At 38.9% G+C, this 132,124-nt stretch overlaps 1 protein-coding gene across 1 annotated transcript; it reads left to right on the top strand.

The window, feature by feature from the left end:
* Positions 1-53,680: 53,680 nt before the first annotated feature.
* On the top strand, positions 53,681-106,651 carry LRRC2 (leucine rich repeat containing 2). Its single transcript, XM_057426467.1, has 8 exons — positions 53,681-53,850; positions 64,146-64,356; positions 73,548-73,704; positions 86,087-86,223; positions 100,662-100,807; positions 102,616-102,771; positions 104,632-104,768; positions 106,025-106,651. The coding sequence occupies exons 1-8, from the start codon at positions 53,726-53,728 to the stop codon at positions 106,072-106,074; spliced, it is 1,119 nt and encodes a 372-aa protein (XP_057282450.1). The 5' UTR covers positions 53,681-53,725; the 3' UTR covers positions 106,075-106,651.
* The last annotated feature ends 25,473 nt before the right edge of the window (positions 106,652-132,124 follow it).

Genomic DNA, 132,124 nt, shown 5'->3' with positions numbered 1-132,124 from the left:
TACTGGGTTTTTTACTAAATACAGTGTCAGTATAGTTCTTCTGAAGAGCTTTCCCGGGTATCAGACTCCCAGCCCTACACTGGAGCTAACTTTCAAAATGGGAATGCTGGTAAAGAAATACTGATCAATTTTCACTCCCTATGCCATTTGTTTAAGATCAGAAGTCATCCCTGTAGCTGCAAGAGCTAACAATCTGGGGAACTGTAAAGCAGTTGGTAAACATTTCTCACTGTAATACCTTATTTCTTCCTTCCTTCTCCCTACAGCCTCGCCAGCAAGGCACACATAGAAATGGGGACAACATAAATTGCTCAAATGCTGCGGTTGCCTGACTGCCCTATAGAGGTGAGATTGGTGTGACACTGTGGAAAACCTCTGCTGTTTGTTGTTGATAGAATCTGCCAGAAAGTGATTGCTTCTGCCTAGGGATTTGCAAGGGGCTGCAGTAGAGGTAGAACTCCCTTTATCAGCTTCAAGTAAGATAAGAGTGGAGCCAACCAAGGAGCTGCTCCTGAGCATTTCAGTCAAACCCTTTGTACGCAGGAGATGGTTAACCATTAGTTAAGGGCCTTCACTGCTGTTAGTTCTGACAGCAGGTCAAGGAGCCTATATGGATAAGGGTGGCAGGAAAACATTGTGTTACTTTATTAGTCCACATAATTCCTCTTGTGCTTATCCAGGCCACTGTAAGTCTGTAGTCTACATCTTATGGCACCTTTTCCCAATGTGCAAGTTGACTGCTACATTGAAAAGTGAAGTGTGGATAATATGAGCTGTTTTGGGAATATTAGTGTTCCATACCAACTGTATTCCTGTGTAGATACTCAGTATTTCTAAAAGATTCAGAATCAATTGGTGCCTAAGGACCAGAGGTAGCAATGAAAAAAGAAAGAAACAACCAAAACTGGATGGATAGCCGCACGGAAAGAGTTGTCATCAATGGCTCAATGTCCAACTGGAGACCAGTAACGAGTGGTGTCCCTCAGGGATCGGTGTTGGGACCAGTCTTGTTTAACATCTTTGTCGCTGACAAGGACAGTGGGATTGAGTGCGCCCTCAGCAAGTTTGCAGATGACACCAAGCTGTATGGTTTGGTTGATACCCTGGAGGGAAGGAATGCCATCCAGAGGGACCTTGACATGCTTGTGAGGTGGGCTGATGCCAACCTCATGAGGTTTAACCATGCCAAGTGCAAGCAAGGTCCTACACCTGGGTCGGAGCAATCCCAGGCACAGCTACAGGTTGTGCAGAAGGGAGATTCAGCGCAGCCCTGCGGAGAAGGACTTGGGGGTGTTGGTTGATGAGAAAATGAACATGAGCTGGCTTCAGTGTGCGCTCGCAGCCCAGAAAGCCAACTGTATCCTGGGCTGCATTAAAAGGAACGTGACCAGCAGGTCGAAGGAGGTGATCCTGCCCCTCTACTCTGCTCTCGTGAGACCTCACCTGGAGTATTGTGTGCAGTTCTGGTGTCCTCAACATAAAAAGGACATGGAACTGTTGGAACAAGTCCAGAGAAGGGCCACGAGGATGATCAGGGGACTGGAGCACCTCCCATATGAAGACAGGCTGAGGAAGTTGGGGCTGTTCAGCCTGGAGAAGAGAAGGCTGCATGGAGACCTCCTAGCAGCCTTCCAGTATCTGAAGGGGGCCTATAGGGATGCTGGGGAAGGACTCTTCATTAGAGACTGTAGTGATAGGACAAGGGGTAACGGGTTAAAACTTAAACAGGGGAAGTTTAGGTTGGATATAAGAAGGAAATTCTTTCCTGTTAGGGTGGTGAAGCACTGGAATAGGTTGCCCAGGGAGGTTGTGAATGCTCCATCCGTGGCAGTGCTCAAGACCAGGTTGGAAGAGGCCTTGGGTGATACGATTTAGCGTAAGGTGTTCCTGCCCACGGCAGGGGGGTTGGAACTAGATGATCTTAAGGTCCTTTCCAACCCTAACGATTCTATGATTCTATGATTCTAAAAAACAAAGATGAGGAAAATGTGAGTGTCACTGGCTTCCTGGGGGCTGTGTTGAAAAATCTGAGCAGGGGTTATTCAGTGGCCAGTGACTAGGAAGCTTTAGGTTCCCAAATTACAGTTTACGGTAGGGCCAGATCTTTAATCAGATTTAGCAAAGTTAAATCAGTTTTACAGGATATTGTGGAAAACAGTGGAAAGCAATCACACCACAGCTACCACCCCAAGACATTTGTTGAAGTCCTGGGAATAGAGATTTTAGTGAAGCAAAACTGTCAGGCTTGGTGACTTACTGTCCTCTCAGGACAGGGCAGGCCCCAGGCACTCTAGGCTGGGAGCTTTCAATGTGTTTAACAAAATAAATGGTAAGGATCGTGAATGGACAGAGCTAATACTAGCCATCCTGAGATTTTTATTTTTATTTATTGTTTTTTGCTGGCTACAACTGCTACTAGGCCTTCTGACAGCTACCCAGGCACTTTTGTTGTCTACGGGCTATGTAAAACTTAAATGCAGTCAGACTGAGTGATTTTCATGGTGTCACAGGACCTTCTCTACAGGTGCTGGTCAGACCAACTTTTATTACTGTCAGGAATTTTCTGTATGATTGTGCAGTGGTTGCTTTTGTTGCCTTTTCATCTCAGTGTATGTATGAAGGGGAGATCATACACAGGCACAAGAGCTTACACTGTTTCAAATGAGCAGTATAAATGCCAGGAGCAGCTTTTTTTATTATTCCAGGTTGAGTGGTTTACATTCATTTATTTGGAATCTGCCACTAATTGACTCAAGGAAGTAAGAAGAAGGAAAATAAGATAATCCAGAGTGGCTCAAGTTTAACTAATGCCACAGGTCCATGATCAACTTAAGCAGGATAAATGGCTGCTGCTGTTAAAAGGACGAGTCCTCCTCTGTCTTACACCATGTGCTATATGTTCATACTGCCACCCTTACACTGCTGTTATTGTTTGTGCAGCCACGAGTGAGTTGGAGCAGAAAATTCATCTGAATGAAAACTCATCTCACAAAAAATCCCTGTTAGTTTTCATCTGGATCAGTTCCCTGATGTGGTTCATAAGTACTAGTGTTGGCAGAAGTAGGAGACAAGGGATAAGCAGCCATGGCCATTTGATAGGCAGCCCCTTTCTGTTGCAGAACTGATTTATACCAGATTAAATTGACTGTGGAATTTATAAATAGGATTCAGTTCATAAATTTAAACTGGAGTTCCCTTCTCTAGGAAATAAACCACAGCCAATATATCCACATGATAATGATACCACCTTCTAGGTTCTCATCCTATTAGCACTGACTAGTACAGAGGAGTAGAGCAGTCATCCCACATCTCTCTGACAGCATATGAATGAAGTTTAGTACAAACAAGATGGGAGTGATATTACCAAATGAAAGGAAACAGTTACAGCAGTCCCTTGGAGAGGGAACCTTATGCAGATGTTGCACGAAAATATAATGCTTTGTCACAGATTGACCTAAATTTATGGAATAAAACCAGCCTCATAACACAGCGTCCTGTAGTTGTTTTTTTTTTAATTGAGTCTACTGGTTAGTCGTTACACATGATGAAAAATATCAATACAGTAATGAAGGGGTTTTGTAATGAAAACGAATGTAGTTTATGTCTTTTCTGTATAGAAAAAAAAAAAAATTAAATCTGCCAGTACACAAGAGAAGTGATGAGAAGATCCTGGTTATCTTCCTCCGAAGAAAAGGTTCTTTGGCAAATGAATGAACATGAACTCCAAGAGACTGCAAGGCTGAGATTTCTTTTTTAATTCTTCTTCAAATAAAGAATTGTTAGTATTTTATTGAACAAAAAGAAGTACTGAGGAAAAAGAAGTTCTGCACAATTACTTATTTTGAAGTTTGAGAAGATGATGCTTTTAAGCATCCCAGGATCTGCAGAGCACCAGAAAGCATTTCTGTAGTTAGTAGTGTTGAGCTTCACCACATTTTTGGCTGAACACACTTCTCCTCCACATGCTATCAGATATGTGTCTCTATCTTGTCCACCATTCAGGAATCTGTGTCAACATGTGAGGTTCAAGCATGGGCTCTTTTTGGGTGCATAAACCTCACCAAGTCTTGTGCTGTCTTAGAAAGGGGCCATCTGGGGACACTGTATTAGTGCAGTCATGCACTCAAGCTATATTTCTTTTGCAAAATTACCTTAGGCATCTATCTGAAAATCTATTTTTTCCATATACAAAATGCAATTGCTTAAGTTTAATGGCATTTTTTGGCCTTGCTCAGCAGTTTTGTTTGGTGGTGTCAGCTGAAACTAGAGTGAAATTTTCACTCAGTCAGGCGATCCACCCTAATAGCAAAGACAGAAGCATTTCAAAGGTTGACTAGCTGTCAGGTATTTCCCTTGCTGTTTTCTTTTGGAAGTACTTCAGTGTGGCTTAGCCTGTTGTTAAAAGTGGTGCAGTAGAATATGGCTCCAGAAAGCATTCAGGATTTATGTAACATGACACAAACTAGGAATTTCATAGCAGCCCTGAAGGAGTCCCAGATGAAGTGGTGATCCCACAGTTTAATTCAGGGATGGGGACGCATATCCCATGCTGCTGTGAATGGGAAACCCCTTCATAGGTCTTGCCTTTGACCTTCAAGCTAGCCAGAGATGCTGGCATTTCTTTAATATGAAGCTACATGTCAAATCTGAGCCAATGTTAGAAGACTAATTCCTGAGTCAAGTAGATGATGAGATTTGAACTGGCTCTAGTGGCACTGGACCTGTTATGGAGCTGTGTTCATTTGTTAAACTGGAATAAGCCTATGTTCTTTTTTTCTGGGCTAGTTTTGTGGCTCATGAATTGAAGAATCTCAGCAAGAGGTCCAGTGAGCACTGGAGTTGACATGTAGAAGGGTGAGGGAATGCATGGCTGACAGCCTGTCATTGAAGGAAGGGTGTGTGCAGGACAACTTTTTACAGGTTATGAGCTATTAGACCACACTAAACCATGGTGTCTTACTTTATCCTTTTTACCTCCTTTCTTTGAATTCACTGCTTTAAATACAAAGTAGAAAGCAGCTTATATATATATACAAAAATCTGTATGTCTCCATTCTGTTGCTCCACTTGAGGGCTCTTGCCTACTGTGCCAGTCCTAGATTCCAAGTTAGCCCTGGCCCAACAATTCAAAATGGACTGCACGTGCCACTGTTTGCAGATGGCTCGTGCTCCAGATTGCTTTACTGCAAGGAGTGTGTTGAACTTCTGCCATTACAATGGCTTCATACTAACTGGGGAGCTGCATGAATTGAACTAGAGCTGTATAGGTTGTTGTCTCTAAAACACATCTGTGCATCAATCAGAGCTGGCACATATGAAATGATGCTTGGGGAAAAGCTGTGTATGTTAACAGAGTCTAAATTTTACTATCTTATTCCAGGCTTCTTAGAAGGGTTTGCCATAACAATAGGCAATTTTGAAAATTTCTAGCCTATGGGTGTTAGGGAAAGACTATGCACCCCTGCTGAGATTACAAAAATCCCACAATAAGAAACAAACTAGAAACCACAAGACTGAAGTCTGGAATATAAGGGCTATTTTAAGCAGTTGGATTGGATATGAGACTGCAGAAGGAAAGGAGCCATCTCTCTATCAGCTGTGTCTGACTCCAACATGCTGTAGGGCTCTGTGCTGACAGCAGGAGGAAATCAAAAGCAACAGTGGGATATGTACAGGTAGAATCTTGATCTTAGGGATAAAGCATGTCTCAACATATGCTTGACTTAGGGATTAGACTTCTGACAACACTTTTCCCTCTTGGTTTGGGAGGAGTGATTACAGACTTAAACAAAAGTGACTGGTGTAGTTCCATAGTCTGCTATTAAATGTCTGCATATAGTAAAACTTTCTCTTTTATTTAAACATGGCTATATGGTGCGAAGAAACAGTTGTGAGGGACATAACTAATTATGACAAACTCTGATAGAGGTCATTTGTTCATTGGAACTTGAGAGATACATTGTGAAAACCCCAGTTTTCTGGTTACTCTGCAAATTAGGAATGATATAGCACTGGTGTTAACACTGGCATGGTACGACAGTCTCTCTGTCACAGAAACCAGTGGTTATGGCATGAATGTTGTTAGTCACCCTTCCTGAAGACAGGAGGATAAGAATAGTGTAAATCACCTAATATGGGCATATTGTGAGCAGTTATATTAAAAGTGTGACTGCACTAATATCAAAAGTTCTCAGGAGGAATTTCTGGAAGCCAGGAATGGTAAATTAATAGAAGATTTTTCTGGAACACAAAGTTTTACTTTATAATGAGGACTATGAAGGGCACAAGACAGGATGCCAGCTGCAGTTTCACACTGTGATATACATATGTATATTTGTGCAAATACACCTTTTCTTTTTTTTCTTTTTTCTTTTTTTTTTTGGCAGAAAAGCTGATTTTTATGAGCATCCTGCTTTGCTTTCCCTCCCACGGGCTTCTGTCTCCTTAGTTGTGCTGCCCAAGTCATTCAGGTCATCAGCAGAGAAAATATTTAAGTTTCCAATTATTTCATTTAAATTTGATCCTTTTACGGATCAAACATAAATAGCAGTTTTGCAAAAAAGTTGAATTGATATAACTGTATTTAAATGAAACCTTCGCCTGTGTGCTCATCTCTTCTGAATATGACTCACCTGAATGGTTGAAGAAGAAAACTAAACTTCTGTAAATAAAATGATTTTTCAGTAGTGTTTGCTTGCAGCCAGGTTTAGGGATAAAGAGAGATTGAACCAGTTTAATAGATTACCACTATGTTCTCAGTCCCCAGGGGACATAAAGATCTGAAATGAGAACAAGGTATGTGCGCATTTTGTTAACAGAGTTTTGTTTGGCTAAAGATGAAAAAGAAATAGTTGGGGAATTCTTGTGAGCAATAAACTTCATCCCAGGCAATGACAGCAGAGAAAATATCTGTAAATTTGGTATGACTTTACAGTTTGGGATGAGTATGTATTTAACATTTATAGTGAAATTTGGCCTAGCTTAATTCATTTCAACTGGTGCTTAGTGGATGCTCTGGGAACACTTATAAACTTCCTCTTTAAGAGAAAATCTACCATCTTCTCTGCTAAATCTTCCTGGTTTTACAGGGCATAGATTTTCCAGGGGCTGATGACAGTTTATCATTTGGAAAACTACCCTTCATTTCCACACATAAAACTTGACAAGAAAAAAATGCTGCCTTCTTTTAATAAAGTGTTCTGATATTTCTCTAGTGGTTCAAAATGTGGTCCATAGTCCTTCCTTTAAGTGCATGCGTATTTGTAATAGGTTAGATCTATTCAACAGAACAGATTCGCTTCACAAGAACAAAACAGAAACATTTGTGAAAGAGAAACACAATCCCTGATCTAGGTGAAGGAACCATGTCATCATGGTACACCTTCGGATGTATGGAAGTGTCGTATTATCGGAGGATAGTGCATGTGCAGCTGCTTCTAATGTCACTTGAAGCACCCGTGCCCACTGATCCCATGGCAATAAATCTGCATGCATACGTCTTATGTGCTTCTATCAAAATTATGGCTGCCATCTATAAACTGCTGCAAAACATCTGGCAAGTTAATTTGCAATTCGATGTAGAGCTAGGTTAATAAATATTTAGTCTAGCTCTGCTTTCTGGAACATATTTTATCACCCATATAGCAATCTGATCCAACGTCCATCTATGTGTACCTGACCTTGAGTGACTTCATCATGATAATTTTTGTATCTTGTCTTCACTATGATTTTACTCTGAGAGGATTTTCTCCAGTTAGCTCATGTTTCCCTCAAAAAACAAGTAAGTGCATACATATCTGCTCAGGTGAAGCCACACTGCTGTTAAATCTGTAGGCAGTGGCTGGAATTCTGCAGCCCTTCTTTAAACCTTTGTGGGCATCAGAGGTTAGTCTTTGTCTTACTGCACATATGAAATATGAAAGTGAGTTTGATTTCTTCCACTTGTGCAAAGGAGGAAAAGAACTATGTTGGGGAACATTTTGCTTTTTTACCCCTTTCTACGCTGAGTGAGCTGGCAGGAATTTACCATGGCGGCTGAAGGCTGATCAGGGTGTCCTAAGGATAGCCTCTCACCAAATGATACAGCTTGCATTTTACGTTTCTGCTGGACAATACCACTGCTCAATTTGGTCACAGGGCCTAGTCATTTTCTAGGACTCCGTTGGGTTAGGTGCAACCAAATATTGACATGTAAGAAAGTGTCTGCTCCATAAAGCTTATAGATTACTAGGTACTTAGCATAACTCCCAGTTTCGTGGTTTTAAGATAGCAAAGGAGAAAAAGGGGAAATGAATAGCTACTTTTCAAACCACTCATCTACCAACACTTCTACTGCTTGATAAGCCTCATCTTTAGTCTTCTTGGTTTTCTTTCTCTAGCATTAAATCTCTCTATTCTCTTTCTCCAACTTCCTCTAGTGCTAATGCTTTAATATAGCAGTGTACCCTTATCCTGGTTAACCCCTCTTGCATGTTTTCCATTTCCTCCTTTTTCACAGGCTTGTGCACAGGAAGGCATGGTGCATGCCTGTGCTTGCTGTTCTGTAGGCTGTGCATGGGAGAACAGTTGAGTAGGGACTCACAGCAGTTCTCAGGGTAGAGAGTTACTCTGTGACTTGCCAGTCTAACTCTTCAGTAGTAGCCAACAGTTTTGCAACATTAGGAGGTTTGCGGAAGCATCTATATCCTTCTGCAGATCAAAGGGCCAGAACAGCATCTCGTTTTATATGAAACAGTCCTTTCAATGAGTCATGCCACATCTGTTCCTTCACATCCACTCTGTTGCTTTCCTGACAACAGGAGACTTCTGTATATATTAACAAGACAGAATACCAAGCATATTCAAAAAATATTTGAAGAGATTTTGTATTAGAGGGTTCTCCTCAAAGGTTTTTCCTCTGCTTTACAGACTTTGCATGCCTCCTTTCTGCTTCAAGTGTGAAAAGACTCCTTGTACATAGTTTGCCATCTCAGAAAGACTGTCTAGAAAATTTTATCGCTAAGTTGCAATATTGATACTAGGAGTTGTCTGATGAAGATATTATGCTTAAAAAAAACTGAAACCAAACCACAGGCACTACTTTAGTAATGCATAGAAAGAAACCAGAAAATAATGAATACTCCACAAAGGGGGTATTCATTACCTGAGAAACCAAGGTGACAAAATATATAGGCTGTATACAGCACTGTTACCTACACTAGATAGAGTTAATCTGGCTATTTTAGGTGGTGTTCAGACCACACAGGGCAATGCTAGCATGTATGGCAGTAATGCTGCAGGCTTGTTTTTACCACAGTATTCCACTGCACTTCAGTGCAGCTCTGAGAAGCTAAATTTGCTGGTGTAATGCTGTTGTGGCACAGTGGGGACTGAATATGAGCTTTACTTTGCCTATAGAGGAGTGGTCAGTGGGATAGAACCACGGTTCTATCCCAGAGATCAGTGAATCTGTGAGCTACAACCTCCTGGCTTCTCCTCTAGATTAGCTTTTGTCTCATAGTGACCTACCTGTTAATTTATACTAAAAAAAACCAAACCAATAACCGGAGGCACATGCATAAAAGATTTTGCAGCTGAGCTTATTTTTCAGTCTGATCACTTTCTCTCATATAGTTTGCAGCAGAGCCTCCTAACACTTGAGTAGCATGTCTGAAATGAAGGTGTAGCGTGCTGTGGAGATTGGAGGAAGAAGAGGAAATGGGAGTATTGTAAGTTGTTATTGCTCCTGAAAAGGGAACTGAATCTCTAGCAGGGAGGAATGGACAGAAAAATCACAACCACACTGAAGAATGGTCTGTTGTCAAAAATTCAAATCAAGTATTGGTTATATTGTTTTACAAGCAGACTCCTACTGTCAGTATAACTTATTCTGTGTTAAGTTTTTGTTCTGTCAGAAACTGTGTTCATTCCCAAGTGTCCATTTAGTGAAAAGAAGACTTATCTTCGGATGCAGTGCAAAAAAAAATTAAAATGCTCTGTCTTTATGCCAGGTTGAATTTCTGGGCTTGCACAGAGGTAGCCTCAGGCAGCCATTCTGTGAGTCTGACAATGAGGGTGCAGTCCTGTAACTGTGTCTGGTTGGAAATGTTGACAAATTGGAGAAAGCCTGATGTCCAAATGAGATGCTATGGAAATATATTGTTTTGACAGAGCATTGTTCAGGAACAGGGACTTACCTTCAAAAAAGGAAAATAACTTGACAGTTGTAGCTCTCTGCTGGGATTTGTGAGACCTAGGTTTGAATTTCTACTTTTTGTAATTTAGCCTAAGGAGTGGAGTTTGGTTTTCACAAAAATCTAATTTTAGTGTCCTAGCTAAAGTCTGTTAGCTATTTTAAAGCCCATCTTTGCTCATCTGTTTCTGCCTTTCTCTGTCTTTTGTGTCTTGCAGATTTTCTTTCTGTTTTTTAAGAAAAAAAAAAGAAAAAGTAAAGAAAGATCTTGGCTTTGTCCTGATGCAAAGCAGGACTATGTTTTACATCTCAACATCTGCAGGACAGAGAATCAATTTTCTGTCCAGCTCTGTCTGGAATGTAATTATGGCTATTTTAATATCCTTAGCTTTAATTCTTGTTATTGATACTGTTATTGACCCATGTCTGTTATTGTATAAATACTGGCAAAGAAATAGGTGGAAAATAACAGTTACCAGGTGGCATCAATTAATTTTCTTTTCCAAATGGAGAAGAAAAGAAGATTCTCGATGTTTCTGCAGCAAAAGTCCAAACCTCTCCCATTCTCTTCACAGTCCCCAAAGCAAGCATTTTCTAACTCTCACATTTACATTGAGTGGCTAAAAAAATCTGCTGTGGCCTGAAAAGTGAGAACTGGGGGCAGCATAATGCCAAAAATTAGTTCTATGTCCATTTTGGAATCAGAATGTAGGAAAAAAAACCAGCAAAGATCACTGCACTGACTGCAATCAATCATTTCCATAATGAGTTTGGTTTTGTTTTTCATATACTACGTTTGAGTTAACTGCTTTGCTGAATGGCTGCAGAAATCAGGGGTTGCAAGGAGGTAGAATACAGCCACTCAGACTTTGACTTTAGATATGGTGTGAGTTCTTGAGCCGTTTCTGAACTTCTTTATTTCTAATGTCAGAGGATGTCTGGCATCCAGGGTGTACATAGCACAGTACTTGGATTTAGTCTGTTTTAGCATGCTTTGTGCATAATTAAATGGGTTATGGGTAGATGTCTTTATGAAGCACCTTGGCAGATTGTTTGCCTTGCATGGTCAACATGAAGAAAAATGATCACTTAGCTCTATTTTTATCTACTTACTTTATAATTGTAAAAAAATTATTGATGATGTTGTGCCAATGTGTGCAGTCACAATGGGCATTTGTTTAACAGAGATGAAGAGCTCATTTGCTGGGTTACTCAGACAGCTCTTACCATAGAAGCTAACTGCAACTAGCCTGTTGATATTTAAGCAGATTTTTTTTGTCTTTCATTTTATTCTGAAAGATCTACCTAATGCAGACAAAAAGTATTATTTCATTAATAACTAGCAATACCATGTGAGCCTGTTCATATTCATGGTGGAATTGCAGGGCTTTGATGCAAGCAGTGTGTTACAAACACAATGAACGGAACAGAAGTAGGCCACTTCACATCCGGGGACAGATTTACAGGAAGGGTCTTTTTGGTGCTCTCAGTTTGGTGTTGCTGACAGTTTTCTTCTGATTAGCATGTGCAGATGTGGGAAGGAGGAGGGAGGCAAACTGTAGTGCAACACAGCAGTTAAAGGACATGCAGTTCTATCCTGTAATTGCTGTACATGAAGAAAATGGCCAAGGTTGTGCCTTCTTTATACTGAGGCTGTATCTGGCCTTGGTGTTGAATTAGGACAATGTTTATGGGCAAAGCCAAGAATGATGCCTCAGGTGTGAGAAGTGGGACAGCTATAGGCCAGAGCTCCAATGTGTAGCTGGAATCAGCACAGCTCAGGTTTTTTACTCACACTACCAGGATATGGCATACTGTGAAAACAAAAAAGGCCCTAAATATTTTTCTGAAACCACATGATAAATATAGGATGAAATAATAAAGAAAAACAACAGAAGCTGTGAGGGTAAACAGCGGGTGATGTTTGGTTGGAAGTTTAGAAAAAGGGCTTAAAAAAAAGCCTACAGGCGATAAAATAAAATCTAATCAGTTTCATTCTCTGCAGGACCTCTGGACTAGAGTGTAACCTCTGTTACTGTCATGCTGCTTTCCAAGGATGGAGTTTTAAAACTAACTCTTGCTAACTAGTTTGTTTATTTGGCAACCACCAGTCTTCTTCATTTGCATCATAAAAGATATGTCAATTGTGCAGTCTGCTGAGTGTGCATGCACATAGACTCACTGAGCTTTACTCTTATTGACAGCAAAACTTCCAGAAGTTTGAAATCCAGGTTCAGCTTATATTTACATTTGGATGTTTGGAAAAGAGTGGGGATGGGGAAAGCTTCCTTGAAGTCAGCACTTTCATTCTGTAGTTTTTTCCTTTTGAATATGGTGTTTGGACAAGACAAAATATGAAAAATATCCTGAGGACTGGAGAAAGAAGGAATTTTACATACCTTGTTAGAAATGTAAAAGTTAGAAATTACAAGTCCTGTCATGCACCTTTACTTCCACAGTCTATAGATTCCTTGGAGGGGCCAGGGGTATATATTTTTTTCCCACCAGGGAAATAAAGAAATGCAATAGAAACAAACTGCAAAGCCTTGAGACATCTTTCAAGTCTGTTGTTTTCTAGGCAACTGTGTTTGGGGAAAGTAAGCAAAGGCTCCAGGACAAATCAGGATATAGTTTGTAATGGGCTTTTCTCCTTGCTCCTTCAGCTCTGAGGCTACTTCTCTTAAGTGGCATTCTGAGTTGAGAGGAAGCCTAGTTTGAGCACAAATTGAGGAAGAAAGCAAGAGAGATGCTGCCTCTTGCACCTTGTAAATACTTTTCTTAGCCTTCAATTCTGGTCTGTCCTGCCAAATTTTGTCTTTTACTGCAATAATCTTCACAACTTGGGCACCCAGTTTAGAAATCCAAGTTCACCAGGCTGTCAGGTTATCCACTCATACAGCTCTATAAAGGCTATATATTGCCATTGTAAAACTTTTTACTCTAAGCCATGATTTTCCTGAAAGTGGGGACATCAAATTTTCAAAGTTGATTAATAATATTTTATTTTCCTATATGAGTTCAAGTTAAATAGATACAAAGTGCACATTGCATTGAATAGCCTATTATTTACTGTGAGGTACGAACAGGCTCATACGTAAATTATTACTTTAGGGAATTGAAAATTACTCATATTTTCCACCAGAAGACAATGAAATTCATATTCACTGCATAATAACAAGAATGCTGAAGAGGGACTTTTTACAAGGGCATGTAAGGGATAGAGGAGATATGGCTTGAAACTGAAACAGGATAGATATAGATTAGATATTAGGAAAAAGTTTTTACTGTGAGGGTGCTGAGGCTCTGGCTGCCCCGTTCCTAGCAGAGTTCAAGGCCGGACTGGAAGGGGCTTTGAGCAACCTGGTCTAGAAGAAGATGCTCTGCCCATGGCAGGGGGCTGGAACTGGATGATCTTAAAGATGATCCCTTCCAGCCCAAACTATTCTGTGATTCTGTGAGAATCAGAGCAAGTATTGGTGCAGTTACTGTGAAATGATTACCATGTGTTTACTTGTTACACTGTTTTTAAGTGTGGAAAATCTTGGTGCTGGAAATTCATGCCCAAAATACAGTCACAGTGAGCATAAAACACCTGGGATACACTGATCAGTCTGTGTGGTGAGAAGCTTTTTATATGGCACACAGGTAAAAGATAATGGATTTGAGTGTGTACATATAAAGGCATCCCATCAATGCTACTGCTTTACCTAGGGTCGTTAAGAAGTATTCAACAAAATGCCCCAGCTTTGCAACACTAGTTTGTTTCTTTACAAAGATGCTGTCTCTTCTTACTGTTGTGCCCAGCAGCTCATCTGTTGGGGATCCCAAGGTAGTTTCTGCTAGAGCCTGAGCTGCTTGGCTAGTAGATCCTTGATAGAGTAGAAGAGTTGAATGGTTTTCTGTTAAATGCCAGCAGAAATAACAAATTTTTTCTAATAATGCAATAGGATTGCTGGATCTGGGATATGCTAAGGCTGCATCAGGGAGAAGCTGTAGCAAGGTTATTAAAAGCCACAGAAAAGCAAAACCTCTGTTTTCAACATTTCTTTCTTTCCAGTCTTGAGGCAATTTTGTGTTTCTAAGAATAGGAAGAGACACTCTACAACTATAAGGCAAAAGGACAATAACTTACTCTTTTAAATACTAAAGTGTACTGAGGAACTTCTAATACTCTTCTGCTTAGTTTGCTCCTGTAAGTGACAAATACAGCTTGGGTGTTTGGACTGTTTTCCTAGCTTGTGTCTCATGAACTGTCAGATTCAACACAGATCTGTGGGAATTTTGTGCTCCTCCTTTCTGAATATTTTATTGATACGAGTTATTATACTAGAGTTTTAGACAGTTGGTAGCTGGAGACATGCATTCTAGCCCAAAGAAATTTAAACTCCTGTATCTAGTGAGAATGACCTTACCACCTAACTGCAGGTCAAGTTCATGGCAGAGTGTTAGTCGAAACTTGTAAACTACTCTTCTGAAGTTATATTCCTATGTACCAAAAAACCCTATGGGCTATAGAGAAGAGCAGGCATAAATCTGTATGCACTTGTGCAGTGACAAATATATGCATTTTTGTTCCAATTTTCTCTATGTAAATCAGAAAGAAATCTGTAAATGGAGACTGGTAGCCGAGATCTCTGCTTTGAAAATGAGTGCATTTAACACCAGAGTAATTCAAAAGTATAACTTTCTAGTTTCTCTCTAGTCCCATGTGCTTGTGTACTGGCACACCTTCAGCACCAGCAGTAAAGGGTGCCCTTGCTGATATCTAAGCTTTAACGTGGTGGTTACAGCTCTCATCCTGTGAGTTGAGAGAGTTGAACAGTAATTGCAGATGTTGAAAAACAGATTTTTCATTTCTAGATGAGAAGCTGTTTGTAGAAACATGAGTATCAGCTCAGTAGCATAAATTTTTTTTATTCAGTCATCTGAAGAGGTATGACTTGATTCCTTAAAGATTATTGTGCACTTGTGTTAGCTATACACACAGATGTGGTAGATACTGAGAAGACAATTTTGACATTGATCTAGGTAGTGTTTGGCTATGAATAATGACAAGGAAATCATTGGCAAGTAACCTGCATTATGGATTATAGCACTTCTTTACACCTGTCTAAGCTTTCACATTGACTATTTAATAATGCCCAGCCCAGCTTTATCCATAATTTCATTGTAAATTAATCTTCCTGGAGTGGAGAATGTCTTCGACTAGAGAGGTTAGCACTTGTCAACTAACATCTCCCATGGCCTCAGGTCCCTTGCTTGACTTCTGTAGAAGTTATTTATTCTCAAGTAGTGAGAAAGATGTGGAATGACTTCTTTTATCCAGGTGCTTGCTGAAATCTAGCTGGATAATACTGAACATGTACTGAAACAGCTATTTTGCTTTTTGGTGTGAAAAATCAGCAAAAAGCCTTTGCAGAGATCTTTCTTCTATTTGCTTTAGATAATTATTGATTCATTAAAAAATTTATTTCATAATTGGTTTGTTAAAATAAGTCACATTAGTGAATATACTAGCGGCATGAAAATTTTACTTTCTGTATTGTTTTATACATATATACCAAGATAGTAAAAATCTTCTTGTAGCTAGATTACATTGTCTTTATTCTATTTCAGAAATCTGAAATTCTGAATTCTGAATTTCTCATTATTAATTTTGGTGTACTTAATCTTTTTGAGGATCTTACTTGGTACTTGCTTTCTGAAGATAGATATTAATCTTTTTATAGAAGTAAACGCGAGCTATTCATGAAATATAAAAAAAAAAGAATACCATAGAAAGAACTAGAAACCTGCAAAACACTTGTTAATTCTGTGGGTGTAAGAGTTCAATATTCCAAAAGGGAAAAGACTTAAGACTGTAACCAGTGTAAATTTTGGATACTTAGAGACCCAAATTCTGCTTCCTTTTTGTGGATGTCTAGACTGAGTGCTGAAATTAATGACATCTGTCTGAATTTATTATGCTGGTATAACAGCTCAGATCTCTGAAGAAGTAATTGGAAGGATGAACTAGACAACCAGTTTATTATCTGTAGTTAGCTATATTTATAGGTGCTGTAAGAAAGGTGGTTAGTCAGAGTGGAATTTAGTTTTTCAGTCTTCACCATTTTCAGTTCATTGCCTATTAGGGAGAAAGACTGAATGCACTATGAAAGAATATGTGTGATAGTTGCAAAATTCAGCAGACACAAACCAAGAAATGACAGTGTAAGCTGAAAAATGTTAGTCTTTGCCAACTATGAAGCTGCCATAGTCCTTGAGATGCACTTAAAGAACACTACCGTCATCAGGCACAGTCAACATGAGTTCACAAAGGGAAAGCCATGTTTAACTAATTTGAAATCCTTCTGTGATTTCAGGATCCACCTAGCAGATGATGGGAAGGTGGTGGAAGAAGTTTTTCTTTATTTTAGTAAGGCTTTTGATACTGTCCCTCACAGCATCCTTGTGATCAACTGGCTGAAAGTCAGGGCTCAAAGAGTTGTCATAAATGGGGCTACATCTGGCTGATGACCAGTCAACAGTGGTGTTCCTCAGGTCTCAGTTCTAGGGCCAGTTCTGTTCAACAGCTTTATCAGTGATCTGGATGCAGTAGCTGAATGCAACATTAGCAAGAATGCACCAAATTAGAAAGTGCTGTTGACTCTCTTGAGGCCCTTGCAGAGGGATCTAGATAGATTGCAGCACTGGGCAAGGATTAATGGGATGAAATTTAACAAGTCCAAATGCTGGATTCTACACCTGGGGTGGAAGTAACACTGGCCACAAGTATAAACTGGCAGAGGAGTGGTTGGAAAACTGCCCTGCAGGAAGGGACCTGGGGATGCTGGCTGACAGCAGGCTCGATGGGAGCCAGCAGTGTGCCCTGACATCTAGGAGGCAAACCGCCTCCTGGGATGCATTGGACACAGCATCACCAGCCGGTCAAAAGAGGTGTTTAACTGCTGCACTCAGTGTTGGTGCAGCCTCACCTTGAGCACTCTGTGCAGTGCTGGTCCCTACAGTTTAAAAACAATGTGAAGGTCCCTGACTGCATCCAGAGGGGAGCAGCAAAGCTGGTGACAGAGCTGGAACTGTGTTCTGTGAGGAACAGCTGAGGGCTCTGAGCTTGTCTAGGCTGGAGAGAAGGAGGCTGAAGGGTGACCTCGTGGCTCACTGCAGCTTCCTGAGGAGGGGACATGGAGAGGGAGATGCTGATCTCTTTCCCCTGGGATCCAGTGACAAAATGCATGGGAATGGTTCAAAGCTGTGCCAGGGGAGGTCCAGACTTGGAATACACTCTTCATTCACCCTGATAAGATGGATGAAGAACTGCTGGGCTGCGTGGTGGCCTCCCTCCAGAACAAGGTGGTGATGTTCATGTAACATCTTCTCCATGTCATTATGTGACAATGCAAATAATATACAAATACCAGCAGAAGCAGATGTTTAAGAGCTGATCTCTCATTTTTGGAATGGGGATTTTGGTTCTCAACCTCTGCCTATTCAAACTTTTCAATTTGTTGGGACCAGAGCAAAATAAAATGTGGCTGAGCAATAAGACTACTAATATGGATTCATGCAAAATTTTGCCCCATCTGGCACACAGTCTAGGGATAGTAAAATAGCCTGAAATATAAATCAATTTGACTTGTTCTTTAATTCTATGTAAGTTTTGCAGTTGATGCACAAAATGAGTACATTTACATTGCTTTCAAACCTAAGATGTGTGAAAGATCTTAGGGAGAGGAGCAATGCACCTTCGTAAGGCTCAGGAAAAGGGGTATAGCATCTCAGCACTTGGGATGATCCTACATGGGATAATGCCTTGTGAGTCCTAATTCAGTTATACATAACTTCCCAAGAGAAGCCTGAGGTCATTGAGGAAACCTTCCTGCAGTGAAGAAATGTGAGATATCTTAGTAAGATAATTTTAAGTGGTCTAAACTTTTAAGTGTTTTCTTGTTTCAACCACTTTGGTAAAGGGTGTGATTTCCTGATATAAACCCTTATGTGAATGTACGCTTATACTGCAGTAATTTCATACTGTAGAATAGCTCAGGAATTATTATGAACCTTTTTTTCTGTAACTTGATCTGCTTTAAGTCATTGGTGCTGCTTTAGCTTACCAGACTAGGTAACACATAAATTTTGTAGTTAACTATGCAGTTAATATGATACCTCTTTCAAAACTGGAGTATAAATGATAATATCATAAGAAGGATTGCTTTTTTTTGAAAATTCATAGTGAGTCATTCAGAGTGGTAATTCACAAAACCTCAGCATACATCCTTTTTCCTCATTCTGGAGAAAAGGGTGAATGGGAGGTAAAGCTTTCTTTCTACTTACAAAATAAATACATTACTATGATCTTAAAAAAATATATAAGACTTTCAGTCTTAAAAAGGTCAAGCAAACAATTTATGTTAAGTCTTTACACCAGCATCAGCAGTTCAAGATAATCACTCAGTGTCTTCAAAGAGGCAATCAGCTCATAAGATGGATGATATTGTCTGTAGGAAGATTTTGAAAAAAGGTGCTACTCATTAACAAAAAAAATTGTAATTAAACCCATTAGAAAGAAAGAAAAAAAATCCCACTCACACCACAAACTATTTCACCAGCATGTCCTTTAGTTACCTGTAAAAAGATTGAAAATGATTAAGCCAGTTCCCAAGGTTTTGCAGGGAGGGGGTTAAGTTTAAGCATATGGGAAAAAACAGACCTTGTCACAAAATATCCTGTGAGCTTGCAGCCTGGCACCAGCTCCTGCTGTGCACAGCAGGCATTTCCCCTCCAAACTAGAGCATACACTCAGGAGACAGTAAAAAGGATCAGCATTTCTCCTGATGCCTCCTTGAAGAACACATATTACCTCTGACTTTGTCAAGAGGATATAGATCCATTCTAAAACAGGATTGAAAAAAGACAACAAAAATAACAAAAAAAAAAAAAACCCAACCCATGCATAGATTCTGTATTAAAGATGCTGTTCCTGATTTTTGCTAGCAAAAAAAGTCAACCCCAAAACCCAGGTGAGCACACCAAAAACAAAGCACCATGAAGTTTTTTTCCTCTATTTCTGTCTTACTTTCTATCTGTGTAAAAGTTCTGCTAGCACGAAGATTTTTCTTAGAAATGTGAAAAAGAGAAAAATCTACTGTAGGTATAATCACATCAGCAAAACACTCATTTTTTTCCCCTTGAGGGTCAGCAAAATCCATTCTTGTATTTTCAGCCACCTCAGTAGAAAGATAAAGCAATACAGAATCCATGGTGTGGTCAGAGTTCCAATGGAGAAATCGATAGATACTACTGCAGGTAATTTTGTACAGGCAGCAAAACATGTAGGTTAGAATGAGAAGTGTCTGAAAGAGTTTCTTCACATAGACCTGTACTGCCAAAATGCCTTCAAGATCAGCACTGTGCTACTGTTGGATGTCCTTGCAGTTGCTTCTTCATGCTTATAGTGGTGGTGTTTTTTTTTCTTGCTGCTCCTAGTCATTTATTGATATTTTCTGTCTGTGATATTTTCTGGAGAAGCACAAAGAGAAGAGGTAGGCTTTGGCTTTAAGCTGGTTTTGTCCTTTTCATGTTTGGGACTCACAAAGCTTACTTTTGGTGTGAGTTATTAATTAAGGTTCCTCCAAGGTTTTTATAGTTTATTACAACTTAATGGAGAGTCTTATGAGGTGTTTCACAGACAGAAGGTCTTGCTACAGCTATGTCCCCTGGAAAGAATTGCTGAAGGAAGGGTTACCGCAATCTGGTCCCTAGAAGCTGCTTTGTTTCGGCTTAAATCAGGAATGCTGTGCATAAGTGGGTTATTTCAGACAGGGCTCTCATATCTCTCTACTCATTACAAGGCTGCCAGAACAATAATGCTGCTGTTTTTCTCCTCCACCTGCTAACATTCAACATCTGGAAGCTGAGTCTGAAGGTACAGTGGCATTTAAGTGTCTATGTCAGTGTGTCTGCTCCTTTTTCAGTCTCAGCTGCAGAAATGGTCTGTCTAGGAACAACAGAAGATGCAAAGCACCTTTTTATTTTACACTTTTTTTGGCCTACCTTATTCTTTGACATAATTTGTGGGGTCATGCAAAAGTATTCACATATCTTACTTTTCCTCATGACCTGAAGGGTGCCAGTGCTTAATCACCAAAGAGAATCTGGACCTAGTTATCCATGTCATGCATAGACAGGTTGTTGAACTTTTCAGTTCACCTGCTGAAAAGATGAAGTCTGACATTAATTAATTAATGGTAGTCATTTATGTTTAATATACCTCTGCTTGAATACTTGTTTCCCTGTTAGAAACACTCAAACAGCAAGTGGGAAACCCCATTGTTGGTTGCATGCAAGGTGAGATAACTGAACAGCTCAGAAAAGGGCCACAAAGCATGACCCTGTATCCAGCCTGGCCCACTGGGTAAAGGTGCTTAGACCTAACATTTTAATTCAAGCCCCATCTTTAGTTTAAAGCTTCAGTTGACTGCTTTAAACAGAAGACTGATTACCTAGACAGATTTTCTGTGCTCCACAGCAGCAGTCTATTAACCTATTTAGATGGTATCTACAGTAGTAATGAGATTAGAAACTAGAAAGGAAACTGGAAGAGACAGAGGAGTCAAGAAACTCAAAAGCAAGTTAAAATTTTTGTTACTTTTCTTCATGAATGCACCAAAAATAAGGGTCATATTGTCCCACAAGTGAGCCTGGCCATCTGATACGAAGTAATCCTTTAAAGTCAGTCATGTACCAACTAGGTAGTGAATGAGGTTAATGCTGAGATAATACAAAAACGATCAGACAATGTTACTCATTTCTCCCCATTGAAAACTCTCCATTGACTAGCTCTTGGGAGTATTGTGTTTACAAAAAAATATCTTTTTTTCTGGATTACAAAGACATGAAATCTGTACTTTCCAAACTTTCACTGATGACTTTAATTGTAAGCCTGCTTCAACAAGTTAAGTTTCCATCAGGCTCCTTGTTTGACAGCCATTGCTCTAGGACAGATGCATTTTTCTTGGACTTAGAAAATCTAGTGCTGTTTTCTCCAAAAGTACTTTTTGTTCTAGAGCTACTTTGTCTCTGGGTCTCAGTTTTACAACTTAAAAAACATTGATGAATTTTATTTTAACCCCATTTTGTCTGTTTTTCCTAATGTAAGCTGGCATTTTCCCAATGGGAGGATCCTTCTCTCCCTCTCTTTACATTGGACCTATCTTTGTGAGATCTTTATGTTGTTTGTAGGCCAAGGAGATGTTATTGTAAAGCATATACATGAAATCTGTAGGTACTACTTTGCATGGAATCCTTTCAATTAGCAGTTTAAGACATTATTGGAAGCTGGGGATCCACAGAGGGCTTCCAATAGCTCTTTGTAGGTATGTTTTGCTTTGATTGAAACAAAGACTGGTCATCCTACAGCACTGCAGCAGGAGGGAATTTGTTTTTTATGGAAACCACAGCCTATTAGCAGTTGTGAGCACAAGCTATTGCCCATTACAGCCATTCTTAGAAGAGATTGCCTGTGCATACACGTGGAAAAGTCCGATACACTGGATTAAGGAAATCAGGAAATGACCATACTGAGATCAAAATCAACTGCGTTTAAAAGTCTGCAGCTCAGGAAAAAAGAAAGAAGTGTTATGGTGTAAAAATATCTCTTTTATAGACAAGATATTCCTAAAGTACACAATAGTTATCAAGTCTAGACAAATGTGAAGTTTGAAAACTGTAAACAGTTCAGGGAGTGACAGGGGAAACATGAGACTCTCAGAACAGTAAGCCTTTTTTTTTTTTTAATTAAAAATGTTAAATGTTAAAAAAGCTTCTGGTAAGGGTTAAATGATTTACGAGAGGCCCTGGGAAAATATCATGGGCATGTTTGTTTTGCCATGACTGAAGTGCAGAAATTGAGATAGCTGAAATAGCAGGTTATAACACAATTATCTTTACCATTCTTCCATTGCTTTTGCACAAGCATGGCAGGAACGTTTCTGACCACAGAGGGAGACATATATACACTGAAGAGTCTAAAGTAAGTCTAAATGGTATTCAAATTAAACTTCTTGATGAGATAGCAAAAAGAAAACTTCCAAGGTGTGAGAGGGATAGTTACCTCAATTTTCTGAAGAGCAGTCATAAGAAAAGTCACCTATTTGCCTGGGAAAAAAAGGTTTAATAGTAGTTATTTTCACTGTTAAGTGGGTACTGCATTTAAGTTGCTATTTTAACTTTCATATCAGTCACTAAAACTAATATATTTTACTCCTACTAAAGTCTTTCCTACAGAAAATATGTTCTCTTTTATTCTGCAGTACTTGGGAGAAAAACTAAAACCACTACTTAAAAAAATCAATTCCTCTCAAGGAAGATAATTGGGTGATAAGAGACATAACTAACAGACTTGCCTAGGTGACCATGAAAAAACTACAGATGTTTAAGGAAACACATATCTTCTCTATACATTTGTAGAAGATGGTATCTTGTGTCAAAATCTCTATTTGTAAATCCCTTATCCCCCCTCTTTTTTTTTTTCCGCCTCCCTTACAAAAGAGTGTGAAGGTAGTTGGATCTACTGACAGTCGGCTTGATTTCTCTGTTGCATCCTCCACGGTGGTAGAAACAGATCCCTGCAGTTACAGAAAGCCACAGCTTTAGGAAAAAAAAAATAATTTGTTTCTCAGGACTGTTAGAAAAGCCAGGAGAAGCTGATATTGCTGGTTAGGTTCTATGAAAGGTTTTAATTAAAGGAACAAAACCCAACTCTGAAATCTCACTTGTAAGCCCAAAGATAAGTGGAAGTGTTCTGGCCTGCTTTCATACTGTAAGGTTGATTACAAGCAGTGTGGAAAAAAACAAACCCACAGATCTTGCTACTAACACTCTAGGAAAGTATGTTGAGAATCTCCTCTTCATTCTTACTTTCGTCCGCAAGCGTAAATCAAAAGGTGGAATTCTTTCAGCAGTGGGCATGCACATTTTCTCCTTCTATTCAAAAAACCTTTTTGAGACATTGGAATGCATTTCTGGCGGGCACTCAGGAGCACAGGAAATTTGAAAGGAGCTGTGAATAGCTGCTAACAGTTGCATTTAGAAAAGAAAAGATAGTGGAAGCTCACAGAGCTAGAGTAGCGGTTAGTTCTTTACTTAGTAGGCAAAAGTCAGAGTCTTGGACTTCCAGGTAGCTTACTATTTTTTTTTTCTTTTTTTTTTTTTTTTTTATATAAACCCCTATTTTCCCTTTTTGGTTGCTTTATTAACACAGTCCTTTGACTTAGCATTTTTCCCCTCGACTAAACAGAGATGTGACTTGTGGTATCATGTTTCTCTCAGATGCATTTTGCTGTGTTTGATGTCCTTGTTGTAAAGTTCAAGTCAGCCGCATTCTGCAACCTAACAACGTGTAGGATCCTGCTTAGTGAGAAAATGCATACTATATATCTGCTGTCTCAACCTCTGAAGCTAATCCACTTACCACAGTTATCTTGAAATACACGCTATATTATGTAGAGTCCTACAAACACACTTGCATAGAGTACAGTTAGTTCCTTTCATCCATGGATAAAAGCATCACAGTGTCTGTTAAGCACAGAAAAATACAGTACTTTTAAAATAATCCTGTTGGTAAACCAGTAGAATATAGACTGCTTAAAAAAAATTCCTTTAAGTTTTTGGTTCATCCGTCACAGTATCAGCTGCAGAAGTGTTTAAGAAATTCACAAAATATTGCCCAAGATGAAAGTTCTTAATTTCTGCAGGAAAATTGAACAGGAAACTTAACTTGGCTGTGAAATTTTGGTAAATGCAGTTACACTCTTAAATCCTACCTTTGCATATGCATGTGTTTTTACATCTGCCATCACCTTAGAGTTATAAATAGTGAAGTTCCTTCAGCTGCATTGAAATACAATGAACTATGAAAAAAAATTATTTTAAAACAAAGAAATATCGGAAATGTCTGTTATACAAGGACTACATTGCTTTTGGGTATTCTTCACCCTGTCCTGGACCACAGGGATGACCTCTTGATAACTTGCCTCCCCTGTTTTTTGTGACTGTCATTGCTTCATAGACTTTCAGCCGAAGCTGAGAAATGGGATTTTCCTTCAGTACTATATTTTCCTTATGTTATTGCCTAACACAGATTGAAGGGTGAAAGGAGGAAATAGCTCTGCAAAACCATTTTTAGAAAAAATCAGCCCAGTCTGCAGTGGTTGGGAAGCTGTATTAATTTATTGCCGGAATCACTTTGGCAAGGATTCAGAGAAAACTCGTGAGTCTTTTTTCAAGTAAGTGTGCACCTAAAGAATGATTTTGAGAGAAAAACTTTGAGGTATTACCAGTTTTAAAATATGATCATGAAAGAATCAGTTGACTCCTTCACCCATTACTGGCCTTTCCCTGTCAAGACTAAGTGTCTTCTAATATGGGAAAGGTTACTTTCAAAGCACAGCAAGTATAGTTCATTTCCTACATGACTTGACTTTCTTGAAAAATATTTGCTTGAAATGATTGGAAAACAGGTTCTTTGAAACAGGAAGCTCTCCCTGGCTTCCAGTGTGAAAAACTTTTAACAGCTTCAAGTAGAGGTTAGTGAATATGTAGCAAGGTTACACACTAAAATTGCCATAACTTGTGGTCCTCCTTTACTGTAAGTTTTCTAAAGTGAGACAACCTAATAGCAGCAGAAATACTTTCCTACAAGAGTGATATCAGAAATCCTGAGCATTTATGTTAGAATGATTTAAAAATAAGAACAAGTAATCTAAATTCAGCACTGGAAACATGAAAAGAAGTATGGTGGTCAAGCAAAAATTTAGAAATCAAATACAGATGGAGAGCTTAGTTGTTTAATAACTAGTTGAAGAGGATTGAAATCTGCTTATAGACAATTAGCAAAAGAAGAGAAAGAAGCAAAAGTCACCAGGGTAGTGTGAATTATTCAGCCATGTTGCAACAATACCCATGGCAGAAAGATTGGTCCACTGTGTATTTCTAATAGCACAGGAACTCACAGTCTATGAGGTCAAGGACAGGTAGCTGAAAATATACCTTTGAAATGTATTTGTTCCATTAATTGTCTCTAGGGAGAATTCAAAATATCTCAGGTGTGGCTGTGTCTTAAAGCAACTATCCGTGTTCAGTGCTGCGGATGTCTTCAGTTGTGCTCTTAATTTTAAAAAGCAAAAATATACTATAAGGGGAACAAAGGGAAATGTTTTCAAATCTTCCCTAGCATACTGACAGTGAAAATGTTCTTACCAGTTACCAGTCCCAAATTCACTGTGTTAGAGAACAGAACCAGAACCTAAATGAATTAAGACAATAAAGGAGGATCAACAGAGTCATGAAGTCTAAAGATACAGCACAGGTCGGAAAGGTGGAATAATTCCTCAAAGCAGATATGTATGTATATATATATGATTTAAAAAAAAAAAAAAAAAAAAAAACAAAGTTGTTAACAAAATTTAACCCACTTCAGACAGCAAAAACCCAGACAAGAACACTGACAGAGCCGTTAAGATGATCTTGACCTTTCTAGCCTAGTAAGGAGGCTCTTACTCATTATACTACTGTAGCCTTTCAAAACCAAGGAAGAAATAATAACATATTCTGTTGTCAAATCCCTCTAGCCATTGCTTACCATCATCTGAACATATCACTGTGAGAACTCGAAACAGCTTTCCAGGTTGTGTCCTGAAAGACTTAAAAGGTGCTGCTTCTGCTTTCCTGCCTAGGAAGTCAGTCAACAAGCGATTGAAAGGCAATTATCGCCTTTCTACCCCCCACTCCCAGTATGGATATCTCCACTACAGCTCACCTGAATGAACATATGTTACAGCACATACAGGCTGCCTATACCTCTTTCTAGCACATGCTGGCCCAGTACTGCACAGGTGCAGAAGCAGATGTAGTTTCACTGATATATGTGGGATGAAGATTTACTTATACTTATGTAGGCATAATTGTCCCAGGAAATTTTGGAAAGCCAGCAGATAGTTCAGGAAGAGTTTTGTGAATGGAAAAACCCCATCTGTAACACATTCAAGGAAATATCTAATAAAAACCTGAAACACTGCTGCAATGAGTTGAATGATTTCTCGTCTTTAAAAGAAGTCCTAACTACATTACATCTAGGATATCTAATAGGGTTGAGTTATGCAGTAGCAGACAGTTTTGAAAGTCGATCCAATCCCTTTATTTCCAAACAGTAGCCCTGGCCATTACTTGGGCATGGAAACAAGCTGCTACAAACTGACAAGTCTTTAGTCCTGTCAAAGCCTCATGAAATCACAGTATTGCTAGGTAGAATTATGGGTCTGCCAAGCCAATGCAAAATGGAAAGCCTTTGTATGTGAACCTTGCCTTGTATGCAGATGGGTGCCTGCTTCAAGGAAATTTGCACCTGTGAAGTTCAAACTTGAAGAAATCATCAGGTGAATGTCAGGCAGGTGGCCAAGGCTCTTTAAGTCTAACACAAGTCATTGAAGCTTTGTGGGCATTGTAAATTATACATAAATTGCCACGTCAAAGGGCTTAGTCCTTTGGGAGAAATGTTACAACAATATGCATTTATGCACTCTGCAACACAAGGGCACAAAGCAAGGTCAAGGCAATAGAGAACAGAAGGCTAGAAGCTATGCCTCTATTAAGGAAATATTAATGTTAATTTCATACAGGGCTAATAATCAGCCAATTCCACTACTGTTGAAATTAGTGGTGGCCCCTTGGGTAACCACCATAGCTGTTTTGAGTATGCCATCATCTGCAGCTATTTGTGAGATTCTGAGCACACAACAAAATGACTGTATTGCAGTCTTTGGAAAAACAAGCATCTCTTCTTCTCATGTACAAAACTACAAGAACAAAATGTGAAATTACTTGTTAGATAACTTGGGCAAATGGAACTTTAAAGGCCAAAAATAAATAGGCGATTACTAAAATTTTATTTTTTGGATAGTAACATTCCTGGATGCTTATGCATTTCCCTGGTTTTTCATATAAAGCAAAAAGAGAAATCTTCAGGAAGGGAGCAGCAAGGATGTACTGAGGATGTACTGAGGATGTACTAGATGTACTGAGAAATATCTTTGTCATAACTGCCTTGTAGCATTTGTATAGTATTTTCCATACTTTTCTCTTTTACTAACTTCAGCTTCTTCTTGTTAAATTAAGCTGGCAGTGTTACAGGCCATTGCTTCCAGAACTGTAAGAAGTGTGAAGCTGCCAATGAAGAGTCAATGAGGAGGCAGTGATAGCAGTTGTCAGCTCTCCCCCCACAAATGTCCTGAGTTTTCCATCTGTGTCAACCTTTCCAAGTTTGATTAAGGGGGATGTTTGGGTTTGTTTCCATATATATATATAGATATGTATATCTATATCTATAGATATACATAAGAACTAATTTGCGTGGGTGCAAGTTGTAACCCTTCAAATTCACATTTGAATGCACCTAATTTTTTATGTTAAACCATGTTTTCAAACAGCTAAATCATTTTTGGACTAGACATATTCATTCTTAATACCTTGCATGCAGTTTGCAACATTTCACTGTTGTGCCAGAAATGGAAGAGGCTGTTTGTATGGCCCAAGCACAAACATGGAAATAATGGTTCCTAAGAGTTGCTATGGATACATTGGTCAGAAATCACTTAGAGCAAAGCAAAGATCTGATGCTTTCATTGTCTGGTGATTACCTGATAATTGCTAAAGAGCACAAGAACTGTACAGCAGGTGATTCTCACTGGCCTTTATTGGAACTTCTTTAAGAAACCATCATCCACACTGGAGCCAAACCTAGCAATATTTATAGTTAACAGTCAGTATTAAGAATATAAAATTTCAAATATCTGTGCATATCCTCTTGAAGGCCAGAAAGGTCTTTGAGGTCCCTGGGGGTTTTCTGTAGACCCTTAAGTCTCTTAAAATCTGCTCAGTGGCAGAACAGTCATTAGCTCTCTTGTCAGCAGTATAAAGTGGTTGTTTGTTCTAGGCTCTGCTGAGACTTCAGTTCCCCTATGGCTTTTCCATAGTCCTACTTACCAAGCCATGCTTGTGTGGGAGACCTGCCTTCTGCTGCTGCTGGTACTCACCTGAGACTGAGGTTTGCCAGGTGAGGAGTTAACCAGACAGAAATCAGCACTGCAAAAAGAGGTTGATTTCTTTTACCAGATGCTTTAACTCCCAGAACTTGCTGCTCTGGAACAATGCAGGTACCAGTGCCAGCAGAAAAGAGGGGCAGATGTACATGTCCAGGGCAAAGAAAAAGGTAAGATTACTTAAACAGGCCTGGTAAGTCTTCTTCTTTTGAGAGTTTTATCCTCTTTTTTTCTTATTCTGACTCCTACTAGTGGACTTACACAACTCTCCAATAGAGACAAAAGAGGGTGTCCAAACCTTATTCAGTCACAAAGTATTTTTCACCTTTTAAGTATTATTTTTCTTAATTTTTATTCTCCTTCATTACTTACTTGTACTGAAGACATCAAATCTTTGAAACAGTCTTACATTTAGCCTTATCAGGACTAATGAAAAACTATTTAAAACACAAACTATCTGAGAATCAATGATTGTTAGAAAACAACCTGCTATCTCCTTTTCTTTTTGGCACCTACTGCTTGTGGATAAAATGCTGCTTAAATATTTTTTTTATTCCTATATATAAAGTATGTTTTAATTGCTCTGTTTTCCACACTGTGTGCATTTTTCCTAGTTCTTTTAATCCTGGTATCCTATATTGTTTGGTAGTTGTTGCAGAGTCAAGGAATCTGATAGAGATATCTTTTATTCTGCTCCTGTGCTGTTGTGGGTCAGTGCTGTGCAAGCCTCTACACAACCCAGCAATCTGTCCCAGCACAAACTGGCTTTGAGTAATTATGGGTAGGACACAAGGAGACAGCTCCTCACCACCAAACAAGTAAGTTGTGGGAGCCTCTTATTCAATAGTGCTGGTGGTTTGACCACCTGGTGAAAAACGCTGTCTGACTGGTCCCTGCAGTAGCTGGGGACCAAATTCACAACACCTTGGAGCTGAAAGACCTTATTAAAAGATGTCTTCAGCACTGTGGTTATCTATACAATGCTACTGTTCTTTTTGAGCTGTTTTGTTATTTTAATTGTAGTACCTAAGCACTTTGCTTTTTTGAATACCCATGTTAAAAGTGTGTAATTTTGTTGCTAAGATCACAGTGTCTTATGGTCCTAGTATAAATGTTTATATGTTTCTGGAAATAGTTTTAAACGTAGCAAAATAGTTTAATTGAAATTATTACCAATCTTTCTGGTTTTAAACTTTCTGAGTAATTATTATCAGCTCTACTTATGAGTTTATTGTATTAGGATCTTTTCCACTTCAGACATTTATCTATAAATCTCTAATGCAGTTTTTAAAGCTGTGCTAAAGGTTGGGCTTATTAAAACTTCCCTTCCCAATCAAAATGATGAATTTGGGTCTTAATGGAATAGTTAATTTAAACAAATTAAGCACCATTTAAACTGTTTTAAAAATCATTACATTCCACTAGGTTAATTATTTTAAAGTTATTGCTTAATCTGTATGAATTGCCCAGACAGAAAATGGGTCCTTCATCCTTTCTTGCAATTCATCATCTGTTGTGATAAAATGCTTTGTCTCCACCTGTAATTACCTTCTGTAATTGCCTCTGCCCCCTCTTATAATATTTTATTGACAGACTGAAAGGTAATATATATTTAATGTTTGTAGCACCTTTAATATTTGCTGTTGTTGACAATACAAAGCTCAATTGCTTAAAGCTGGAGTAGTAATGGATAATGCTATTAGGGTATTGCTAGCAGAGAATTTGCTGGTGTGGAGCTCTTCATCTGCATGGCTGGCAGGATTTTCAAGTGTGTCTTCCGTCTGAAGACTATGGCACACAAGTGCTGGTGGGTCTGTGCAGGCAAAGAAATAAGTAATATATCTGACTGGGCAGGGGAACCTAGAAAGGGCTGCTAGGACCAGTGTCAGTAGTCATTCTAGATCCAAGTCCCTGACAAACCAAGTCTTGGCTCTTCTGCAGCTGAAAGTGGGATTCATGGAACTGGGTGTCACCTTCACCTTGTGTACTATTCCCAGAACTCCCTAGGCCCTCAGCTCTCTAGGGCGTGGGGATATATGTCTCGTGGCTTTTGGCCATTTGAAGATTTGTGGACTTTGGGGTCAACAAGTTTGTCAACCCTGTCCTTGGCAGAATAGTCTCTTTTTTTAAGAAACTGTACTCCTGCTAAGTATTTGATTCAGAGCTATCTACCTTCTGTTAACTAGCCCAGTGAGTTGTGTAGAGGAGATGCCTGACTGTTTCTGGGTGAGTTACCTTATTAATATTAATGCATGTTAAGAATGTTCACGAAACTAAAACTTCTTGTCCAACTCCAGGACTCTGTTCTTATTCTTGGTCTTTGTATGCCTGTCCTTTTAACTCAAAACCTAGCACTCTATATGAATGAAAACCATTGACAACCCATCAAACTGGCACAATTAACTTATTTCTTTTCCTTTCAGGGCTCCTCTTTAAGTCTTTACAACTGCAGTGTTAAAATGGCATCTTTTGAGGCTGAGCTTTCATTCAGTGTAATTTCTTTCAGGTCTGTCCATTTGATAGTGCAGGAAATAAAGCATGGAGAGGCGCACTACCAGATTAGCTTAGCTCTGATGCCACAAGAACTACAGTGACCACAAACTTTTCATTACTACCCTGAACTGAACTTTATTGTCCTATTTTTAGTTAGCTTCATATGTGTCACTTTGAAACTAGAAATTTGTCCTTGTGTGATGGTCCTCTCATCTGGTCTGCAAGCGTAGGAAATTCTCCTGAACTGTTGTTGACATATTTATTAGGTTACGCTAATGTGATCTAAATTTACCCTATAATCTGTAGCTTGGCACTGAGTTGAGAGGTCACTCAGCAATTTTTTTGCTCTTCTTATCTGAAAGTTTATTCTATTGGAGAACATCATATCCAGATTCCCACTTCCTCTGCTTGTAGGTATGGTTTAAAACTCCTTTTCCCCATGGCTCTATCTTACCTTGTAAATTTATGATTAGAATTTGGCAAAAGCTCAAAAATACAGTGCAGGTAGGAGCAGAAAAGGTGGCTGGCTGCACATAAGCAAGAAACAAGTTTTAAAAACTCTCAAGGCATATTTTCTATTTAAGCCAACTGGATTACATTTTTATCATAATTAACTCTTTCTGCTGCCTCATGTGTCAGCAAATCCATAACGGGGCTCCTGAGTCAGCAAATAATTTAAAACTACCTGGTGTTTTTATGTGTATTGAAACCGGTGCCAGCCAGCCTCAAAATGTTGTCTTCAGATATGGTTCAGAGCTCCTTCATGGTCTTCTCTTATATCAGCACAATTGGTGGGAAACAGGCAATGGGTGCTGTAAGGGTGTTTGTTATACTGGTGGGGAATCCTTGATCATAAGTCAGAATTGCAAAGTTCACTGTGAAGCTGCAGCTCAGTTTTCTTTTCTTAACTATGTGTCAGAAATGGCAATATGAGGTCAGATTACTTTTTCCCTCTAAAGTCAGGAGTGCACATCTGGCACTCCAGGGCAAATTTATTTTCTGATGTCACAGTGTTTCCTCACTTGCTGATCTGACCCATGTGACAGCCTCATGATTTCTCATGAGGAAGCTACAATGATCTTTTTATCTGTTTTTTTTTTTTTTTTTCCAGTTTTTTTTTTTTTTTTTGTTTGACTTGTGTATTTTTTTTTCTTTTTAGTTCTTTGTTGTCTCTATTCCTTTATTTGAAATCAAATTCAAGGTCATCCCCCTTGCATTTAGGGCTCTGCAAAGGCTGGTTCTATTTTCTTATTTGCTTTTGTGTCTTCTTTTGACAATTAATACAAGCATGAGGTATTTAAGAAATGCTTACAAAAAAAATCAAAAAAATCAAAGATTGCTTGTTGAAGACCTTTTTAGCTTACTAGCAACAGGGTAGGAATTAAAAATAAAAACACATTTCTGGGTTAGAATACTAAGACAGCTTATCTCTGTCTCTTTCTTTCTTTTCTATTTATGGCTAGTATCATACATGCTGTTCCTCCTGGATAACTACCACCATAATAGAGACGTAGACCCCTGTGTACTGCATATTGTATACTGGACTACAGTGGGACTACTAGCACAAGGCAGTCACACCAGAGTATTACATGTTCTGGTAACATATTCCTGCATGTATTCTGCAAAATAAGCTGCTAAAGCAGATTTAGCTCCAAGGCTCCATGTGATAAGCAGAAATAAATGAAAAAGCAAATACTCTGTCTCTTTGTAGCAGCATTGCAGGGAGAAAATCCTCAGAGTTCAATGCTATAGATGCACTGAGCTAGGTGTCCCTGTCATTTGGACAGCAGATGGCACCATTTATTTCATTCTTAAAAATACCTTCTACTGTGGTTTTCTAAAGCAGCAGCTCTGCAGGAGGAGGGTGGTAACAGTGCATGTACTGCTGTGTAGCTGGCTTAGAGTAGGAACATTTCTTTGATTTTCTTTAGTTTACCACAGCGGAGTGCAGTGGGGCATGAGCCATAAATCTGTGGGGATCTATGCTGCGATGAGGTTTTCACAGGGCCAGAGAGTCGCCTTGTCCTCTGAGACATATTACCTGAAAAGGCTACCACAGCAGGGTGTTGCATTTGCTAGCCCAGTGGTCTGTTTGCCCCTCTGTGCTGGTGGGCAAAGGTGAATATAAAGGGAAATGAGTTTTCCTGTATATTTCCCCTTCTTCCAGGTTTAAACATCCTTGGAAAACAATGAGCTTGTATCCCTTGATAGTGCCTTATTACACTTTGATGAAGTTACACACCCCTGGGAAGAGGTTGTGCTGCTTCACTGACTTGGTGAGGGTGGATAGATAGCTATGGTTCACTTCCTTTAATGACACATCTAATGAGGCTGTCTACTGAGCTGTCTTCTACAAGAAAGGCTCCTTTTCTCAGCAGTTGCTGGTCAATCAAATATAACACACATCTCATTTCTGTTCATTCACACCAGCGGGCTGCTGTGCCTTTAATTTGTTGCACAATTAAATGCAATGAGAGAGATCAATAGATAACATGTTCACTATTCTGTTCAGAAAATGCTTCTTAAATGATGTGACTCAGTTCAAATCAGGTGTAAGTGTAAAAAACTTGTTAGGAAGCTGAGGTTGAGTAAAGCTGTGCTTCCACTTACATATTTATGCATCTTTCGTGTGGAGGGCTGATCAACAAATGCGAATGCCAATATAAGACAGATATGGTTTCATCCTGGGACCCCTTATGACCTTGTTAACAACATCCTGGGAAGTACTCAACCAGTCACAGCCTTGTCTACACAGGAAAGCCAGCAAAATCTGTGATGTCTTGTACAACTTTTGACTTTAAGTGCTATATTTTTGCCTCACGGTGCCTGCAAAATTCCTCATAAACTCTTTGATATTCTTTCTGTCATGATTTTAAGGTCCTTGAACATTTACTGAAGGTGAATTAACTCTGGACAAATGGTCTTAATGAGCTGAAATTATGTTTTAAGACATTTATGAAACATCAGAGACAACTCTATAGGTATCTTGTGTTTCCTTGAGTGTTGTTTATTTCCAGATCACCTGGGAGCTGAGATTCTTGAGAACTTACTTGCTAAGTTAACAGGGTCTCTGATGAAGTCTCTAAACAGCGTCAGAGGAAGGGCTTGTTTTCAGCAGAGCTATGCAACTGTAACTTGAGTCATAAGCCAAGACTGCTGAAGCACTTGTGTTATAGCCAAGGTAAGGCTGCACAAAACGATTTGCAGCAAGGAAGGACAACAAGGGAGTATGACTCAGAGGCTAGAAATACAAACATTGCTGAGATTCTGCCCATCGTAGTGATGCTTCAGGCACAGTTTGGAACAGCCATCTTTCAGCTGTAGCTCTGTCGGGAGTTATAAATTAGACATTTCCCTTGATACTGTGCATACTGAGATTGTATGAGAAAAGGCTGACCCCTCAAGACTGAAAGGTCACAGATATAATTGGCCCTGCTGAATTGATTTGTAATGTGACTTATGGATGCTTCAGTATTATTACTGTTATTCTGCAGATCTGACAGCTCTAGGGCCACAGCTGAAGGGCCACAAGAAAAATGTGAAAACAAACCAACGAGCAAAAATACTTTGTTTTGCTGAACATTCTGCTCAGCAGTTGATTAAATTAGTATAGCAAGTTCTATCCTTGCTTCAGCCTGACTTTGTGTAAATCTTGTAGATTTTGCTTTGTTGTACATTTACAGAAAATTTGTCCCTAAGAAGCTGTTAATTGTCATGTTTTTCCTTCTAGTAGATGTTTTGCTGACAGCTATTCCAGAAGCACTTTTGTTGTCAGTCTTTTTTGTCTGAAGTGTTAGTGTGGAGGTGTCATGCCTACACTAAATACTCTTCTTAGTTCTACTCATTCTAGGTCTTGGCTGAAGCCTGTGTTACTCATTCAATTAAATGTCCAAAGCCTTCTACTGACCTTAATTTAATTGCATATTATTATCCATAGTAGAATGAACAGTAAAAATACGCATATCCATTGAAATTCGTTATCTATAGTGATCACTTATACAGCATTTTGTTTTATTGGTATATTTTTTGCCGTTACTTTGTGAATTTTCTCTAAAGTGGCACACCATAAAATATTGTTTCACTCCATTTGGGAGTGAATTTCTAATGAGTTTTTTTCCCTGGGATTTGTGCTGAGCTGCGTCTTTTGCTACCAGACAGCCTCCTTAATTAAACTGTGTTTCCCACCATCTGGAACTCTACTGGGGAGTTGTGCTAGTGCAGGAGTTCACTGTTCCTTATCCTGAATATTCTTCTGTCTGCTTTTCACACGGTTTGGCTGTATTTTCTGTTGATGGGAACCACTTTCTGCCTGTCTCAGTCTGCAGTAGAGGAACTGTGCCCCAGATAGAGCAGAATTGGAAAAGAGAAGTATCCCTTGGTTGGGCTGTCAACAGTAAACTCTTGGTTACCTCAGCTAAATTATTTGAGTTATGGATTTATCAGTGTTATGCGTAGAGGATCTACTATCTTAGGATGATGAGTACAGTGTCTCATGACCAAGGCTGTATTGCTCATCACTAGAAGTAATACAGCTGCTGTCTCATGAAGCAGCTGGCTTCAAACTGTGACAGCTTGGGCATTTTTGCATGTTGTTCCCCAGGCTAGGATGCCAGGGATATCAGTGTATCCATCTGCATCTGGCGATAGCTGCAGTTTGGTGAGGCTGATAAGCTCTAGCAGACAAAATGGACCTGCCTCTTTATTAAATGACTGCTTCAGTACTGCTTCACAGGCATTGCTGCTCATTCTGGAAGTCATGCTGCAGTGTCGCATGAATACATAGACCCTTGCTGGTCTACTGGATCAGCTGGATGAGGAGCACTGCTCAGAGGAGCACTGTAGGAAGTGTGCAGTACCATGTTTGAGATTGCCAAAGCAAGTTTGGCTCTGGAGCTGCTGCTGTGCTGGGGTTTAATATACAGAGAATACATTTGAGAGAGCTAGACTCTGTCAACCAAGCATGCTTTAAATTGGTTCAAGCCTGCCAATAGTTTTGGCTGGATGCAAACAAGCCTTCTGTCATCTTGCTGGTCTGTTCTGTGAAATACTAATGTGTTTACGGTGTTATCCATACTATCCAAGCTTTTCCCACTGTTTACCAGTGTAGCAGCTTCGGTGTTAGATCCAAGAAAGGACTATGCTTTGACTGGATTTGTGCAACCTTAGATGCAAGATACTCTCTGAATGATGCTAATTTTGGAGACACTTCTAGGTATTGACTTACAATTTTTCTTTTCCTTAATCTTTTTTGTAAACTACATGGATATCCACCAAACAATGTTGCGTATTCTCTCTCTCTCCCATGCCATCTCTTCAGCCCTTCCTCAATATTCTTCTATCAGTTTTCTTTTTATTTTTTTTTAATTAGGTGATGTCTTTTGTCTATTTCACCAGCTGGTCTTTTTTTTTTCTCATTTCTCTTCCTAACACACATCCAAAGTGTCTTGTTCTCATAGGTAGGCTATGATTGTAATTTGAAGAGTGGCTGATCTATGACCCCCCGGCTAGAGTCAGGGAAGTAACTGCAAGGTCAGCTTTTTGTTGCTGAGATACATCTTGGTATTTCAACATGTAAAGTGCTCAAAACCTCTCACCTTCCTTAGCCAAAATCAACACCTGTACATCAATTGGTGGATGCTGACAAAGTGTGATGGAGATCAATTGCTTCTTAACCTAATTGTTAATCAAGAATTATTTCAATCTACTCTGTTCTGAACAAAAATATAGGAACAAGTTTTCCTAGGCAATGCGCAAGAAAGCAGAAAGATGGAGCACACTTTTATCACACAAAGGATGCACTTCCTCTAATCCAAATATTATCTTTTCCACTGGTTATTTTGTCAGCAGCTGAAGTCTGATATGCATTACTGCTACAGGAAACCCAGATCGCTATTTGGCAAAAATATGCATGTTGGTGGGCAGATGTATCAAATGATAAAAATATCTTACACAACGCACTTGGTAATGAAGACCAGTATGTTTTTTATCACTGATGTTTCTGAAGAGTAAGGTGACCAAACAGTAAGGGATTGTGAAAGAACTTTCAGGTGTCTCACCATAACTCAAAACATGCTGCATAGAAAAAAGGTCAAACTGAATCCTGATATTATCTCCTTCAGGCTTGAAAACAAAGTTGAATGTTTAAATCTTCAGTTCATGGCTTTCCCTGATTTTCCCCTTCCATTGGTACCAATATGAAATGACCAAGGAACTACAGACCAGTCAGTCTCACCTCTGCCTGGGAGGAGATTCTCCTGGAAGGCATGCTAATGCACATGAAAAACAACGAGGGGGTTCGTGACAGCCAGCAAGGCTTCTATGGGGAAATCCTGCCTGACCAATTTGGTGGCCTTCTACGATGGGGCTACAGAACTGATGGACGGGGGCAAAGCAGCTGACATCCTCTACCTGGACTTGTGCAATGCATTTGACACTGTCCCACACGACATCCTTGTCTCTAAATTGGAGAGACATCAATTTGACAGGTGGACCACTCGGTGCAGAAAGAACTGGCTGGATGGCCGCAGGCAAAGAGTTGTGGTCAATGGCTCAGTGTCTGGCTGGAGGCCAGTAACGAGTGGTGTCCCTCAGGGATCAGTGTTGGAACCAGTCTTGTTCAACATCTTTGTCGGTGACATGGACAGTGGGATTGAGTGCGCCCTCAGCAAGTTTGCCGATGACACCAAGCTGTGTGGTTCGGTTGATATGCTGGAGGGAAGGAATGCCATCCAGAGGGACCTTGACACGCTTGAGAGCTGGCCAATGCCAACCTCATAAAGTTTAACCAAGCCAAGTGCAAGGTCCTGCACCTGGGTCAGGGCAATCCCAGACACAGCTACAGGCTGGGTGGAGAAGTGATTCAGAGCAGCCATGTGAAGAAGGACTTGATGGTGTTGAGTTGAGCTATAACGCAGAAGTTCTTTACTGTGAAGGTGGCAAGGTGCTGGCCCAGGTTGCCCAAGGAAGTTGTGAATGCTCCATCCCTGGTGGTGTTCAAGGCTGGGTGGACAAACCCTTGGGTGACATGATTTAGTGTGAGATGTCCCTCTACATGGCAAAGGGGTTGGAACTAGATGATCTAAAGGTCCTTTCCAACCCAAAACTTTCTATGATTCTATGATTTCAGCAAGGGCACTAAAAAGACAGCAGTGTAAAACTAGTGTCTGAAGTTTCAGCTAAGCCCAGCTCTTGTAATTATTGCTTATTATTACTGGCAGTGATGAATAATAAACAGAGATGGGTGAAAAATGCCAGTCTTTTTTTTTATGAGAAAATTAGAGAATATTTTAATTGAAAAGCAGAATTTTAAAGGAAATTAAATCAAAAGCAGATTTTGCAAACATTTCTGATTAAAACCTTTATTTTTTAAAACATCAGACCCAAAAACTTTCACTAAAAGTGTTTGCTTGCTTCCTTTGTTTATTTTTGACTAAGAAAGATTTCCCAGTGAAGAATAAATAGTCTTATTTCATCAAAGGTACAATTAGAAAATTTCAACCATTAATGTTGAGTAGTCAGGGCCCTGAGGTCCCTGATGGGCCTCTTCATCCTTGTCTGCATCTTCCCTGCTCTCTGACATCCCACCACAGGGTCATTCCCCACCTTCCCAGGGCACAGGATACCTCATCAGTCCCCCGGTGTCATCAACCCTTGCCCCAGTCAAGCCAGTGCTGCAACACAGAGGGTCCCCAGCTCCCCATAGCCCTGCAACACTAACAGTCGGCAGGAATACTGCTATCAGCACCAAGCAGTGCACATGAAAAAAGTGAGCCACCACCACCAAGTAAAATCAGAATTTGCTGTAAATGATGGTACTGCACAGTGTCTGCATGCACCTCTATCTCTTGCACCTGGATGGACAAGGGGAGAGATAGTCCTTACCAGAGGAATGCAGAGTATGTTTGTTTGTTTATTTATTATTCTCCTTGCCTTTTTACAAAGAAAATACGTAAGCATGAGTAACATTAGCTTCTCTCACACTTTCCTTGGTGCAAATGAGATGCTGACCTAGTGCTGTTGTTTCCTGTCCTGTGTTAAGTCATGCAGTGTAGATAGTTTATCCTGCCTGTGTCTCTGCTGTAAGACTAGAGATCATGTTATCACTTTACAAATATAGCATATTAGTACATCTGGAAGGCTTGTCACGCTGCAGGCTTCAAACAGGTCTGGCTGGCCATGAGCTATACTGCTGCTATAAACAACCTCAGTGTTCCACATTGAGTAACTACAGAGCACACTTGTGAACCCTGGACACTTGTGGTCTTTATTAGTAAGTAAGTAACAGTTTTGCTGATTATTGTGTTTTTTCAGATGTATGGGGTCAAGATGGGAAATGGTAGGGAAAGTGAGAAGTCATTATCAGGTCTTCCTTGCTGTTACTGTGCTGTGTTGTTTTTTTCTATATTAATGTATATGAGAAAAATAGCTGAAACATGAAGCCTTAGTATAAAGTGATGTGTTTACTGGATACCTTTAAAAATAGTAAGATTCACCCAATACATAGTTCTTCTAAGCAGATTTACACCTGTGACAATCCAAACTTTATAAATTAGGAAAGCCTTCAAGACTTACTTTGTGACTCCGTTGTAATAAACCCTTGCTATTACATCTCAAGGACATATGCTGGTGTGGGAATGATTTTCAACAACAAAAAAAAAATGATTAGAAAGGCTGGTCATTTATCCTTGCTGTCTGTCAAAATTTAGAGTGGAATTTAAAAAGACTTATAGAAATTCAGTTTCTGAAGGCCTAATCTAACTGGTATAGGAAATCTAGCCTGCTAAATCTTTTGTGAAGAAAACCTATCATTTAAAGTCAAATATTGTCGTTATAGTTGTTGTTGCTGCTACCTGGTGCTGCCTATCACTGACATATTACTATCTGTAGGCTAAAAGTTACTGACCAGCTCTCTTCCTCTCAATAGTACTTAACTGCACCATTTCAAGGATCAGCGATGGATGATAATCCTCATTAGCCAAAGAGATAGATCCTACCAGTTTCATCCACTTTGCTTTCCTCAGACAGAAGGTGAAGGTAGAGAATTATTCAAAGGAGAATGTTCAGCTGTCCATGCCACAGGTGTCTTCTGTCCACAGGTGAGGGAAGGTTTTGGTGGAAATGGTGAAGTCACAGCTGTGTCAAGGGAAGAGAGCTGATAAAATACAGCTGCTACCTCATGACTATATAGTGGGGTTTGGACCATTTGAGATAAAATAACTTGGCTGCTGGAATAGCTGAAAGCAGCATCTTATCTTGCTTACCCAAATAGTCTGCCATATCTTGTTAAATCACAGAATTTGTCTGCTTAGGAAGTACTTTTGAGCATTTTGCTCATGATATACATGATATGAATGTATCTAACACTGGAAATATGACTAAGAGGCTTGATGTCATAGCTCAGACACAGATATTTGCTCTCTGCCTGCAACAGAGGAAGACGCAGGTGATAGGATTTGATTCTTAATTAGTGCATGAAAAATAGACTCCTGGGAGCAAAAGGAAATGATCAAAATTTTGAGGGTCTTTGGCTACTCTCAATTAGGAGAGGGAGCTTAAAATAAAATTTTTGATGCTGTCGTCCACATAGGTAACTTCAGAGGCTGGATCCTGTACAGGAAAGGTAACAGTAGTAGCCTCAGTTCCTGGAGACGGTCCAGATCCATTAACCTTAAGACAAATGAGAGTAAGTCAATGAAATGTTCTGTTAAAAACCGGATGGCATAAAACAGATCTGAGAAACCTGAGACTGTAATTTTATGCTTAATTAAGATAAATTAATTGTATATGAAAACCTCCATGTTTTGTTCAGTGACACTGAGTACAATTTGATTTGCCATGGGTCTTTGTATGCGTAACTAGGTGGGGTCTCTTTAATTAATTCTTAGCACACGCTCTAGCTTTCCCAGGACTACCTTGTCTACTACTTCAGACAATAGTTTTCACCTGCTGGCTACAGCTGCGTTCATAGATTCAATCACCTATAAAATATATAATACACTTTGAGCTTATTGTATTCCTTTTGACAAGAAGGAGCCGTAAAATACATGCCCATTTCAAATACATCAATCTCATGAAAATTAGAACTCTCTTCAGCAACACTCAATGAAAAAATAGAATGGATTTATGTCACAGACGTCAGTCCAGTATTTCATTAGCTTCATTGTCAGTGGAAGAATCACTTTGAATAATTAGCCAGCTTACTGAAGTGCTAGGGGAATACATCTGTAAAAAACCCCCTTGCGTATGTAACATCCATCATGCTTGATGGCAAACATATCAGTGCTACAAGAGTTGGGGAAATATAAGGAATATTATAATTCAGCTGCTAATTAATCCATAATTAAAGACCTAATTAATAAATAACCCTGTGAAAAATTGTCTAAAAATCTAGATATAAAGACTGCAGTGATAAAGAGGAATCTTGTTTGTGAGACTAGTTAATTTACATCTAGAATAGGAACTGATTAATGGAAACAGTCAGTAAGACATTGTGCTGCACAATGGACAAATACGCACATAAAAATGTGTGGAAGCCACGCTCAGCCTTTGCACATCTATATTCACATATCCATTTAATTTTACGATGTTTCTAGTTATTACTACCTAAGTATAAGGAGTAGGTTAAGAAAAGATGTATTTGCTGTCTTAGCTGTGATATGTAAACAGTGCAAAATTTACTTATTTGTGTGTGAAAGAGGCTAATATAGCTTCTGTTCTTAAATGCTTCTTTTATGAAATGGCTAAAGCAGAAAACTCAAAAAGAACTTGATTTATCAGAGCATTCAGGATTAAACCCTGTGATATGCAAAGACACTAATTTCTGAAATTAACTTCAGTGAAAGCTGGACTAATTAATAGCTTGAAAGTGTCACTGTCTGTCTGTGTTTGTTTATCTAGAAGCTGGCTGGCTGAAACTGTGCTCTTGAGAGAGCAGGAGGGAACATTTCAAACTCCCAAAACCTCTGGGCTTGCATCCAGGTGTCAAGATTGCTTTCTCCAGCCCTGGAGCAGCTTGTCCCTTTCCTCTTCTATTTATTCCGCAGTGCAGCTGCATTTGCTGGATCTCTGCAGACCCAGGCCTTCAGGGTGGCACCTGCTGTGATCCATAGCATTGCCCTGGCCACCTGCGGTCCAGGACCCAGCCATGACATGGGTGTGTATATGATCTGAAGCATAATCTAACTTGGATCCCCCACCTGAAATGTTGACTGTCAAATCCACACATTCGGCAAGTCTAGTGACATTTAAACCAGTCATGCTGGCAGGGAGGATAATTCCCTGCTGGTCTAGAACAACAAGAGATTGTTACTGGCAGCAAGACTAGGTAGGGAAGAGCAGCTTCCTGCTTTTCAGTCCCCTCCCACTCCCCAGGTAGCACACGGAAGCACTACCCCTCTTACAAGCTGTGCACAGTTAGCACAATATAGTTGTATACTATGAACATTGTCACCATTTCTGTTGCTCTTTCAAACACAGCATGTTTCTGTAATTTAATCTTTCCTGAATAACTCAAAATATGTGTTCAGTTGCTATCCAAATGTCAGGTTTCCTTTGAATTATTTAAAGACTGTGAGATAAATGACTTGATCATTCTGAAGCGCAGTGTGAGCAAACTAATTTCCTAAGAAATTATTTGCAGGATTGGTAGGAAATATGTTCACCCACATTTTCCTCTATGCAATCCTGCCAGCAATATTCATAAGACTGTAGCAGATCTCCCACAGTGATTGTCTGAAAGAAAAAAGGCCCAAGTGAGCAAGGCTGTTAAAAAAATTGAAGAAACCAAAACATTAATAATTTGGTAACTCATGTAAAGCAGCAAAGAAAAGTATACACAAGGCTGTTACTGAGGGCAACCAGGCCCCGTACAAACTCAGGAGGGCTGTAACAGAGATCAAGTGGCCATGAGATCACTGGCTGCTGTCAAAGATGATTGTGGAAACATATAGTTTCAGGTGCCAGGAAGACGGTGCCAGACCCCTCTCAGTGGTGCCCAGTGACAGGACAAGGAGCAGTGGCCATAAACTAAAACACAAGAAGCCTCATCTCAGCGTGAGGAAGAACTTCTTTACATTGAGGGTGGCAGAGCACTGGAACAGGCTGCCCAGGGAGGTTGTGGAGTCTCCCTCTCTGGAAACATGCAAAACCCATCTGGATATGTTCCTGTGTAACCTACTCTAGGTGCTTTGCCTTGGCACCTAGAGCAGAGGTCCCTCCAGACCCTTCAGAGTTCCCTTCCAACCCTAGCTACTTTATGATTCTGTGATCTGGCAGATTCATGGCAGAGCTGCAAACAAGCGGTGAACATACCAGTAGCTGAAGGGAGCGAGGGCATTTAAGGGGTAGCATACTAACTAAATCTCTCCAGTTTTACTGATGGCTTATGTGGTCTGAAGTACACATATCTTTGTAGCAACAACATGAATAACAATAAATACAATATAATAATTATTACAGACATTACAAGGCAAATATCTTCTTTTCAGTTCTGTAGTTTTTCAGCACCTTACTGAACATATTCTGGTCCAGGACTCCTGGGTACTATTACTATATAAAGAAATAAAAGTGAAGTAGATGCCAAAGAACTGCCTGTGTACTGTTAGGTGAATTTATGCAGTAAAATAAAATAAATGATAATATAAATGATAAAACAACGCATGCCCATATATAAGCAGATGATTTTATGAGCAACAATATGTGGCACTAATGTTATATCATTTATGTGAAAGCATATGATAAATAGAATCACAGAGATTTTGCTTTTTTTTTGCCACATAATGCTCCAAATGTGTTAGTGTATTTATATCCTTATAGACATAAGGACTGTGTTTAATAGGCTTATTTATAATACACTTGAATGAATACATTTTTTTTCAAGATTGTGAAGGGATGGAGGTGTCTTTTTTTTAAAGCAAAAAATTTTACAGAGGTGTCTGAAAAGGCATTTGTTCTTTTCCATGGATACGGAGATAGCCTATGGTAATCGGCAACCTAAACCTGAATATTGATAGCAAAAAGAGTGCTCTTAATGTAAGCAAGCATTTCTTCTCACCTCAGCTGGGCCAGAGAGGTGGTGGATCATAAAACTGACCTGGAAAGAAGCAAAAATGTGTTTCAGTGTTGAGAAGAGTCTTACAGTACGGTAAGACTGAGTGAGCTGCTGAGGAGAGCGGCTTGTTAAGGTACTTTCTGAAGCCACAGAGCTTTAGGATGGTGTATTTGAGTAAAGTTTGTAGGTCTCAGTATCTGGGACTGAAGGTACAGCCCCAGGGGAGAAACATGAATTTGTGCTTTAGAATGTAGAGAGGGGAAATGCTAATTGTAAGGATTCTTGTGAGTCCCTTACTGATGAAAACTGGGACAAAGTTCCAGATGACCTATCCTGCTAGCTGAGGAAGAGATGATGTTGCAAAGGCCACAGTGTTCAGAAGAACTTTTTTTTTCCCCCAAAAGATAGGCATTATTTTTTATTTTCCCTCTTCTTAAGAAATATATAAAAAAGGAGAAGGAGTGAAACTAAGGGAAAATGCTTCCATCTGCCCTCAGTACAGGTTTCTCTGGTTAGAAACTCTACCATCAATTTGCCAAATAATGCTAATGCTTATTATCAAGAAAGATCTCTTTTCATTTTGAATTTAATAAGTTTAAAATATTGCCTTGAATGTAATGCCTAGGTACTTATGAAGGGAAAGTCTTGTAATCATAAAAAAAAAAAAAAGTATTTGGAATTGTCGTGGTTTAAACCCAGTCAGGCAACTTGTTCATTCACTCCTAATGAGTGGTGCTGGGCTGACAGCAAGCGAGGCCCCCCCCCCCCCCCCCAGGGCTCTCCCCTTCCCCGCTCCCGGAGGAACGGGGAGGAGGATCGAAAGGGTGCAACTGCTATGGGTTGAGACAAGAACAGTCCAGCAACCAATGTACAACACAAATCACCACCGCTACTATCAACCACAACAATGATAAGGGAAAATAACAAGGGAAGAGAATACAATACCACCGGCCAAGAAACGAGTCCCACCTGGAAGCCCGTGTGCTTCTGGGTAACTCCCAGTTACCCCCCACCCCGGGCATGACGTGCTGTGGTATGGAATACCTCCTTGGCTAGCCTGGGTCAGGCGCCCCGTCTCTGCTTCCTCACAGCTTCCCCTCCTCCCTGGCAGAGCACGAGCCTCACAGAGTCCTTGGTCAGGGTAAACATCACTTAGCAACAACTGAAAACATCGGTATCATCAGCACTGTTCCCAGGCTGGAAGTCAAAACACAGCACTGCACCAGCTAACACAAAGGAAAAACATGATTGCTACTGCTGAACCCAGGACATTATCCACCCCTTATTCCATACCATTCACGTCATGCTCAGATCCCACATTTTCAATACACCATTGCTCTCCCATATATATGCATCCATATACATACAGACCAAGAGCAAAAGATCGTTTTCTTAGTTCATGGACCAATCCCTATAATGCTGCTGAGTCCATTCGGTCCATGATGTCAGGTTCCATCTCTTGTAACAATCTTTCAGGGCAGGAAAGGCTGTGTGCAGTACTGGATCGTTGCCTGCTGATGCTGGTCGTTCCTTTACTGTGGAACTTATCTGGTTCTATCAAAGTTCATTCTCTGTTGGGATGATGGTTGGAGGGAAGTCAGGGCCAGTTGCTGGTGACCTGGAGACATCTAGTTGATGGGCTGTAAAAGCATTACACAGCAGGCAACAGCATACAATTGAGTTCACTGGCTGTTTTCCCCTAAAATCAAATCCCCTTGAGGTATACATTGGACTTCCCCATCTTCCCGCATTACCCACCAAGTATATCCAGGTCCCTGAGCAAAAGCAATCCCACGAGTGGGTTTGCCTTTACCTGAAGCAGGAATAACCCAGACTGTCTTCCCCAGCAAATTCTTCATATGCACCAAGGGAACTTTGTCCCCCTCTACAATATGTAAAAGTTCTGACTGGGCTGGGCCAGCCCTGTTGGCAGATCCTCTGGTGTTGACCAACCAGGTGGCCTTTGGTAAGTGTGTATCCCAGTGTTTGAAAGTCCCACCACCCATTGCTCTCAGTGAGTTTTTAACAGCCGTTGTACCTTTCGATTTTCCCAGAGGCTGGTGCATGGTAGGGGATGTGATATACCCACTCAATGCCATGCTCTTTGGCCCAAATATCTATAAAGTTATTCCAGAAATGAGTCCCATTGTCTGACTCAATTCTCTCTGGGGTGCCGTGTCGCCACAAAATCTGTTTCTCAAGGCCCAGGATAGTGTTCTGGGCAGTGGCATGGGGCACAGCGTATGTTTCCAGCCACCCGGTGGTTGCTTCCACCATGGTAAGCACATGGCGCTTGCCTTGGCGGGTTGGTGGCAGTGTGATATAGTCAATCTGCCAGGCCTCCCCATATTTATACTTCAGCCATCGTCCTCCATACCAAAGAGGCTTTAACCGCTTGGCTTGTTTAATTGCAGCACATGTTTCACACTCATGAATAACCTGGGCAATAGTGTCCATTGTTAAGTCCACCCCTCGATCACGGGCCCATCTATATGTTGCATCTCTGCCCTGATGGCCTGAAGTGTCATGGGCCCACCGGGCCAAAAATAATTCACCTTTATGTTGCCAATCTAAGTCCATCTGAGCCACTTCAATCTTAGCCGCTTTATCCACTTGTTGGTTGTTCTGGTGTTCCTCAGTGGCCCGACTCTTGGGTACATGGGCATCTACATGACGTACCTTCACCACCAGGTTCTGCACCTGAGCAACGATATCTTTCCACAGTGCAGCAGCCCAGATGGGTTTACCTCTGCATTGCCAGTTGCTCTGCTTCCATTGCTTCAACCACCCCCACAGGGCATTTGCCACCATCCATGAGTCAGTATAGAGGTAAAGTACTGGCCACTTTTCTCGTTCAGCAACGTCCAGGGCCAGCTGGATGGCTTTCACCTCAGCAAACTGACTCGATTAACCCTCTCTTGCAGCAGTTTCTGCAACTTGTCGTCCAGGACTCCATACAGCTGCCTTCCATCTCCGATGCTTTCCCACAATACGGCAGGACCCATCAGTAAACAAGGCATATTGCTTTTCAGTTTCTGACAGTTTATTATATGGTGGGGCCTCTTCAGCACGCACCGCCTCCTCCTCTGGTGACATTCCAAAATCTTTGCCCTCTGGCCAGTCCATGATGACTTCTAGAATGCCTGGACGACTGAGATTTCCTATTCGAGCTCGTGTAATTAGTGCAGCCCATTTACTCCATGTCGCATCAGTTGCATGTTGTGTAGAGGAGACCCTGCTTTTGAACATCCAGCCCAGCCAGCCCAGGCAACTGGGGTGCCAGGAGGAGCTGTGCTTCAGTGCCAGTCACTTCCGAAGCAGCTTAAATTTAATTTGCTCAAAGGCTTGTTGTTGCTCAGTGCCCCATTTGAAAACATTCTTCTTCTGGGTCACATGATAGAGAGGGCTTACAGTCGAACTGTAATTCGGGATGTGCGTTCTCCAGGACCCCACTGCACCCAAGAAAGCTTGCGTTTCTTTCTTATTAGTTGGTGGAGACATTGCTGTTACCTTGTTGATCACATCTGTGGGGATCTGTCTACGTCCATCTTGCCATTTTATTCCCCAAAATTGAATCTCCTGTGCAGGTCCCTTGACCTTACTCCGTTTTATGGCAAAACCGGCTTTCAGCAGGATTTGGATTATTTTCCTCTCTTTCCCAAAGACTTCTTCTGCTGTATCGCCCCACACAATAATGTCATCAATGTATTGCAGGTGCTCTGGAGCTTTCCCCTGTTCCAGTGCAGTCTGGATCAGTCCATGGCAAATGGTAGGGCTGTGTTTCCACCCCTGGGGCAGTCGGTTCCAAGTGAACTGGACACCCCTCCAAGTAAAAGCAAACTGTGGCCTGCACTCTGCTGCCAAAGGAATTGAGAAAAATGCATTGGCAATATCAATCGTGGCATACCACTTGGCTGCCTTTGACTCTAGTTCATACTGAAGTTCTAGCATGTCCGGTACGGCAGCACTCAATGGTGGTGTGACCTCATTCAGGCCACGATAGTCTACTGTTAGTCTCCATTCGACTTTCACACTGGCCATATGGGGCTATTAAAGGGTGAGCGGGTCCTGCTGATCACTCCCTGACTCTCCAGTCTACGGATCAGCTGCTGGATGGGAATCAGGGAGTCTGGGTTGGTGAGATATTGCCGCCGGTGCACTGTTGTGGTCGCAATTGGCACTTGTTATTCTTCGACTTTCATCAACCCCACAGCAGAGGGATCTTCCGAGAGACCAGGAAAGGTGGACAGCTGCTCAATTTCCTCAGTCTCCAAAGCAGCAATACCAAAAGCCCATTTGGTCTTTGAAGTACCCTCTCTTGACGTATGTAAATGGTCTGGGGAGACGACTGGGAGGGTAAAAGGATGTCTCCTTCACAGGTTGAGCACCTGAGAAGGAGAAAAAAGATGTGTAATTGCTAAGCACCTCCATCATATACCTCCCAAAGTATAAAGGTGGTGACCACATAAGGCAGATCAGTTTCACGATCAATGATTCTATTGTATTACAGGTCATTACCATAAAGTACAATGAGACAAAAACCTTAGCCCAAGCCCCACACTTGAAAAACACTAATACACCAAATACCAGATGGAAGTAAGATATGATATACTGAAACTGTGAGATCAAGAGGAACAACCTTGAGAGCCAATAAATCGGCATTGTGATGAGTGACTATTAATCTGGTCAGATCTGTTCTTATCTCAACCCCTCGTGCCCCACGTTGGGCGCCAATAGGACTGTCGTGGCTTAAACCCAGTCAGACAGCTTGTTCACTCACTCCCAGTGAGTGGTGCTGGGCTGACAACAATCGAGGCCCGCCCCCCCCCCCCCCCCCCCGCCAGGCTCTCCCCTTCCCAGCTCCCGGAGGAACGGGGAGGAGGATTGAAAGGGTGCAACTCCTACGGGTTGAGACAAGAACAGGCCAGCAACCAATGTACGACACAAATCACCACCACTACCACCAACGACAACGATGATAAGAGAAAATAACAAGGGAAGAGAATACGATACCACCGGCCAAGAAACGAGTCCCACCCGGAAGCCCGTGTCCTTCCGGGTAGCTCCCAGTTACCCCCCACCCCGGGCATGACGTGCTGTGGTATGGAATACCTCCTTGGCTAATCTGGGTCAGGTGTCCTGTCTCTGCTTCCCCTCCTCCCTGGCAGAGCATGAGCCTCACAAAGTCCTTGGTCAAGGTAAACATCACTTAGCAACAACTGAAAACATCGGTTTCACCAACATTGTTCCCAGGCTGGAAGTCAAAACACAGCACTGCACCAGCTACCACAAAGGAGAAACATGACTGCTACTGCTGAACCCAGGACAGGAACGGATAGCTTTGTTTCTGAGCTCACCATTCTGGGTAAGATAAGAAATCAGACTGACTTTCCAGTATGTTGCCTTTTAAGGATATTAAGACCTTGTCGATTACTTCTTAGGAAGTGTAAATGGTTAGGGATTATTTGCTTCCACAGGCACACAGAGAACTATTTTCTCCAGAAGTGATTCTGTCATAAATGACATTTTTGCCTTCTCTTTATGTTCCTCAATCCCTTTTCCCCTGGAAAACACTGTGCTTTCATTGTCATACATTACTGAAGAACCTTGCATTTGTGATCTATCTCACTAATAACTCATAACCCTGAACGAATGTTATAACCATATATTATCTAAGAAAGGTGTGTTGATGATCTATAGCATAATTTAGATGTAGATGTTACTCAAAGAACATGGCATTGAGCTGTAAACTCAGTGGAGTTATGAAGTAGGGTGTTGCACATGCAGATGGTGGTTGCTTTAGGACTTGACCATAGTGAAATCAAGATTGCCTGTTTCTTGGGTGAGAAGTAATGTGAGCATGGGTTTTGTTTTTCAGTTACTGCCACACTGGTGGGTTGGGTAATCCTCACAAGCATGACCAAATCTTGTCCTTGATAATCATGTGTAAGTATAGGGTGTGAAAGGAGCAATGATGAATTACAAAAGAAGGGAGAAGCTGGAAGAAGGGGGCTGAAGTATGTATAGATTTTGGTGAATAACAATGTGACTGCTTTGAGCGGGGCAGTTGGACTAAGTGACCTCCAGAGGCCCTTTTCAGCTTCTCCGTTTCTGTGATTTCTGGCAATAGGTAAAATGCTAATAATGATTACCTATGAAGAGCCTAAGTATGGGAGAGGAAAAAGGTGAGGAATGCAAGCTGAAGGGAAGAAGTTAGAAAGAAGTCTAGAATGAGGCATTTTTCTACCCAAATGTAGCTTCCCACTTGTGGCTAATAGATGACAGCCCTGGGTTTTCCTATGCAGGCTTAACCTGATGATTGGAAAAAAACCAACTGTTATTTGTGAACTTGAACAGCTACAGACCTATGTATTTCTAGAAATGGAAATTGTTATTGCTAGTTGCTTCTTCTGCCACAAATTCTTGCCTTGCATGAGTAAGCACCCTGAAGAACCTACACATAGGAGAAGTATAGTTTCTGCCAGCTTGTCAGGCTCTCTTTTCTGATCAACGTCTTATCCTCAAGGATAAGTATAGTTTCTGCCAGCTTGCCAGGCTCTCTTTTCTGGGTGTCCTGGGTTCAGCAGTAGCAGTCATTTTTCTCCTTCTTGGTAGCTGGTGTAGTGCAGTGTTTTGACTTTCAGCTGGGGAACAGAGCTGATAGCTAAGTGATGTTTACCCTGACCAAGGACTCTGTGAGGCTCATGCTCTGCCAGGGAGGAGGGGAGGCCAGGAGGAAGCAGAGACAGGACACCTGACCCAAACTGACCAAAGAGGTATTCCATACCACAGCTCATCATGCCCAGGATGTAACTGGGAGTTAGCCGGAAGGGCTGGGAGACTGCAGGGTTGGAGGAGGTATCGGTCGGTGCTTGGTCGGGCTGAGGGGGGCGAGTTATCGGTCGGCTGGTGCTGAGGTGTTGTATTCTCTTCCCTTGTTATTTCCTTTATCATTATTATCATTGGTGGTAGCAGTAGTGATCTGTGTTATACCTTAGTTACTAAACTGTTCTTATCTCAACCCGTGGGAGTTGCATTCTTTTCGATTCTCCTCTCCGTCCCTCTGGGAGCAGGGGGAGGGCAAGAAAGGGGGGGAAGCGAGCAAACGAGTTACCTGACTGGGTTTAAACCACAACACTGGGCAACATCTCATCCTCAAGAGAATGGTGGCATCTAAACTCTGGGAAATACGCATTGTGCCATCATGCTTGATACTTCATGTCATTTTTTGAACTAAGGAATAGAGTAAAACAGCTCTTGGAAGAGTTATGGATAGCAACAAAGTTTCACCTTTGTCCTGAGGAATATTTGTACAGCCTTAGCCACCCTGTGATCTGATCAGGATTTGTGACTTTGCTCCTTCTGAATAGATTATTCCTGAGGAGTTATGATGGACACCTCTCACCCGCCCCCACGTTCCTGCTCTGCTTGGTTTTACTATTGAAGAAAAAAAACAATGCATTGAAACCTAATTCAATATGTGGATAAAAGCTGTATGAACTTTTCTGACCTGAGTGTCTAATAAATCAGTGTCTCAGTAAAGAACAGATGACTTAACCTGGGAGTCAGGAAGATGGGGAGCAAGTCAAGGGTATAGAGTACTTTCACAGTTTATTCAGACTTTGCATTGATTAAGGCCATCTAGTTCCATCTAGAGGTCAAGTGTCCAGCTGCCACTTCACCATCTTGTAGCAATTCAGCTCTTGCAATAGCCCTTCTACCAAAGCACACTGCTATGAATTGGTCCATTAAAATGAATTAGATCCTGCAGAGTGGATGCTGGTCTGCAGGTACTGTGAGGGAGAAGTCCTTGTCACTAGGTTTCTTGATTTGGGCAGCAGAGGAAAAGATTTTATTTTATGCAATAAACAGTTTCTTGTAAATTATTAGTGAATATATTTTAGAGAGGTGCAGCTGATTGTAGATATGCCTTTCCACTGAGAGTAAGGTCACCACTCTCATTACACTGCTATTAATGGGGTTTTGACTCAGCTGTTGTCAGCAGTTGATTCCAGATAGGTTCGGAACAATTTTTGCCTCATTGTTAGTGCTTGTAAAGATAATCAATAGAAGCAGCTTTATGAACAGCTAAGACAACAGTTTATGTAAACACTTTAAGACACAGAAGACTACGTCATAGAAAAACATTTCTGACCAGTCTCTGTGCCAGTACTTTGGGGTATTTGTAAGGGTGTTTCTTTTTAAGATGACAAATAAAGCGGACAGGTAAGAAGCTTTCCTCTTGGTGTACCTATGCATAATCCTTTTTAGCTCACTCTCTGCATTTTCCAGAGGACATGAGGGTGTTTTGCTGACTCAGAAGAAATTATTCCTTTATAAATTATGTGTTACAGAAAGGTAGGTGAAAGGGGTTGAAAGATAAAAGAGACAGTATTATAACAGAAGAACAGATAATAGTCCCAGCTGAAGGATGCAGAGCATGGAAAAAATCATCACAGCCAAGTCTGAGAAAAAAGTAATAAATACAAGCTTGAAAATACCCAGTAAAAAAAAGGGCAATTTTTTTTTAAATGGTAGTATATGGTCCACTGGGGTTTTCTTCTTTCCTTTATTTTTTTTTTTCCTTGAGCTTATGAATGGTATGATAAATGTGGTATCTAGTGAAACCTCAAGCAAAGTTTAAATAACTGATTTTCCTTTTCTCTGCTTTTATCTTGGTAGAAGCAATTATTTTTAAAAGGCTTCAAACTTCTCTTTTGTAAGACTTGTTTGCAGAGGTTCAACAAACCATTTTATAAAGAGCTAAGCACAATAGAAGTCCTCTGTAGAGAATCTAGTTGCATTTCATGAAAACCAGTGAATTGTGATGATTGTACCCTTACCAGTGACTCCAAGCAAGAGAGTATAGTTTTACCTGTTTTATCAAGATTTTTACTTGTGTTAGTGATTTAGTAGGTGATTTGTTTTCTCTGTTGGTATTGAAACTGTTCTATAGTTTAGTAAGAAGCATCCTGTTGTCAGTCATGCTGTGTTTCACAAGATGTAAATCTGAGGTCTCAGTCTCTTGTGGTTGTTAAGGATCCTACAGCATGGTTTGTTCCTTGAGTTAAAAATAGGTAGCATTCATACTGGGGCCAAGCTGACAAGGTAATGAGAGCTGTGATGAACTTCTGCAGGCACAAGGTTTCTGCATGAAGTTTCTGTGGTTTCAACTAAAGATGGAAAGCTTCTTGAGTTAGGATCCAGTTCAGCTCAGTTCCTAACTGCACAGGACCTGATACATGGATACGAAGCCTTCGATTGTTGGAAGGTAATTCTATATATGCTAATAAATGGGGACCATGTGTTCACAACCCTTCACCTTATCTTTGACCTAAGTAAGTTTTCACTGTATGTTGCAGGCTGGTCTTTCAACGCCTTTCACAGAAATGCACCTACTGGAAATTCCCAGATTCCACTGGAACAGGATAGCTTGGATGCGTAATGATCAATACTTGGGAACTGAAGATGAAGTGTTTTTGCAGACTCTACAATGAATAATTTCTCTATGAGCTCTCTTTTAATATTACATAAATTAGTTACATAAAATTAGTTACAAAAATGTAAAAATACAGTCTTTAAAGTTATTTTCAGTGGTGTTAATCAAATTAGCATTTCTTTCGAACTGTGTCTTTATTTTGGAGAGGGAGAATTGCAATAAATACAAAAAAAATCAACTTTTAACAGTTGTCATGCATTTTATGTAGAAGTCAATTGCATACTACATTGATTACTGACAGCACAAAACCCTAGACAAATTAGGTAAGATGGAAATACTATATTAACATTTCTCCTGACATTGCTTTTTTTCCCAGATAATTTTAATGAAACATGATCATTTGGTTCCTTATTTTTCTATTATTTCTTTCCTGAAGTGTTCATGATGGCTTGTTGTTGCAGGAGAAGCTTAATGTCAACAGTATGGGGCATCAGGTGATAATATTTGACTTTTCTCTCATAAGAGGACTGTGGGAAACTCGAGTTAAGAAGAACAAAGAACGTCAGAGAAAAGAGAAGGAAAGATTAGAAAAAAGCTCATTGGAGAAGTAAGCCAACTTTCCTGCCGTTCATTTTAACTAAATCCATTATTATTATTATCCAGTAACGCTGGCATATACTAAGCATTATCTGATTCAAATCTTATATTTTTGGGTTTGATTTCAACAATTTCACACCTCCTTTCCTCAGATGATTGTAAAAAAAATGCAGTAGAAATTGTGCTTCTGTTTAATTAGAGTCCCCCCCTTTCTTATATAAACTATGATTTACTAAGGCTGTATTTTATTGTCTACTGTGTAGAATTAATTTGGAGGAAAAAATATTTTGTACATTTTTATTACTTATATGCTATATAAAATTATGACTATTATAGAATTCATGAAAATACGCTCAAAAATTTAGTACTAAAAATACTTTAAGGCTTTTGTTGAGTTGACAGGAGAAACAAAAGGAATTAAATAAATGGGCATATACAATTGCTTCTGAATAAGAAAGAGAGGATAGAATAAAAGAATTATTATAGGATTTTCTTTCTTGTTAAAATATTAAAGAAAGCTTTGATTGCAATGCTTACATACACTAATCATGTTATTGTTTTTGTTATATTTAACTTATGGTTTCTTTAAGGAATATTTTGGTTTCTTTATGTTTGTTCCCATAAGAGACAGTGAAATATACTGTGCTGGCAATGTTGGAAACATGACATTTTTCCCTTCTGAGAAGAGAAAAAAGCAATAAAAATAACTTCCTGCTTTAAAATGCACAGGGTTAAAGAGTGTCCTTGTTTAAAAGCATCATTGCATTCAACCTTTGTGTGGTGTTTTGGCTGTCTCAGGAGACATCCACTCATTGATTCTCACTTCCAGTGCAGCTACACTGACAACAGAGCAACTGCACCAAGAGAAGACCAGGGTAATACAAAGAGTGACTGCCCTTTCTGCATAGTTGCAGTCTTGGGTCTCCTGTCCCTACACCAAAGCCTGCATTAAAAACAAGGGAAAATTGAGCTTGTCCTTCAGATTAAAGGATAAACTTTCTTTTTTGGTATGAGCTGAGGGACAGAATAAGTTTGCTGTTGTGACGATTTTTTATGATGGAAAAAAAAAAGTGAAAGGATATGGGATGAAATTTGATTAAATCTTATTTTGTCCCACATGCTACATTAAAAATGGCTTTGCCCAGTTCTAACACAGATAAAGCACACAACTCTCTACTGGTGTCTACGTCTGCTAGCGGCTCTTGGGATGCCAGTGCAGCCTTCTTCATAAAAAGAATATTATGACTAGGAAGCCACACCTGTAGGTTCTAACAGCACATGCTGTTCATTTTCAGAACTGCTAGAAGGTCAGTCCCAGTGCAGATCTGAGCATCAGCATCCCTCTGCCATGTTTTGGTTTTGTTTTCTTGGTGCAGAAGATAACTTCTGAGTTCAATAACACAAAAGCAAACTAGAAATGCCAGGCATTGGAAGTTCTGTATGAAAGAAGGAAAGAGGATAACCTTGTGTGGTCTAGGTAGATAATTCCAGCTCTCATGTTTTTGTCAGTAGCATGTGTTAAGGTTCATTTCTTACTGTGACTTGAGTTTTCCATAAAAACAATACATTCTCTGTGCCATTTCTGCCTGTGGTTGGTTGTCTTTATTCATTCCTCCAGCTGAAAAAGTGGAGCTTGACAGCCTTTTTTTTGAACTAATGAGGTCCAAAGTAGTTCTGTTATTTTTTTTGTGCCAAACTGAGATGGGGAATTTGGGTATGACACAGAGAAAAAAGTTCCAAGTACAATTTCAGCATTCATGAAGGAATTTTATTTTCTTCTTTTAGCTTGCAGTTTGAATACAGTGCTTTGTCTTGTACATCTTCATGTAATCAGACTGCTTTCCAGGTAGTCTTACTTCTTTTACTGCTCCTGGAAAAAAAGGAAAGAACACATGCAACTTTGTTTCCTGAATGCGAGTGATCAGTATTATCACCCACTGAAATGAATGGCAAAATTCAGGTTAATTCTTATAATGCAGGCCTCATAGAATGGAAAAGGCTGGCAGAATAACAGTCAAAGTCATAAAAATATTGGTAAGACAATGCAAAATTCAGTTAAAAGAAAAAAATCTCTTTGTTTTATGAGGTGTGTAGTGACCTCCTGACCTTTAGGTCCTAAAGGTCAGGTCACAAGTTATTTCTTCGGTCCTTTTCAGTGCTTCCGAAAGGCCAAAAATAAGAGGAGATTTTTCTTCTTGTTATCACAAAAAGATAGATAAAATTGTAATTGTAATTAAATGCTTAATAGGAATAATATTCCCCTGTAGAAATACGTTTCATTATTTTAGGGAGTTCTGGACATTAAATGCTTAATAGGAATAATGTTTCCCTGTAGAAATACATTTTATTATTTTAGGAAATTGTGTGATCAGTTTTTGGTATTCTACTCAGAGATTAAAATTTTACCACAGTCAGATAGGTCCACTGAAATCAGTGATAGTAAGAAACTATTTTGGAATGGATTGTGACCCAAAATGGTAATTCCAAGAAGATGTTCAAAGAAGGAAGTTTCCTGAACTGAGTCTGCATTCTAGCATTTAACAGTCTAGATAATTATCTTTGCCGGCAGTCAGAGTGAATACCCAAGTAGTGTTGGAATTAATAGAGTTTCGCTGCAAATATACTTGTACAACAGATGAGCTTGGAATCTGTCTTGCTGAGGCTGCTTTTATTTTCTTAAAAAACCCAAACCCCAAACAAACAAAATCCAGTTTTCCTCAAAGAGGTTACAGCTCACTGATGCCCTTGAGATTGTGCAGTTCCTTATCAACTGTGTTGCTAGGTAAAATGACCTGATACTATGTATTTATTGTTTGAGGAAATACTCCCAATTAACCTCTGGGGAAGTTTGCTCATCTTGGGGCAAGGTGATTTAGTTCATGCAGGGTCAGTAAGCAATCACATATTAGGTGTTTCTCTTTTTGACTGAAGAATTTCTAACATGAAACCCTTGCAAATAATTGCAAAACTTGAAGTGTGAATTAATGGTAAAGTCTTGTAAAGTTTTTGGAATTTAGGTCTAGTGCAGATGTTTAAGCAGCTGATCAATGAAAGCTGATTCTGGAGAAAAAGAATATTCTGAAAAGCTCATATCTGTCTCTGAGATATGGGAATCAGAACACATTGTGTGGAGTCCTGTTTCCCATTTGATTTTGTGGGACTCCAGAAGCACAACAGTTTAATTGACCCCTGCTTCTGAGGGACATCTATAAACCAGCAACTGAGTATAAAAGAGAAAGATACAGTATAGTGTTGTACAAGAGTAATTTAATTTTACATTATGTCCTTAATCACATTGGGCAAGCCCGTTCTAAGTCTCCCACAGGATATAAAACATGGACTCTTACAGAAAATGTGCATTGTTCTGTGGTTATGAAAGTCCACATTATAGAAAGAAATTTGTGTTTATAGCACTGTTTTATATTTAATCTTCTATAGTCTGTTAGGGGTGAGCAATCTCATATGCTGCTTTGAAATCTGGAATGATGTCAGACTAACTTGATGTGGTATGATAGCGTTCCTCATAAATTTTCCTTTCTACTATTTTTGTTGTTTTGATAAGGGAAGGAAAGTGAAAAGCAGGTAAAAACTGATGGCTGACAAATTAAACATTCAAGTGAGGAAATGACAGAGATGTTTGCCCAGATTAGCCATATAAATATTTGCTATGAAATGGCAGAGCCTGGCTTGTCTACCAACCAAACTTGTAGCAAAGATAACAGTTTATTCAACTGCCTCTTCCAGTGTGTCTCTTCTCCAGCATTTTCCTCTCAAGGTCTAGCTAGCTAAATGTGCATGTGTTACTTTCCTTAGAAATCGCTTCCTGAATGTTGAAAGTCAAAAGAAAACTTTCACTCTACAGGCAGACAATGACTTTTTTCCCTGAGAGGTTATGTGTTTCTTTAATAAAATAGATTTGTCTCTATCTTTAAGCCAAACTTCAGTGCTGTAACTTTATTTGTACTTGAACTAAGATTCTATTTGTGATGTTTATCTTTAATTCTCCCACTCAATACCCAATTCAGAATTTTTCTAAAAAAGACTAAAACTCAAATTGGGAGCCCTTAGCTCCAAACACAAATTATAGGCAACAAGTTGGAAATAAATCTGTAGTTCTAATAACCACTTATTTGACTTCATTCTTAGGCACTTGTGCATACAGACCTTGCATCTAATGTACTGCATGCAAATAGGTTTAAAGATAAAAGCCGCTGTTGAGTCACAGTTCTTTACAACCCATGGAAGACTGTGGCAGAGGGACTGAAATTAGATCAATGCAATGGAATTTGAAGAAAATACTACTCATCCATCAGGAATATTAGTCTGTGCTGAGTTCCACTTTAGCTGTCATGCTCTTATAAATATTCTGTAAAAATATTTAATAGTGCTGTGTGGCTAGTGATTCTGACAAAGAGTACTAAACTAGTGTCACAATGTAATGTCCTGGTTATTTCATCCATCCTGATTTAGAAGAAACAGTGCCATCTAATGAAACTTCCTTTCTTTACCTAAGAAACATAGCTTTTCCTCAAGGACAATGAAGTAGTGTTTGGGGAATGATTACCTGAAGACAAGTTTAGCATTAACCAAAGTGGAAATACTTGAATATTCTATTTGCATGCTGATCCTGTTTCATATAAAATCATAGAATTATAGAATAGTTTGGGTTGGAAGGAATCCTAAAGCTCATTCAGCTCCAATTCCCCTGCCATAGGCAGGGACACCAGGTTGCTAAAAACCCCTTCCAACCTGACCTTGAACACAGACAAGGTTGGGGCAGCTACAACTTCCCTTGGCAACCTGTTCCAGGTTCACCACCCTCACAATAAAGAATTCCTTCCTAGTATCAAATCTAAATCTACCTTCTGCCAGTTTAAAGCCATTCCCCCTTATCCTATATCTATATGCTCTTGTAAAAATCCCTCTCCAGATTTCTTGCAGGCCTCATTTAGCTATTGGAAGCTGCTCTAAGGTCTCTGCGGAGCTTTCTTTTCTCCAAGCTGAACAATCCCAACTCTCTCAGCTTGTCTCCATAGGAGAGGTGCTTCACAGGATAGGCATTGCATGCCCTCTGACCATCTTCATGGCTCTCCTCTGGACTTGCCTGAGGTGGTCCATATCTCTTTTGTAATGGGGGCCCCAGAACTGAATGCAGCACTCCAGGTGGAGTCTCACCAGAGCAGAGTAAAGGGGGGGGAATCACCTCCCTTGACCTGTTGGCCACACTTCTTTTAATACAGCCAAGAACACGGTTGGCTTTCTGAGCTACGAGCACATGCTGCCGGCTCATGTTGAACTTGTCAGCCAGCACCCCCAAATCCTTCCCATCAGGACTGCTATGAATCCATTCTTTGCCCAATCTGTAGTTTTGCTTGGGATTGCCCTGGCCCATGTGGATGACCTGTATAGTGTGTTGTCCTGAAAGCTCACTGATATACAGCAATGTATTAGGAAATGTCTTGCTAGAATTAACCTTTTTTCCATACCGTTTATAGTCTGCTTTGGTGAGAGGTGTGTTTTTGTGTTACAGATATAAAGGCATGAAACAACACTTTTTTTTTTGACAAATATTAGAGGCATGAAATCAGCCTTTTTAAAATTAGTTTGTTTATTTGCATAATTGATGTAAAATACTGGAACCTTAGAACTCACATGACTCCCATGTCCAGAATTTCTTTTTTTTTTTTTCCTCTTCATACTCCCCCATAATTAGGCTTTACTTGACTAATACTTTCTGAATATTTTAAATGGTAGCTGTTTCTTTAATCTGACTTTTTGATCAGTCTCTAGAGGAAGACAAAATATTTTATTGATGGATAGTAACAAAAAGACCTAAACTTTAGGAGGGCTGTGATTTTGTAACTAACTCATTTGTTTGTCGTATGTGAAAAAGTGTTCCTGGACCATCAGGAGGTTTTAAAAAGCTAAGACCAGAAATTTAATTTCTCTGAAAGTATATTAACATATTTAAAGGCTCATTTTATTTGGGTGGACATTTTTTTTTCTGTTTGCCACTTTATTTTAGGTGCCTTTTGTATCTTTACAGAAAATTCGTGAAATAGCCTCTAGATATGACAAATGTGGTGGTAATTCTATTTTATTTGAAAGTTGTCACCAAAGGAAGACTTAAAATGATCTTTATTTTCATAAAGATCTTTAAAAGTACCTTCACCTCAATTTTTGGACAATGATAGAACTGAATAGATCCCTTTGATTTGATCTCAGCTGTAACCTGCAAATTACAGCTTTGCAACCTTTGCTTAATGATAATGTACTGGCTTGGTCTAAGCCACACCTTCATGCCAGAAAGGCTCATGTTGACTCATTTAGCTAGTGTGCACCCCAAGGATACAAGCGAGGGCTGTAAATTGTTAGGACCTCTGCCATTGGGATAGACCATATTTTCATTCTGAGATGCACTGTATAAAATTATGCATTTTTGTTGCTTAATTATTAATTCACTTTTCATCTGTTCAAAATGTGCTTTACATAGTACTTAGCCCCATGACCATAAGCTTTCTTTTAAAGCTAAACAGAGATTGCTATCATCTAATACATGAGTAAAGATGAAATTTTACACAAGACTTCCAAATCAGTGCATGATATCCATGTTGAATTCCTAAACAGATTTAATTTTTAACACCTGTTTTTCTTCTTAGGTCAATATTTCACTGACTGATTTGGTTAACAGCAGTTTTTTCTATGTGCATTTTATTTTATTTAGCTGACAATGTGTCACGACCTCCTGAGATTTGTGTTTTGTATGTGTTATCAATAAAGTGTCAGAGGGCAGTTTATTGTTTCATCTTTAATGTAGCTCCCTTCTTGCTGATTTGTGTATCCCTTGTGTGAGAGTAACAATTTAGATCTGAGCCCTCTGCTCTTCTGTTCCAGGGGTCTACCTGACAGAGCACTAAGGTGCAGTAGAGCAGTTCAGTGCCTTACTTTTTATCAAGACCTAGACTTTTTAACCTCTTTTTTTTTCTGTTAAATTTCTAACCTCTGTAGAATTTATACTGTGGGGAATGAGTCAGTCAGCTTGTGTATATGAGTGAAGAGCAATGAATACAAGAAAAGCATCTTGGAGATAAGCTTTTTTAGTGCATTGAATTATGCACTGAGATAAAATCTTTATTGCTTTAGTACAAAAATCAAACAATTCCATGGAAATGAGAGTGCGGTAATGCAGAATTAAGCTTCGCAGAGGGACAGAAAAGCTGTATGTGGAGGACTGAAGGAGGATGTGAGAAACAACAGTACAGCAGTGCTAAGTAAAGATAGGATTATTTTGAAGATTAAAAAAAAGTAATGCCAGAGTTTTGGTCTTTTTCAGCTCCTGACTTTTAATAGTTCACATCTTTTTGTTTTGTTTCTTGAGGATTCAATGAACTTTCCCCACACCCTCCCTGCACACTTCACCTCCCACCCACCTCCCACAGGAATACAGAGCTTTTACAGCTAATTAGGTATGCTTACTGGTAGATGAGTTTTGGAAAAAAAAGATGAGTAGGTGTTCTGGGCCTGCTTATATTTCTTACAGTATACGAAAGCACTATTTTCTAGCTTTTCCTAGTGATCTATTACTCTTGAATTGTCTGCCCTCTGTTGTGCTGGTGGTTTCTGGAGTTCAAATGACAAATTGAATAGACAAGATCAACACTAAGAAATTAATTGGCTCATGAGTCAAAGCATCTGAAGGAGGAGTTTCAATTTTAATGTCTGCTTATATGAAAAATTCTGTAATCTGAGTGCTTCCAGACTGTAACTGGAGGGGATACCCTTTAGTAGGGCTGCCTACTGCAATCAAGTTCTTGTGTGTCTCTCATCCTGTAACCAGAGTATCAGATGCAGCATATTGTGAAGGATCACAAAATAGCCTAAAGAGCTGAGTCTTCTCTAACTTCTTTGTCTTTGTAATATCAAATCGATGTAGAAAAAATAATTTGAGATGCTGTGGACTGGTGATACACACTTCTGTGACTGCAGCTTCTATACCCCTCTAAGGACTCACTGAGCTGAATGTGTTGCTGGAATTGTTTTCTGTCTATCCAGTCTTTTTCTTCCTAACTCATTAAAAATATCACAGCTCACTGTAGTATAAAGCAGTCCACAATTAGACACTGAGAGAAATAGTGAGATTTACTTCAAATATCTATTTTTTTTAATTCTCAAGCCTCCTCTATTGACAATAAATATCAGAAAGTCTTCCAGATGCTTACTTGTAAAGAACGTACTGATCTCTGTAATGAAAAATGAAGCCAAGGATGAGTAACTTTTCTGCAGCTCTCAATAACTACTTTGACTATTCTTTCATTGCTTCTTTCCTACCTTGATAAATAATTGTTCCCACTGCCTCTCTGAGAACTTTTCTGCTTCTGATGTGTTAGAAATCCTTTTCCTATTAATTTCTATACCTGCAGTAAATAACTTCACTTGTTTTGTTGTGATTTTATATCTGATTTTTATACTGTCTTCTCATTTTTTAATTCGAACATAAATGTAATTTTCTCTTTTTTTTTTTTTTTTCCTGTATGTTTTGGAAATGAGGGGAGAAAAAGATCCTTAGAGTGTCTTCATTATTATGTACTTACTCTGAGGATGAGCTGCCTTTATGCAGTCTGTCAGCACTTTAACCAGGGAGCAGCACTTTTAAATATCTTCACTGGCCTATGTAGCTCATCCTCTGAAATGCTTCTAGATTTTTTTATTTTCTCTCTATGAAGGTGTTCATGGGAATACATTGAGCTATTATTACAGAAGGGTCTTTCTGTAGTTCTCTTATGACCCATGTATAGTGTGCTTCTCTTTGCAACTGAATCAGGTCTTCTTGTGGTCTCTCAGGCTAGCTGCTGATAAACACTCATATGTAGTTTACAAAAGTGTGCATTGTCTGCCAACATGCTGTGGGTATGCTGATAGGTGAAGACTCCTGCTGTTGCTGTGCTTTCTGCTTCCAAGCCTCTCTAACATAACTGAAGGTTTTAGTAAATGCTGCTATTTGTGCTGGGCAGTTTACAGCTGTCTCCATAATACCTTTCCTATTTAGTCATGCAGTTTTGAACCTGAAAGATTTATTTTGATAGCATTGAGTCAAATCTGACTTTTAAACTATGCAATCATATTCCCATAAATATATTCTGCCTTGCAGTTTCTATATTGTATCTTGCTATGAGTGTCCAAAAATTGCTTATTTTCACCAAGTCTGGAAGATGCTTCCTGTATCTCAATTTGTAACTGATTTCTTGTATGTGAGTTAAAACAAGACATTCTGTTTCATGTGCTAATTTTTTAGCATTTTAGCATTTTAGAGAAAGTCCCATGCTTAGCTGGGGATATGTGTACAGGTTTTGTTACTCCGTACTTGAACTTTGAAATCTTACATGTGATTTTCTTTGTAGGACATAACATTTTTCACTTCTGCTAGGGGCCACATTATCCTGAATTTTGTGCCCTTCTTCACCTGTCAGTTTTCTGCAAGTCTTTAGCTTAAAATTTCTGTGTGGACATCAAATAAATGGATCATATGTATCACAAGAATCTATCATTCAAAGCATGACATCAAATTTATGAGACAAGAGGCTCTACACAGTTTTATTTTGGTACAAGGAAGGCATACTTCAGTTAATCAACCTGTTTCTTAATTGACTAAGCTGAAATAAATCTTTCCTAAATTAAAGCACATGCTTCTGACACTGCTTAATTATATAAAATTGTGTTTGCACCTGAAGTTACACAGGTAAAAGTTTGCCCTGGACGTGAGCCTAAAGTTACACTGAAATTGAATATGAAATTGGTTGGCATGTCATAACTTTGACCTTTGCCTTTGCCCTCTAAGGTGATATTGGAAGATAACGTTTAAAAAATAAGAATAGATCATTATACTTGAACAAGAAAGGTCAGGGAAAAGGGACTATTTCTAACTTCTTACTAATTTTTGTTTATACATATAACTTGTTCTGTGAGAATGTTTTCCCTACCCTATTGATATAAAGAATATAATTTATGCCGTTTTCTGTGACAGTGTATTCAGACTCCATTTTTCTTTTATTCTCTGGGGGTCAATGTTTTATTCTCTGTTTTATAGTCAGTAAATGAAATCCTGCTCATCTGAAATCTATATTAAATCTAGAAATCTAAAAATGATTCTAGGACTCTGGGAATGCCTTTTTTTTTTTTTTAATGGTGATTACATTAGAGTCATATTTATATTTTATTAAATACTTGTGCAAATGAAGACCAAACATTAAGACTTATTTGCCATATTGGTTCAGTTGATTTACATAACCCTTTTTGGCCCCATTTCAGGATAAAGCAGGAATGGAATTTCATATTAGAGTGCCGGAAGAAAGGTATTCCTCAGTCAAAATACCTCAAGAATGGCTTTGTAGACACTGATAAGAAGATTCTGGACACATATGGAAAGACACCTCACCTGCAGAAGAAGCGTGTTTTGCCAGATGAAGCAAATAAGGAAAGAAACAAGTTTATTTTTCACCTTTCTGGAGAACAGTGGACGGTAAATATAATGGAAAATTGTGTTTCTATTGTTAAACAGTTTGGGTAGCTTAGGACTGCAACTTTTCATCTCCCAAAACTTTTTTTTCCTGCCAATGCAAATAAAATGGATGTTTTTTCCACAGTGTTAGAAGTGACAAAAACATTTCCTGTTTCACCCTGAACTAGTGGTGTGGCTTTCAAATATGATTATTTTAAATACTCTCCTGATACATGTAGTTTAGCCCTCTCAAAAATTTTGGTATAAACAATCATATTGCAATAAGGTATCTTTCTCTGATATTCCCCAGTGATTGGAAAGAGATGAAAAGATTCTCTGGGTTTGTTAGCTCATTCATGTCTAGTCTACTACTCAGGGATCTGTCTTCTTGCTGTAATGGTGTGGTCACATCTTTCTCAAGATCTGTTGAAATCAGAATTAGTATTAGCATTAATTCAGAGTTGTCTTGCTGGAAAAAAAAGCTCTTTTTACCTCCAGTTGTATTTGATGTGAAATAACAGTTTGGAAGTAAACTCTGAATTAGAGTTTTTATGACAGTCAGTGGAAGTTGGACTAGAGTTGGTCTGAAGTTTTCTAAAGTTACTACACTTTTAATTGAAATGTATTTTGAATATACACTGCTTAATGAGAAAGTGAAATTAGAATTTTTATTTTTGTGTAGCTTGTAATTTTGAAATACATATTTTAGATTTTAATTACAAAAAACCCAATTTAAATGTTAATTAATAAAATTACTAAATTTTACTAAAAAAAATATTTTGATTGACCTGAAATGTAAGTTTGTCCCAGATTTGAACTTGAATATAAAGGTGTTTTTCAGCTTTCATGTTTTTCTGGCTTTAGCTCTTTTCTGAATAAACATAAAATGGATGAAATTTCTGCAAAATAGAACGCCCTGGTTCCATCCAGCTTTAGTAAGGAGACTATTTTTTCTACTGATGCAAATTATTTATTTAGTAGGGTTGGTTGCTGCAGAGCTATTACTTTTTAGCTTGTTGTCCAGGTCTAGCCGGGTCAAAATGAGCTTCCTAACAAGATGCTGCAACATAGTTCAGGTATCTTCAGACAAAGTTAAAATCAAAGCTGCTTTATTTAGAGTAGACCAGTGCTCCTTCAAAATAAGAGAACATTGTCAGTCTCTAGCAGCCAAAAATTATTTAAAAAATGTGAAAATCCCCAAAGTTCTGAAAGAACTGATTGCAGATATTTTTTTTTAAATATGTTATACAAGTCATACCACTTGTTGTTTTCACTCTCAACTTCTGCTTCTAAACTGAAGACAGAATCAGACATGACATTAATTTCCCCTATCACTCTCACAGAATTGCACTGAGGCAAATGTGCAGACTGTACAACAAAAGCTGCACAGGCTGGCAATTTGCATGTGAAAAGACCTGTGGATAGGTGACAGTTTTCCCAGAGAAGCTGGGATGTCATGTAGCTGGGAGATGTGGCATCAATTGTGGTATAGTTCCTGTAATGTCTTTTGCACACAAATACATTTGTGAGTTCAAAGTTTGGATGATTAAGCACTCAGACACTAGGAGAAGTCATAGGAGGGATTGTTTGTGCAATTTTACAGGCACATAACCAACTTGGTTTGCTGTTGGCTGTCTACTTACCGCTGGCAGCAGCAAACACTACAGTCCTGTGAAGTGTCCATTTGGGAACTAGCTGCAGAATCCTCTCTTCCACTTGCTTTTAGCTGATAAGTATTTCTATTATGTTTCCCCTTTCTTCTCATCGCTGAAGCAGTAATATATCCTCTAGACAGTTGATAGCTAAATCTGAGTAGGTTGCTGGTATGCCTTACAGATTTAATTTTGAGAACTTGGCTTGCTTCTGGGCTGTACCAGTTCTCTTTCTGGACTCTGTGAAACTAAGTCTCACAGAAGAGTAATCCCCAGCACAGGGATTTTGCAAGATTGAAGCAAGTGGCTTTACTGCATCCTTTCCATAGGTCTCAGTTTAAGAGCTCCCACTTGAAACTTCAGCAGCAAATGAACTGCATCCACAAATCAACTTCTATCAACTAATGGTGTTATTTGCAATGTTTCAATCAGTTAAAATGGTAACTGATCACTGCCCAGGCTTTCTAGATGTTAAAAGTGTAGACATGTTACAAAGATGCTACTGTTCCATGCTCCATATCCATATGGCATAAGAGTGAACCTGGCTCACTGGTTCTGCCTTGTTGAGTATGAGGTTAAAAATAAGTTTTGTAAACCACTCTATTATATACTGGGATAGCTTGGACAATTATTTTGAAAATTACCTGGATAGTGCTCTTTTGAAAATCATCTTGGGTCTCCTTCAGAAAACCTGTGTAAGGCAGAATATAGGAGCAGACCACACATTTTGAATTAATGATAGAATTCCTTCCTTTAGCATCTCTGTATCACTTTTTTCCCACCTCTCAAATGTCATTGAAAAGCTAATGTATTTTCATTAGGTGGAGACCCACTGTTCCTTGTACTTGTAAAGTAATTATTCTAGCATATCTGAGGAAAGATAAAGCTCATACAATGAATATTAGGTTAGACAAATAGGCACAGAGTACTAGCTAAAGAGATTAGGGCTTGATTTTACAGAATATGAATTCTGAGGAATTGTATTTTGTTTATGCAGATCCATAATTCATTGTGGATTATTAATTCTTACTAGTTATCATTCAATTTTAGGCTTTTTGAGACATGCAGTTTGAGCCTCTAGACATCTCAAGTCACAACTGTTTTCTAGCAATATTGTTACATTAAAATTAATGGAAATCTTCTGAACCACAGTGCTCTGATTATCAAGCATTAGTATCAAGAATTTTTATACTTGAAGAATATATAATCAGTGAGTCCCTCTGAATCTGAAAATCCTCTTGTAATTTGAGTACTGGTTTGGCCATGCCTGCTCAGGGTGGTTAGCTACTGGCTGTGGACAGTGTTTGATAACTGCAGTGATGAGATTTACCTTTGTCTGTAAAAGCTTCATCTGGAAAAGGCTGTGTGACAATATCCTTAAGGTTCAGTGATCCTTGCCTCCTCTTCTGCATACCAATCACATATTTATGACTCAAGACATGGATCTGTTGGATGGATACAGAATTTTCTGTATGGCCATATGCAGAGAGTTATGGTCAATGGTTCAATGTCCATGTGGAGATCAGTAATGACTGGTGCCCCTCTGGGATCGGTGTTGGAACTGATCCTGCTGAGCATCTTTGTTGGTGATGTGGGCCTTCAGCAAGTTTGCTGATGGCTGTATGGTGCAATCAACAGACTGGAGGGAAGGGATGCCATCCAGAGGGACCTTGACACACTTGAGTGGTGGCCAATACCAACCTCATGAAGTTCAACAATGCCAAGTGCAAGGTCCTACCCCTGGGTTGGGGCAGTCCCAGGCACAGCTACAGGTTGGGTGGAGGCTGGGTTGAGAGCAGCCCTGCTGAGAGAGACTTGGGGGAGTTGGTTGATGGGAAACTGAGCATGAACCAGCTTCAGTGTGCACTTGCAGCCCAGAAAGCCAACCTTATACTTGGCTGGGCTGCACCAAAAGGAGCATGGCCAGCAGTTCAAGGGAGATAAATCTCTCCCTCTACTCCACTCCTGTGAGACACCACCTGGAGTACTGTGTACAGTTCTGGTGTTCCCAATTTTCCTACTACTGCTACCACCAAAAATAATAATGATAAGGGAAATAACAAGGGAAGAGAATACAACCACTCACCACTCACCTATTGATACCCAGACTGACCTGAGCAGCAATCTAGCCTTCCAGGTAACTGCCCCCAGTTAATGTACTGTCCATGACGTGCTGTGGTATGGAATACCTGTTTGGTTAGTTTGGGTCAGGTGTCCTGTCTCTGCTTCCTCCCGGCTTCCCCTCCTCCCTGGCAGAGCATGAGACTCAGAAAGTCCTTGGTCAGAGTAAACGTTACTGAGCAGCAACTAAAAACATCGGTGTTATCAGTGCTGTTCCCAGGCTGAAAGTCAAAAACATAGCACTGCAGCAGCTACTAAGAAGGACAAAAATGACTGCTACTGCTGAACCCAGGATACCAACATAAAAAAGACACAGAACTGTTGGAGCAAGTCCAGAGGAGGACCACGAGGATGATCAGGGGGTTTGAGCACCTCCTATGTGAAGACAGGCAGAGAGAGTTGGGGCTGTTCAGCCTGGAGAAGAGAAGGCTGCCTGGAGACCTCATAGCAGCCTTCCAGTATCTGAAGGGGTCTACAAGAAGCTGGAGGACTCTTTATCATGGATGGTGGTAGTAAGAAAACAGGTAATGGATTTAAACTTAACCAGGAGAGAGTTAGCTTAGGTATAAGGAAGAAGTTTTTTACTGTGAGGATGGTAAGGCACTGGAACAAGTTGCCCAGGGATGCTGTGAGTGCTCCATCCATGCCAGTGTTCTCAGGACCAGGTCAGACAGAGCCTTGAGCAACCTGGTCTAGTGGAAGGTGCCCCTGCCCATGGCAGGGTGGTTGGCACTAGATGATTTTAAGGTCTTTCCAACACTAACCATTCTATGATTCTATGATTCTAAGTGTCTGCATTCCTGTGTGGTGCATTTTTCCCTGCTGCAAACAGTAATGAATTAATATTTATATTTAGGAAAGAAAAGGTCTTAGAAAAACAAATGACTAACCTCTCTCATAATCTGATGTTGTGAATGAAATCAGACAGACTTTTCTCTTTATAAAAATTGAGCAGAACCCTATTGTATTTCCCCAGTAGCAAGTATTTTCAAAACACTTGGGACTTGACAGCACAAGAATGGTGTATTGTGACAGAAGTTTTTTGATGATTCCAAAGTATATTTCAGAAAAACTTTATCAGTCAGTTTTCCAGACAAACTCACCGTGAAAAGGAGCTGTGTAAGGACATTGGACTCTTGTGTTGTGTGTTTGAATCAGTTGCCTAGAGAAAATGATGGAGAGTTGATGAAACACTTACATGAGATATAAACAAGTATCTACTGAATTAAATCAGCTCTTCAGAGAAATAGCATTGCTATTAGAGAAGAATGAAAACTGTGGCAAAATAATGTCATGAATATTCACATGAATTTTTCTATGTATCCACTTTAAGTCTGTTTTTCCCTCTGAGATTGTTTACTTTCTGCTTCTAACTAATGAATATTTAATTTCTAGTGGATCAGTGAATTTGAAATGATTTTCAGAAAATATTAAGGAAAAAAATTTTTTTGAATTTGTGATATCAATATTGGCAAAGGAAAGGTGATGATGTTCACTCTAATAGAGAGCAGACTGTTCTTGGCTGTGCTGCTTTACTAAGGAAAGGATCTGGATGTACACCTAATTTAAACAACTTTAATGTCAAATGTGCAGAAGTAAGTGAATGAAAAATGATAAAATTTTTTACTGGTACACCATTACTTTCTTACATATAATTTCTTTGCAGAAAAATGCAGCAAATAAATTACTACATTTACATCTGTTCTCCCAGATTTATCATATAACATAACGTGTATATTCACAAAGAACAGAGAATTTGCATTTGTTATTCTCTTGTCACTGTTAGTGACAACAAGGTATTTATTTGACACAAAGGGTCAAGTAAAATTGCTGCATTGAATGGACAGAGAAAATGTCTCTTGTGCTTATTTAATATCCAGAGACTCCCCCCCCCCTTCCCCCCAAGAATAAAATTCCTGATCTAGCCATGTATTACAGGTGGCCCTGTGACATACTAGATTTGGAACTAGCTCTAAACTTGCTAAAAAATGAGAGAGATTGTCGTGGTTTAAACCCTAGCCAGACAGCTTATTCACTCACTCCCAGTGAGTGGTGCTGGGCTGAGAGCAATCAAGCCCCCCCCCCCCCCCCCCCGGGCTCTCCCCTTCCCCGCTCCCGGAGGAACGGGGAGGAGGATCGAAAGGGTGCAACTCCCACGGGTTGAGACAAGAACAGGCCAGCAACCAATGTACAACACAAATCACCACCGCTACCACCAACGACAACAATGATAACAGAAAATAACAAGGGAAGAGAATACAATACCACCGGCCAAAAAATGAGTCTGACCCAGAAGCCCGTGTCCTTCCGGGTAACTCCCAGTTACCCCCCACCCCCGGGCATGACGTGCTGTGGTATGGAATACCTCCTTGGCTAGCCTGGGTCAGGCGCCCTGTCTCTGCTTCCTCCCGGCTTCCCCTCCTCCCTGGCAGAGCATGAGCCTCACAAAGTCCTTGGTCAGGGTAAACATCACTTAGCGACAACCGAAAACATCGGTATCACCAGCATTGTTCCCAGGCTGGAAGTCAAAACACAGCACTGCAACAGCTACCAAGAAGGACAAAAATGGCTGCTACTGCTGAACCCAGGACAGAGATTTAGATTCAGAATTTTGGTTTGGCGTATTACAGATAAAACCACAGAGCTGGAAAAGAAACAGAATTGAAAATTGTCAGATCTTTGATGACAGTTTTAGTTCAGGCTCATGTCTAGGAGGTAAATTCTGTCCTAATTAGAAACAGTATAATCAGCAACCGTAGTAGGTTTCCTATTTATTTCCTTTTATTTTCTCTCCCCAAAATCAAAGGAGTTAGAGGTATGGTTTTGTTGTTAAAGGCAAAAGACTGGCTATCGTCCAAGTGTCAGTCTTCATGGAGCAATTTATCAGCAGTCTGCCAGCTTTAGTGTGGCAGCAGAAGATTACAAAAGAACACAAGGGAATCGGAGGGTAAAGCAAACATAAAGCTTGTGCAAATTTCAGTTCCCATCCCTATCTATCTATCTAGTTTGTAAATGAAGTAAAATATCATATCAATTTATGTTTCAGCAACAAAAATAAAATGTATTGTAAGATAGAGAATGCTAACCCCCCCATTACAGTAAAGTATTTGTAAACTTAAATTTGCAAATTGTAAATATTTTTATAAGCTATAAAGAAATAATCTCATTAAAGTATAGTAAGTCAGAGCAATCACAAGAATAGAACCTCCTTCTGAAGTTATGTATGTATTTGTTTCAGTTGCTTCATGAGAGTATCTTGGTGCTTTAAACTACTCTTACTACACAAAAAAAGATTTAGTTTTTTTTTTTTTTTGCATTAGTAATGAAGAACTTCTAAACTATTTTTGCTTAATTTTTCTAAAATTGTGAAGGGGTTTGATCTTAATCTGAGATAGTACTTCATCTGTTACACTGTTTTCAATATAACAAGGAAAAATTTGTGGGATATCCCCTCCGAACTGTGAAAACAGCAAAGCTCTTGGCTTCACAAGGCCAAGCATCCATCCCCCTTTGCTCCCTGCTGTATAGGCCAGTGAGGAGCTGGAGATGATCTGTTGTGACAACAAGATGCAGACAACCAGCAGGTCAGTAGAAAAACAAAGACAGACTTGGACTGTGGAGAAATAGAGCGACAAACGGTATACGTTACCCAGACATCTTTTTTCCCTCCAATATGACTACTCTTCATCCGCTTTCTCTGTGAATCAGGGTTCTTCCATACAGTGGCGTCTGTGACACTCCAGCTAAATGCTATCCTCTATGCGCTGCATTCTCAGTTCTGTACATGTGAGACAGTGCTAATTGAATTAGCAGTTGGTATTTATTCTTTTATTTTTCTGCAGATTTCTGAAGATGAAGGAGTGGAAACCCACTTCAGAAAGTTGAAGAGATTTCTCCTTATCAGCCCTAAGGCATTTTATTTTTTAAATGCCATAAACTGGCAAATATAGAAGATGGATCACAATGCAATATGCACAGAGTGATAAAATGAAGCAAGAAATTAAATGATCCATATCAAATATTGAAGGGCAAGTAGCAAGGTAGAACTATGTATACAGGCTAAGTGTCTGCATGTGGAAATTGAAACAGAACTGGCATTAGAGGCAGCAATAGCCAGTTGGATGTTTTAATTTAGCTAAGAATTAAGTATCCATATTCCTAGCTCAGAAGTTCAGAACTAATAAAAAAACAATTAAAATGCATAACTCTTGATAATGTCTTGGGCAATCTATGAAATATCTAAGAAAAAAAAAGGTGGGCGAAGTTCTTTTTATAAAACCCAGTAATTCCTACTGTGTTGTATTCTTTATGCATAGGAAAGAATTTGGAAGTTATAAAGGAATTAAAGGCTGAAACTCTTACATCTCTTTTTATGGAATTCAGTTAGTGATAGCACCACACCCCGATTATTTATTCCAGATGTTTCCAATGTACAGTTATTTAAAAACAGGACAAACTGGTAAATTATGTGCTGCTTTAGAAAGGAGTTTAAATGGTTTGACCTTTGACTTTATGAATTGTTTTTTGTCTGTCTCTTGTTCAAGGAATTTGATAACATAATTCAAAGAATTGGATTGTACATCTGAACTGAATACCAATTAACTAAAGCAATTTTCTAAGAATTAAAGGCTTTAAAACTTTTAGTTTCAGTAACTATTATACATTGGAGATTTTGGACAATAACTCAGAAGCAATTTTTATTCCCTGTGTATCTGGAACAATACTAGAAATCTTAAAGAAACAGATTCTGCATGACTAAAGCAAGAATTAATTGCAACTGTGGACTGATTTAAAATTTGAGCATTTTTATTCTTCCTAAAGAAATTTAGTAAGAGATTTTCAAACATTGCTGAAATAACTTCAGAAGTAAAGTCACTTATTTAAAAAAAAAAACACTCTGAAAAAGTGGTATGTGTGTGTCCTATCTGAAATGTTTTCTGTTCCTTGGACTGTATTCTACCTTGGCAAAAAGATTTTGAAACATTGGCAGGTATTAAGAACATAAACACATATGTTTTTTTTAATTGCATGCCCTATTTAAATATTCTTTATACATCCATTCTTCTGTGTTGCATTTTACTACATCTTGATGTGTGAATTAAAGCAGTGAAACATGTTCTAAAAAAAAGTCCTCCAGCTGGAAAAAGAGGTAGTATGGGAGATACCAACCAGATTGAGTACTTCAGATAAGTTTCAGTTTTACAGCAAAAAGACTGCAACAGGAGCTAAAAAGTGAACATGTGGTGACATGCAACTGCAATGCCCTTCAAAAGCAAACTGCTCCTATGAGGGTTTGGCAAACTGTTGTTCTACACCAAGATAATTAAGGCAAAGTGTGGACATTTGGCTGCGGAATTTTTGCCCCCTGTATTTAGAAATGTGGTAGAACAAAGTTCTAAGTTAATGCTTTTGATTTACCTGTTCTTACTTAATTTACAGGAATTTCCAGATTCTCTGAAAGAGCAGATCTACCTGAAAGAGTGGCATGTGTACAATACGTTGATACAAACCATTCCAGCCTACATTGCATTATTTCAAGATCTGAGAGTACTGGAGTTGTCAAAAAATCGAATCAACCATCTCCCAGTGGAAATTGGTAAGTTGGCTCAAGATATTCAGCAAGTTATACTTATGCCATTTAACTATATTGTAGGGAAAAGAGTTTATGTGGATATTCTTTCTCATTCACTGATAATTGTCTTCTCTCTTGTTTCCAGTGAACAATCACTTCAAAATTTCTACAGCTCTCTGGCTGTAATTACACTTCTCAATTTGTAGGCAATACCATGTGTGTAGTATGGCTCAAACATGGCGAAAAAATTACACATTTTTGTTGTCTGACTATAAGGGAGTTATTGCTTGTATTCAAGTAGATGAAGAGTTCTTCCTGAGAGCAGGTGGTGGTTTATGCTCCTTACAAATTAAGAAAAATAGAAATATTATAGAATTGTAAACCTCAAACAAGATGAATTGAAACGTAGGATTGCAGTAAAAAGGAATTTGAATTTTATAATGAGTTCAGTAAAAAGCATTGCTGTAACTGGTGGTACCTTTAAGAACTGAAAAGGCGGGTCCACTGTGAGGCCTCCGTATTTGAGCCCATGCACCTTGGTGTACTAATACATCAGAATTTGTTTTTAAATGCAGTAATCCTAAGCTTTACCCATGAGTGATATTTCTTACGTACAATAAAAGCTGACAAAGAGATTAAGACTAAAACCTCCACCTCCATAGTTATCATAGGGTTAACTAAGAAAAAGGAAGAGAGAGAGCATCCAGAAACACAAAAGCCAGTGTTAGACTTTTGCTACTCTTTTTCTACCCTTTTTCTACTCTATTAGTAGAGTAACACTCAAGATTTTGGTTTATTTACTAACATTATGTCTTACACAGAAAATTTCCCACTGACATCAAGATATATTTTATAGTTTCAACCTGGCAGCTAAATACACTAACAAATCATAAACAGGACACAAGCAGGAGATGATGGACATAAAATAGACAGTAACTCTTTTGTCAGCACTTTGACCATAGAGCTCAGATGGTCAGTGAGTTTAATGGACAAACACCTTCCATCAGGTCGTGTGTATGAAGGGGAAAGGGGTTGTTCTCTCCTAGAGGCTACCCTCAACTACTAAAAGTAAGATTTTAATGGGTTGCTTAACAATCAGGGCAGGTAAAGACTAAGAAAGTTTTTTCTTTCTTCTTGTAATATTGTGCATCCTTACTGAAAATGATCCCCAAGAAAAAGTGGTTATGAAGTGGGTTTCCAGAATAAAGGAACAAAGCCAGATCATTCTAGCATAACAAATTCTCTGTAGAGGGTCCTGTAGTCATCATACCAGACCTTTCTCAGGAAACAAGGAAGAAAATCTGAAATGTTTCTAACAGCAATCACTGTTCTTTCAACTGTGTTTAAATGATCGGTAGTGGTAGTTTCATGTTATTCCCATTTATTCACTTTATCTCCAATATACTCATCTCTCTAGCTTACACAAAAGGTGTTGCTTTCTTCTTTTCAACGTTTTTGTTATGCTTTTTTGTGTAAATAAAAAATGGCCAGTGAATACTAACCCACTGACTGCAGTAGGTCCTGCCTCAAATACAGTGTTATAACACTCACTACCCTCCTCTTAACAGTGAATTATAGAATCATAGACTCATAGAATAATTAAGGTTGGAAAGGACCTTAAGATTATCTAGTTCCAACCCCCCTGCCATGGGCAGGGACACCTTGCGTCACCCAAGGCTCTGTCCAACCTGACCTTGAACACTGCCAGGGATGGAGCATTGACACCTTCCTTGGGCAACCTGTTCCAGTGCCTCACCACCCTCACAGTAAAGAACTTTTTCTTTACATGTAACTTAAACTTCCCCTATTTAAGTTTTAACCCATTACCCTTTGTTTTATCACTACCATCCGTAATAAAGAGTCCTCTGGCAGCCTTGTAGGTCACCTTCAGATACTGGAAGGCTGCTATGAGGTCTCCACGCAGCCTCCTCTTCTCCAGGCTGAACAGCCCCAACTTTCTCAGCCTATCTTCATACGGGAGGTGCTCCAGTCCCCTGATCATCCTCGTGGCCCTCCTCTGGACTTGCTTCGACAGCTCCGTGTCCTTTTTATGCTGAGGACACCAGAACTGTACACAGTACTCCAAGTGAGGTCTCATTATAGGAGAGCAAAGCAGGGGGGCAGGATCACCTCCTTTGACCTGCTGGTCATGCTAAATCTGATGCAGCCCAGCACATAGTTGGCTTTCTGGGCTGCGAGCACACACTACCAGCTCATGTTCATTTTCTCATCAACCAACACCCCCAAGTCCATCTCTGCAGGGCTGCTCTGAATCTCTTCTCTGCCCAACCTGTATCTGAATTCTTGTTCAGAAATTTCTTTTTCAAAATACAGCAAATGAGTGCAGGCATGACTGTACACACATCTGAAGAAATCTGGGTTTAAACCTTTCATTTTGAGAAACTGCATAACCAAATTAACAAATTTGTTTAGCTGTAGATGCTATTTATATACTATTTCTACATCATAGCAGTAATTCTAGCCTATTCAAAGGCACAGCTTCACTGATATAATTCAGAAAGAAATAATACAAAAAAGCCCCTCCAAGACTGTTACAACTGAACTGTACAACACTTTTTTGACAAAATTGCCTAATGATTTGCAGTCTTAGTGAATATCCTGTGTTGATAGTCTGACCTCCTATTAGTAATGAAATGGACCTGCCACTGATGTTATGGCATAAATTACACAGAAGTTTTACCTCAGTTTGTATAATGCTCTCTTTGTTGACAAGTAATGCAGTTTGCTTGCAAATGGCTTTGATTTTATTTCATGTATTGGAAATAATAATTTTAATAAGACATTCTTATGAAAGATCTTGGATATTTTGAAGTGTTTGAATACTGCTTCATAATGAAAGTTTTCATATTTTAGTTATCTAGCTGCTAAATTATCACAGGGAAAAAAAATCAATGTGGGTTTGGTTTGGGAGCTCTATTTAAGTAAGGTGTGGGGACTGGGTGCTAAACCAGAGATAAGGGCTTTGGAAAGGTTAAGTGCTAAGGTATCCATTATTCTGTGTTCTGTTTACAAAACAGCAGCAAGTAGGTAAATATCACGGTTAAAATGTACTTGAGAGTAAATGGCAGATGGTTGAAGCTGGCAGTAACATGCATGCTGTTGAGTCTTTAATCTTCAGACAGAATTGAAGCCAAATTTATATCAACAAATCATCCAGCAGAAGCTAAACTAGTGAGCCATGTTCAGATTACTTTTGATTCTCACAAGAGGGCTCTAAAAGTGTGAGAGAACAGAGGATGATAACAATATTTTTAGTGGAAAAAGATATTGCTGCAGCAGCAGCCTTTGGACTAAAATATCAGCAGGAACTGAAATGCATGTTCCTGTTTTGCCTGATTTAGAAGGGGTTTAGAAACTGATTTAGAAGCTCTACTCTGGATTGAAGACAGACTTGAATCCATTCTGAGACATTTCAAATCACGCCCTTAGCTGTTACCACCTATGCACTTGAACAGATCAAATCTGGATCAGAAGATAGATAAGAATACTTTTGATTTGATTCTTTTTATGGAATAGTAGATATTTTCATGGAAACAAGTAAACAAAAATGGAGAAAATGGCAAAATGGACTTGCTGTCTGTCTCAGAGTTTTCAGGTCTGGTTTTCCCAGGAATAAAAGATAATAAAAATCATGAGCAGGGGTGTAGCTGTGGGATTTTCTTTGGCAATGGCTTCTGGGTGAGTCTGCAGTTCTGGCTTTGAGTGCACTGCTGCAGTGCTGTTGCTGTATATCAATTAGTGATAGTACATTAACAATTGATATAATCGAAAAAATATCCAATAGAATATATTCCCATATTCACACAGAAAGTAGTGAACTGCATTTTCATGTAAAACCAAAGCTTTTGTGCTGAGATGGGATAGAGAGACTGCATCAGGATTCTTTGTCCCACAAATTATTCATGAAACATTTCAAAGAGCTGTTAATAAAATATTTGTACCTCATTATGTTTTTTCACTTTTTTGGTATGCCAAATATTTGAGAGGAAAAATAACTGTGCTTTAGAGACATATTTTAATAAGAAATCACAGAGATTTTTTGGACTCCTCCCTACCTCACAGTATTTCATTTATGCATACTATTAATCCAATTTCCTAGAACTCAGAGGGGAAAACTATCAGTAATAGAGTTTTAAATGACTTTAAGCTACCTAAATTAACTTTTTCTATTAATAAGATTTCCAGTGTGTTGATGTGTGAGTTTCCAAGAAGAAAATACATATTCTGAGCTTAAATGGAGTCTAGTTGCAAATTCATCTTTTACCTTTTCAATTTATTTAATATTGAATGTCATCTGTCCAACAGCTCAGTCTTGTACACTACTGAGGAAAATTTTCGTTTTATTCCCCACTTGAAGGGGAAGTATTAAACACCTGTGTTGCAAGCTGTTTTTAAGAGGATGCCAATTGCTTTAAATCTAGCAGCTAAAATGATAGCTTCACATACTGGAACAGCTGGAAAGCTCCTCAAAATTTAACCCTTGGTTAGTGCATCACAAAAATACAAAATTGTACTTTCAATTGGAACAGCTAGAGAGGAAATAATCTTTATTATTCATCTACTAAAGTATCAAAAATGAGAATGTTGTACTAAAATGTAATACAATCATACTGTTTTAACAAATTTCAGCATCACTGGATCTTACAAAGGCCAGTACTTTATTAAGCTGAATTTCTTAAAAGGATTTTAAATATTGCCATTGGTACTGAGCTCAAACTGTAACCATTGCCTTGGAAACTGCTAATTGCATAAATTGGTTTTACCAAAAGATACCTATCTATTGATTGTGATATTGCGCTGTGGAACTACATGATATATAACAATATCAGAACACGTTCTTCCTATACAGAGCAGATTAGTATTAGCAAACTGTGATTTATTTCTCCATCTTCCTTGGGTCACAATGGGAATATCAGAGGTTGTGAACATCATTCTGGTTATGATGGAAAAGTTTTATCCAAGAAGCTACTTCAGTTTCCAAAGTGATCATGACCCATCCCTAGAAGTGTTCAAGGCCAGGTTGGATGGGGCTATGTCAACCTTGTCTAGTGGAAGGTATCTCTACCTATGGCAGGGGGATTTGGAACTAAATGATCTTTAAGGTCCCTTCCAACCAAAACTATTCTATGATTCTATGACTCTGTTGTTCTACTCTTCCTGAACAGTTTACTCCATGTTTATTTCTGATACTCAAAAAGTGTTTTCCAACCTAGAGACTGAGCTTATACTCGACTTTGCCCTTGGAAGGTAAACCCTTTCCTAGGCATCCCCAGGGAGATGAGAATCCTTATTTCAGTTTATCCGCTCATATGAAAAGAAGGCAGTCACACATTTTTGATCTGCCCAAATATCTCCATTTCATCTCATTGCATTTTTGTTTTAATGAATTTTTGTTTCAGCCCTTTCAGCAATCACCCTACATTTTTTTCCTGAAAGTCCATTTAGCCCACAAGAATTTCTTCACATTTTTCTACCTCTATTTTACTATATGAAATTCTTCTTACCCACCCTCACATTGTACTAATACTCTTCTGACCACTGACTGAGATCCCAAGCTTCATCCTTTTTAGTTTTTGTCATAATAGCCACTTGAAATTTCTCTTAGTATGTTTAAATTTAATCAGTTGAACACATGAAGGCTGGTTAAAAAATGAAATTTTACTAGCCCATGATTACTGTGCTACAGCTTTTATAAGTCCTACTGGCAAGAAAAGGTTTTGCAAAATTTTTATGCAAAATTGGTCAGGAAGCCTTCATTGATCTTTTCCTTGGATGCTTTGAGCAGAAGGAAAAATCAAATAGATTGATGTTGTACCTGTTAACTGTAAGCTTGAACATCAATGTCTCCTTTCAGATAAATCAAAGGCAATGTGACCAGTTCATCAGAGAAGACTGAAATTAGGAGACTATTTGTCTTGGGCTATATGAAATTGCTGCCAGATCATTGCAGATCAAGGCAAAGATTTGCTTTGCATTTTACTCTAGTTTATACAAGTGGATCTGCATTTGTATTGAATGAGATCCTTAGATAATAAAGGCTCTACGTGACACAATCCGCATTTTGCCTCTGACACCTTGTTAGGAACACTAATGTAAGCTTGTCTAAAAGTGAAGTTGCATTATCATTATTACTATGCTCATTACCCATCAGAAATTATAGAGTTTAATTACTGTGTTTTTTTTTTTTTAATACTGAATTAAAAATTTAAACTAGAAATAAATGCAATCTTAGGCAACAACTATGGCATTATGGCTCCCACTTAAAACTAAAATATTCTTAATTGTGAAACTGCCAAGGAAGCCATGGATTTCATTACTGCTTTTACTGCCTCTCCTTGGGAAACAGAGATGTTAGCTGTTTAACTCCCTAATTTGCATTTTTTATGGAACTGAAAATTCAGTGCCATTAAGCATAGTTAACAATAGTCTTTTAGCAGCAACGATTATATAATTTCTACTTTTAATTGAGAAGTTGTGCTTCAATTTTACGTGAATCTATAGGTGGCAGGTGTGGCAGTCAAATCCTGCTTTACATTTGGGTAGCTGTGAAGGGAGTGTCACTTTCTCTTTTCCCTCCTAAGGGTGTCTCAGTGGCTGTATTGCATACTCGTTAAGCATGGTGATGAGTGGGTCCCATACAGAAGAGACTGGAGAGCTTCTGCACTAAGAAAGTATAATTAAGTCCCTAAATGCAGGTTACAGGGTAGTGAAAGTCGCTCATACTGCCGTACCACAATTTTTACCCCCACCAATCCCCCATCTGTTATTGAAATAAGCTGAGGCATAATTGTTGGAATCTTACTGACAATACCTATGTTATTTGAAGATTGTTTCAGGACACATTTCAGGATGCTCCCTAGTTTTGCACTCTTTCAGCCAAAATACTTGAATTTCAGAATCTTGAATTGTCATAAATGTTGTTTTATAGTTGTATATTTGCGCTCTTTCTAGTGGCCTTGTTTAACAGGTTTAGGGGGAAAAGGAGAGTGGCAGTCTTCTCCATTTGTTAAGAAAGTAAAATATCTCAGCCTGCAACCTGGATTATCATTCAGGCAACCCATATAACCTAATTCTATCCCTGTATAGGTTGTTGCTTGTAAGAATTCTAATCAGTTTTTTAGAGGAAGGAGTAATTGGAGACATGGAGCTGAATGAAAACTGGGTTGAAATTAAAAGTTAATAAAAGAAAAGCAAGTTGTGCTCAAGTTATTTGGTTTCTGCCTTCTTTTGAGAAGATGATTTGCCTTCAAAGAGTAGGTCATGTCTATCTGACAGCTCATAAAGTATTTGATACAATGAACTGTGGAAAATGAATATTTGAATCTAAAAAAACGGACTTTGATGCAGCAGTTGTAAAAATGAGCAAAGGAAAGAGAAGCTATCATTTGGGAGGAAGATCACTTGTGGAGTTTCTCAATTAGTCTTGAGTTTGTTTCTTAATTATTTTGAGGAACTAGGCTACTGACATATTTTTGCTGACACAGTTTGGGTGCTATTCTTAGTACACAAACAGGAGGAAATATGGAAAGCTGGATAAGCAAGTGCGCTTCCAAAAAAGTAGACAGATTAAATTCATGATTGCAGAGTTCAAGATCATGTACTCAGGAGCTAATAATTCGGGTAGCAAATCATAAGCTCATTGAACGCAAATAATTGAAGAAACAAAATTCCTAATTAACAGTCACAGATGGAAAATGCAGTGTGATACATACATAAAGCTGTGGTCACCTAGATTCAAGATAAGTTATTCCAGATGGGAACAGATGTAAAAATAGTCTAATAGGACCATTCTAGGAGGGAATTTCTCTTTTGTGAGAAAATATTAGAAGAATTGGCTATTCAGGATAGTAGAATAAATTCTGATACATCTGCTACCTATAAAAAAACAGAGAAGAAAACACCAGGAAGTGAAAAGTACTATTTAAATATAAAATTGGCAAGTGAATTAATAATTATAAAACTTCTACAAATAAATTTAGACTGGCAATCCAAAGACCATTCCAAATCATGAAAAGAATGAAATTCTGCAACTTTGTTTTTTCATAAGAACAGTGATTGTAAAAAAAACGAGCTATTTTTAAGACAGAATGTGATAAATCAAAAAATGGGATAATGTGAACTGGTGGTGTAAAGATTTTATGCAGGAGGTCTTGGCAAATCCTGTGTATGTCTAATGGTCCTAGAAGGAGAGTGGCATAACTTAATCCACCAGAGAGCCCAGAGGTGAAAAAATAGCCATTACACAGAATTGCAAGTCATTGTTCCCTGCAGATCTTGGTGAACTCATCTATGCTGTCCTGAGTTTTTTATCAGAATTAAATTCAGTTGTAAGACTTACAGCTTTTTCCAGTAATTTTTGTAATCTTAGCCACCACAGTTACTGGCAATTCATTGCAGATTCCATCTAAGATGTTGGATTAGAGAGAGATTATATATGACAAGAAATTATATGATGCATCTTCTACTTATTTGCTTTCTCATACCTGCCAGCTGCGACAAACCATACTATGAACAGTAACACACATGTTAGAAACTGTGAAAGGAGACAAAATCTTGAAAAGTCATGATTTCAGAAGGCAGGAAAGTCATACAGGGAAGCTGTGCTTGTCTCTGTCACTCTGCCCAGAAAGGCTGTTAAATTTTTGTAATTGTTTTTTTTGTAAGTAATTCTGCTCCTTGTCTCCCAGTTATGCATGGAGCTGAGTTAGGTAAGAGGGTGAGTAGGATGTTGATGACACTGGATGCCTTGTCTGCATTAGTTCTGCAGCTACTAATGGAACTGAGAAGTAGGCATTTCAGTAACAGAAATACATCTGTTGTGGGTTAACATTCATAGGCAACTAAGACAGCTCACGCAGCTTGCTCAGACCCCTGCAGCTGCTTGTTCAGTCTCCGCAGGAGGATGGGGAGATAATTGGAAGGGCAAAAATGAGAAAATTTATGCACCAGGATGAAGACAATTTAATAAGTGAAGAAAAACAAACAAGCAAACAAAAAAACTAGTGATGCAAAAGCAACCACTCACCACCAGCTGACCAATGCCCAGCTAGTCTCTGAGCCATAGCCACTTTGGAAAACCCCTCCTCATACCTCCCCTGCCTGGGCTTTTACTGCTGAATGTGATGTAATATGCTACAGTATTCCTTTGCTCAATTCGGGTCCAGTGTCTTGGCCCTGTCACCACTCAGCAACTTGCACACCCCTGTGGCAGAAAAAAAAGGCAGACTTCAAGTTATGTAAACACTGTTCAACAATAGCAAAAGCATTGGTGTATTATCACCACTGTTTGGTCACAAATTGAAAACATAGCACCATATGGGCTGCTTTGAAGAAAACTGACTCCATTCCAGCCAGGCCCAGTACAATATCCCATTGTAAAAGGACAACTCAAAACATTCCAGTGCTAATGAGTTAAGTGGTTGGGATTTGCTCTCCTTCACTAAGAGATTGATCAGATGAGGAATAAATTTGTAATTTTTTGGTTCTCTATTTTATTTTAACACATTTTTGCTTCAGTGATTATTTTGTTGCAATGAGGTGGTAAGTTGATGTTTATGACACTTGTCATATGATGTAATACGTTCATCTGTCTAAATCATGACACTAAAACTGGTGAGGCTTCATAACTGGTAGGCTAAACTTCTGTTATGTGCTTAAAAATCTGGAAAAAAAGGTGGTTCACACAATTACACCATTGAGTGCCTTCTATTACTTTCTTATACCAGCCTTGTCTTGTGGGACAGTAATGGACTGGCAAAACCATACCTGTTTTAGTCTTATAGAGAATTCTGCTTCTGCTATTTTAACTAAAACGGTACCTCATAATGAATAAGAAAGGCAAAGTTACCTTCCTAAAAGGACAGCTAAATTTTGAAATACCACCTCAGTTTCTATTTCTGGCAGAGCTAAAACTGGGAAGAAGATGAGTGGAAGCTTTTGTATTTTAATCTCTTGCAACCTATGGAGTTTAATATAACAGAGTTCTTACCATATAAGGCTTGTCTGTCACCTGCTAGAAAGATTTTGGCAGTCCCACCATCACTGACAATATAGTGGCCAACGAAAACTCTGTAAAATGCTGTGTGATTTTGTGGCTGCTATTATTGGTCATCAAACTGCATGTCTCTGTCTGACAGTAGCAATTTCTCAGGGGAAAAAATGTGGGGCTTTCAATTCCCTGTTTCTTCACTTTCTTTTCCTGTGGAAACACCATCTGGCCTCTTTCTACATATTGTGAAAAGTAAAACAACTTTTGCTTTGGAGAGAATTTAACTAAATGTTAGAGCCTAAGGATAGGACCACTATTATGACACTGTTTTGAACATTTGAGATGTACTGTAGAGAGATTCTCTTCAGTGTCATCCAAATGCCATGAAACAACAGACTATTTTTTTTAAATTTGATTATAAATAAAAGACTGATATAATATAAAATTGTGGATCTTGTGTCTGTTTTGTCTTGGCTTACCAATACATGGTCTGCTCTGAGAACCTATTGACATAAGATGCTGTTCTCTCCTGATTTCCAGCTGTTGAATTGTGTTTAAGTTTCTTAATGCTGTTTTTGCTTGTGAATCACTGGTTAGAGGGGAATATTGCAGGAATATCACCGATTAGAGGTGATTACTGCAGATGACACCAAGATGAGTGGTGCAGTTGATATGCTTGAGTGAAGGAAGAACATTGACAAGCTTGAGGAAAGGGGCCCATGTGAAACTCCTGAAAGTTAATAAGGCCAACTGCAAAATTCTGCACCTCAGTTGGGGTATTTTCAATAACAATACAGGCTGGGGGATGAACGGATTGAGAGCAGCCTCACAAGGAGGTTCTTGGTCATAGTGGTGGTTGAGAAGTTGGATATGAGCTGTCAACGTCCTCTAGCAGTGCAAGAAAACCAGCTGTATCCTGGGCTGCAAAAAAGGAAGTGTGACCAGCAGGCTGAAGGAAGAGATTCTCCTGTTATACTCCACACTTGTGAGACTCCATGTGGAGTACTTCATCTTGTTTGTGAAGTACTAGAATACTGGAGTACTTCAGAAACTGGATGAAGTACTCCACGTACAAGAAAGATATACAGTACAAGAAAGTACAAGAAACATATAGACCTGTTAGAGTGGGTCTGGAGGAGGGCCATGAGAATGGTCAGAGGGCTGGAAAATCTCTGTGAAGAAAGTCTGAAAGAGTTGTGGTTGTTAAGCCTGGAGAAGAGAAGGCTCTAGGGAGACCTTATTGCTGTCTTTCAGTACATAAGCAAACTTATGTGAAAGGTGGAGAAAGACTTTTTGTACCAGGACCTGGACAAGGTTAAGGACAATGGTGTTAAACTAAGATAGACCTATATTGAATTAATGGAAGAAATGTTTTATGATGAGGGTAGTGAGGTTTCCCAGGGAAGTTGTGGATGCCTCATCATGGGAAGTGTTCAGTCAGGTTTCACAAGTCTTTGGATTAGATGATCTTTTGAAGGTCCCTTCCCACTGAGAACTTTTTGTGAGTCTGCAATTCTATGATCACCCATGCAATACAACAACAGAACTGTCCATAGAATGTAGAATGTTCTCATTTTGTTGTGGATGTATTTAAGGATCCGTTTGCTAATATTCAAATTCCTTACTGTTTCCCCCTTTGACTATGCTACAGTGTAATGTGCACTTTTTCAGTATAATGCATCTTGAATTTTAATGATTTTTCTAAAGTTGTTTTTGTCATCCTATAAGTTGAAGAAAGTACAATGTGAATAAATGTAAACTAGAATATTACAAGGGCCTTAAGATTAATCCATCAAGAACAATAACTTTCAATAAAGAATATAATGAAACAAATGCACACGTCCATTATATTTTATAATCAAAAGTATGCAGTGCTGCATACCAGAGAGAGAATTCTTAACATTGTAAGTTTAGTGGGAGAAATTGTTCCCAATTAGGACATTCTGTAAAAAATACTAAGATGCTTTCAGTTAGCGCACAAGTTTTCTAAAGTAGCCAAACGAAAAGCCAACTTCTCTAGTTTCAGCTGGGGTCAATAGGTATCTTATCCCTGGTAGAATCAAGATCTTTGCAAGCGTTTGCTGCCTCTTTTTAAACTCTTGCCAAAACCATTGCAGATTAAGGGAAGTGCATTTGAGTGTTACACAGCACTATTGTTGCTTCCAGTATTAGTAACCATTGCAGAAAATATTTATTAATCTCTTACTCATCACCAAATTAAGGTCACCAAATTAAGGAGGGTTGTTTTGTTTGTTTGGTTTTTTCTTCCTTTTTTTTTTAATGGACTAAGTATGCCTTTTAGTTTTACTTTCTCCCTTTTAAAATTATATTTATTTATTTATTTATTTATTTATTTATTTATTTAAACATGCTGATTTTATTATCTTTCCCTCACAGGCTGCTTAAAAAGTCTCAGAGTGCTCAATGTGAGTTTCAATAATTTGAAGTCAGTTCCTCCAGAACTGGGTGACTGTGAGAATCTAGAAAAACTGGATTTGTCTGGAAATATGGAAATAACAGAGCTCCCATTTGAAGTAAGATAATAAACTATGCTTCTTCAATTTTTTATTCAGCTTATGAGGTATTTTATCACAGTCTTAAAATCTTTTCTTGTCAGATTAAATCACATTCCTTGAAGTTTTTATCAATCATATTTTCTTAGTAGTCTCACTGAAAATGCCTTAGCAGCAGTTGAATGGAACCAAGCTTCTTTATTTTGGTTTTCAAGTGACTAAATTTTGCCTGTATTTATTCTGATATATGAAGGAGGACATGACCCCAAAGGGGATTTGGCCAACAATGATAAGGAGAATGCCGCAAATAGCTATCTTCTGTGAAAGTGAAGTGCATCTTGACAGTCAAATTCACATACTAACCTTCATTTGTTCCCACTGTCTGTTTTCCTTTAAAAAGAGTATGGAGAGTTCTATAAACAGCACTGCATGTTACTGTGGGCAAAAATGTCTGTCTGAAAATGATCCTACATGTGAGACATGATACGAATATATAATAAAGACTGAGAAAAGGACTCCCAGGCATGCACTGACATTGTATTTTGTGTTGGATGCATAGCTGCCCGTTGCCACAGCAGCTTTGAGAGTTATTGTTCAAGGAGAAACGAAACCATTGGGTGGTACTTAACTACAGTTTCAGATGTCATCCATATTTGTCAGGGTCCTAATATCATGATTCCTGGAGGATGAGCAGGTGAATCTTTAGGAAGAAGTGTCAGGCTTTTCTTTAGCTATTCCTACTTTTTCTGAACATCTATTCTGAACATTCTCTGAACATCTATTACTGGTGATTACAGGCAATGTCGAAGCAGACTAAACTCGCGTGAGATACGGTTTGGCCATATTTATGTTCTGCTCCAGGGACACGCAAAGACTAATTAACTTTCCCTTCTGACTTTTCACTTAAGGTAGAAAATAATTGTTAGAAATGGTGTGCAGGAAACAGAAACAAAGGGTGAACATTAACTTCACATCATAAGTAAACACTGCACAGAATGCTAGCAACAGCATGAATAGTGCAGGTCTTCTTTCTCCTTTCTCTCCTCTTCCTTCATACAACAAAGGTAGGGAACAAACCAGGTGAAACTTAACTGGTAAAAGGAACCATAATGGAATCAGAAAAACATATATCCTGAACAGGCAAAGGAATTAAAGCATCTAGGAAATGCTTTAGGAAATGCTTTAAGCACCTAGGAAAACTGAATATATTCAATCCTGTGGACTAGAATGGTGAATTTAAACCCAGTCATTGGTATGTTAAGATCAATGAGTATTTTTGTAGTTGCTTCTAAATGCCCTGTAATGCACAAGGCATAATGCACATGTCTATGCATGTCACGATTTAAGCCCAGCTGGTAACTCAGAACCATGCAGATGCTCACTCACCCCCTACCTTCCCCAGGTGGGATAAGGAGAAGAACAGAAAGAATGTAAAACTCGTGGGTTGAGATAAGAACAGTTTAATAACTAACATACAATCTATTACTACTATTAAGGGGAATAACAAGGGGAGAGGATATAAAACTAAAAGTGGAAAGGAAAAAAAAAAACAGATGCAGTGATGCACAATGCAGTTGCTCACTACTTGCTGACTGATACCCAGAGTGACCTGAACAGTGAGCTGGACTGTCTGGGTGACTCCCCCTAGTTTATGTACTGGACATGATGTGCTGTGGTATGGAATACCCCTTTGGCTAGTTTGGGTCAGGTGTCCTGTCTCTGCTTCCTATTGGCTTCTTGTACCCCTCCTCACTGGCAGAGCATGAGAGACTGAAAAATCCTTGATCAGGATAAGAGCTACTGAGCAACAACTAAAACACTGGTGTGTTACCAGCCTTGTTCTCAGACTAAAGCCAAAACACAGCACTGCACCAGACACTAAGAAGAAAAATAACTCTATCCCATCTGAAACCAGAACAATGCATTGTGGGCAGCCTTTGCATGTAAACCTATCTGTGCATGGAAGTCCTTCCAAGGCTGAGTCCTAAGAGAGCAGTCTTTTCCTTGCAAAGCTCAAAAACATTGCTAACTTTTGACAGTCTCTTCTTCAATGAGATTGAAAGACACTAAAACTGAGTGTAGGCTCCTGCATAATGGCTTCCTTACAAGCTATGGAAAAAAACCCTGGAGCTGTACAAATGATGTTATAGAACAGCAAAACCTGGAATCATGTCAACATGGTTTAAAAGGTCAAGAAGAAAAATATCGGCATTGTCTACTGTGTTTCTTTGTTTCTGTGGAGTATAGAATTGATTTATACTTGAAGTGGCCTGGAAGGTGGGCTACACAAACTCTTCTGATTTAGTTTATAAAATTAGTTGACCAGAGTCAATATTTCAAAGGCAGCTTTGGAAGCTGAACATACAATTAAACTAACACTTTTATCAAATGATTAAAATGCTGTAAACTGTTTGGCCTTGGATGCACTTAATATGGTTGACGTTATTTATAGCAATTGGATCGTTAATGGTACTGAAATAATAGGTGTCTGAGGTTTGAATCTCAGATGGACAAAGGTGATAGTCACTGACAGGTAACTAATGAATTAAAATATTGAATTAGTCTGGAAATTCTAAAAAAAGGAAAACAGAAAGACACTGTGAAGTGTTACAGTCAGCTAATCTTGGCTAATAGCAAAAATGCCTACCCAGCTGCTCACTTCTTCCCCCTCTTCAGCATGACATCAGGAGAAAATAGGATATGAAAGCTCATGGGTCAAGTTTGTTTACCATTTAATGTTGTGACCAAGAGAGATTGTACTTGGTGAAGGTTAATTTAATATTTGCCAATATGTATGTAGGTAGTGAGAAACAAAGACATTAAAACATATTTTTCTCGCCCTCTCAATGTCACTCATTCTGATTCCCCTCCCAGACCTGAGCAGTGCAAGGGGGTGGGGGGATTTATAGCTAGTGTACAGTGGTTTTGTGCTGCTTCTCCTTCCTCCTCACGCTTTTTGTCTCCTTCAGTGTGGGCTGCCCATGGGCTGCACTTTCTTCAGGAATATCGATCTGCAGCAGCTGTGGGTCTTCCACGAGCTCTGGTGTGGAGATCCTCACCATGGAGCACCTCCTCCAGCTCTGACCTTAATATTCCCTCTATTCGCTCTCATTTTTATTCTCTCTCCCTTTCGTTGCCTTTTTTTCCCTTTCTATAAAGATATTTTTAGAGTGGCATCACGTGCTTAGCTGCGGAGATCAGGTGTGTTCTGTTGGGAGTCCACTGAAGTCAGCTTGAACTGTCTGTGTTCAGCTTGGGGCAGCCCCTGGTGTCTTCCCAGTCAGACTACCATTTCAGCCCTCATACTGCCAGCATCTTGCTATGGGCATCCAATACAAGTATTTATGACCCCAGGTTAGAATGATTAGATCAAATATTACCTAATGCAATTGTGGCTAACACAATCCAGTGGAATGTTCATATGGATTGGTCATCATTGTCTTCTGTGGTATGAGTACTGGGAACTGGGGACTGTAAGTGAGCAAGGATGTGCAGGCTGTGATCTGGTAGGTGAATGGGATCCCTTTACAACATTAAGAAAAGTTGGCAACCTACACACAAAATAAGATAGAAGCTCCTGTTTATCACCTTTTAGAAAGATCAATTTTTATTTGACTTTCAAATCCTTAAAAGTTTCTTCTGGGAAAGCTACAGAAATACATGAGAATAGCAACAGCATTCTCTAATGTTAAACTTACCCAAAAGAAATAAAGGCAAACTTCAGCCCAGCTGAGGTGATCAAAATCTAATTTTACCTTGGTTTTATACACCGAATAATGGCCAAAGAGATACTGATAACATATATGAAAATGGATTCAAAGAGATTGATAACATGCCTTTAATTCAGTCAAGAATTTTTCTCAGACCCATTAAAGTTTATGAGATCATCAGAACTCAGAGACTGAATTACATCTTCAGTAATCAGTCTCCCTTTTCCTTTTCTATCCATTTTCTTTATGACAAGGGCAAAAATTAGAGCAGTCTTGAAGCTTTTAGTCCATTTGATCATTAAGTTGTTTGCTTTCCTAGGAAAAGAGTTCAGTTTTGGTTTTTGGGAATCATATTTTTGTTGTTATTTTTTGTGTGTTTTTTTTGTTTTGTTTTGTTTGTTTAATAGACACAAAATACTACATGATGAGCTATTTTAGGGGGAGAAATCTCAATAAGATAGATCATGACTGTAGTTGCTACCCAGAAGTGGTAGTGGGTGAACATAAGTTATTACACAAAACCATACAGTGTCACCAAACCCCATTTTGAATTGAAGTCCTTAATTTGTGAAGTCAGCTACCATATATGTGTATAAATTTTTAATGGCATATCAGTTGTTTCTGTGCCTGAATTTGTCAAGTCAGCCACATAAGAAATTCACAGACTGTTATGACGTCTGTTAAGTCTGTTAATTTGTTTTGTAAACAGGGAAACTTCAGGACAGACAAGATGTTAAGCTTGTTCTCCTACTGTTTTTCAGGTAAACTACAGTTGTTAAGGAGGTTTCCAGCACATATACTGACTATACTTCTTGCCTTTTTAATCTACCAATTTAATTCTTCAATGCAGGCTTTTTAGGTTGAGGTATGCTATGACTGAGATGCTCTAGCATAACTGAAATCTTGTGTATCTTCATTCTCTGTTAATAGATTCAATATCTGGTACTGATACATTCACCTTTTTCACGGTCTGGAGTAAAAAACCCCACCCCAAACCGTAGCATTCTGCTTGGCCTAATGCAGCCTATGAATTGGCTGTATCAGCCTACTAGGAACATGTATGTCCAGTACCCAGACTTTTGCAGTATTTCTATTTGGGTGTGCTGTGAAACCATGCTTTGAGTAACATGCCTCATGCAATAGCCTCAGGAGCCAAGCACACTGCTCACTTGTCTGCTTCTTGTAAAAAGCTCTTTCCCTGTTTTCAGAGGCCACTTCTAACACTCTGTAAATTATCTCACTGAATCTTAAAATGAGATAATCTATGCTCCGTTAAGAAAATGGAGAGTGTGTGTTATCATCTTTTACTTGCACAAGGCTTAAGATTTCATACCATTCCATACTATGCCTAAGGAAGAGCAAGCTGGTTCAGTGTTTTTTTCCCAATTTATTTTTCTCTCTTCTTCTGTTTGGTGTCTAATATTTTGTATTTTAAAGCCTTCTGTTTAACTTCAGTATTAGATTAGTGTTAGTTGCAAAGTCCTTTGGAAGAAAGGGTTTATGGATCTGCAGTTCAATTAAAATTTATTTTGGCCATATTTATAAATTAGGAATGCCTTTGGACATGAGTGGAAATATAAACTGAAATCAAATGTAAATGTTAGAAAAGGCAGCCTTGAATATTTGCAGGGATGGGGCATCTACCACCTGTCTGGGAAACCTGTTCCAGTGTTTCACCACACAGGTCATAAAAATTTTCTTCTTTATACCTAGTTTGAATCTATGCTCTTTTAAAAAGTTTAGAAACATCACCTCTTGACCTGTCACTACTGGCCCTACTAAAAACTCTATCCCCATTTTCTTTATAAGCTCCTTTTAAGTATTAAAAAGTCACAATAAGGTCTCTCTGGAGCCTTCTTTTCTCCAGGCTAAACAACCCCAAGTATCTCAGCCTGTCTTCATAGATGAGGTGTTTCATCCCTCTGGTCATTTTTGCAGCCCTCTTCTGGACCTGCTCCAACAGGTCCATTTTTTTCCTGAGCTGAATGCAGTACTGCAGGTGGGATCTCACCGAAGCAGAGCAGAGGGGCAGAATCACCTGCCTTGATCTGTTAGCCACAACAATTTTGGTGCGGCCCAACACAGAGTAGTTTTCTGGGCTACAAGTGCACACTGCTGGCTCACGTTCAGTAACCCCAAGTCCTTCTTCTCAAGGCTCTTCTCAATCTTTCATCCGCCAGTCTGCATTGTTCTCAGACTGAAGCCAAAACACAGCACTGCACCAGGTACTGGGAAGAAAATTAACACTATCCCAGCTGAAACCAGGACAATGCATTCTGGGTGGTTATAATTAGCTGTCTCTTGCAACTTTCAACAATGCTAACATGTGAGACCCTAAAAAAAAAGCTGACGTGATTGGAGATTCAGTAAACACTAACATTAGTCACCTAAGGTTTTCAAATACAACAGTATCCAGAACAGACACAAATTACTTTTCATACTTTAATACGATTTCAAAAGATATCTTAAATGAGGTTTAACAGCTGGAAAGTTTTTGGTCTCTTTTGGTCTGGTTCTGTTTCTCTGAGAAGTCCTATTCAGCAAAGCAAAACATTTAGCAGGAAGAGCAGAGGTACAAACTCAATGCACGTGTGGGAAGGTTTCAGATAAGTTCCCACTGGGCAGAGAAGAGAACAAATACATAGCGCTATCACATTTGCATATTTTAATATAAAAAAAATGTCTCTGGTACCCACATACAATGGATTGATGATAGTCAAAAGGGAGTTGGAGGTAAAGGGAGAAAAAAGCACATTATTTGTTATTCCATAAAGTGCAGCTAATGAGTGGTATTATTTATTCTCTAAGAATAAAGTTGGAAAGTCTAACTAAAGTTAATGCATTTAATTTATTACTGAATATATTCCTATCAGTTGTTAACTAACTGTATGTAGTTAAATGATTTATTAACTCTTCATAGCTGTTAATAATGCTTGGTGAATCTGACTTTTATTTTCATTCATCATCACTGATCAATGGGAAAGGCATAAAGACAGGAGCCAGCCCTAACAGTTGAAAGCAGATATGTTTGTATTTTTTGTCTCATATAGGACTCAGTCAGGTAAGATCTCCACCCTACTAGTTCTGGGCAGAAAACTGTAGAATTTTACCAAACATGAAGTGGAAGTAATGCTGAAGAAGCAAGGGAATTCAGTGGAGGATATGGGCCAGTGTTTTTTGCTTTTTTTTTATTGAAGGGATGCCAGCTCACAAGCCTTGGCCTCTGTCATGCTTGGGAACTGCAGGGCAAATCACAATGAGTTTCAGGTAAAGAAATTAACGGCTAGATAACTCAGAATGAATATGAAAAAAACACCCGTCTCTTCACCTGCTGTTTAGATAATCCATCTAATTCGTTATTGTAGCTTGTTGTAGAGCTGATTATTGCTGATTTTAGAAGGATGAGTAATTTTACAAGCAATAAAAACGCAAGCCACCATCATTATGGTAAGGTTAAAATAACTTTATGCATTACGGTGTAAACACAGTTTTGCAGGAGTAAGATTTCCTAGATCTCTCTAATCTTCTAATTCAGAAAATTCATGCTGATATTAGTATCTCTTCCTATCTATTTTTAATTAACATATGTTTTGTTTGCTTTGCTATCACCTGTGTTACCCTAGCAACATGAGCCAGTTGCTTTCTGGTCTAACCTGAAGTGATACTGTTAATCCTCATCTGCTAAATTCCTGGACCCAATGCACCATGAATTTATCATTTCTTGTTCAGCTGTCTGAATCTTTACAGTCTTTCCTAATTTTGATTTAGGTCTTTCAGAACTGCTGCAAATAAAAAAAAAGTTAATAAAAATAACAAACTGTTTCCATTATGTAATAACTGTCACTCACTTCTGCATCTCATCTGTTGTATTCTTCCTTGAAAAAAAGTGACAAGAAGTATGGTACTTTGAATGTAGGTGTACAATTGTTTCATTCAGTGGCAAGTAATTTGGGCATTAATTATTATATATCACATTACATATTCAGTTATTTATTTGCTTTTTTGACCACTATTGCATATTGAACACAGGAGTTTCACTGAGTTACATGCTGTTATTTTTTCATCTTTCCATCTTTCCCAGGTTACAGTCAGTTTAAGAAATGTGTGTAGTTTACTGTTCTTATATTAGCTTGTACTTCCCCATATTAGATTTTATTTGTAATTGTAAAACTCTTGACAGCTTTAGATGCATGCTGTCCATAATAAATGTTATTCCTTCTAAGTATTTGTTCAGTAGGAGTAGTTTCCTTTGTTATATTTATGTTTTTATGCACCCAAAACATTACATAGGTGCTTGTAAATTGCCATGTTCACAGAAAATATTACCTGGCATTGCACATGCCAAGTGCAAGGTCCTACACTTGGGTCAGAGCAATCCCAGGCACAGCTACAGGTTGGGCAGAGGGGAGATTCAGAGCAGCCCTGCGGAGAAGTACTTGAGAGAGTTGGTTGATGAGAAAATGAACATGAGCCAGCTTCAGTGTGCGCTCACAGCCCAAAAAGCCAACCGTATCCTGGGCTGCATGAAAAGGAGTGTGACCAGCGGTCAAAGGAGGTGATCCTGCCCCTCTACTCTGCTCTCGTGAGACATCACCTGGAGTACTGTGTGCAATTCTGGTGTCCTCAACATAAAAAGGACATGGAACTGTTGGAACAAGCCCAGAGGAGGGCCATGAGGATGATCAGGGGACTGGAGCACCTCCCGTATGAAGACAGGATGAGAAAGATGGGGCTGTTCAGCCTGGAGAAGAGAAGGCTGCGTGGAGACCTCCTAGCAGCCTTCCAGTATCTGAAGGGGGGCTATAGGGATGCTGGGGAAGGACTCTTCATTAGGGACTGTAGTGGTTAAAACTTAAACAGGGGAAGTTTAGATTGGATATAAGGAAGAAGTTCTTTACTGTGAGGGTGGTGAGGCACTGGAATAGGTTGCCCAAGGAAGCTGGGAATGCTCCATCCCTGGTGGTGTTCAAGGCCAGGTTGGACAGAGCCTTGGGTGACATGGTTTACTGTGAGGTGTCCCTGCCCGTGGCAGGGGGGTTGGAGCTAGATGATCTTAAGGTCCTTTCCAGCCCTAAGTATTCTATGATTCTGTGTTATACACAAGTATGCATGAGTTTTTTGTTGTTTAGTATTAAAAAATTTCTGGGGGAATGTATGTCTCCAGCAGCAATTTGTAGCTAACCAAAGCTAAGTTGCTTAGACACAATCTGAAGGGAACTGGGCAGTAAAACACTTGTTTAGATGAAAAAGTGTATAATGTATCTGAGCTTATACTACTTCAGTACTGTGCAACTTGATTCTAAACAATTTATCTTCTGAGTAACTATACTGGGACAGGCCAGATGACTGATTTTGTTAGACATCTTTTCTTTCTTGTGTAAGAGGCACAGAATAATATTTAGTAATCCAAGAAGTGTTATGGACTGACCCTTCAGTTGTATTTGTGCCTACCTCTTCCTGAGTTTCTCTGAGTTGATGAAAGAGTTCCTGACATAATTTAGAGCAAGAAGCTTGCCTAAAATACAGGAGCATCTTGGCTACACTGGGGACCTATTCAGATATTTTCTATGTGCACAATTTTTTTTCTTTTAAAGACCATTTCAACAATGATTCATTAGTTTATAAGTTAAAAAAAAACAAACAAAAAGAATGAACTGAGGCTTTAGAGAATTCTGGTAAAAACCATGTTCTCATCCATGGGGCAGCAATAAACGTCATGTGGTTAGGTGGTATTACTGGAAGGCTGCCAAATGTCCAGTGCCTGTGTCAGATCTGTATGAAGGAAATTCTTCTTGTCCTGAAAGCCCAGCGTATGTTTAAATCATAATAAAGGTGGCATCATTTGAATAGTACTGCTTCAATTGCTGTTGCATCTCAAAGCAGAAATGAAAGAAAAAAAGATTTTGGCTTTGTCTCTGTTCTGTTGTGAAAGTGAGTAGTTTTGGTCATCTTGTTCTGAAGGAACAAAATATATGTTAAAAGGGTTTTTTGACATATTTAAAGGATACTTCCTATCCAAATATTCTGTAGAGGTCAGTTAATGCCTTTATGCTACTGACATTGCTGCTGTTTCTTTTCTAATGGCTTCAATTAAAACATATGGAGAGTATGCATGCCAAGTGAACTACTGAATCCATTTGAGTTGATGAGAAACCTTTAATTGACTTCTGGTAGGGACCAGTTTTTCCTTTCTAAGGTGTGTCCTTAATTTAGAAGTTTTGTAAACTTGAAGAAGATATGACTTTATGATAGCAAAATGCAGTAATATATGCAGACTGTGTGTAGCTCCAGCAGCAATACTATGAAAATTTAATGTTACTAATCATCACAAATTCTTTTTTTTTTTTTTTTTTTGAGGCAGCAGGCTTGTTTTGGCCTCGGTCCAGAAAATCAGTAATTTGGTACTTAATTTCATGCATATGACTCATCTAGTGGCTTGGAACAACTCTTAAACACTAGTGGCTTGGAACAACTCTTAAACACATGATCCACATTCTTTGGGATTTTAACTGTATGAAAATAGTCCTGCTCTTACTGCTATCTGGTTCTTCAATGACCTATGAATAATGAATACTTGATATTTTTGTGAGTACTGCATATGCAGCCAGTGTTCTCATTCTTAGCAGACATGATGAAAGGTTTGTGTATCAAAAAACCTGCTTAAATAAAAAGCAAAGTCTCTGCTGACTTTTTATTCTTACATCACCATAGCTATAATTACCTTATTAGACTTTAAACAGTAGGTGTTTAAATGATGATAATGCTCCAGTGATGAAGGGGATAATGTTAAACTTTAGCATCAGAAAAACAGTGTGTATTTGTGGATTAACTCTGCAAAAGATTTAGGATTTTAGCATTACAAAATCAGAATAATTCTGTTTGGGTGAACACTGGCTTTTACATATGTTTCTTGTATTTAGCTTATTTAGTACCAAAAGAAGTGTTATTTGAAGTTATGCTTTTTTACGCTTCAGAGGGTTTTGTGAATAAGTGCACTGTTATTAAGGGTTGGAGTTGACTGTTAAGTACCTTGGCCTCCTCAAGTTTAAGAGCCCAGTCTGGAAGTCTCATAGAGGACTAGAATGCAAGTATACATGTAGGTCTTCACGAAACATATCTTCTGCCTCTAAAGATGCTCTTATACTATTTCTTTAATTGTGACTTTACTCCAGGAGTGTCAATGAGATTATAGAATAGGTTATACTTACAGCTTCGTGAAAGAAAAGCTAGGGATTTGGTTTGAATGCATGAGATATATGTGGGCAAGTGAGCAGTTAACACTTAGTGTGCTCCTTTGCTATATATACTGTAATGCTTTCAGCAAGCTAATGACATGCTGAGTACCACTCTATTTGATTTGGGAGACAACATATTCGGAAATGTGATCTTACTGTGATATAAATTTTCTTTGAATTCATTGAGTCTGGAATTTGTGGGCACAAGCACATTTGTAATGTATTGATAGACATTTCCTGGTTAAGCCTTTGTATGACTTGTCGTACATTAACTTTGATGGGATGCTGTTTCTGTCACAGAATGTAACAAAAAAATACAGTATTTTTGTTGTAAATCTTGATGTGACTTTACACCTTTTCATTTGTCGGTGTTAAGTAGTAGGTAACACATGATAAACTTGCATGCAACTTTATCAGTAAAACCCTTTCATGTCAAAAAGCAGAACAAAAATAAAAACACACCCATAAATGACATAACTTGTTCAGCCCAGGACATGGTCTCCTTTTCTTTCAACTGAAGGCTTAGCTGTTAGATGGAAAGGGAAGCAGTGGAGTTCCACAAGGTTATCTGGATTATTTCTGTGAACAAAATTATTAAGATAAGCAAAATGGGGATATTTGTCAAATACAAATGGCAAGAGTGATTAAACATAAGAATGACAAGTCCAGGTAGCTGCAGTATTAAATATAGCTATTTTTTAAAATGGCGCTTCCATAAAAGCTATATACTGATTGATTCAAAGTCACATAATAGAACGAAATAGCAAAAATCAACATAAAAAAAATTGTAATGTAAAAATGATAAGGGAGCCATGTTTGTTTGAAAACTAAACATTATAAAAGGTGCAAAAATGCAGCAGTCCTTCAAGAAGATATAAAATACAAAGGGTTTTCTTTAGAAAATATAACACATAGCTGCCGTATTTTCCAATCATTTTATATCATAGGTGTTTGTTGTTGGCTTATCAGAGACAGATTAAATAAAAACTCCATTAAGTTTCGACATACTATGGACAGGTTTTGTTAAATATTACCCTAAAATTAAAAATACTAAGGCCTTGCAGCTTATACAGTATAATCATGGCTTCATATATTCTGCTGCATGTTGAACCAAACTTTCTAACAAAGGAGTCCATGGCCTTATATTTTGTTACATTTTACAGGAGTACAAACTCATGAAAAATTAAGGTTTCCATCTAGTCGAGCGTTAAACCAATCTGCCATCAATACTAGATGAAAAATATCAGAAAAATATCTGTTCATAAAAATACTATTGCTATATTAATGTTACTTTTAATTTTTAATGCAATAAAGCACTTTCAGGAAAACATATAAAACTATCTTCTGCCGTTGAAGAAATATCATTTTACCACCTAATGTTACTACATTGAGCATGACAGGGACGGCATGTGAAAGCAATGTGTTTAGGAATCTGTGTGAAGAGTGATGTGAGTTGATTTTAAAGTAATTTGCCACTTTGTGTTTAGGAACTGTGGCTTTCCTTCTCTGGGAATGGTTTCAGAACACTTTGGGTGGAATTTAAATCTGTGGGACATTGTTTTATATCTGTGCCTGCTAAATTCCTTCTGGGGAGAGCAAATTGTTCTAAGTGCAGAGAAGCCTGAAATATCTGCTTGGGATTTGGAATTGTGACAAAATCTGAAAACACAAAGTGAATGCAGTGTAAAGGTAGTGCTAATTATATTCTCCATTCTCTCATTGCTACAATCGAGAAGTGTCACTCTTGTTTAAATTGAGGTTCTGTTTTGTTGGAAAAAAGATTGAGTTTCTGCAAAATTTACAGTGTGAGTGGGTAGTCATTGCTGGTAGTCAGTCCTCAAAACAACAGAATAATTTTGAAGTGAGATGTGTCAGGAAAAGATGTGTGCTTGCCTGCTCTGAATCAGGAGGGAAGCATTTCCATGGTAATGCCTCACCAAGACTGTTCTAATACAGTGGTGGGCAGATTTTGAAATTATATCTTTGACTTGAGAAACTCTGAACATCTACCCTGTTTTTGAAAGGTAAATTTAATTGTCTAGTCAATTGTGATATGATAACTTCAGTACATGTCCTTGGAAAGATTTCCCCAAATTTTAAGGTTACACAGCAATATGAGGTTGTATCTAGAAAAAACAAAACAGAAAACAAAACAAAAAGCTCAACCAAACAGAAAACAAAACAAAAAGCTCAACCAAACAGAAAACCTCACACTCCACAAGCAAACAAACAAACAACAAAAAGAAAAACCACTGCCAAAAAATCCCAAACCAAACTGGCTCTGACATAGCACCAAGCTGTGAATATGAGCATCTTAAATGGCAGAGGTCAAATTAAGATAAAAGTCTGTCAATACTGCAGTAAGAATTTTATCCATAAAATAGAACAAAACATAAGTAGATTCTTATTAAATAATAATAATAATAATAATAATAATAATAATAATAAATCCCTCTCAAGGATTCAGAATGTATTTTATTGCTTTCTACTTCTTTAATTCTTATGCTGTTGTTTGAATTTTGCTTGCTTTGGAAGTAGAAAATATATTTGGTTTGGGGTTTTTGGCTGCTAAAAATTTTCTACACTCTAAGAAACCTTCAGGCAAAGACCAATGAAATTCTTTTGATACTTTCTCTTTTGTAGCAGGATCTATAGGGCTAGATTGGGATGGTGACATATGATTAGGGGCTCAGCTACATAATTTCCATTCTAAAGTACTTTTTTTTCATTAACATTTATACTCCTTTGACTTTCACTTTAGCTAGATGCATGGTTTTATGAACACTGATAATTTGAATAATAGATTCACTACACAGAGAGGTTTATTTAACACATTTATTTCTTTAACAGGTATATTTTACATTTGTACTTAACCTTCATTGTGGTAAAGGTTTATTATTTAAAAAGGTAATTAGTTTGAAAAGCATAAAATAAAAAGCTCTAGTGCACCTTATTTAGTTTGCAGTATGGATGATGTATTTTTAAAGATCTTTGAAAAATATTTGACTAAATTTTCTGTTTGCTTAAATTGACAGTTTAATTTCCTAAGGGTCTCCTAGCAATACACTCTCAGTGCATAACAGAGTTATAACAAAGGAAATTATGTGGGTTTTGTGAGAGTTATAAAGTCTCTGATTTTGTGAATGGAAACTTTTCCTCTAACAATAATCAAAACTGTATTCTGTCACTTCAGAGCTTACTTCATATGCAAGCTAGGAAAGAACCCAGTCATTATTTAGATCCAGCCTTAGTGTCATCTGAAACTTCATTTGATACCATGACGGTGTTAGAAAGGTGATGAACATTTCAGGAGATGATAGTTATTTCTGAAATGTTTTTTTTTTTTTTGGTATAAAATGATGATTAAGAGATAAGACTGGCAAAAAGTTGAATAAAAATAATCATGCAATTCTTATTTTTCAAAGTGCTTTGAGAAAAACAGGAACTTTTGATAAATAAAATGTTTTCTGTACTTTGGAAAATATAACTAAAATAAAGTTCCACTTCTTTCTAGCTAAGTAACCTGAAACAAGTCACAGTTGTGGACGTGTCAGCAAACAAGTTCCATTCTATTCCAATTTGTGTACTTCGTATGTCTAATTTGCAGTGGTTGGATATTAGCAGCAACAACCTGAAAGACCTCCCAGAAGACATAGACAGGTAGTTTATGTTTTTAATTTATTGGCAGGCTTGTGAACTCTAAAGCAAATCTAGAAAGTAACAAGCTTCTAAGGGACAGCATTAATGAAAAATTACATGAGAAAATCTCACTTGGAAATGCATCATACAGTTTTGCATGTAAGCTTTACCATTATTATTGATGGAATAGGTCAGATAACAGAAACTACATTTTCTAGCTCATTAATGGCAGATTGCACAGTCAGTGCCTTTGCTTTTCAGTTAACTAGTTAGATTTTCTGCTGCATTCATGACAGCATTGTTCTTTAGGAAGTTCATGGGGCATACTGTCTCAGTTCCAGCAAAGGGGACTCACCATATGGAGTTGGCAGCAGTATCACTCTGGAGGGGAAATAGGGTGGAGGGAAAGATGAACTAAAGCATATTTAAAGAACCTGGTAAAATTTGTCAGTAAAGCAGGAAAATATTAGTAAGCTTGAAAAACCCACTGACAATTTTCCCCTCCTACTCTGGAGTATATATTCATGTGTACACATATACTTGTATTCTCAAATTAGAGATCTACTGGAGATATTTTTTAAAAAATCACGCTAATCCCCTTAATGGGATTTACTAGTCTGAGAAAGCACTTATTCCTGGGCCTATTTATTCACTCTGGAGTCCTGCTGTAATCTGGTTTACAGAACGTTACATAACCATACGTAAAGAAACTACCAATTAACAAGAGTTTATATTAAAAAAAATTGCATTATTTGTTGAGTTGGGAATAGAGATCCTTGAAGCAGAAGAAACTTCACACAAAATTTATTCAACCTTAACTTTTTCAAACCCCTTGTTGCTGGTCAAAAAGACTTTTCTGGGGCATTGTGTAATCACAGATTTCTCTGACAGCAGGGGCTGAAAACTTTTGTATTAGTAATTCAGATGCTCTAGCAACAACAGTATACAACTGCCATTTTTTTTCCAGATCTGAACTGAGATTTGATTAATTTGAAAGCGCTTCTAATAAGATTTTTATTTTATGGAAGGATACTCACTAAATTTAAGGGACATTTCCCTCCTGTAATCCATCTATATTCCTCTGTCTCCAAAATGCTCCTTTTCTACATTTCATCTTCTCTGTTTTTCTACAATGGTGTTTAAGGAATGGGCTTTTCCTGTCAATCAGACAAACTTGTTTCATCAGTTTGCTATCTTCTATCTACTCCAAGGAATAAATGCTCAGTCACAAATTACTACTGCATTAGGAAAAGAGCTAGGGTAAGTAAAGAAAACCAAGCTAAACATGTTCCTTTACAAAACGCTGTCATTAAATTGATTTCAATGGGAAAACTTGCAAGAGCCATATGACCAGGAGCTGGTCTTTCTCTTGCTCCCTTCAGTATTAATTACTAGTGAAAAACAATTGATGGGAATATACTGCCTAGCACGAACGTATCTAGTTCATAGAATCCAGCATACGGGCAAAGGTGTGAGCTGCTGACCCATATTTTTCATCACTTCCAGGATACACATAGTGAGCCTTTATATCATATTCTGTCAACATGTGTATGAAAGCACAATAATTTTTGTAATCTTTTATCTGGGGAATGCTTCTGAGTACTTTTCAGAGGTATGCTATTAATATCTATGATATTGAACCATGACTGGAAATTTCCACTAAAGTTAGTTGGTGACAGTTTGTGGAAGTGTGGTATAAATAATTTTTGAGAAGCAAAAGATGGTGCATGTTCTTCTTTTGTACATGATTAATTCTGTGTTGCTATCTTGGATAAATATTCCTGTCTGAAATAAATATTTTATTATCTTCATCTTTCACATTTTTACAGGTTAGATCAACTTCAGACACTTCTCCTGCAGAAGAACAAGTTGACTTATCTTCCACGAGCTCTTGTCAATATGCCAAAGCTCAGTTTGCTAGTTGTCAGTGGTGATGACCTGGTTGAGATACCCACCGCTGTCTGTGAGTCAACCACAGGTTTAAAGTAAGTAAAAGAGAGAAAGTATGTTCTTTATAACATAAAGTAGGTGCACTCAGCAGAAATATTTTCACAGGCATCAGTTTCTACCACACCTGGTGGTCAAATTAGGACTCAATTTATATCAGAGCCATTAAAGAGGCACTAGAAAGCTTGGAAAATGCAGAGGAACAGCAGTTTTCTGATTTTCATTTGCCACTTCCCCACACTGTGCATCTGTATGCCTAAACTGCTATTCCTGTGTAGACATGGTTGTAGTAGCTCTAACTCTGGAGTCTCATAATCATGTGCCAGAGCAGGACCAGGAAACTGGCAGTTTGCTGTTGATAAGCTTAGTCCTGTCAAAAGTATGCTTCTGTGAGTTAAAAGTCTAAATAGTGTCATGTGAGTTTAGTAGGTCATATACTCTGTTGCGAAGCAGCACCTTGTTGCTGCATGCAGATTAAGTCTAAAAGGCCTTTTAGTCTGCAGTTACAATGATCTTGCATTTCTACAGCCGATGCTCAGGCCTTTGATTATGATACCGTTTGAGACTCCATATTGGGTCTGACTGGGATGGAGTTAACTTTTGCCATAGTAGTCCTCATAGTGCTGTATTTATATTTGTAGCTAGAATGGTGGTGAGACACCGAGGTTTTTTGCTACTGTTGACCAGGGCTCCCACATCAAGGCTGCCTCTTCAAACCCCCCTCACAAAGGCCAGAGGGCTGAGGATGAGCAAGAGGTTGTGAGGGGACACAGCTGGGACAGCTGACTCAAACTGGCCAAACGGATATTCCATACTGTATGGTGTCATGCTCAGCAATAAAATCAAGAGAAAGCTTTGGAAGGGCAAACAATTGATACGGAGAAAACTCCAGGAACAAAGGTTATATATATAAAACAAGGTTATTATATAGTGCTACCCATACTGAATGCCTGGTTCCCAGGAAAGGGCTGGACGTTGCCTGTTGATAAGTAGAGAATGCAGAGAATGATTTCTTTTTTTTTTTTTAATATTTAATATTTATTTTGCTTTGTTTTTCTTCTGTGTGTGGCTTTTGTTTTTCTACATTAAGCTGTCTTTATCTCAACCTATGACTTTTTCATCTTATATTCTCCCATATCCTGCTGTGGAGAGGGAGTGAGAGGGCTGCTTGGTGGGAACCTGGCAGCCAAGACCAACAGACCACAGACTCACAACAATTCATGAGATTTTGAAAAGCTGGATGATTTGTTGGACCATTTGTTCTTTAGAAAGTAACATTTCTTGGATTATGTGTTACTTCTTGAGTGGGAAAAACATCAGAGATTTTCAGAATGTTATAGACTTAATTTGCATGTTATTTTAGATGTGAATGTAACCATCTAGTTTCTCATCTGCAATGTGTAACTTTAGGAAATTTGCAAATATGACAAAATGCATATCCAGTCATGCGTTGTAAAACAGAATGAACATAACAACTACCAAAAAATAGAGATACATATTGTCAGTGAAGTAATACTGGCAAAATTCCAGACTACAGGCAGTTATTAAGGATTTTGCAGTGCTTGGTAACAGTTGTGAAATTATCCTGTAGTCTGTCATACGTTTAATAATAAAGAAATATATTTCTTAAGGCAAAGAATGATTTATGTAGATAAGAAAAAAAAAAGAGAGCTAAATCTCATAAATTTTATATGGAAAGTGGAGTATAGAGAATGTGTTATTTGAAATTTTTACTTCTGCAAATAAGTGGATCCTAATGATTCCACAATGCAAAAACTGAGCAAATGTTCCTTACGTTTCTCTTTCTGGCTGTAGAAGCAACTTCTAAAATGTCATTCATGCAGGCCAGTGAAGTTCAGAAGCCTGATGCATACATTCTTTCGTTAATCTCTCTCTAGATTTGTAAGTCTCAAGGACAGCCCAGTTGAAACTATTGTATGTGAAGACACTGAAGAAATTGTAGAAAGTGAACGTGAACGGGAGCAATTCGAGAAAGAGTTTATGAAAGCATACATTGAAGACCTAAAAGAAAGGGGTATGTGTTAACTTGCAGTCAACTTCCTACTAGCTTGGATATAAATGCAGAAATACAACCGAAACATTAACTTTTAAGAGGACAAGCAATATATCCTTAAACTGTAATTGTCTGTTATGGTAAATAAGACTAAAAGTGAAAATGTCTAATGTGTTTTCTTTAAATTTTGGGCCCTGACTAAGACACCTGATATTGAACAAATGCATACAAAATTAATGGTGTGTTTGCACATGCATTAATTCAATGACTATGTATGCAACGATTATCCTTATTCTCCAGATTTGCTCACCTTACTGGGGATTAGCATTAGGAACTGAATTCCAGCAAAAAGTGCTTCTTCTCCTCAAAAAGAAACACAGTGTATACATAAAATACTCTTTGCATTTATAGAACATATTTTAATAATGAGATGTATAGAATGTACTTATTGTTTGACCACATTGTTTTTATTGCACATCACCTAAAAAATCTGTGTTACTTTAGTTTGCTGTTCTGTTTTAGACTTACTGTAATTAAGTAACTGGAAATATCTTTTTTTTTTCATTTAGTAAAACATGTTAGGAAACAAAGGGAAAATTTCCGTGAGCCAAAATACCATATAGAGTTTAAATCCCTTTGAGAGTTTGTGTGTGGAAATGGATTTTTGTGGAATGAATCCTATTGTATCTTTTCATTATTTGCATTTCATGAATTGGCATGTAGGTGGTCTATAGAGCAGTCCTACAAGACCTAGCAAAAAAGAAATGTAAAGGAATGTGGCTGCAGAATATTTTTCACATTCTGATACTGGACTTCCATTCTTTAATGTTCATAAACTGCACACTGGAGTATGCAAGCTGCCTACTTCTAAAATGACAGCCAAGCTTCCTGAAACCTTCATTTGATCCTGCCAGGGATAGGCCAGCTTTATACTCATTTGGGGTAAAGCAGCTCAGGGATAATAGATGTTTCTGCCTTCCTAGACAAAACTTATCTCCAAGCTTTAAGGTTGGATCACAAATCACTCTTGTATTTCCTGCTTCTGACCTCTTGTGCTACAGATTATGCCAATACCTGCCTTTAAAAAGCAGACTGGAGAAGGAATAGTTTCTGCATAATGTGAGCTAGCAGAATTTCTGAAAGATAGCAGAGAGATCACTTGTAGAGAACTTTTGAAATAAAACCAAACCTAGCTGTTTCTAGCTAAGGGCTCCATTTATTTGCGCTGGATTACATAGCTAAAGTCTGAGCTGTATTTCTTTTTTCTCTTTTCACAGATTCTGCTCCTTCCTACACTACAAAAGTATTATTCAGTCTTCAGCTCTGAAGAACAGAAATCTCTAAATCACAAGTGAACATCAGAATATTACTATCCATCGTAATAGAAAACACTGGAAATCACAGATGGCCAGAAGCACTTCAAAATCACCATGATTTTTTTTTATTTCTTACTATAGTTGCTCCCAGTAACTGCGGATAAAACAAAGAGCAGTAGAGCCTTCATAAGATGCTGTTTCACCTTTTAAATCAACAAATTTATTTTCTAGTCCACAGCAGCAGCCACTAATTTACATATAGACCTGATGAAAGTAAATATTCACTGTAATAAAATATACACAGGCATCGATACCCTCAGGTTGAATACACTATATGCTGTAGTTAAAGCAGTGGAACATGAATCACCATCTTAAAAAGAGATTTTCTTTTATAAGAGGTGAAGGATTAATTTAGAAAATGAATGTGAGCTGTTTTTTTCTTAAGTCCAAATAACTCACTTAGTGCTTTACAATATTTAAAGTGCAAACGCATATATAGTTGTTTGCATTTACTTTCTGTTCTTCAAGGAAATTGTCCTTCCTGGGATTTTCAGTTTAGATAAAATTCAACAACTTTATAAATAGAAACTGCAGCAATTCAGATGCTTTTTCCCAAGCATATTATAAGCTTTTAATCTGTTTTCAAATTCAAGTACCAACATGACTGAAACTGTGCAAAGCAGTCTTATAATATAGCAGTGTATAAAATAAGATTTTAAGGAGTAAGCAGTGTAAACAAATACTATCAGCAAAATGTTGCTAAAGTTCTCCTGCTAATGGTTTTGGGTTACAGGATTTCGTGGACATTATTGACATTTTCCAAGTTGTATAAGAATGAGTTTGCTGGATAAGAAGTTTTGTTGCTTTCTATTTACTAACCTGTTTATATATAACTACGCATGTATAGGTACATAGAGTCTCAGGAATCTAATTTTGCATTTTTTTTGTTTGTTTAATAAATTAAAACTTTTTGATCTAAAAAGACTTGGAACTTTGAGTATTAAGACTCAAATTAAACTCAAATTTGAAAATGTAAATAGTCCTAAACTTATGAGTGTAGTTAGGGGAAATTATGTTTACATCTTGCTTTTTTTCTTATAGAAAGCTATGTCCAGTTTTGTGCAGTAGTGTCATTTAAATCAGTCATATTTAAAAAGCAAAAGATGTGCTTCTTAAGACTTCTATATATACAAAAAAAAAATACTACTTTTGCTGTTTTCCTTCTTCTTTAACTTTTTAGCATTAATTCTTTTGAAAGAAAAGAATTTTTAAATACTAAGTGTGTTATTTATTCCCATCACAAACTTCTGTTGTTAGATTACTAACCAAAATTAAACTCTTTCAAGTTGGTCTTTCTTTAGGTGTTAATGCTGCTTTTAAGCAAGAGCTGAAGCAAAGAGAAAGTTTCAAAAAACTCCAAGTGGGCTTATAGAAATCAGTCTTTCTGAAACTACCCTACAAAACTTTTTTTCAGTGAAATTATAAAATTTGTTGATTAGGTATTAATATTGATGTAATAAACTTCCTTAAGACATCTGATTTGGCATTGCTTGAAATTCTGCTTCTAGAGTTCTATTGTAGTCTAGTATACCTGAAAATCAGAAACGAAAATCACAGCTGCAGTGTTTATAGAATTTTGATGTCCACTATGGGAGCTGTAACTTTTAAGAAAAAACAGCGGTGTAAATGGAATTACCAAAACAAAGATTCTGCTGTCAGAATTTTTGAATAAAACTACAGAGTAATTTTGCATGGAAGTGACCTTCGAAGAACAACTGGCTCAATCCCTCTGCCACAGGTGGGGACATCTTTCATTAGATTAGATTTTTCAAAACCTTGTCCAGCCTGAACTTGAGTACGTCTCATGATGGGGTATCCACAACTTCCAGTGTCTCACCACACTTATTGCAAAGAACTTTTTCCTTATATCCAGTATAAATCTAAACCCTGTTTGAGTTTAAACTATTGTTGTGGTACAGGCCCTGGTAAAAGATCTTTCTCCCTCTTTCTTGTGAGCACCTTTTATATATTGAAGAGCTGCAATAAGGTCTCCTGTAGTCTTCTCCCACGTCTCAGCCTCTCTACATAGGAGAGGTGATTCAGCCCTCTGACCATTTTTGTGGCCCTCCTCTGGACCTGCGCTAACAGGTCCCCAGATCTGGATGCAACACTCAAGGTGATGATCTCATGAGATCAGAATAGAAGAGTCACTCCCTTTGACCTGCTGGCCAGGCTCCTTTTGATGTAGGGTATGATGGTCTTTCTGGGCTGCAAATGCACACTGCCAGCTCATGTCCAATTTTTCATTCACCTGTACCCTCAAACGCTTCCCTGCATGGCTAAGAGCTTTTATTCCTAGCATTTGTAGAACTTTACTTCCTAAAATCTTATAGACAGAAAGAAAGGATAGTTTTTGTCACAGAATTTGTCAAATACCTCTATTTAAGGGGAGAATGGTGTACATGAACAACTGTTTCCATTATGCCTAAGATATCCAGTGGGTAATGTCAGCTATAACTGAAAGTTCTAATTTCAGCATAACTGCATTTGAATTCTATTTCTGTGTCCTATACAGCAAAAATACTGCCAGAACATACTTATCTCATGCAGTTAATATAATTTTATTATCATCATCCATTGCAGTACAAAATCTGTGTGTCAAAAGACACCCCATTTTGAACCTGATCTAAACTGACTGGTTTTCTACCCGACTTGGTTTGCTAGTAATTTTACTTTAAACTATTATCTTTTACTAAAAAACTATGATTCTAGAGAATTCTGTTATTGGTATGTTGCATTCTTGCTTTTTCAATTTTTAAAAGTTTATCGTCTTATGAATGAAAGAAACTTTGTGTACTAAAGGCAATTTACATTATTCTCAAGCTTCTGAAGTCAGATACTTAGATACCTAAACAAAAGCAATGTGTATTTTTTTCTGAGCTGCAATATCAACGTGCGTGTGTACAGCATTCTTGTTGGCTGTGACTAGCTGCCAAATACTACACTTCCTAAAAGTCAATACTTTTTTTTTTGCTTCAAAAGTAGTTGCTATTCAAAAGCAGTAAAACTGGGAACAATTTCAATATGTGTTGTAGAACATTCAGTGGCTAAATGTGCATTGTTTTGGCCATGTTTTTAAATATAGCAAAGTACAAGCTTGGGAGATAAACTTCTAATGAAAGCAAATAACCTGAAATTTAATCAATGAGTACATAGGAATAACATAGTCTTTTAGCAGATATCAGTTTAAAAATACAGTGAAAACTGGACAATATATACTTTTTTTTTGCCTTGAACATTTACACACCATTGAGACTGTTTTACCTTGTTTATTTTCTGCAATGGAAGCACAGAGCAAAATGATAAACAGGGAATGGGCTTTTCTTGATGATGTGATTTGATTTTTGTAGTGGTCTTTGAAGGACTTCTGCACAGATTATCTCATGTTTCATAGAGGATGGGAAAAGATTGGAAACTAGGGTTTTCTCTGATTTTGAGGTTTCATTTGAACGAGATAATAAATAATAAATGAAACTGTATCTAAGCATAACACAGGTTATTTATCTTTTGGATAATCATTCTATATGTTCAGCAGTTCAAGAAAAGTCTCCTCTCTTTTCAGTAGTCGAATTTGCTACTTGGGTTGATTCTAGCTCTGACTATAGTCTGTCCTACAGCTTACTCTCTTCTTCACTTCATTGGTCCATTAACAGCTATGAGTGTTGCTTAGTATAAATAGGGGATCTACATGGTGTTTTCATTATATGCTATTCGGCATTAATATTGAAAAGATCATTACTATCTCTTACCTTTCCCTGGAACTTTCTGATTTCTTTGTGCCAGCAGCAATATAACTACTCAGGATTTCACAAAATCTTAGTAGAGATGCGTTTTATATCTAAAAACCAATTACATATTGCTTCTGCTATGTTCAAAGCTTCTATTTTCCAGCAGTGTTTCCAGGCTTTTCCTAAAATCAACACTGACATTTATAAAGTAATTAGATTAGCTGTCAAAATATGGCGAATAGCTCTGTAATGAAGGGTAACTTAGAGAACTAAAAATTGGTTTTAGGCTATACATGAGCAGCGTTTGTATCCGGATTTACGCATAGAGCATTGCATTTTCTTTTTCATTTGTTACATAGCTCCAGACAGGTTGAGGCCGAGTCAGCCTTTGACCCTATATATTATATAATCACATTAAACAATATGTTTAGAAAAAACAATGTGTTACATTGTAGGGCCTTAAGCTGATAAATAAATCAGGTGCTCATCTGACCTACTGAAACTGCTGTCTCTTCCTGCCATGTGACAGGTATTTTTTGTGCACAGTAGTTGCAGTGTTTTGCACAGAGGAACACCTCAACATGTGTCTTTCAGAATTCTTACAGGTTTATGAATGACACAAAAGATTATTCAATGTTCCATTCTTACTCTGTGTCTGATGTTTTAAAAACCTGCAATGATAAGTCAGTCACCTGTGGTATCTGTATAACTTTCTGTCTGATAATAAGCTGCTCCCATATTTGTTGAGGCGCTGAAAAGGTCCCAGGAAAGCAGAGCAGGTCAACTGTCTTCTCTAAGCGTATTCAGAGAAGGTGAGCTAAGTTGTTAGACATTGGCAACTGCAGTAACCTCAAGCGGTAACACTTGATACAACCAGGTGGCTAAAGGAGATGCATCTTTTAATTTTTAAAAATGTAAATCTGGTTTTGTTTTACACATTAAGAAGGTCTGTATCACCAGAGTTCCTTCCTCTATAGGTATTGGAGCTGTACATCAAAGCACACTTTGGCATTGTAAGGTAGTACACGATTTCAGGAATGAGGGTTTAACAAAAGCAACAGTATTTTACTTGCAGTGAACTGACCATTGACAATGCTGTGATATGGCTGAAAATTATTAGGATGTATTTGCTTTTATGCTCCAAGTAGACTTTGCATATGTTAGAAGGTCATGCTATAGGAAAGCTTCTGTCCAAAAACAGTCCTGTACTTCCTTTTCCTTTTATTTTGGACTAGTGTTAAGTTGTACTGTATTAAGCTGAACTACCTGGAGCTTTCAGACTCAGGGTAATTGGGAAAAGACTTCAGGACTCTGCTTCAACACTCTTTTCTTCTCCTACTCTTTCTTTTACTCTCTTACTTATCTAACAATTAAAAATCAGGAGTTCATACTGGAAATCTCTCCTACAAATAAAAAAAAAAAAATAAAAAAAAAAAGGCTTGTAATTTTCAAGAGCTTGTTTTCTACCTGGTACTGACAATCAGCTGATAAACTGGGTTGCCCTTTAATCAGTTGCAGCAATTAGCATTTGGCACATGCTATGTGTTGGCATGCTGGTTAGTAATTCTTAATAGATAAATCCTATCTCCTGCCTCAGGGGATTTATTTATAACCTTTTTCACTCCTGCTTGTCTGTTACTTACTGATATTAAATCAACAGTCTGATGTTTGTTACTTAATTAGTCCTTTGTTCCTTCAAAACATGTTGCATGTTTCATCGAAGGGCATATCGCAAACTAGCTGCAGGGCTCCTGCTCCACCTGAAATCTTGCAGCTGTGGGACAGGTTTGTTTCCCTCAAAGCTGAGAAGGAGGCAGGTGTGCTTTCAAGCAAAGAAATCAGGACAACTAACTGAACCATGCAGCATAACCTAGAGGAAGTGGCAAGTGGTAGACAGCAGCTCTCTGCTGCAGGGGATTAAGGCACTCACCTGACGACCTGACCTGATGTCCAAAGAATTTTTCTGATTCCTGGGAGCATGGATCCGTGCTGGATGAAGGCATGGATCCATCCAGGATGTTGTGGAGAAACTGATAAAGGGTGTGCCACCCTCTATTACCTTTTGCTCTTCTCCCATGTGGGCATGAGTTATACTACCAGGGACAACCTCAAAAGTATAAAAAGCAGCTACAGAGTTCTGGGGGTGACACCCATTACTTATGGGTCCCAAGCAGTGTTCCTCTCAATCCTCCTGCTAAGGGGAAAGAGTAGACTACATGTTAACAATTGGTGGCAAAGCTGCAGTTGCTGTCTGGGTTTGGTTTCTATAACCATGGACCCTGCAGAAGTGCCTGAATGTAAACATCTAATCTTCAAGAAGGGCAAGAGGGAACTATAATTAGTCAACCTCATCTTGATCCCTGGAAAGCTGATCGAGCAGCTCATCCTGGAAAACATTTCTTAGCACATTAAGCACAAGAAAATCAAAAGCAGCTGTCAGCATAGTTTCACGAAAAGGATCATGCTTGACCAACTTGATACTTCTACATTTATATGACCGACCTGGTGGATGACAGGAGAAGAGTGGATATTGTTTACCTGAATTTCAGGAAGGCCTTTGACATTGTCTCCCATAAAATCATCATAGAGGAGCTGCTGATGTATGGGCTCAATGAAGAGGCAGTGAAGTGCATTGAAAATTGTTTGAATGGCTGTGCCGAGAGGGTGGTGGTCAGTGCCACAAAGTCTAATTGGAAGCCAGTAAGAAGCCATGTGCCCCAGGGATCAATACGGGGTCTGATCCTGTTTAACATCTTATGCAGTGATTTGGATGGTGGGGCAGAGTGTATCCTCAGCAAATTTGCTGATGACGCAAAACTGTGAAGAGTAGCTGATACACTACAGGGTTGTGCTGCGATCCAGAGGGACTTTGATAGGCTGGAGAAACAAGCTGGAGGAAAGGGCTGGAGGAAAGGAGCCTAGTGAAGTTCAGTGAGGATAAGTATAAGGGGAGGTAATCCTTCCACCCCCTTTAGCACTGGTGAGGTCACACCGGAAGTACTGTCTCCAAGAGAGGATGTGCTGGAGGTAATGATTACGGGACTGGAGTTTCTCACATAGGAGGAAAGACTGAGAGAGGGAGGACTGTTCAGCCTGGACAAGAAAAGTCTCAGGGGAATCTTATAAATCTACACCTGAAGAGGGGTGTATGTGGAGAAAATGGAGCCAGGTTTCTTTCAGTGGTGCCCAGTGGCAGGACAAGAGGCAGTGGGCATAAACTGAAACACAGGAGGCTTTTCCTGAACATCAGGAAACACATTTTTTACTGTAAGGGAGCACTGGCACACGTTGCCCAGGGAGGTGGTAGAGTCTCCATCTTGGAAGATATTCAAAAGCTTTCTGGATACAGTCCAGGCAGGCCGATCTACTTTAGATGACCCTGCATGAGAACAGGTATTGGACCAAGTGATGCCTTAAGATTCCTTCCATCTTCAATGCTCTGTAACACAGGGACAGGTGTCATGAAAACCGCTTGGCTTCATGTGGCTAATTCCAGCCGTAACGTTTCAGTGCTACAGCCAGTTTGTCTGTATGGCCTGGGTGCAGGTTCAGTGTGGCAGATTTAGTGGGAAGAGTGCTATCTGCTGTATTGTCAACTCTGACACCCTGAGTATAAATCCTAACTGGATATTTCTATAAGTAGTGTTCCTGAGAAATAAGCTGAAATAATATCTTAAGTAAGGCGTAAATGCTGCCCAACATTCATCACCATCTGCAGATATTACAAGATACTTCAATAAAAAAAAAGCAATTTGCTTTGTGCTAGAACTAGTTCCCTCTACATCTGCTGAAAGCAATATCACTGTACTGTGCATCAGATCTTTCAATTAATACATGTGAGTACCATAAGGAAATTCAGCAGAAGTTAGCAATGATACTGTCATTTTGCACCCTTGAAGGAATTTTTTAGGCTTCCGTGGTATACCCATTGACGCTGCATGGTAAGAAGGCCTAAATAGCCAGGATTTCCTGTTAAAGCATGACCTCTGGACTACATCTTCTTTGCTATTAGCCTAACTGCTGGAAACTGCACAATACATGGCTCAATGTCCTGTGTTTTACAGTGTTCCTTTCTTTGTGGTCAGTACTATAGGGCTTTCCAGTTAAGGCAGTGAAAAAGTGTCTAAGAGGACAATTGGTTTGGTGTGCTTTCATGTTACAGCCTTTGTTAGACCTTGCTGTTTTTGATATTCAAGAAAAAAAAAGGGCAGAAAAAACAGCTTCTTCTCTGTGTTTAAAATGCAATCTAAAATACGGGAAGAACTGACAGGCTCAGGTCAGTAAGTAAAGTAATTTTAAATATAAAAGAGTAAGTGAAAGAGAGAACAATTTACAGGAAAACTCTGAAGTCACCAATAAGATATTGTAGTCAGAATTTGACAGTCATTTCTTTTCATGGTAGTGTCAGCATAATTAGTTCTACATATTGCTTTCTGCCCCCTCGGGGAGCTGATGTGAGTTGACTTTTTTGTAGGTTATTTTTAATTCAGATCAGTTCCTCAGTCTGTTTGACTGTATCTATATCACAAAAGGACTGAGGAAAGCATTTCATCTGAAAAGAAACTCCAGCACTACCTCTGAAATAAATGTTCACCAAGCTACAGCCTGGCCACACTAGCAATCAGGTTATGAAGGAGTTGGAGGTTATCTAGTTAGACTGGCTCCTGATGTTTTGTGATCTGTTTAAGATCAATGTAGCAGATACACATGGGAAATGCCCCTATGAACTATCAGAACAGCAGCTGTAATTGGCACCTTTGGAATATGGGAATAGGAATTAGAACTCTGGAAAACAAAATGTCAGTTGCATCTGTGGTACTTAAATACTGCATTTTACATGGAGTCTTCTGGGAATTGTACTCTGTCCCTCATGTTCTTTGCTGTTCCTAATTTTATAAGCTTTCATATCTGGTTGATTGTTTTACTTCTTTTCCTCAAAAGCTCACAATGAATTCTTTATGACCTGTTTAAAACTCTTTATAGACATAAAAATGCAAGAAATGAAGAAAACCCAAGGCAGACTAACCACAGTCTTAGTAATGAAATCTTTGTACAATATTCACACTGATCATTCCTAAATTTGTTTTGAAGGGAGATAAACATTTCTGGATCAGTTTTCTCGCAGAACTTTTAATATAGTCAAAACTGAATTTCTGGATTATATATGGGGAAGACTGGTGAATATTCATGTGTCCTCAACATTTGTTTTGATAAGCTCAAGGCTTTAATTTTGAGTACAACATTAGGGGTCCACTGATTAGAAGGAAACACTGATATGTATGCACTTATAACTCACGGTTCAATGTTTTACTGTAATCCAAAGTGCAAGGGTTACTTTTTTTAAGAAGCTCCAGTTTGATGGCATTTTTTTTCTCTGTTTTATTTTCTAAATCTCTAGGAGACAAGATCAGGTATTTGCAAGACAAATGATGAGATTGGTGGGGGAAGCCTGGGGCTTTGGGAGAGCGAAAGTCCAAAAAGGTTACAAAAATGAAGTGTTTCTCTTGGTGTTTCTGAATGAAATGAATAGCTTTCTATTGTCTGGAACACATGACTGTACACGTCAGTATTTTGAAAGGTTTTAGTTTATATTGGTACGTTACACAAGTCTGAGCCTTCAAAGTTTTCATTCATTTTACAGGCAGCTGTTAAGTACCTGTAAGTCTTAGAAACTGATTATTTTTCCAGCTCTTCATCTTCATGACTTGTGTATGTCATTCCAAATGTAAGCATGACTTTTATTCTTCTAACCTACTAACAGAGGCAGTTTTAATGGAAACCAAACTAACAATGGCAGAACCAAAGCAACAGTTTAATGCAGGAAAGATGAGGTACTGTGTTACTGTGTTTTGAAACTATGTTGGCTATTTCAGTCAAGGTTTGTCATTATCAAACACCTTCATCAGGTTTGTTTTTATCCTTGTTTACCTTTTTGGCATGCCTCACCCTACATTAACCCTTACTATCTTTTTCCTTGCATATTATGTTGCCTTAAAATATACCTGAACTTAAGGAAAATAATACTTTTTATTTTTTGAGTTGGTTAATGTTTTTAATCTCTAGTCTGCAACATCATCTGCATTTCAAAAACAACCTGAGATAGAGCTATTTGTTAAAGAACTCCCTGGACAAACGTTTGTGTTTATTCTGACCAAAAGGATCATCCTGGAAGCCTGTGTTCAAATGCAGCAACAGCTGTGCAAAATGTAATATGAAATTAGAATTTGATTTTTATCTGGCTATTTCTATAGGTAAAATTTCAGCTTGTGTTGGCAAATACCAAGGACTGACTAGCTCGCAGAAACCCTGCAGTGCAGCAGCAGTAGAGGCTGTAGGACCAGCACATTTTTGTAGAAGGATGCTGGACAAGGTACTCTGTTTCACAGTCACATTGGTTGTTTCTTTTTTTGCAAAAAAGGCTGCCTGCCATCTGCTCTAGGCATGGTAACTTAATCTCTACACTGGGCACAACAGGCTTTTGTTAATTTACCATCTACTAATTGTATATATATAAAAACATCATGCTCCCAAACTTGTATGGGCTCTGCTTTCTGAGGTTTTAGGCAGAATTTTAACCCACAAGAGTTAGCCTCTTCTCATTTGTGTCAAGATACAAATTAGCCAGCTAACTTTCTACAAATCTTTATATTGAGAAATAATACAGTTTGGGCAGCAAGAACAAAATTTATCCTGAATCTCTGTGGTCCCATCTTTGTGGGAAAGAGATTTCCATTTTAATTTTGCTGCAGACTGTAGTTGTACACAGAAAGCATGAAATTATGTCTGTTGGTAAACATTTCCATGCCTTAGTACAGCTCTTCATTTTTTTTTCTAGTATGAGTATGGTATTTACCACTGTAGCAATGTCACACACAGATACAGAGTCAGGATTGCAGAGTGAGGCTCAGTACCATTTCCAGCTCAGCCTGATGCAGACTGCTCCTGGTTTGTAGGAGACATGGAGGGAGGATAGAAGCCGACTGTAAAGGCAGGTAGTAAGACAAGTGGTGTGTATAGATGGTTTCTGTGATGATGAAAAATCTAGCTGCGCTCCTGTCTCCTGCTCTCAGCAGAGCACTGAGAAAAGGAAAGCTGAGTGCAGAGGAGACTTGCTTTCTGGCCTGGTTCAGAGATTCCTAAACGTGACTTTTGTGGGTGCCACAAGTGGCGTGAGCAAAGATGAGGCTTGAGAGACAGAGATGATAGCTACTGCCATGTGTAGGTGCCAGGTAGCAGCCTTCAGCCTGTTTCCCAATCTCCAGCTCTACACCTTGATTTGTCTCCTTCCCCACCGTGGCAGGCTGACTACTTGTCTCTAGCCACCTTCCCACCTTCACAAAGCAGAACTCCAGCCACCCACTAACCCTAAAATCCCCTATTTTGTCTTTATTTTTTTGTGGCTCTGTAACATGCACTCCTAATAGTGCAGGCTGCGATGAGCAGGTTGCTGACACCTCAGTCCTATGGTTTTTCATGTCCTTTCTTTGCCTTGCTGGAGAAAAGATGTGTGCTCAGGACTGGCATGCAGCTGCAGCATGTGGCTTGTACAGCACAAATGCTAGGTGTGTCATCATCTGCTTTATCCTTGTGATTTGTGTTATGGCCTAGAGGCATACAAATATGGGTTGCATACTTATTCCTTATTTCACAACTGCTTTAGAGAAGCTTATTGTTAGGAATCACATTTCATAAGTACACCATAGAATACAGAGATTTTCCTCCCCAAGATTACTGCTACTGTGATATCTACTTCTGTAATTTAAAGCCTTATTAGAAGGGAAGCTATCTGGCATTGGGGTGATTACTCTGATTACATATAATTCATGTCTTGGAAATCAGTGACACTTTGTCAGTGGAGAAAGGCTCTCAAGATCTACTTTGACTTCTGAAGTTATAGCAAAATTTTCAAGAAATTACATACTCTCATATACATTAATTTCTTTTGCATTAACAAGCCTTAGGCTAGACACTTGTCTGCATTTTAATGTCTGTCAGATTAGTTTAGTTAAAGAAAATAGCATAAATTTTATGTTCACATCATTTTTTAAAAATCAAGTGTTTGTTGTAGAACTGTTGAAGGAAGAAGACTACAGCAGTGAGTACAATGTAGCAGTGAAATTGATTGAAGGGGATTATTTGGCAACATATAGAAGTTTGACATATCTATATGAAACTTTTATCACTGTGGAACACACTATCAAGTACACTGTGTGGGTAGATAAGTAGGGTGGTTTTTTTTTTTTTGTTTGTTTTTTTTTTTCTTTGTTTTTTGTTTGTTTTTTACCCAGGATTTTTATACAGAATGAGAAAATTAAAAAGTAAGTGTAAATTCAGAATATCATGGTTACATTGCATGCAACCAATCAGATGATTTTGAACAGTTCTGGAGCTGGACAAATATTTCACTTTCCCTCTAACTTGAATATTTGCTGTTTCCAGATCAATGGAGTAATGTCTTCAGATTCATAAAATATAAATATCCTACAGACTTGAGGTTTTTCTTGGGTTCATAGTGACTGTAATTCACAATCAAGTACCCTTTGACTGACTTCTGGCAAAACTATCTTACAGATCCCACAGCCCCACAAATGGATGTCCTCCGTGTTTTCTTGCTTCCGTGCAGTGTCTGACATTATTTTGTTAGAATATCAGAAATACCAGTCTTTGTGATTTTTCTCACATAATATTTTTGAAGATTGCTGATTTAACTCAAAGCTGAGACTTGTTTCTGAAAATGTGATCATCTTCTGGTCCCTCTTCATCTTGCCTAACGATGTGAAAACTTATGCAGAAGTCATAGCATGATAGCAAAAAGACAGGGAAGCTCTTTATGCTAATTAATATAGCTTTCATGTGGCACAGGCTGTATCCTAACTGATATTATGAGTGTATAAATTTCACAAGGTTATCATATAGATTTTATTGATGGTTTTATAAAAATTAGATGAATGTTCTCTTTGTTTCAATCATGCCTTTTAGACCAGATCTATTTTCATTTTGCTAAATTTACAGATGTTTTCAGCATATCTTTGGCTGCTTTAGAAATTTATTATTTTTTTCTTGACATTTGTGATTGGGAAATCTCATGGGCAAAGCTGTATGAAGGTAAAGGGGCCCAAGATAGTTGGTTAACATTCAAGGATTGCTTTTTCCGAGCTCAAGATCGGAGCATCCTGACACGTAGGAAGTCAAGGAAGAGGTCCAGGAGACCTGCGTGGCTAAATAGGGAATTGCTGGGTATGCTCAAGTGGAAGAGGAGAGTTTACAGGTCATGGAAGGAGGGGCTGGCCACTTGGGAGGAATATAAGGATGCTGCTAGAGGATGTAGGAAGGCAGCTAGGAGGACCAAGGCATCCTTAGAATTAAACCTGATGAGAAGGGTCAAGGACAGCAAAAAGAGCTTTTTCAAATACATGGCAGACAAAACTAACACCAGAGGCAATGTAGGCCCACTGATGAACGGGATGGGTGCCCTGGTGACAGAAGATACAGAGATGGCAGAGTTACTGAATGCCTTCTTTGTCTCTGTCTACTCTGCTGCAGGCAGTCCTGAAGAGCCCTGTACCCCTGAGACCTTAGATGAAGTCAGGTCAATGGAGCGGTTTGCCTTAGTCGATGAGGAATGGGTTAGAGATCAGTTGAGCAATCTGGACATCCATAAATCCATGGGTCCAGATGGGATGCACCCGCGGGTGCTGAGGGAACTGGCAGAAGTCATTGCTAGACCACTCTCCATCATCTTTACCAAGTCTTGGGAAACGGAGGAGGTACCTGAGGACTGGAGGAGAGCAAATGTCACCCCAGTCTTCAAAAAGGACAAGAAGGAGGACCCGGGTAACTATAGACCGGTCAGCCTCACCTCCATCCCTGGGAAAGTGATGGAACACCTTATCCTTGGTACCATCTTAAGGCATATCAAGGATAAGAGGGTTATGAGGGGCAGTCAACATGGCTTCACCAAGGGGAAATCATGCTTGACCAATATCTTAGCCTTTTATGAGGAAATAACACGGTGGATGGATGATGGCAGAGTGGTGGATGTGGTCTACCTTGACTTCAGCAAAGCATTTGACACAGTCTCCCACAGCATCCTCACAGCTAAATTGAGGAAGTGTGGACTGGATGATCAGGTAGTGAGGTGGACTGTGAACTGGCTGAAGGAGAGAAGCCAGAGAGTTGTAGTCTATGGGGCTGAGTCTAGTTGGAGACCTGTAACTAGTGGAGTGCCTCAAGGGTCAGTACTGGGACCGGTATTATTTAATATATTCATCAATGATTTAGATGAGGGAATTGAGTGTATGATCAGCAAGTTTGCTGATGACACTAAGCTGGGAGGAGTGGCTGACATGCCAGGAGGCTGTGCTGCCATCCAGCGAGACCTGGACAGGCTGGAGAGTTGGGCAGGGAATAACTTGATGAAATATAACAAGGGAAAGTGTAGAGTCCTGCATCTGGGCAGGAACAACCCCAGGTTCCAGTATAGGTTGGGGAATGACCTGTTAGAGAGCAGTGTAGGGGAGAGGGACCTGGGGTTCCTAGGGGACGACAGGATGACCATGAGCCAACACTGTGCCCTTGTGACCAAGAAGGCCAATGGCATCCTGGGTGTATTAGAAGGGGGGTGGTTAGTAGGTCGAGAGAGGTCCTCCTTCCCCTCTACTCTGCCCTGGTGAGACCCCATCTGGAATATTGTGTCCAGTTCTGGGCCCCTCAGTTCAAGAAGGACAGGGAGCTGCTGGAGAGAATCCAGCGCAGGGCAACGAAGATGATTAAGGGAGTGGAGTATCTCCTTTATGAGGAAAGACCGAGGGAGCTGGGTCTCTATAGTTTGGAGAAGAGGAGACTGAGGGGTGACCTTATTAGTGTATATAAATATATAAAGGGGGAGTGTCACGAGGATGGAGCTAGGCTCTACTCAGTGGCAAACAATGATAGGACAAGGGGTAATGGGTACAAACTGGAACACAAGAGGTTCCACTTAAACTTGAGAAGAAACTTCTTCTCAGTGAGGGTGACGGAACACTGGAACAAGCTGCCCAGGGAGGTTGTGGAGTCTCCTTCCCTGGAGACATTCAAAACCTGCCTGGACACATTCCTGTGTAACATTATCTAGGTGTTCCTGCTCCAGCAGGGGGATTGGACTAGATGATCTTTTGAGGTCCCTTCCAATCTCTAGCATACTGTGATACTGTGATACTGTGATACTGTGATGTTGAATATTCAGTTCTTCCTCACAGATATAAATTATAATTTGGTATTATTAATAGATAATCAATATATTAATATATTTTGGAAAAAGTTTTGCAGACTTCAGAAGAAAGCAGTCAGAGAAGTAGATGGGGGGTAGTGTCAGAAAAAGTGCTGTCATTATCTGAAGTCAGCAGTTGCTGTTTTCTACTTAGGCTGGCTATTGGAAGAGTTTTTCTTTTCAGTGTTGTTGTAAGCAAACATAGGTGATAATGCCAAATGCTAAAAGATCTTTTTTTTCCTAAGAAAAAAAACCCAAAACCCAGTCCTCTGAGATGTATCTCAGACTTACAAGTCATTAAGAGAATGTGCTGATGAAGTTTGAAAATGATTCTCCACATCCTTAAATGTATTTCTAGACTTGATTTCTTGGTCTTAACTGAGTATTGAACAAACTGACTGCTTATTGAGCATTGTGAAGGATTTGCCACTCACAGCATCTTTGACATTGCATAAATTGTACTCAAAATATATATAAAATTGTCCAGTCTCATAGTTTTATATATTCTATAATTGTTATGCTGACATAGCAGAATACATATTTCTTACTAACATTTTACTGTTGTTGCTGTGGGAAGATTGATATGTCATATTGCAAAAATTGCTTTGTCAGCCTGCCTTCTGATGGATATAACTTTTTCTTTTTTCAAAATTAGAATCATAGAATCCTTAGGGCTGGAAAGGACCTTAAGATCATCTAGTTCCAACCCCCCTGCCGTGGGCAGGGACACCTTACGCTAAATCATATCACCCAAGGCCTCGTCCAGCCTGGCCTTGAACACTGCCAGGGATGGAGCATTCACAACCTCCCTGGGCACTCTATTCCAGTGCCTCACCACCCTAACAGGAAAGAATGTCCTTCTTATATCCAATCTAAACTTCCCCTGTTTAAGTTTGAACCTGTTACCCCTTGTCCTGTCACTACAGTCTCTAATGAAGAGTCCCTCTCCAGCATCCCTATAGGCCCCCTTCAGATACTGGAAGGCTGCTAGGAGGTCTCCACACAGCCTTCTCTTCTCCAGGCTGAACAGCTCCAACTTCCTCAGCCTGTCTTCATACGGGAGGTGCTCCAGTCCTCTGATCATCCTCGTGGCCCTTCTCTGGACTTGTTCCAACAGTTCCATGTCCTTTTTATGTTGAGGACACCAGAACTGCACACAATACTCCAAGTGAGGTCTCACAAGAGCAGAGTAGAGGGGGAGGATCACCTCCTTCGACCTGCTGGTCACGTTCCTTTTAATGCAGCCCAGGATACGGTTGGCTTTCTGGGCTGCGAGCGCACGCTGCCGGCTCATGTTCATTTTCGCATTGACCAGCACCCCCAAGTCCTTCTCCTCAGGGCTGCTCTGAATCTCTTCTCTGCCCAACCTGTAGCTGTGCCTGTGATTGCTCCGACCCAGGTGTAGGACCTTGCACTTGTCATGGTTCAACCTCATGAGGTTGGCATCAGCCCACCTCACAAGCGTGTCAAGGTCCCTCTGGATGGCATTCCTTCCCTCCAGGGTATCAACCAAACCACACAGCTTGGTGTCATCGGCAAACTTGCTGAGGGTGCACTCAATCCCGCTGTCCTTGTCAGTGACGAAGATTTTAAACAGGACCGGTCCCAACACCGATCCCTGAGGGACACCACTCGTTACTGGTCTCCAGCTGGGCATTGAGCCATTGACCACAACTCTGTGCGTGCAGCCATCCAGCCAGTTCTTTATCCACCGAGTGGTCCATCCATCAAATTGATGTCTCTCCAGTTTAGAGACAAGGATGTCGTGTGGGACAGCGTCAAATGCTTTGCACAAGTCCAGGTAGATGACATCAACTGCTCTACCCCTGCCCATCAGTTCTGTAGCCCCCTCATAGAAGGCCACCAAGTTGGTCAGGCAGGATTTCCCCTTAGTGAAGCCATGCTGGCTGTCACCAAGCACCTTGTTGATTTTCATGTGCCTTAGCTTGCCTTCCAGGAGAATCTGCTCCAAGATTTTGGCAGGCACAGAGGTGAGACTGACTGGTCTGTAATTCCCTGGGTCATCCATTTTCCCCTTCTTGAAAATGGGGTTTATATTTCCCTTTTTCCAGTCGTCGGGAACTTCATCTGACTGCCACGGTTTCTCAAATATGATGGCCAGCAGCTTTGCAACTTCATTTGCTCCTTCAGGGCCCGCAGATGGATTTCATCAGGACCCATGGACTTGTGCATGTTCAGATTTTTAAGATGGTCTCGAACCAGTTCCTCTCCTACAGTGGGCGCAAGGTCTTCATTCTCACAGTCCCTGCGTCTGCCTTCCAAGACTTGGGTGGTGCAGTTAGAGCCTTTGCCAGTGAAGACCGAGGCAAAGAAGTCATTCAGAACCTCAGCCTTCTCCAAATCCTGTGTAGCCAGTTCTCCTGAGAGCTTCCTGAGGGGGCCTACATTCTCCCTAGTCTGTTTTTTTATTTGCTATGTACCTGTAGAATCCCTTCCTGTTATCTTTAATACCTCTAGCTAAGTTTAATTCTAACTGGGTCTTAGCTTTCCTAACCTGGTCCCTAGCTTCTCGGACAACATCCGTGTACTCTTCCCATGCCACCTGTACTTGCATCCACTTATTATAAGCCTCTTTTTTCATTTGAATTTTCCTCAGCAGCTCCTTATCCATCCAAGGAGGTCTCCTGGCCCTCCTGCTGCACTTCCTTCTGGTTGGGATGCAACACTCCTGAGCTTGTAGCAGGTGATCCTTGAATATCAACCAACAGTCTTGGGCCCCCCTGCCCTCTAGGGCTGTATCCCTTAGAACCTTCCTAAGCAGGTTCCTGAAGAGGCCAAAGTCTACTCTTTTGAAGTCCAGGGCAGTGAGCTTGCTGCACGCTCTTCTCACTGTCCTGAGGATCTCAGATTCGAGCATCTCATGATCGCTGCATCCAAGGCTGCCCTGGAGAGTCACATTTCCAATGAGCCCTTCCCTGTTGGTGAGCACGAGGTCAAGCATGGCACCTCTCCTTGTCGGCTCCTCTGTTACTTGCAGAAGGAAGTTGTCTTCTACACAATCGAGGAACCTCCTGGACGGCTTGTGCCGGGCTGTACCGTCCTTCCAACAGATGTCAGGGTGGTTGAAGTCACTCATGAGAACAAGGGCTGGTGAGTGTGAGGTTTTTCCTATCTGTCTATGGAGTGCTTCATCTGCAGGTTCTCCTTGATCAGGTGGTCTGTAACAGATGCCCACAGGAATGTCTCCCATAGCTATATTCCCTTTAACCCTGACCCACAAACTCTCTGTTAACTGCTCACCTGTCCCCAGACAGAGTTCCATACTCTCCAGCCTATCCCTAACATAAAGGGCAACTCCCCCTCCCCGCCTGCCAGGCCTGTCTTTCCTAAAGAGCCTGTAACCTTCCATTCCAACACTCCAGTCATAGGAGCCATCCCACCATGTTTCTGCGATGCTTATTATATCATACCCCCGTAGACGTGCACACATCTCTAATTCTTTCTGTTTGTTCCCCATGCTACGGGCATTTGTATAGAGGCATCTGAGTCGAGCTCCAAATGAAGCTGGCTCAAAATTGGTGCATGCATGTTTTCCTTGCCCGAGCAGAATGTGAAATACCATAACATCTTGGTGCATTGACAAAATCCAGCAGACACAAAGACTGTGTTTTTAATATTTTCCTTTCTCCTTCTGCAGTTTTTGGCAAATGTTGTTAAATTTATTCTTTAGTGTTCACCTACTGTGCTCCTTATTGTAACGTGTGTTTTTGTGCAGCTGTAACCAATATCTGATTAAAAGCAATTCCTGGTCACATTGTAATGTATTTTCTTAGTGAAGATTTCTTTTTCAGTGCACATATTAACTTTCTAAATTAACTGAGCCTGTGCTGTACGAAACCAGGTGCATAGAATTTAACTTGACAATAACTTTCTGATGATGAATATCCATAATATTGTACACATATGTAATTGCAGAGGAAAATTTCAGAAGTAGAATATTTGTTATCCTTCTCTACAAGAAACAGTAGGCTGTTTTAAAAACTGAGGAAGCACATCTTGTCTTGTTTGTTATTTCTGTAAGACTTGTGTAGGTTTTGTGCTACAGGTAGCATGGTGTTTTGACATGTAGGACTGGAAGGCAAACTGAGGCCTACTTCACTCATGACTAACACTCATAACACTTTCTCTTGCAAAGTGGCATGTTCTGGCTGAAAATTGCAGGAGCTCTTTCCCTTCCCCTTTTCCTGAGTTCATATGTTATCAGTTCTCTCAAACGCTGTTGTCAAACCTTGCATTCTGGAAATTAGAAACTTCTCCCTTCTTATTTTTGTCCAGTCAGTATTGTTTTGGTCTTGTACCAGAGCTGGCCATACATAGACTTTTTCCTTGTCCTCGTATGTAATTCTTTAATGCATACTGACAGCAACATTGTTCCTTCTTAACGAATTTTCATTTTCCTTGGTAAGATTTGCTGTTCTCCCTTTATGGTATTTGCATTGATCATAGGAGCTTTACTCTGTATGGCTGTTTTGAATAACCTTTTGTTTTTTTCATTTATGGCTGAAGTGGCACGTTGAATTACATAGATGTTTCAACACAACTGTGTGCAGCAACATTAATTTTAACAGGCAATCAGAAAAATGTGCTGGTTTTGTATGTCTGTCCTGCACTGGCGATTTATCATCATGCTGTTGCTTACTGACAAATCTGTATTCTTATCATGTTTGAGGTGATAGCAGAGAAGCCACGACTCACATTTTAACCACTTCCTTACCTCATGGAACTTGTTCTATTATCTGTCTTCTTGATTTCAGCTTTCCTCAAGTACTTAATCCATTTATTTGCAAGAAAGCAAAGTGAATGTCCTTCATTTTGAAGGAATTTTTTCTGCTTTGGGAAAAGTTTTATGAAAAAAAAAAAGAGGATACTATTACAATGATTCTCTAAAATACTATTCATGTTTAGCATGTTCTCCTTATGAAATATTCCACCTTAAAAGCAGATTAAATTTTTCAAAAGTTTTGAATTAAGGTCGAAAGTAAGTCCTTGTGCTTGTTTGTAATACTATACAAAGCCCATGTGGATGATTTAAGATGTTTATCAAACCTTAAAAATACGTCTTCTCCCACCCTCAAAACAGAAAAATGTAAAAATCAAACTTGTTTTAATTCTGTTTAAGAATCTTTATTTATTTTGTGTGTAGTCAAAGATATATATAGTTGTTTCATTTGTCTTGTTGAATTATCCTGTATTTTGAAAGTTGTCAAACACACTTTCAGACAGGGAAATAGAAAAGAGAAGGAGGGAAAAAAAATATTTTCAAGATTTTCCAGAAAGTATTTTAATCAGCAAAAGTAAAGGATAAAGATGAGATATTAAACTAAACAAACAGTGCAAAAATCATGTTAAATCATAGAATGCATGTAGTGGGTTAACCCAAGCCAGCAGTCAACCAACCACACAGCTTCTTGCTCACTCTTTCAGGATGGAGAGAAAATAGAAGGAAGGTGAGAAGACTCACAGATAGAGACAATGACAGTTTAATAAGAAAAGGAAAAGCTGCCTGTACAAGGAATGCACCACTGGTAGATTCCACTTGCTGGGAAGCAGGGCCTTAGCAAGGGCAATGATTGCTTGAGCAATAAAATACCAGAACCACAAAGATTCTTCCTTCTTCTTCTCCATGAGCTTTTATTGCTGAGGAAGACATCATGCAGTATGAGATAGCGCTTTGGCTGTTTTGGGTCAGCTGTCTTAGCCATGTATCCTCCCAGCCTTTTTTGCAATTGGAGCCTACTTGCAGGAGGAGAAGGGAGAAAGCCTTAATGCTATACAATCATGGACTGTTCAACAACAGCCAAAACACAGGTGTGTTACCAGCACTATTTTTTTGCCACAAATGCAGAGCACAACAGCCTGAGTACTGCTATGTAGAAAGCTAATTTCATCCTAGCCAGACCCAGTGCAATGATAAATGAAAATACCATTTAACAAGTGTTAATTTTATGGACTTTCAGTGTTTCAGAATGCATTTTGTTAGTCAGTCAAATATATTTTTCTTTTCCAACTAAAAAATAACGACACCCAGTGTCTTGTTCAGAAATTCACCAGTGTATTACAGCAATTCATTCTAGAACAAGATAACAAAATGCTTCTTTAAGATGTTTCATTATTTTGCTGGTAGTTCTTTTCAAAAAGGAAAAGGAAATTTTTCTCTGAAGACATAACATCTAAATTTTGGTCATGTAATATTGATATCTCAGTTAATGTAGGCAACCTCACATTTGTTTTCCTCTGTCCTTTATATTTTCTTGTTATTCAGGTTTACAGCATTTATTTGCTCTGTTGTCATACCATGCTGTGCTAAAGACCTGATTTTTTTCCCTCCTTCTGTCTCTTTCCATACTCTAACACACCTCTTTTCTCATCTCCTTTCTTCCTACCCTTTTGGCAGTGGGTATTCATTTTTTGGTCATTTACAATGTCTTTCCCTGTACAGAGAATGCTTTACAGCACATTGCAACTAAGCTTTCTTCTTCTGATGATGAAAAATAAAACTTTTAACGGAAGGAAAGCTTCTATTTCAGCCACTTCTGAAATGCGTCTTGGAGACTGGAGACCCAAAAGTCATCCCTAATGTTGCACTTGTGAGGCTGGCTGTGGCTCTGTATGTCACGTGACACTGTAATGTTTGATGTAGTTTGCCTTGTCTTCATTTGTACATGGTCTAGTGTTTATTTTCTAAACCTTAAGAAACACTCCTAATTACTGAATCAAGAACTGCAAATTCATACTTAAGTTTATATGTTTGTCTGGCAATACACTGCAGTTGCCAAATGTTAGTTCAGAGTACATTAGCTAGGTAAAATTTTATTTTCTTACTATTTATTGTTCATGGAGCCAAGCCCATTTTGAACCAGCTGCTTTACAGAAGTATACTTAGGACTGGCCTGCTCAACCTCAGTAAACTGCTTTCTGGAAAAAGTTTTCAAGTGATGGAGACCTTTGCAATCTGGCTGCTTGTCCAAACAGTTCTGAATTTGTACAAACAGTAACTACTGCAGAATTTTTGCAGATGCAAGACAGGAGGGTGTTGTGTGAGACTTCAAACACTGATCTTGCAGATACCTCTGCTTGTCTGTTAAAAACATGACATTTTCTCTCCAGAGATTGTCTTAATACCTTCAAGTGCTTTTAGTAATGTGTTCTTAATTCTTTTATTGCTATGCTGTGGGTTCTTAATTCAGCTTGTAATACTGCCTGCTTTTGAATAACACAGAAGTAGGTTTAAACATAGCGAAACCAGATCACCCACACTCCTTGCTTATTTTTAAAAATTTAGCAGCAAGCCACTGCAATGCTGAACAGTAGCTTGCCCTTTTCATTAAAAAACATAAAGGTGCGATTTGAAGTCCCTTCATTAGGGTTAGTTCCCAGTATTTGTGCTCTCTGTCATGTATTACTGTCAAGGTCTGGATTGTTACTGATGTTGGAGCCGTGGAGGCTTTGTCCTTCTTTTGGTTTTGCAGCCTTGTGCTACTCCTGACAGCATGTATGAACTAAGGAGGTGTGCAAATTCTGCTGCAATATCAAAAGCAAGAGCAGAAGAATGCTTACAGCTTTTAATTAGCTTAGCAGCTAAATCATGTTATGTTGCCATTCTGAGTGTGAATATGTGAATTGCGGGGTTCCTATGCAAATGCATGCAAGTCTAAGAAGTGGGATTGTTTTGGTTCAGTTCGTGGCTTTTTATCTTTAAACCTAACATGAATGATAGGAAAACTAGGTCCAGTGTTTTATACCAGTTTTCAGATAAGTGTAAAAGTAGATTTTAGTGCTTCTGGTAAATTTACTGCAGCAACTTTCCACTTAGTTGGATTAATTAATACAATGAAAACAAGAGTTGGAGAATGCGAGTATTGGGAAAAGAAGATACCGTGACAGAACTGAATACTGAGATCAAAATGCATGTTTTGTATTTAAATTCTTCCTTCTATAAGAAATAAAAAAAGCCTGTTTCAATTTTGAAAAAGAAAATCTTTTCCATTCAAATCAGTGCCAATATAAAGTATAAATTGTATGGCGTATGGTCCACATTCTCTGTTTTAATGTGGCTCTTTCTACTACTCCTTTATTTTATATTTGATGTATTTTCTAAGCCTGCCTTATAGATATATTTTGATATAGTGGACTTATAACATAACCAATAGGCTATAATTACATATAGTGACAAAAAAGAGCACTCACACATTTTTGTTGAGTTGTTTAACAAATGTAGTTTCTGTGATGCTTTTTTGTTATGTGTTTTTAATTGCTAGTGGAATAACAGAGCACTGGAGGAGAAACTACACAGAGAAAGACTTTCAAAAAGACATCTTAAAACACAACAGGTAAGAAACAGACTTCATTTAGTAGATTAAGCTGACATTATATTGGTAATTGACATGTTAATGTTCTTTCAGTTGCCCTTAGACATATTTCAGCTTCATAAGCAATCATAACTGTGGGTGTCTTTAGGTTTTGCAAATCAAACCAATAGACAAGCAAATGACCAATCAAAGGAACAAAAGGACAGACCTTTTTATTGGCTGAATACACTCAAGAAATTGCAATAAAAAAGCAAGAAGTGCTAATGGTAAGGACAAATCACTTTTTTTTTTTGTGCTGGGAATCCTTATATCTTCTGTGATATAATGTATAAGGTGTCAACAAAGGTCAATTGTCATCTTTCACTGAGGGAAATCTTTCACTGTCATGGCAGCTCCTTATCCCAATGAACAAATGTAGGATTTATGTGTGAGTTTTTAAATCTTGTTTCTATCTTGAGTCTGGCATGCTTATTTTTCTTTTTACTAGACTGAGAAGTGTCTATCACTGTCATGTTTACGTGACTTCATTAATTCCCTTTTCCTTCTTGAGATTCAAGAGTAGCGTCAATTACAGCATGAACAGTAAAAGGGAGATGGAAGCAATGTTTGGCAAGAAACTAAATAACTTAGAAATTAGGATATTTGATCTGAAAAACCTGAATGAGGATCTTGTTGAAAGAAAAGACAAATCTGAATGCCATGAGCAGGTACTGAGGTCCAGACTTTTAGGATCTGAAGAGATTACAGAATCCTTTAGTAACTGAAAATTAACTCATACAGCTTTCTGGAGTCTGTACATATATATATATATATATATATGTATTTTTAAATTAAAATAATGCTGGGAGAAGTGTGAGAGGGTTATTTTTTTTTCCACTTTTATTATTTCTTTTAATGAAAGGAGATTGTGATGGAACTAAAAATGATATTTATCATCCAAACCTTTTTATGCATTTCTGAAACTTCTGAAGACGAAAAGGTTTTGCCTAAACATCTGCCATTAAACCCAAACAATACAAGTCCTGTGAATGCTGGTGTGTAGCACAAGCATAGAACTGGGGAGACCAGGATTGTGCAAACAATTGGCAGCTTCAATATGGGTAGGGAATTGATCTAGTCTCCTGTCCTGGGTTCAGCAGTAGCAGTCATTTTTCTCCTTCTTGGTAGCTGGTGCAGTGCAGTGTTTTGACTTTCAGCTCAGGAACAGAGCTGATAACCGTGATGTTTTGGTTTGGCCAAGGACTTTGTGAGCCTCATGCTCTGCCAGGGAGGAGGGGAAGCTGGGAGGAAGCAGAGACAGGACACCTGACCCAAACTGACCAAAGAGGTATTCCATACCACAGCATGTCATGGCCAGGATGTAACTGGGAGTTAGCCGGAAGGGGCTGGGAGACTGCAGGGGTGAAGGAGGTATGGGTCGGTGCTTGGTCGGGCTGGGATGGGGGGAGGTGTGAGTTATCGGTTGGCTGGTGGTGAGGTGTTGTATTCTCTTCCCTTGTTATTTCCTTCATCATTATTATTATTGGTGGTAGCAGTAGTGATTTGTGTTATACCTTAATTACTAAACTGTTCTTATCTCAACCCGTGGGAGTTGCATTCTTTTTGATTCTCCTCCCCATCCCTCTGGGAGTAGGGGGAGGGCAAGAAGTGGGGGGGGAAGTGAGTGAATGAGTTGTCTGGTTTGGTTTAAACCACGACATCTCCATAGCATCAGAGGTAATCTTTATTCCAAACCACATTTCATGTTTCAGGGCAAACAGAAAAAAAAACCCTGTCACAGTAAAAGAAAAAGAATCCTGTAATTCTCTAAGATTTTTTCCTTGGTCCTTCTTGATTGCAGAGTCCACTGATTTATTCTACCACTGCTCTGTTTCTAGCTATAGAAATTGGTATAGCTCCATTTCAATCAGTGAAGCTGTGCAGGCCTTCAGCATCTGAGGAGTGGTACTTTATTCTGGTAAATTCAGGTTTAGCATGCTGTATCCATTCCTTTCAATTACTGCACATATATTTTTTTTAAATACAGTTGATACTGAAATGTTTCCTCTTAAGTACCTTGATGCTTTGCCACTAGTGACCCATAATTGTATGTTTGTTTCTCAATTATGCAAACCCCTGCACTCTGACTGAGGAAGATTTGATTTACATAATTATTAGATAGTTGTTACCAAATAAGCGTGAAAGGTCTATGAGACATTTCCAAGTTAACTGGCTACAGCCATCAGACTTCCCCTGAAGCCATGCCAGAGCTTTTTGTTTCCATGCCTACTATGTCTTTCTTAGCCTCAAAAATTCAAATGCAACTTACCTTCAAAAAGACATCACTATCTCAGAAGAGGAAGAAGAAATAAATATTTGACAGTAGCTGAATCAATTAATACTGACTGCCTGTTGCTTTCATGCTTCCTTCTCTCTCTTCCCTTGCTTTACTCTCTCCTTTCCTTAACCCCTCTAGTCTAGACAACCACATTGTCCATTTGAAGAAATGCAATGGCTTTGTATATTAAAAGTCCTGAACAAAGCAAAAAAACCCAAAACAATGCATTTCCAGAACAAGATATAAGAGATAATAAGAATAAAAGGAAATTGCTATCAAGCCAAGTTTAGGGCAATAATTTTTGTGTATATATAATTAAAATGAAATAATCAATATGAAAAAGTGGATTCTGTGAAATCAGCAAATTACAAGCTGGAT

This window comes from Pezoporus wallicus, unplaced genomic scaffold (assembly GCF_028554395.1).
Source record: "Pezoporus wallicus isolate ANWC-B61680 ecotype Strahan unplaced genomic scaffold, APGP_CSIRO_Pwel_v1 contig_7162, whole genome shotgun sequence".
In the NCBI taxonomy this organism is placed as follows: domain Eukaryota; kingdom Metazoa; phylum Chordata; class Aves; order Psittaciformes; family Psittacidae; genus Pezoporus; species Pezoporus wallicus.
This window is presented reverse-complemented; position numbering and strand designations above follow the sequence as displayed.

Bases quoted from the DNA above. Each gene is read 5' to 3' on its own strand.
- LRRC2 (XM_057426467.1), top strand. From the start codon at position 53,726: ATGGGGCATCAGGTGATAATATTTGACTTTTCTCTCATAAGAGGACTG. The intron at 73,705-86,086 runs GTAAGTTGGCTC...TTTCCCTCACAG, and splicing joins CCATCTCCCAGTGGAAATTG to GCTGCTTAAAAAGTCTCAGA. The intron at 104,769-106,024 runs GTATGTGTTAAC...CTCTTTTCACAG, and splicing joins TGAAGACCTAAAAGAAAGGG to ATTCTGCTCCTTCCTACACT.